Source organism: Trichomycterus rosablanca, chromosome 13, assembly GCF_030014385.1.
Source record: "Trichomycterus rosablanca isolate fTriRos1 chromosome 13, fTriRos1.hap1, whole genome shotgun sequence".
NCBI classification, from domain to species: Eukaryota; Metazoa; Chordata; class Actinopteri; order Siluriformes; family Trichomycteridae; genus Trichomycterus; species Trichomycterus rosablanca.
The window spans coordinates 16495370-16627357 of NC_086000.1; the positions used below are offsets into that span (position 1 = coordinate 16495370).

At 38.8% G+C, this 131988-nt stretch overlaps 3 protein-coding genes across 3 annotated transcripts; 2 read left to right on the top strand and 1 right to left on the bottom strand.

Moving 5' to 3' along the window:
- The first annotated feature begins 384 nt into the window (after positions 1-384).
- Positions 385-98049, top strand: ccdc88c (coiled-coil domain containing 88C). The gene is made up of 30 exons (XM_063006833.1): positions 385-460; positions 3360-3460; positions 6542-6650; positions 34685-34754; positions 46400-46458; positions 47015-47098; positions 47181-47321; positions 47814-47992; positions 48250-48331; positions 50054-50212; positions 50394-50540; positions 50628-50772; positions 52557-52717; positions 52805-52942; positions 55862-56830; positions 58790-58917; positions 60497-60638; positions 63197-63376; positions 63461-63622; positions 65703-65980; positions 68599-68742; positions 75974-76160; positions 76279-76424; positions 78026-78115; positions 78206-78474; positions 83210-83416; positions 85765-85839; positions 85969-86037; positions 91256-91503; positions 95214-98049. Exons 1-30 carry the CDS (start codon positions 401-403, stop codon positions 96027-96029), a joined length of 5745 nt encoding a protein of 1914 aa, XP_062862903.1. The 5' UTR covers positions 385-400; the 3' UTR covers positions 96030-98049.
- LOC134324910 (uncharacterized) lies at positions 72635-74281 on the bottom strand. The gene is made up of 2 exons (XM_063006832.1): positions 74214-74281; positions 72635-72904 (listed from the first exon to the last, which is right to left on the bottom strand). The coding sequence occupies exon 2, from the start codon at positions 72902-72904 to the stop codon at positions 72671-72673; it is 234 nt and encodes a 77-aa protein (XP_062862902.1). The 5' UTR covers positions 74214-74281; the 3' UTR covers positions 72635-72670.
- Positions 98050-110255: 12206 nt separating the features above from the next.
- Positions 110256-111293, top strand: LOC134324962 (ovarian cancer G-protein coupled receptor 1). The gene has a single exon (XM_063006925.1). It carries the CDS (start codon positions 110256-110258, stop codon positions 111291-111293), a length of 1038 nt encoding a protein of 345 aa, XP_062862995.1.
- Positions 111294-131988: the final 20695 nt, after the last annotated feature.

The window sequence follows — 131988 nt, forward strand, 5'->3', positions numbered from 1 at the left end:
AGGCTGTGTGAAACGCGTATAAGTTTGTGGAAGTTTATTCGCTTGTATTATGTTGGCACGGTTTGGTTTATTTAGGCACCCGGACTCAGTGATTTTGCTTCGAAAGGAAATGGAGCCGTGAATGTTTATGAACAAACATCAAACAGCGCCGCACTGGAGTACCTGGGAATTATTTTATTTATTATTCCAACGTTGCACTTTTTGGCTGAATCATTTTTTAGAAATATAAAGTTTCATTATGTTGCTTTTTCTGAAGTTAAGTTTAATTATGTTTGGTCCCAGCACGGTATTGTTCTTCGGGCAGCAGTATGGAGTCTCTAACGACTAGCAATGTGTGGCTGGATATTTATTGCACTTAGCTGAGTTTTCTGTTGCTTTGGGAAATCATAACTTTCTCGAAATGGATGTTACAATATCTGAGCTAATGTCCAACTTTATGGAGTCCCCGTTGGTGGTTTGGGTAAGTAAATCAGTTTCTTTAAATATCAAGTGGAACATAAAGGAACAGTGCACCTGCTGTGTGTGTTTGCTTGCCCAGGTTATGAAACTGTAAAATTAGGTTAGATCTTTATCCAAGTCATTGGACAGTATACTAACAACTTTCAAAATACATTTCATGCCTTTATTCAGTATTTATGTAAAGCACTTGTTAAACTCCAGATATTCAAATTAACATGAAAGTTCATTTAGTCTAAGTACTAAGATGGGATTTACAGAACCTCTAAAACCCACACATTGTCTAAAACTGCTTTCTTAAATAAAGAAAAATCTTATAGGAACTCTGTCCTAAACAAAGTAGGATAAATTGAAGATGATGCCCAAAGCTTGAGAAGGCTGCAAATACATCTTTAAAGAAATGTGTTTAGTAATCCACAATTGCACAAAGTGTGTACATTTAGGAAATTTACATCAGCAAAAGAACTACATTATAAATACACTTCTTGTTTAGGTCTTTTTTTATGTCAATTGTAAGAAAAATAGGCCATGAACTACTTAGAACGGAAGTGTACTACAGAAGAAACCAATGCACCTCAAGACACCAGGCTGCTTATAAGGGGATTTGGAACACTTAATAGACACAAGTTTGATAATAAAAACCCACTAAACATCTAAACCTATTCCAGATGCAAAGTATGGTGAAGGGAGCACCATTGTTTTAGAGTCACATGCCTTTTCAGGCTTAGAAAGTTTGCAGTTCTTTATAAGTAACATGGAAATGTTGGTAATTCTTCTGTGTATGCCTGACCTGAACAACCTTACAGTGATAAGCCATTATATACAGTGAACTTTGATGTTTACATTGTTCCTTATGGGCTTTTTTGCATTTGGTTTATTTTTAAGAGAAATTGAGCTTTTTAGCTTAAATTGTATGCTTTTTCTTTGTGTGGTGTAGCTCTAAAAAGCCTCATCAGCAGGGTAATACCATGCCCACTGTACAGTATGTTGTCTTGGGGAATCAGGGGTCAGGATTTATGAGAAAGTCAATTGTTTAAAACTTTCTCCCCAATACAAAAATGCTTAGATAAGGCCAAACAGAAGTGGTTTAAATAATGAAAACCAATGCCTCGAGTGGCCTGTTTACTCTCATTATTTTGACCTTATTATTGCTGTACTTAACAATTAACCTGAACGAACTTTTTAATTTTGAATCCTAGTGAATATAACCAGCATGTTTTGATGCTTAGGAGTCATGGTGGTCTGACTGCCGTCTGCCACATACCCTGGATGTACAGGTCCTTCTCAAATAATTAGCATATTGTGATAAAGTTCATTATTTTCCATAATGTAATGATAAAAATTAAACTTTCATATATTTTAGATTCATTGCACACCAACTGAAATATTTCAGGTCTTTTATTGTTTTAATACTGATGATTTTGGCATACAGCTCATGAAAACCCAAAATTCCTATCTCAAAAAATTAGCATATTTCATCCGACCAATAAAAGAAAAGTGTTTTTAATACAAAAAAAGTCAACCTTCAAATAATTATGTTCAGTTATGCACTCAATACTTGGTCGGGAATCCTTTTGCAGAAATGACTGCTTCAATGCGGCGTGGCATGGAGGCAATCAGCCTGTGGCACTGCTGAGGTGTTATGGAGGCCCAGGATGCTTCGATAGTGGCCTTAAGCTCATCCAGAGTGTTGGGTCTTGTGTCTCTCAACTTTCTCTTCACAATATCCCACAGATTCTCTATGGGGTTCAGGTCAGGAGAGTTGGCAGGCCAATTGAGCACAGTAATACCATGGTCAGTAAACCATTCACTGTGAGCAGGTGCCAGGTCGTGCTGAAAAATGAAATCTTCATCTCCATAAAGCTTTTCAGCAGATGGAAGCATGAAGTGCTCCAAAATCTCCTGATAGCTAGCTGCATTGACCCTGCCCTTGATAAAACACAGTGGACCAACACCAGCAGCTGACATGGCACCCCAGACCATCACTGACTGTGGGTACTTGACACTGGACTTCAGGCATTTTGGCATTTCCTTCTCCCCAGTCTTCCTCCAGACTCTGGCACCTTGATTTCCGAATGACATGCAAAATTTGCTTTCATCCGAAAACAGTACTTTGGACCACTGAGCAACAGTCCAGTGCTGCTGTTTCTGGTTCAAAAGTGGCTTGACCTGGGGAATGCGGCACCTGTAGCCCATTTCCTGCACACGCCTGTGCACGGTGGCTCTGGATGTTTCTACTCCAGACTCAGTCCACTGCTTCCGCAGGTCCCCCAAGGTCTGGAATCGGCCCTTCTCCACAATCTTCCTCAGGGTCCGGTCACCTCTTCTCGTTGTGCAGCGTTTTCTGCCACACTTTTTCCTTCCCACAGACTTCCCACTGAGGTGCCTTGATACAGCACTCTGGGAACAGCCTATTCGTTTAGAAATTTCTTTCTGTGTCTTACCCTCTTGCTTGAGGGTGTCAATGATGGCCTTCTGGACAGCAGTCAGGTCGGCAGTCTTACCCATGATTGCAGTTTTGAGTAATGAACCAGGCTGGGAGTTTTTCAAAGCCTCAGGAATCTTTTGCAGGTGTTTAGAGTTAATTCGTTGATTCAGATGATTAGGTTAATAGCTCGTTTAGAGAACCTTTTCATGATATGCTAATTTTTTGAGATAGGAATTTTGGGTTTTCATGAGCTGTATGCCAAAATCATCAGTATTAAAACAATAAAAGACCTGAAATATTTCAGTTGGTGTGCAATGAATCTAAAATATATGAAAGTTTAATTTTTATCATTACATTATGGAAAATAATGAACTTTATCACAATATGCTAATTTTTTGAGAAGGACCTGTACATGAGTGTAAATAATTGAGTAAGCATGCAATGCCATGTTAAACACTGGATTCTCTTTTTACAGGTGAAGACCTTTGGACCACTGGCTACTAATTCAGAAGACAAGCTGTCTATGTTTATGGAGCTGGTAGATGGGGTCTTCCTCCATAAGATCATGACTCACATGTGAGTGGCTTCTAAGAGCTGTGTAGCTGTGCTAGTTTGTGTGTAGTTCAATCTTGCAGCTGTTATGTAGCTTGAGTTTTAAAACCACATCCTCTGCTGTCTGATTTGAGGCACCATCATTTGTCATGCTTCATCAATCTTAATGTGTTTAAAACAGATGGTAAAATATAATTATGAGATCGACTGTGTCCAATGACCAACATAGCTTTTAATGAATCTGTTTTATTGAGTTAATGGGTAGTAGTAGAATGAGATGCTCTTTATCTGGCACTTTGTAGATCTTTTATTTGGCGCCATTTTTAACTGAAAGTGACTCATAGAAAGTTTCAGTTTGCTTTGTACTAACCTCAAAAAGCTTACATCTGAAAAAAGATGCAGGTGTCTTTTATAATCTTTTGTCCAACTGTGAGGGCATGGCATTTTTATGACAGACTAAATACCTGCATTTGAAGTGTGGCTGTTAGGTAGTTGTGTATTAATAAGTGATAAAATGTGATGTAATGTGATTTCCTGTTACTGCATTAGTTTTAGCTATGATGTTAAAATATAAAATTGGTATTCTGTCTTGGATTGTACTTCTGTTATTCTAGGAAAAATCCTAAAGGTGTTCTGTACTTTAAGCATAAGTAAATTTGCCACTTGAAAGGTAAAACATTTTAGTCCTCCACAATTATGTCAAAAATGCAGAGAATAAATATTGAAATTATGATTAAATTGGACACTTGTAAAGCTTTATTACTCTGACTAGGTGCTGTTACAGGAACCATAATATCAAGTAACTGGCCAATTTAAACAGTAAAGCAATGTTACTACTGATTACAAATTTTTATTATTGTTTGTCAGATTGCAAGTTATTGTTCATCTCTTAGCACACAAGTGGCATTTGTTTAATAATGAAGAGAAATTGAACTTTACTGGCTGATGCAAATAAAATACTACACAGATTTTCTATGCAGTTTGATATAATACCTATAGCTAGCTATAGATTCATAAATGTACCAGACCTATGACATCTTTGTTCATAATCATTCAGTAAAATTCTGTGTCAAATTTTGGTTAATAAGCATCCAGTAAAAGACAGTTATGCTTATTAGTTAATGAATTATTACATTATTTAGAAATTGTAGTCTTTGAAATTGAAAAACATCTGGTTTATATGGGTAACTGCTTATTAAATGAGTTGCCATCACTCCAAAAACTCAATTTTACCAGTAGATGTCAATGAACCGAGTCTCCCAGCTTTTTTGTTCAGCATTTGTGCCTTTCCCAGCTGTGCTTACCATAGCGTCCATCACTTACACCCCCCCATGTCTTTTAACCCACTTTCCCTTGAGTTATCCAGTCCACCTCTTTATTAATGAGTATGACCACTGTGCCTCCTCAGACAAAGAAAACATTTTCCTCCTAATGGGGGGTTTGGTTGGGATGGGGGCAATCCTCTTGTCAGATTAGTGCATGACGTGTGTTGTTGTATTATGCATGAGTTCCACTCAGACAGTCTGACTGTTATTGTGTGTCCTCTTATATCCTATTCAACATGTCATGTCACTTGTGCAGTGTATCAGTAACATGTGATATTTTGCTGTCTCTCTTACTATGACATGAAAAGAACCTCATATAGACAGGCTGAAAAGCTTAAACCCCCAAATACGATTTTTTAAAATTATCTTTCGTATCATATGTAGTTTGGAATGTTTGTTGTTGCAGGGCATTTTGAAGGCGTTACTGTTGACACCATTACTTTTTTTTTTTTTTTTTACCAACATCTCATTATCTACAAATTATTATTATTTAATTGAATTGGCATCATCCACCTTATCCTGGTCAGGGATGTGATCGGTCTAAGGCAGGAAATCCCTGGGCCGGGTGTCACTCCAGTGCAGGGCTTTGGCCACACATTCCACAGACATGTCTGTGTAGACACCCAGCCAAACAGTATCACTGCTGAGATTTGAACCCGGATCGATGGAGAGTGATGGTGGTCAAGCATACCAGCCAATAATTGTGTAGTTTATGAGGTTCAAAATCATGTCCTAGAGATTTTGAAAATTTGATAGCCAACTACTGCTGAGATCCTGTCAGCTGGTCAGGCGTCTGCACAGGCATGATTGGCTTTTTCTTGGGGTGGGGGGGAAGGCGTGGCCAAACAGCCTAGCCATAGGGAGGTGCACTTGTCAGAGCGGTGTGCCAGTTCCAAGCTCGGACAGAAGTAAGGTTGTGCCAGGAAGGGCATCCGGCAAAAAAAAAAAAAATCAGGAATGCAGGTCGGAATGAGCCGCTGTGGTGATTCATATATGCGGGAGTAGCCGAAAAAAATGCTAAAACAATTTTTATTTCTGTATACTTTAAATACAAGTTACTTTCCACCATGCAGTGAGTTTCACGGTATAATAAAACAACACCTATACTATGTCATGCTAACATTTCCCATCTGGCTAAAGTCCCCTGTCTACACCGCATCCATTCTTTAAATGTCTAACCAAACAAAATCTTGGGGAGTTTTTTTTTTTTTTTTTTTTCAATATTTTCAAACCCTGCTTTCAGTTGCAGTATCTATGGCACTCTAAAGGGGAATCACACAGCAGTTGTCCCGGCTGTTGGACAATACAAAACATTTAAAGAGGCCTGCAGTGGCAGAAAAACAGCTCTTGCTTTTTAGTTGGAATGATGAGACAGGCTGGCTGAATTTGCATGCCATTCTCACAAAGCAAATGTAAATGAGGTTAGGACAAGTAAGGTCTGTGTGGGAGCTCCATGTGTGTAAGCCAGTGCCTTTTTACTGGTCATGTTATGCATACGGTTCAGATTGATGCAGTGCTGTTTACTCAATATTATAACATTTAAATAAAAGTACTGGTTATGGTACTGGCATTCTGGATGGTGCTGATACTGGCATAATTGGAGCAGTTTTAAAGTAATAACAGCAGTGCTTAAAGTTAAATAAGAACTGAAGCCTTTTTAGAGTGATTTCTTTTTTAGTGTAATTCATAACTTTGCTTTTGTGTGATGTCTCATGTCTTTACTACACAGTTGTAGAATGTTTTCTAATTGTATTTTATCCATTTAATAATTTCTTTTTAGAGACCCAAATCCTACAAACCACAGAGTAAACAAGCAGGTGAACAATGACGTTAATCTTCGAATCCATAACCTCAGCACTGTTATCAGACAGATGAAAAACTACTACCAGGTAAGATCTCAATAATATGCTGATATAGCTCATCACTTCCTGCTTACACCATCAGTTGAATGCAGCGGTGTGCTGCTACTCCCATACTACAGCTGTCAGACTGCTGTTTACTGCTTAATGCAAGTGGTCTTTTTAAATGGTTAATCATCTTTCTATGATAAAATGCTCTTCATTCTTTAGAACTTGGGTTTCAGAGGTTTTGTATTTGGACTATTAACTGCTCTCCGTAGTTTTTGCATTTTGGCAGGGCTTTTTGATCTGTGGTTTGAGTCAGTGTTTTGACACTTGCTGTGAGGGGTGCACAGTTTTTATTGCTACAAAATACTGTTATACGTTATTGACTTGTTAGGAGGGTTTTTTCATTTAACAAGACCCTAAAACCACAATGACATGAAACTCTATGTTTAATATTTCACTAACTTTCTATAAGGTTGTCAATTAATAGTTAGCCATCAACTACTAAAATTACGATATGGAAAATTTGCATATCTATTACATAATTACATTTTACTGATTATTTCTCGATGGATTAAACATTGTGCTGTTAATGCAAATGTGTAATAATATGTTTATTGTGGACATGTTTTAATTGATTGTTCGTGGAAAGAATGTATTTGCTAGGCTTCCCTTCTTTGATTTGGAAATACTGGACTGCTTATGCCCAAACCCTGTTGGAGAAGAAACAATCAGAAATCAAAAAGTTGGGACAGCATGGAAAATGCAAATAATAAAAAGTAAAACGGGTTTCGTACATTTACTTTGACTTTTATTTTATTGCAGACAGTATGAACCCGAGATGTTTTGTCTGGTCAACTTCTTTAGTTTGTTTAAATTAAACTTGAAATAAACCAAATTGTATATTACACTTTTGCTAAAGCCATAATATGTATTATTGTTTATTTGAATAACATACTCAGCACAACCCTAAAAGAAAGTGACGCAAGTAAAGACTGGCTGATGGGGGTGATTGAATGTTTGTGAATATTTACTAGACTGGTAATGATGGTAGCAATTAGAGTTCAGTAAGTAGAGAGTAGGTGCTGAAGATCTATCTTTAGGGCACATGCCTCTGCCCCATCCCACAGCCCATGTTTAGCTTCACTAAACACATTTGTAAAAAGGAGCTATAATTTTGTGGGCGGTGTGGGTGGCTTCTATATGCCAGCAGTCTGTTGGTTTCATGTGGTGATTTAGGATATAACTATGTGCCAAACATAGGTTGACTAAATTTTTACAGCATTTATTAAGGCAAGAAAAGAATTCAACTGTCTAATAATAGGTATGAATTAACTGCTTACATAGAATGAATCAAATTAGCTCTGTACAATTATGTCATTATACAGCATACTTACTCTAAAACTTCAGAATTTACATGTTACATGTAGGCTTGTATTGTTGACAATATAGCCAAAATCCTCTTTCAAGGTAAACTCATTTTTTGGTCATAGTATTTGAACCATATTGTCCATGTGGCTATATTTATCACAGATGCTGGATGGTTTCTCATTTAATACTGTCTTAAGGGTTTAAAGGCCATGCACATTTCTATTTACTAGGATGTGCAACTGCGATATCTGTTAATGAAGACATCAACTTTAGAATCTTGGTCGACAGTCTCCCTGCCTCTCTAACTTATTGGTGGTGTTATTGTGATTTAGGGCAAAATGCAGGCCAAAGTTCTTGAATTTTGGTTAGATATTGGCCTATGATTGAAGCAAATGAAAAACTAGAGTAGCTGTGTCTGGTCTGGGTTTGTGTGTGCTAAATTAGAGGTTTATGAAGCTAGTGGTGAGTCTGAAGGTAGTAATTACATTTGTTTTCACACACCTCTTGTGTATGTTCATCCCAAGATTTCAGCACAGATATGTCATTTGTATTAAAGGTAGAATTAATGTATAGCATCTTTTTGAGGTCTCACATTTGATGTATGCAGTCTAAAGGCCATGTAAAGTATCTCTGAGATTTGGGTGAGAAGGAGCTTTGAAACGTCTGGGGGGTCAGTGCCCTGCTGATTAGGAACAGATGTGTTGTGTTATAGCTAATGTTAATCACTGGCTTACACTTGCAGCTTCTGGATGCTAAATGCTTTGGGGTATTTTTATAAATGAAGGCTAGGAGGTCTCATGACAATTTGAGACTATCCAGAGTTTGGTCAACAGAAGCACTTCACACTAACACTTTTGTCACTTTAGACTAGACACACACACACACACACACACACACACACACACACTAACAGAATATTAATACAACCATAATTTAAAATGATATATGACGTTAGTACAAAAAAGGTACAGTAGGTACAATGTAAATAAAAAAGAAAGCATTTGTTCATGAACTTTCTTTTACATGTATTTAATTGAAAGCACCGTTTACCCCATTTTTTTTAAGTAGAACACCCAGTTGTTTTCCTTACACCTGCAACACATTTCAAAAAGTGTGAGACACAGGCAGTGTAGTGTAGATAATTGGAAATTTGACTTGGAAATTTCCACTGGTAATTCTGCCTTAATTAGATATTTACAGGGCATTAATAAAAGCAAGGATGGATTAAGGTTCAGCACATTGTGAAAAACTTGTAGAAATGTGGGACAGTCACCATCTACAGACATTGACATTATTAAAAGGTGCAGAGAATCCAGAATTTAATTTTAGTTTTATAGTGCTTTTCTTGCAATGGATATTTTTTCCAAAGCAACTTTACAGCCTCCTGGACCAAAGATCCCTAACAAGCCAGCCATGGTCAACAATGGCAATGATGAATTCCCTAGATATCAAGCAAGAAACTTTGAGAGGAACCAGACTTCTCAGGGACCCATCCTCCCTGGGTGGCCTACAGGATATTTAACATATGTTTATTTGTTTATTTAATTAAATTATTATTCATTTAAATAGGTGGAAATAAAACTAATTATAACAAAGGTTATAAGAAATAATATCCTTATGAAAGTAATTAGTTACTTTCTTGAGTCTGTAGCAGAATAAAGCCTAAAAGTCATTTCATGACATTGATGCGGTCACTGCAGATTTCCATCCAGTTCAGTAGTTCATCAGGAACAGCATTGTTGCTGTGGCAGCCTCAATCTTATGGGCTTAAGCCTCAGGGTAAAAAACAGGTGTAGTCAAGATATGAGTAAAACCATTAATAACGAGTCATCAGTATAGCATGAGACTCCAGCAGAGCTGACAACCAATGTGGCACTGCATTAAAAACTGAGAAGCTCCTGTAATTAATGTAACCACATGAGCTTAGTAATTTTATTTAATTTTTTTTTTAACAAAAAGCTTTGTCATTACACACATTGTCGCTGCATCTACACATGCCAGTTTAGACTCTACTGTGCACAGCGGAAGCCATAGATCAGCACCATCCAGAAATGCAGGATGTCCCTTGTGTTGTCTCTCATTTTGCAAACATATCAGTTACCCACTAGTTTTTGTGATGGGTCCAGGAGGCTGAGGAGATAAGAACATGTGTCCACCCACGGCTTATTAACGGAGGGCAAGACAATATGAGCAAGCAGAATGGCATCATGCCATCCTCATTTGCTTTGTACACTGAAAAGCATGATTACTGCTTGAAGCGATGTTTTAATCAATGCTGTGTTCTGAGCTTTAGCACGTGTGCATGTGTCGGTCACACAGGAAATCTATCTGATGACACATGATTAAGTTTAACCTGAGTTATATTTCTTATAACTGTTCTTATTCGAACTAGCTTTATTTGAAGTGTCAAATGAAGTGTTTGGAAACTTAATGAATGTCAAAGCAGACATAAATCGAAACACGAGGTTGGAATTTATATAGTATTTAATGCTATTAAAATGTTATGCTTTGGAAAAACAGTTTTGAGTTTCTGCCAACATTAAACAACTCTACTGATTCACTGCAAGCACGTTACACACACATCAAGAGCATGGTAGTAAAACGCTTCAGGACTTTTGTACTGACTGCATCTGAGCACAAACCAAACTGTCAGTTGATCAGATAAATAGGTGTGATCAGATTCACTCTTAACTTAATACCAGTAGTTGACTGGTATGTGATTGGAACTTTCAGCATAATCTATGCATCTAACATTGTCCTAGACTTGTAGATTGGTTTTGCTTCAGGTCTGAATGACTCTAATCTAGTTCCAATATGCTATAAAAGAAATCCCATCTCATTTTATTCAATTGAGGTGCTGATGAATAATTTTAAACATTTAAAAACAGTACTTAATGAAATTGCCACACATCTGCAAATTTACCGATTTAGCAAATTGATACGTTTTTCCCCTTTCTGTGCAAGTTTGCACAGTTGACTTACAGTAGTTTGTGCTCAGTCTCATTGTGTTTTACTGCACAGTGGCTAAGTGGGTAGCACTGTCGCCTCACAGCAAGAAGGTCCCGGGTTCGATCCCCAGGTGGGGCGGTCCGGGTCCTTTCTGTGTGGAGTTTGCATGTTCTCCCCGTGTCCGCGTGGGTTTCCTCCGGGTGCTCCGGTTTCCTCCCACAGTCCAAAGACATGCAAGTGAGGTGAATTGGAGACACTAAATTGTCCATGACTGTGTTCGATATAACCTTGTGAACTGATGAACCTTGTGTAACCAGTAACTATTTCTGTCATGAATGTAACCAAAGAGTGTAAAATATGATGTTAAAATCCTAATAAACAAACAAGCATTGTGTTTTGTAAGGTTTTTAGTTTTTTTTTTTTTTTTCCATGTCTTATGCTAAAAGCTAGATTTAGTTAGTCTACTGTGTACAAACTAAGCTTATGTAAAATTCTGTTGTTGGTATATAAACTGCTATTGACCATCTACTTGCAATTGTTTAAAAAAAGGTCTGGTCTTTGCTGTATGGTTTATTAGGTCAGTACCGTATTGGCACTCCAGATTAATCCTGACTTCCCAACCAAATGCTGGAATTAATTCCACCAGTTTAGCCTGGATTTGGGGTCATAATCTATATGTAGACATTCATTGCTCTTGCTTTTGATTTATAAGCTGTTGTGACATGCTGTAATTAGATTTTTCCTCAATTGACATTACTACAGATCAATTTGAGTTGCATTGCTAATGTGCAATACTCATTAAATGTAGACACAGTCGGTCTCTCTCTGTTTTTCCAATTTTATTTAGGCAAGGCTTTTTAGTAAATGGACTGTACAGACGAAATGAGTACTATTTTTATTGTACATAAACAGTTCATCTATTGTAGTTCACAGTATTTAGTTTATACACTAAGACTCTTGAACTGTACTACATTTATTCACTTATTATTTTTAATGTGCACACAACTTCATCATAAACAAACTCAAAACAAATCAAATTTACTAACAAAAGCCCCACTTTTAATCATGAGCAGCTCCATACTTACCATTTACATTAAAAATTTAGCATAGATTAGAAAGAACAGACCTACAAAATAGGAAATAAATTATACAAATTTGTTCATAACACTGTTGTATTGTAAACACATGCACTCCTAAATCATACATGATCCTCAAGTTATATAAATTCTAAAACTGCTCTAAGGTGTAGATATTTGTGCTTCAATAAATGCAAGAAATGCAATTTTACATTTTAATTGATCCCACTTGTACCAGAGCTAATTATGAAATGTTCATGATCAGGGTCATGGCAGGTCCAGTTCCACTGGTATACCTTGGCACAAGGCAGGAATACCCTGTACAAGGCATCAAGCCATCACAAGGTTTCTGCCGTTCCATTCCCTCAGACATAGCCAATCATGTCTGTGTAGACACCCGACTGGTTAATAGCATTCCTACTTCGAACCAGGATCTCAGCACTGGTGAACTAGCATGCCACTTAAGTGCCCCAGTTTTAACCTCTCTGTTGAGGAGTGGAGCAGAAGGCTGAACCATAGTAAAAAAAAAAAGTAGTGGCTTGTTTTGTATCCAGTGTTGGTAGGAGTGCTATTTCAGCTTTTAACTCAGTAAAGCATGTGGGGTTGTACATAGACTATGGACGTCATGCATTGTAAAGATACAAATTGTGTGGTGAAACATCAGTATGTCTTGTGGTCTGGAGAATCTATTGTTGAAAATATAATGGTAAATATTGTGTGTTTATTTAATCAGAGGTGGAATATTCTAAACTAAAAGGAGCCCTGTAATAGTGGTGTGTTTAATTGCTAAATAAATTGTAACTTTAAAACAAGCTTCTCAACACATGTATCATGTTGTGGACCATTTTATGCTACTTCTATTTGTTTTAGAGATAATCCTTTAGTCTGTGATCTCCCCCTAAACCCTCCAATCAAATTAGCTTAGCTCCCAAATGACTCCACATTTAACTAGTAGAAAGTGTGCCCTTGAGAGATGGAGTTGCAGGCAGTAAGGACAAAAGGCCTCTGGGGGAGGGGTGCCATATTGGATCCTCCCTACCTTTTGTCTAAAGAAGAATCTGTTTGACTGAGCTGTTGTAAAATGACTCTCCTCAAAGCCGCTGTAAAAGAGATGTGAGCTTCCTGGACCCTTGATCCAGTGCGTATCAAGCACCCAGCCATGGCTCATCTACCTCCACTACAAACAGTTAAGGTTAAAGGTTTATGACTAATGTTGAGGCACCTGAATTGATGATTAAAACGCACAGTTTAACATTTATTTTTTAAAGTTAATTCTGAGGTTTTTTTTTTTTAAAGAAATATACTAGTTCAAAATATAGAGAACCATAATATGATGTACAGTTATGTTATGTAAATAATTATGTGACTGATATTAATTGATTATAGATGGTGACATACATAGAGCTAGTATCGGTACACCCATTTAAAAGGACACAGTGCTCTTTTGCCAAGGATGAAAAAATCCAAACTGCCACTTTCTGATAAGTGAAATTTGTCTAAATGGTCAGATGAAATCCAAAATCACTTTGAAATGGGTCTGCCATGTGTTAAAAGCTGCTGAATTCTGGTAATGACACTGTTCCACTAATACTGGGTTTTCTTTTCAACCTTGGCTAAAGACTACTAATCCATATACTTTATTAGGTACTCTCAAATTAGCCATATTTGAATGGGCTAATTTGTTAGTTACCATTTACATTTATGGCACTTGGCAGACGCTTTTATACAAATTGACTTACAATTGTGACTGTATACAGTGCAAGCAATAAAGGTGTAGGTGCTAGGGCTAACAGTTGCAACCTGGCAGATGCAGCGCTTGAACCAGCAACTTTCTGATTACTACCCCAGTACCCAGGCTGAGCTACCATTGCCCCATACCAGCTATAATAGTCATGATCTTTTGGGAATTAAGAGGCCATACCACAAAGTTTTATGTTACAGAACTTCCCACACCACCAAGGAAAAATGTACCATGGTGTATGTATTTTTATATCCAACATATTTTTAGAAACCTTCATAAAAACTAGAGTATATGTAAACCTTTGACCCAGACTGATTGGTCTTGGCTGAAGCTGTTTACCTTGACATTTGATAGCTTCTGTTTATTTGCTTAAATTGTGTATTCCAGTGTCAGATATACTGGGTTAGCAAATTGCTCGTGTATGTACCTGGTCAGGCTTCCACCCCAAGAAGGTCTTGGCATGTTTTTACTGTTTATTGCTTCTACAGTGTTTGCATGTGAATTGTTGATCTGAACATGCAGTTTGGAAAAAACACTCTAAAAACAGAATTGTGTGAAATCCACCCCCTTCTTTGCTGAGATGGGGCAGTGTTAAGTGATGTGGGTGGTCCTAAGATGTAATGACTGGAATGCATTAGGCAAATGATGAATATATATATTCTTTATTAGACAACAGCTTAAAGCAGTGTAGTTTGATGAATACTTATGATCAATAAAGCTTCAGAGAGATTTGGTGAACTGTTACCTGGTTATTGTTTTTGTTTGTTTATTCAGTCCTATGTTTTAATGCCTTTATCAATAACTATATTCATATCATTAATTTACTGTACCTTTTATTCATAACAGCCAGTTAGAGCTTTTAACACTATGAACCTTTTGTAACTCTTGATGTTTAACATGGTTCTGTTTTTAAAATTGTTTTGTGAATGCTGCACATCTTTGAGATTCTGGGAAAACTGGGTTCAATTCTCACTCCCTGGTCACTGGTTGAGGTCTACAGTAGTTCTCCTCTGGGTACTTGGAATGAGTTTGTCATGCCCTGTGATAAACTGGCAGGATTATTGGAATGGTCTTTACCAAATAAAAAAAATAAAATAATCTTTTTTTTTCAGATGGAACATGGAAACTCTCAGTATTTTAGTATTTATTTGTGTATTCTGAGTAATATGATGTAATGCCAAGAAAAGTACGTGACATAAAATTAACAGAAACATGATTTAATGAGTCCTTGGGGCAAACACTACAATGCACACATACTGTATATATTCATATGCCATTGTTGTCAGCACGACAGCATTCATCTAAATGAGTCCTCAGTATATAGAACTAAAGGCAGATTTATGTATTTATGTATTTGTTTATTAGGATTTTACAAGTTTATTGTGAAGTTGTTTATTGGTTTAGCCATTTTGCTCGTAGTACCTGTTTAATGCACCCATATTTACTGCATTATCTTACTGCTAAACTGAGTTTAACTATTTATTATCTTACAGATGAATCAGATCCGCTGATAGTTGAATTTACCACAGAAAGTCGTTGATGTGCTCAAAGCCAATGTGTTATTCGGTGATAATGTGTTGAGTAGACTTTGATCATTTTTATTTGTGCTGCATAGTGCTTGACTAACACTCACCACTCCCTGTTCACTGAGAAGAGAAGCTAAGTTAGATTATACTTTCCGTAAATAGCAGGATATTATATGTGCTTAAACCCTGTAGTTTTCTCTTAAGCTAAACTTTATGCAGAAATGTCAGTCTGTACTACAACTTTTAAAAGAAGACAAAGATTGTTTTCTGCTTGGTTTCTTTTTTAGTTTGCTTGCTTGCTCCCTTTGTTCATTTATTTGTTTATAGGCTAGTACCATGTCTGTTCCCAGAGGTGTACGGTTTCTCCTGGATCATTACATCTGAAGTGCTCTTGACACTGCAGCCAGAGCCACAGGCAATATATTATGCTTCTTCTTGTTTTTCTTATCCATTTTTCTTTCCTTTTTCCCATTTTATGTACTTCTAACTACAGGGTGGGCCATTTATATGTATACACCTAAATAAAATGGGAATGGTTGGTGATATTAACTTCCTGTTTGTGGCACATTAGTATATGGGAGGGGGAAAACTTTTCAAGATGGGTGGTGACCATGGTGGCCATTTTGAAGTCGGCCATTTTGGATCCAACTTTAGTTTTTTCAATGGGAAGAGGGTCATGTGACACATCAAACTTATTGTGAATTTCACAAGAAAAACAATGGTGTGCTTGGTTTTAACGTAACTTTATTCTTTCATGAGTTATTTACAAGCTTCTGACCACTTATAAAATGTGTTCAAAGTGCTGCCCATTGTGTTGGATTGTCAATGCAACCCTCTTCTCCCACTCTTCACACACTGATAGCAACACCGCAGAAGAAATGCTAGCACAGGCTTCCAGTATCCGTAGTTTCAGGTGCTGCACATCTCGTATCTTCACAGCATAGACAATTGCCTTCAGATGACCCCAAAGATAAAAGTCTAAGGGGGTCAGATCGGGAGACCTTGGGGGCCATTCAACTGGCCCACGACGACCAATCCACTTTCCAGGAAACTGTTCATCTAGGAATGCTCGGACCTGACACCCATAATGTGGTGGTGCACCATCTTGCTGGAAAAACTCAGGGAACGTGCCAGCTTCAGTGCATAAAGAGGGAAACACATCATCATGTAGCATTTTCAAATATCCAGTGGCCTTGAGGTTTCCATTGATGAAGAATGGCCCCACTATCTTTGTACCCCATATACCACACCATACCATCAATTTTTGTGTTCCAACAGTCTTGGAGGGATCTATCCAATGTGGGTTAGTGTCAGACCAATAGCGGTGGTTTTGTTTGTTAACTTCACCATTCACATAAAAGTTTGCCTCATCACTGAACAAAATGTTCTGTGAAAACTGAGGGTCCTGTTCCAATTTTTGTTTTGCCCATTCTGCAAATTCAGTGCGCCGATCTGGGTCATCCTCGTTGAGATGCTGCAGCAGCTGGAGTTTGTAAGGGTGCCATTTGTGAGTAGCTAATATCCGCCGAAGGGATGTTCAACTGATGCCACTCTCCAGTGACATGCGGCGAGTGCTACGCTGTGGGCTCTTGCTGAATGAAGCTAGGACAGCCACTGATGTTTCTTCATTAGTGACAGTTTTCATGCGTCCACATTTTGGCAAATCCAACACTGAACCAGTTTCACGAAACTTGGCAAGCAGTTTGCTAACTGTAGCATGGGAGATGGGTGGTCTCATAGGGTGTCTTGCATTGAAATCTGCTGCAATGACCCGGGTACTGCGTTCACCAGACATCAACACAATTTCTATCCGCTCCTCACGTGTTAACCTCTGCGACATGTCAATGGCTGTAAACAAAGAGAAGCTTGTAAATAACTCATGAAAGAATAAAGTTACGTTAAAACCAAGCACACCATTGTTTTTCTTGTGAAATTCTCAATAAGTTTGATGTGTCACATGACCCTCTTCCCATTGAAAAAACTAAAGTTGGATCCAAAATGGCCGACTTCAAAATGGCCACCATGGTCACCACCCATCTTGAAAAGTTTTCCCCCTCCCATATACTAATGTGCCACAAACAGGAAGTTAATATCACCAACCATTCCCATTTTATTTAGGTGTATCCATATAAATGGCCCACCCTGTAGTCTAACCAGCATAAAATGTGTAAAGTGGTAATGTCATCAAAGTAGGCAAATAATAGTTTTAGACAAAGTGCTGGCTGGACTAACAATTCTAAAATCCTGCATAAACAATAGACAGTTTTATAATCAATTAATAATAAAACAAAAGTCCTTTGAAAGGGGTGGGACTGTGATGCAGTTTGTAGTACTGTTGCCTCACAGCCAGAAGGGCCTGGGTTTGATTCCCTGGCTGGTCGACCAGGGTCAGGATACAACCTGTTCAATTTACACACCAGCTGTTTTAAGTATTTTAGGAAATTTGAGTTTTATGTTTAAAAATGTAGGGTTAAAACAAATGGCAGGTTTACCTTTTGAGAGATTTAGTGGTATCATCTTTTAAGCTAAAATTATAAATACTGACAAACACCACACAACAACAACCAGTTAAAATCTATTATCAAACAGAATATGTACTCAAAATAAGCACTTTTACCAGCTTAATACATTTATTCCTTCAATCATTCATTATCTGTTTTACCACTGCTTTATTCTATTAAAGGTTGCAGTGGGTCTGATTCACTGTGCGAAAGGCAGGAAATACCCCAGACAGGTTGCCAGACCATCACAGGGCAAACGCACACATTCACACACACTCGTACCAAGAGAGACTTGAGTATCTCCACTTAATCTGACAATCTGCAATTTTGGGTTGCCTTCATTGAAATAGATGCATGTTGGCTTTTAAATTTGGTCAAAATTTCTTTTTACCCAGCCACAAACTGCTCCAAACTCTCCATTCATTTTTTAAATAAATAGCACTTATCTTAGGCATAATTTCAAGTACCCGGTATTAGGGCTGGGCGATATATCGAGATTTTATAAAATATCGATATATTTTCATACGCGATATAAGATAAGACAATATCGCGTATATCGATATAGATGTTGCGTTCCAGTTAGATCAGACAGTTCGTCTTTCTCTTCTCCCAGTTTGTCTCTGCACATGTTCACCTGCCCCGCCCCTCTCCCTCACTGAACACAACTCGCCCCTCCCCACCGCCTCACCAGTAAGTCCTGCAGGCAGCGATAGCATGGAGACGGATAAAGACACGACAGAAGCTATCGAAGAGGAGCTGCTTACTAAAAAGAAAAATAATGACTCTTTTTGGAATTATTTGGAGATGGTTCGAATTCAAAGTGTCAGATGAGCAGCAGAATAATGTATTCTGTAGAGAACGCCGAAAACAAGTTCAGACAAAAGGTTCCAGCTCCGTGTACCTTCATTCGTTTTTCACTTCAAATCCCAAAGTTAAAAAACAAGAAAACGAGTCGTTATTCGTTTCAAAAACCAACACAAGCGCATGCACGCGCTGACATGCACGTATTTACTTCACATTAAGTGTTGAGAAAGTAATAATAACGTAACGGTGCGTCTCCTGTTGTTCTGACTCTTGTGTTTGTATATGTGATGTGCAGATATTTGCTCTATCTGTAAAAACAAACATTATGGGGAGTGATTTCTGTACTGGATGTTGTACGTGGTCGTGTTAGTTTATACTGGATGATCGCCCGACGTCCGACACGTCATTTATTTATTCATCTTCTATTATAGTATTTCTTGTTGTCGGCCAATAAACAACCAAACATTATTAAATTGCATGAACTAACTCTGCAGTAAACAAGGAGCAAACAGCAATTAAACAACAAATAAAGCTGTTAAATAATAATAAAGTGCATGAAGAAGAACGCTGATTAAAATGCATTAAATGTTGTAATAGTTACACAGTAACATGAACGATTAGTTCTGCCTGTATTACAGAACTGAGTTCTATACAGTAAAAAAATATTAATGTAAATGTTTTGGCGACATATACATAAAATAATGTATAAAGTCCAAACATGTGGGGGTGGGGGGTTAACGAGGGGTTTACTTTAACGGGGTTTTACTTTTAATGTCACACAAGTTAAGCCGGAAACCGTCATTCCGACATCTTCCCTACACACTCGCTCCCTGCGCCCTATAGTACACTTAACATTCTTAAAGGACCAGACAATATATTTGTAATTCACATTACACAACAGGAGATGCCTTAGAAAACAACTTTTTTTTTCTTAGAATAGCTCTTTTTTTTTTTTTAAGGAAAAATAGTTCTTGTGTAAAGCTTCCCCAGCATGAATATTAATAAAAGTGCCTGTAAAAAAATTGGAACATGTAGCTTTGTCTCAGAAGTGTCTTTTTGTTAATACCTTATGGGATAAAAAAAATATCGAGATATATATCGTATATCGCCGTTCAGCAAAAAAATATCGAGATATTATTTTTAATCCATATCGCCCAGCCCTACCCGGTATACAAAACTACACATAACTGTCATTGCTGCTTACCCTACAAAGCTATAAACACCAGTAAAAGATTTAACCCATGTTTTACATCTACAAGTGTTTACACACCTGAAGTGGAATAAATAATAAATAAAGTTGGTCATTGTTGTATTGGTAGAAGTGGGTCAGCACGGATACTGCATTGCTTCAGTGGTGAACTGTGTTTGTGTGTGGTCACTTTTTTTGTCTGGCTGTTTTTGGTTGCAGTTTCCTGTGTGTTTTATTTGCCATATGGACCATTTGTATCCTTTGGTGTGGTTTTTGTCAGTCATTTGATGGACATCTGTTTCTACAGAGCAGGACGTAAACAGCAGAGCCATCAAGTTTGGACTACTGACCAAAGATCAACCACCCCTTTAAACATGAATGATTAAAGTACTGCGGTAAACCAAAAATCCCTGAAAGGCTTCAAAGGGCCTGGGTGACTCAGCACCTTTTTCAGTCTGACACTGCTGTTCTGAACTCTGCTGATACTGTTAGCCTAGCAAACATGTTTACGTGGCCGTGTGCAGTCATTGGGTCTGATGAGCTTGTCTGAGAGCCTTCATTATTTGAGTGGGTTTCACCAGAGTGCTTTTGCCTAATAGAGACCAGGGGGTAGGGGGAAAGAAGGTGCCATAGCTGGCTGGTTGAGGGGTTGCCTTGGGCTCAGGAATGTCTCTCTTTTACGCTCTTGCCCTCCTGCTTTCTTTTTTTTTGTTTTGTTTTCCTCTGAGGCACTGGGCAGTGAAAGTTAGAGTATGTCCACCCATAGAAAAAAAGCTCCCTCTTTCCCAAACAAAAAGGTTGGGGGGGGGGGGGGTATTCCTGGCTGGAGTTGTGGATGTGTGTGTGAATACCCTGCGTTCTTACGTCATGCTACCATAGAAGCTACAAATCTTCACTGGACTGATGCCAAATGTTTTAAGACGGCCTTTCCTTGTGGAGTTTTATTTTTGTAGAACGTCTCCTTTGTGTCTCCAGACAGAACCATGTGAGGAGTTCATGCCCTGAGACATTGTTGACTTCTGAAAACCATAACATACACCACCTTTAGAGGAACCTTTTAGTATGGTACATGTAATTTTATATTACAGTAACAGTATATTCTGTTATATATATATTTTTTTTTTGTTTTTACTGTAATACCATGTGAACTGGTGAGTTACATATTAATGCAGCCACTGTGGGCGGTGATGTAGAACCATAAGCAGAAAAGGTTTAGTGTTAGGAAGTTGGTGGCTGATGGTCTACAACAAAGACTAACTGCACTAACATCAGTGTACGTACACACAGTCAGTATGTAAAAGTTTTTTTGTTCTGAAAACATAGGTGTAGTTATTATATGAGATGCTGGGACATGATGCAAAATATTGTTAGGGATGCTAATAATTAACTCGTTAAGTCTTTGATTAATGCTGTCTATTAAAAGGCTCATTTAAATTTATTTCCAACAATGAGTGTTCAGTCTGCTGATCTGACTCAGACCTTCAGTGCACATGTGTCAGCTCTGAGCACAAACTCATTTAGAGAAAGCACTGCCATTCTAACCAAAACAAAAAGCAAGATCTTTTTTATGCATTTATATTGTTTAAATCATTAACTATTAAACATTAAAATAACAAATGTGGATATTTTGCTTCATGTTCAAGTATAAAGGTAGAAAGCTGCTTATTATTTTCTTATAACAATAATAATAATGTCAAAGAGCTATTAATCTATTGCCTGCATCTTTATTAATTGTAGCATGTTTGGTTAGCCCTTTTAATGAACTGTTTGCTACCATTTAAAGTCTGCAGTCGGTGGCTCGGTAGGTAGCACTGTCACCTCACAGCAAGAAGGTCTTGTGTAACCGGTAATTACCTGTTCTGTCATGAATGGAACCAAAGTGTAAAACGTGATGTTAAAAATCCTAATAAATAAATAATACAGTCTACAGTTTGAATACTAAGTAGGTTCTGCTTACGGTGTTTATGTCCATCTTACTGTTTGTTGTACATTACTGTTACATTCACTATGGTATGCTGTTTAATTAAATACCGATTATAAAATGGATAGTTCCGGCCTCTCGTGGCTTATTGCTTTAGTAAATACTTGCTGATTTGAATCAATGTTTTATATTGTAATATGATGCTCTAAGCTGAAGTTATTGGTAATCAGTGAATAATGAGGATTAAATATTGGTTTACAGAAACTGGCAAAATTTGCATACTATTCCCAATCAGTCAAATTTTTTTATAAAAGGTAACAAATAAAAAAGTTGTTGTACATGCCATGGATTTGACATGGCTGAGGTTATCACCTGCCCTCTCTGTTTACATACCTTGTTTCAACATGAAGTTTGCATTATTCTACTTACTTAACACTGGTGGAGTTGTTTACCTGGAATGATCCCTATGTGCCCCATTTCAAAGCCGTTGCAACTGCCGCGTTCAACTGCAGCTGAGTCTTCTCTAAATCAAACAGCTGCTTTTGAACTTTACAGCTATTTTAAACTGCTTAGGTTTAGCATGGGATATTTTAATTAGCTGTATCATTTTAAACATTTGTAGTATTTATAGTCACATTTACTTGGCTTAAGCTATTAAGTGTGAATACTGGTGGCCTTGATATGTAATGTGAAGTATTTTCCAGTCTGGTGTTTGTGTTTGAGGGCATGGTTAGTCTAATGAGCTGTAATGACCTGCATGATGTGGCTTCAGTAGGGCAGATATGTAGAGCTTTGAGAATGGGGTCACAAATGTTGCCTAAATTGACATTTGCACAGGCAGTGTTTTATTAGTAGCTGGTGCGAGTTTATGCATTTATCAATACTCAAGCTACCAGCCTCGCACTATAAGAGGTTAAAGTGTTCCACTGCCCAATAAATCAATCTCAGGCTTTGCTGCAATATAGGTCATGATTGGGGCGTTGGAGTCCTAATTAGAGTGTGTGCCATAGACCGCCTTTTTATGTGGATACAAGCACATTTGCTTTTACTTAACACTCATTAGTTTGCCTTCTTCCAGGTAATGACTTTCTTCCTTTTTCCCCCTCATGTGTCTTGAGTTTTGAAGTCTTGAAGTAGTTTAGATAAGTTACTGGTGACACAGGCGCACACTGGTAATTGGTATACAGTATACACTTTATTGTGCAGTATGCCATGTCTATAAACGTCTTTGACTCTTGGACCAAAGTTGAAAAATGTCTACAAATACAGGAGTTATTCTTACACATGCTGAAAAGGTTTATAGACACCCAACAGCTAAGCTAAACATGATATCCAAAACCATCGATTTGCTGTTAAAGCTATCTTGATTTTGGAGCATGTCTGCTAGGATTCGCTTCCATTTAGAACATGACACTTAATGTCTTTGGTGTAGTTTATTTCGAAGGTATTTGATTTATACATGGGAACATTGTGAAAGGCAAACTGTGGAACACTTAAGTCGAATGTGTCCAACCAAAAATATACAACAAGGTCAATGAAATAATTACTGGTTCTTATGGTGTAAATAATAGACCACGATATATCAGTTCAGATTTATTTTCACCTTAACTTTAGCCTATAATCGTCAATTGAAAAACAAACTGAATTCAAGGCGATGCCTTTACCCAGGATGTCCATGGCTGTTTCAGCAAGACAATGCCAGGCCACATTCTGCGCACCGTACAACAGTGTGGCTTTTTAGACACAAAGTGTACGTGTTCGACTGGCCTGACTGCTGTTGAGCAGATTATGTCAACTGTAACTTGGCTGCAGACATCACGTTCAAAATTTGTTTACATTTACAAAATACACTTAAGCTGGTCAGGGTGGCTCGGTGGGTAGCACTGTCACCTCACAACAAGAAGGTCCTGGGTTTGATTCCTAGGTGGAGTGGTCTGGGTCCTTTCTGCATGGTGTTTGCATGTTCTCCCCTTGTCTTTGTGGGTTTCTTCCAGATGCTCCGGTTTCTCCCACAGTCCAAAAAACATGCAGTCAGGTTAATTGGAGATAAACTTGATTAGAGAGTAGAGTGTCCCCATAAGTATGAACGTGTTTGTGTGTGTGTGAATGTGTGGGTTTGTGTTTGCCCTGTGATGGACTGTTGACCTGTCTGGGGTGTTTCCTGCTTTTCGCTCAGTGAATCAGACCCACAGTGACCCTGAACAGGCTAAAGTGGTGGTAAAACAGACAATGAAGTATTGAACTTTTTTTTGTCAGTTAAGTAAATGTTCATGATAATTAATAAACAACAGTTTCAATTTTTATTGCATTTTACAAACTGTCCAAACCTGTTCAGAAATTATGGGTATGTTTTGATTCTAGAAATACATACAGTGGGGCCAAAAAGTATTTAGTCAGCCACTGATTGTACAAGTTCTCCTACTTAGAAAGATGAGAGAGGTCTGTAATTTTCATCATAGGTACACTTCAACTATGAGAGACAAAATGAGAAAAAAAATCCAGGAAATCACATTGTAGGATTTTTAAAAAATTTATTTGTAAGTTATGGTGGAAAATAAGTATTTGGTCAATAACAAAAGTTCAACTCAATACTTGGTAACATAACCTTTGTTGGCAATGACAGAGGTCAAACGTTTCCTGTAAGTCTTCACCAGGTTTGCACACACTGTAGCTGGTATTTTGGCCCATTCCTCCATGCAGATCTCCTCTAGAGCAGTGATGTTTTGGGGCTGTCGCTGGGCAACACGGACTTTCAACTCCCTCCACAAATTTTCTATGGGGTTGAGGTCTGGAGACTGGCTAGGCCACTCCAGGACCTTGAAATGCTTTTTACGGAGCCACTCCTTCGTTGCCCGAGCGGTGTGTTTGGGATCATTGTCATGCTGGAAGACCCAGCCACGTTCCATCTTCAATGCTCTCACTGATGGAAGGAGGTTTTGGCTTAAAATCTCACGATACATGGCCCCGTTCATTCTTCCCTTAACACGGATCAGTCGTCCTGTCCCCTTTGCAGAAAAACAGCCCCAAAGCATGATGTTTCCACCCCCATGCTTCACAGTAGATGTGGTGTTCTTGGGATGCAACTCAGCATTCTTCTTCCTCCAAACACGACGAGTTGAGTTTTTACCAAAAAGTTCCATTTTGCTTTCATCTGACCACATGATATTCTCCCAATCCTCTTCTGGATCATCCATATGCTCTCTGGCAAACTTCAGACGGGCCTGGACATGTACTGGCTTAAGCAGGGGGACACGCCTGGCACTGCATGATTTGAGTCCCTCTCGGCGTAGTGTGTTACTGATGGTAGCCTTTGTTACTTTGGTCCCAGCTCTCTGCAGGTCATTCATCAGGTCCCTCCGTGTAGTTCTGGGATTTTTGCTCACCGTTCTCATGATCATTTTGACCCCACGGGATGAGATCTTGTGTGGGGCCCCAGATCGAGGGAGATTATCAATGGTCTTGTATGTCTTCCATTTTCTTACAATTGCTCCCACAGTTGATTTATTCACACCAACCTGCTTGCCTATTGTAGATTCACTCTTCCCAGCCTGGTGCAGGTCTACAATTTTCTTCCTGGTGTCCTTCGACAGCTCTGGTCTTGGCCATGGTTGAGTTTGGAGTCTGACTGTTTGAGGCTGTGGACAGGTGTCTTTTATACAGATAACGAGGTCAAACAGGTGCCATTAATATAGGTAACGAGTGGAGGACAGAAGAGCTTCTTAAAGAAGAAGTTACAGGTCTGTGAGAGCCAGAAATCTTGCTTGTTTGTTATTGACCAAATACTTATTTTCCACCATAATTTACGAATAAATTCTTTAAAAATCCTACAATGTGATTTCCTGGATTTTTTTTCTCATTTTGTCTCTGATAGTTGAAGTGTACCTATGATGAAAATTACAGACCTCTCTCATCTTTCTAAGTAGGAGAACTTGCACAATCAGTGGCTGACTAAATAAATTTTGGCCCCACTGTACAATACATTTGCATGTATTTAAATAACTAAAAATATTTTAAAGATGATTTGGAGTATAGAAGGATTTGTGCACAGAAAGTGTTGCATTGCAGGAATGTTCTACTCGTCTCAAGCTGGTTTGGGACATTTTTTGTTCTTCAGTGGTTGTATTTAGTAAATTACAGAAACTTTTATGTTAGTTGTCATTCTATTCATTTTTAAATCACCAGCAGGTCAGGCATTAAGAAATGGGTAGAAAATGGGCCGCTGTCTTGGTAGCGGGCTAGTGGCCTGCTTGTGCTAGTGTAAGGAGTGAGATTGGAGTTGCCCCCACCCTACACTTTTGAAACGTCTTCATTAACCAATCACTTCAGAGTAGGGCTGAAAATATGGACTCCCACATACCACACTCCTTTCTTGCCATCTGGATGTAGATGTTTGGGAGAATAAACAGACAGCTCCACTTACTCCTCACCTAATTTGGAAAATGAATCTTTGCTCGTTAATAATTAGTGTGTGTGATGGAGTGCTGGCTGACTCAGAATTACATTATAAGGGCTCTGTCTCTCTGTCAGTATGTTCTCAGATAACTGTACCATCTGTCTCTTTGCTAATATTTAATTTACAATCTGTCACAGCTGAGATGTTGTTATACTATATGTAAAGTGTATGAAGTATCTTTCAAAGCAGTCTGGACATAAAAGACGCATGTTGTTATCTGATTCTCTTTTCGTTTTCTGTTCTTATCTGCTTGCTGGCTGATACTTGACACTAGCTTAAATAAAATCCTCATGGTCTGCCATAAGTGCCAGTAATGAGCCTGCGTAGGGTTTGGGAGCCATAATAATAATCCTCTCAAGCAGAGAGTGGTGTTGTGTTTGTTCATACTGAATGCTTGCACAAAATGTAATGGCTGTCAAGACTGACTAATCAGGAGTCCTGGGAGGATAAATGTACATCATGTTAATGTAGTTCACAGAGACTGACAGATGTAGGTCAATACCAGGAGCTTAATGTTATTGTAAGGTACAGTCTGCTTGTGATGTCACTCTTTTAGCTTCCACCTTTTTTGGTTACCTCTTCACCTGTTGGGACATGCCCAGATTACAAGTACTTGCATCATAAAGAGTGTTTTATAGTAGAGTTGTACTATTTAGTATTGAAGGCCATTGTATTTACGTTGTACCCCCAGCTATCAGTAATCTAAGAAAAGATCAATAGTCCACCTGTTTTATAATCAATCATTATTGGATCTGCATAAATTAGCGGCTACAGAATTTGCTACATCTTTGCTTATGGGCTTAAACATGGCGCAGCGGTAAAGTACGCTAGCTCACTAGTTGGGGTTTCGAATACATCGTATCGAATCTCAGCTCTGCCTTTCCGACTAGGCTGGGCGGCAGCATGAACAACGATTGGCTGTTGTTCAGGGTTAGAGGGTAAGAAAGTCGGATCGTAGGTCCTCATAACTGGTGCAACTGCGGCCCCTGCTGGCAGACTGATGGCGCCTGCACAGGGCTGAGGAATAATGCTGATGTGGGTGTGGCCCTCCGTACACAGTACCCGTCAAGTATATAAACTCGACTCGTGCAGGTGAAAAATGCCGTCTGTACTGACTGTGCGTACCGGAGGGGGCGTATGTCAGTTGAGAGGCGTCCTCAGTCAGCGGTGAAGGGTCGAATCAGTATAGAGGACGCAATCAGGGTAACTGGACACGACTAGACTGAGGGTAGGGCTGAAACGATTCCTCGAGTAATTCGATTACTAAAATCATTGATTCGAATTTTTTGCGTCGAGGCATTGTTTAATCCATACAACTATATACAGCTCACGGTGTTTCGCACGGACGACTTTCACTTTTGCACAACGTGTTTACGCTGTGGGCAGGTGACGTGAAGAAGTCGAGGGCTGCGTCCGAAATCTCATACTCAAACAGTACTTAACAGGACCTAATCCGGGTACTTTTTGTGTACAGTTTAATGAATACTACGTATTTGGACATGCTCGCCGCTTCTGCATACTGTTCAGTGTGAGAGTGCGATTTAGGATGCAGCTGAGATTTGATAGCACGGACTGCAAAATATAGAAAGAGAGAAAGTAGCGAACAGGAGACTGGACAGAGAAAACCACAGAAAGTTTGAGATCATTTTAAGCTGGAAAAAACGAAAAACTTTTCTTTATCGCAACCACCATACGCTTTTTTGAAGACTTAGATTTATTTTTGATGTATTTGTTTTTGCATTTCAAGTGTTGTCTTTAAACTGTCCTGTATGCAAGGAATAAAAATGTACAGTTTGTTTTAAGAGACACGTCTTACTTAATCTTATATGTATTTATTTTTGCTCTTTATTAAAGCAAAAGTAATTCTTATCCGATTACTCGATTAATCGCTGGAATAATCGATAGAATACTTGATTACAAAAATAATCGATAGTTGCAGCCCTAATTGAGGGATTAAAAAAAAAAAAACCATGGTAAGAATTCAGCTGTTCCTCCCTCGCAGTAAATAAACTTCAGCTGAATGTATTTCTTGGATTTGGATTTGGAACTAAATACCTTAAAGGGAGTTCCTCTAACTGTAATCCAAAATTCATGGATCCACAATTTTAGTGCAGCTGTTTTCTGGTAAAGTAAATAAGTTCTTACATAATGGACTAGTAGGTTCATCATTGTATGATCAAAATCTTGCAGTACTGTTTTCTTTATGTGCTTTTTGAATCTGAAATGCACATTCGCATTGCACCTGTCCCCACCAGCCTCTGTATGCATGTGTGCTTTAATGTTACTAAAGTATAATCTTTACAGAAGCATTCTCACATGCGCACACTAATGTTTGCAGTTAGTGTTGTGTATTTCAAATTAATAGTAAATAAGGTAATGTAAACTGTTTTGGTCAATTCATATGGCAAATATTAATATTGTTTTATAAATAGTAGAAATGTGTTAACTTTACAGAGGTGAAAAACTGTATAAATCTCACACAGTAGAAGCTAGGCTGTGTATGTGTAGAATTACCAGGAGAAAAGCTTTGTGTGTATGAGTAATGGAGGTGTGTACGAGTAGTAGAGAATGCTTTTGTCATGATGCCCATTTGTTACAGCATTCCTACCCCAAGCCATGTGGCTCGACTGGGCCTCAGCTGAGGGGTTACTGCTTTGATCAACGAGAGTGGTGCTACCATCAGCCCCCCAGGGACTTATTCATCTGGGAGCCAAAATAAGCTGTCAGCTGGGGGTGTGTAGGAAAGTCAGAAGTTTGTGATGTCATAGGAAATAGGGATGCACACTGCATATAGATATTGCAGCATTACTAATTTAATATAGGTTTTAATCTTGAATTTGGAACTTGTTTTATCACATGGACTAACATTTACCAAGTGCCCTTTCTACACTGTTCATATGATCTTTGACAGCTTGTTAGCCATTTAGGTCTGGATGTTGTGGGCAAATATGTAACATTTCCAGTTGACAATACTACCAATTCCTTTACAGTTGACAAGTGTAACTCTTACCTCTCATTTTTTCAAACAAAAGTTGAGAATATCCACAATTTTCTGACAGTTTCCCCTGTCATCTCTGTTTCTCCGCCTATCTCACCACAATTTATTACCCAGCCTCTGTCTCAGTTCTCACCTGTGTCTCATTTGGACCTATCTGAGATCTTAACAGGGATGCGAAGCTCCACTTGTGTTTTGGATCCTGCTCCATCAAAACTTGTTAAGGGTTGTTTTCCAGTTATCTCATCACTTATCACAGAGATAATCAATTCCTCTCTTAGTTCTGGCTCAGTCCCTCAATCACTCAAATTGGCTGCTGTTACTCCCATACTTAAAAAACCTGGACTTGACTCTAACATTATGAGTAACTTTCGGCCCATTTCCAATCTTCCATTTCTGTCGAAAATACTGGAACGTGTTGTTGCCTCACAGCTCAAAGATCACCTAAATTCCAATAATCTATTTGAATCATTTCAGTCTGGTTTCCGCCCCCAGCACAGCACTGAGTCAGCCCTCCTCAAAGTCACAAATGACCTTCTTCTTTCCTCAGACTCTGGACAAATTAATATTCTCGTCCTCCTTGATCTTACTGCAGCTTTTGACACCATTAATCACTCCATTCTTCTGTCCCGCCTTGAATCCTCTGTCAACATCACTGGTACTGCCCTTTTGTGGTTAAGGTCATATCTCGTAAACAGACAACAGTTTGTTAATATCAACAATTGTAGTTCTGCCATTGCTCCACTGTCCCAAGGCGTTCCCCAAGGCTCAGTGTTAGGTCCCCTTTTGTTTATTCTTTATATGCTCCCCCTTGGTGACATCATACGTCGGCATGGTTTACATTTCCACTGCTATGCTGATGATATTCAGCTTTACATCTCCTCCAAATCCATTAATACTGAACTTCACTCCACTCTGACAAATTGCATCACTGAAATGAAATTGTGGATGAAAGCTAATTTCCTCAAATTAAACTGTGAAAAATCAGATATGATCATCGTAGGTCCTACAACCCTGGCAAAAACCACAAAAAATTTTCAAATTACCATTGATAATGACACTTTGTCTCCGTCTTCTAACATCCGAAATCTTGGTGTAATTTTTGATAGCAACCTCTCTTTTGACCGCCATGTAAATCACATCACCAAAACTGCTTTCTTTCATCTAAAAAACATAGCACGTCTACGTCCATCACTCTCCTTTTCTGCCGCCGAAACCTTGATTCATGCTTTTATTACATCCAGAATTGATTATTGCAATAGCATCCTTTATGGTACATCTAACAAAATCCTAAAAAAACTTCAGTATATCCAGAATTCAGCTGCTCGCCTCCTTACTCATACTCGCTCCCGTGATCATATTACACCTGTTCTACAAAAACTTCATTGGCTTCCCGTTGCTCAACGCATTCAATTCAAAATTCTTCTATTCACTCACAAAGCTCTCCATAATCAGGCCCCATCCTACCTCACCGACCTGCTCCATCAGCACATTCCCTCCCGTAGCCTTCGCTCTTCTGAGGCTAACCTACTGTCCATACCCTCTAGGACCAAGCACCGGACCTGGGGTGACAGGGCCTTTTCCATAGCTGCTCCATCTTTATGGAATGCTCTCCCCAAACACCTACGAGATTGTCCTGACCTGTCCAAATTCAAGTCACTTCTCAAAACTCATCTATTCAATATGGCATTTAACTTGTAACAACACGAAATAAATGCTTTTATTTTTGCTATTCTTTTTAATAGTTTTTATACTTAGATCACGACAGAAATGTGAAGTCCTAGATCCTAAAACTTGTAAAGTTTTCAGTTTCCTGATTGCATGTAAATCTGTCCTGTTTCTGTCTAATTTTAAGAAATTGTTCTATATTTGTTGTTCTCTCTCATAATTTAGCTAATTTTTAATGAACTGTCTTATGCTGCTCTCTTTGTTTTTATCTTAATTATTCTTGATGTTGATGTACTATTTTGATTTTGTACTATGATTTGATTTGTATGGTGTATGTACGTATTTGTTTTGATTATTTGTCTTATGTAAAGCGTCTTTGAGTATCTTGAAAAGCGCTATATAAATAAAATGTATTATTATTATTATTATTATTATTATTTCTCATGCTTTTGTATATGTTTAGCAGTTAGTCGTGAAAAGCAGTGTGTTATTGTTGTGATTCGTGAAAAAGGAATATGGTTTGTGACTAAACAGTGCAATCTGGGTGAATATGGTTTGGGGAAAAAAAGGACTGAAGCAACAATTTTAGCCATTTCTATAAATGAAGTATTGTGATGCAGACCATTACTGCACATAAAAGTACACGTACCATAATAGAGGGTTGTGGCTCTATTTGATCCCTTACAGACACTGCTCTGGGAAAATAATTGCAAGAAAAATATGAACTATTTTAAATATATTTTTATATCTTATAAAGATCTAAGAAAGATTCTGCTTTCATCCATTCTATAGAGCAGGATTGTTACATCTTTTTTTTACTGAAATAAGTTTGGGTTAAATCCAGCATGTATTTATATACACTATATATCATCTGTTATAAATGCAGAAGGTAATGTGCTAGTTAGATGTATGTTTATTATTTTAATTAAAAATGTAAACATTATGGGTGCATAATTACACTGGCCTAAATTGCTGCAGATTTTGTCTTTAAATCAGCAAATCGCCAATGAGCAGATGTTCTAAACTGCTTAGTTTGTGTAGAGATTTTATGAGGTAAATAACAGACTCTCATGCTGCATTTTTTTTTTTTAAAGTATTTTTATTATTTTCACATTGTTAAACTTGAACTTGCATACAAACAGTAACCACTACACATTATTTACATATACAATATCCAAAGCCTCCCACACTGTATTCAATGTTCGATTTACACCCATTTATACAGCCGTAGATAATAAATAAAAGAAAGTAAATACATATATACAAACCCCCAACTTAAATTTTTATAATACAAACTTCTCCAGTGTCCCAGTATAATAATTGGTGATGAAAGGATCAATCAAAAATCCTAGCCACTCTTTATTATTTTTTCAAAGAATATTCTTGAAATTTGATCACCAGTATAGTCCAAAAAAACAGTCCAGATACTATACCATTGTTTGAGGTTATCTTTAGCCCAGTATATTAAATATTCCATTGGCAAAAAATCAAAAATGACTTTATGCCAATCAGAGAGTGTCTCGTGCTGCATTTTAAAAGCTGCAGCTACACGTGAACCTAATTATCAGCTGTTTGTAAATATTTTTAGGTGTAATTATATTGTTAGCACAATATTATATTATTATATATTATTATATATTATATTAATTTCAATAGAAAATGAATGTAATTTGTGAAAGCATTGAAAAAGCCAGTTGGGACTGTTAAAGAATTCATTTTAAATTGGCCAATTAAAAACAGCCAATTTGGGTGTAAAGAACTAAGAAATGCTGGCAGTAAGTCAGTCAACAAGACTGACCAACAGCTTTTACCCACAAGCAGTCAGACTTGTGAACAAACATGGACCGTCACATACACAACTTACCTCATGAACATTGTACATCCTCTACAATGCACTATTGCACATTTAAATGACTGCTGCTACTTCCACATAATGTTGCACAATTTGCACCTTAAAATAACTGCTGCTGTATTGTATGTATTTATGCTGTATAATACTGCAATAATTTCTGCACCTTATGTGACTGCTGCTATATGCCTTCTTTTTTTACTGCCTTAGTTTATTTCTATTTTTTTTATTCCTCTGTATATAAAACGTCTTTTTTATAGTTTAAATTTATGTATCCTTTAAAAAGTTTTTTATACTGAGTGTTTTTATTCTGTTAGTTTAATATTGTTTTTTTTATGTATAATACTTATTGATGTTTGGAGGACGAACAAAGTAAGAATTTCATTGTACAGTGTAACTGCCGGTTCTTCTGTGCACATGACAATAAAACTCTTGAACCTCTTGAATCTTGAATCTTATGAGCCCAACAAAAGTGCAGCTCTTACAGCATTACACAAGCTGCTCGTATGAGGTTCTATTTGTGTGTTGCTTTTGTGAATTGACAGTGATGTATTGGGGCTGTACAGTATTGTGTGCTGTGCACATGTTTTGTTATTTTTCTGCCATTTTGTAAACTCACCGTCAGGTTTCAGTGCACATTTAGTGTCCAGTTACTGTTTCATTGAGCTTCTGTGCTCATATGACATACATTTTTACACTAGTGAATGACCTGGTATAACATAATGCATAACACAGCTGTGGGAAGTAGTAGCTTAGTAATTAAGATACTGGACTAGTGAACAGCAGGTTCAGGCCCCATCACTGTCAGATTGTCAGCGTTGTGCCCCTAAGTGAAGCCCAAAAGCATTTGCTAAATGCTATAAATGTTAATAACATTTAAATGCTTAAAACCAAAATACCTTAAGGGGCACACAAGCACCTTAATCTCAGTGTAAATGAAAAGCTACATATGAGACCACATGCACAGAGTAGAAAATAATGATTTATGCAGACAACTGCGCGCACACACACTGTCATTGGTGCACTAGCGTTAAAGGCTGATTTCTGTGGAAAAGCACCGTCACAAAAACCTTCCCAGACACTTTTCAGTTTTCTATATGATCATTCAGGTTTTTAGTACGTAGGAGTGGTAAAATGCCAGTGGCATTATCAGTAGTAGTTAAATGATTGTAGTGATCATACAACAGTTCACATATTTGTGTATATGTTGGAATGAGGGTCGGTTATACGAGCCTGTCAGGTCTTGCTTATTGTGTACACTGAGTGTAGGGTTGAGTTGCTATGGAGGCCATTGTTCATGAGGTTCACCTGATACATGTGTGTACTTCAGGAATACTGTGTTAACATCAAGCCCGTCATAATTCTGATAAGTTGTTTAGATGATTTGCATGGAGTTCACATACATGCATGTGTGCATCATTTACCTGAGGAAGATATGGCAGAAGAATGTGCTGTAGGATAATTCACCTCACATTCAGAATTTAAAGGACCTGCTGGTAATGACCTGGTACCAGATACCACAGGACACCTTTAGAGGTCTTGTGGAGTCTATGTCTCTGGCAGTCCGAGCTGTTTTGGCTTGTTATTCCACATTTGTGTTTTCTATGAAAACAGTCTTATCTGTGCTTCTTTCATCACCACCGGTTTGCTTTATTAAGATTTTTCGATTATAAAAGATTCCCATCCCATTGCCAACATTCCCTACATACAGTGCTAATGCCTGTCATTTCCAGCATAGTTTCCTGTTTGACTGTGAAGCAGAATTTTTCCGTTCCCACCTTACTGTTTAACCCAGGTTATGACCTCAGTGTATGTTTTTAAGCACTGTTTAGCCCTCTCCCCTGCTGGCTGGAGCTTTTTGCCAGTGAAGGCTATGTCCTGTTGTCCTCAAATAACCTTTGTTTATGGACAGCTCCTTTGTTCAGTGGATGGTGATAAAATTGTGCTAAATCTTTTTAGTTGACATTGTAAGTATTTTTTAAGCACTGTTGATGTGTTTGTGTATTTTAATGTTTCTCCTTTCTGTTTTTCACTAGGAGAGTCTCCAGCAGCTCATTTTGATGACGTTACCCAACGTGCTGACCATTGCCAAGGATCCTTTGTCTGGTAATAAATTAGCCACTAGGCTTTCACAGTTGTACTATTTGGTAGACATTACTGTACGTTTCCAGTTTTACAAGGTAATTATCTGTAATTAATTAATGATGCATGAGCTGCTGCTAAAGGGCGGATGGATAGCTTCACTTCTGATGCTTTGAGGTTCTAGATAGCCAGCTTAACCTACTTGTTGGGCTGACCATTTTTTTAGCCTGAAATTTCTGATCTGGGGTCAACAATCATGTGAGTCAGCCACTCGGATCACATTTTCACTGTTCTTATGTTTGTTATGAACATTATCCGAAGATTCGGACCTGCATACACTGCCCTACTGCCACATGACTAAATTGAATAATTACATGAATAAGTCACATGTAGTACAAACCCCTCTTGCACACCAGAGCTGACATTTCAAACTCACGGGTTCGAATCTCAGCTCTGCTACCAGCAGACCAGGTGCCTATGATTGCTCAAGGGTGTAACTGCTGCGTTTACGACCTCTGCTTGCTGTTTGATAGTACCTGCAGAGAGATGGGGAATAATGGAGATCAGTGCTTGATTTGTACGCAGTACCCTATGCCATATGAACTCACCTTGGCAAGTGAAAAGAAGCAGTTGGCTACTGCACACGTGTCGGAGGTAGGGGTGGGTTTATAAAATCGATTTTTTGGTCTGAATCGATCTTTATTTGAATGATCCGATATCGATTCATATAAACGCGAGATCGATCTTTTAAATGAGCCCCTTTCCACGGTGTACACGGAAATCTGTTACCTTTATCGTTTTTTCATGCAACGAGATCTGACCTGCACATCAGTTCAGCATGGCAGAAGCTCCAGTAATGCCTGGTTCTACACGATTTTTGCCCTGATTTTCGCTCGGCGACGGGTCGGCACTAGATTCGCCGGCTCGGGAGCAACTCAGCGTTCGCTCGGCGATCAAAACTCAGCTCTCAATCAATGTGTGAAACACAAGGGAGAGGTTGTAAACAGGTGGGACGGGGGCGTAATATAGTTTCTATTAGAATACATCAGCACACACACGAGTTTTACAGTATTTCTGACCTTATCGTTCTCTACAAAACAAAATATTTATTAACCTACAACTCACTATAGAACAATCCCTGCTGCTCGTGTTGCCAAATCCACTCAGATTCATTTATTTTTTCTCCTTGATATTATGCTGCTCATCAGCGCACAAACTTTGATCGCTCGCTACTTGTTGGAGTGTATTTTTTGGCAATGGTATCATTAAACCCCTCGTCACTTCTCACGTTTGTTTTCATGACAAAACGTAGTTTGGGAGACCAGACAGACTCATCTGTGATTCCCCCTGGTGATAGATGGTGTAGTGTAAAACCCCCTATTGCCGATCAGTCGTGCAGTGTGAACTGTACAGCGACCCGGCAAATCAGAAAGTCGTGTAGTGTGAACTTGGCATAAGCTGTTCAACAGCCAGGTGTATGTTTACATCACATTTACACTGTTGTAGCGTGTCAGACATATAAAATAATAATAAAAAAATTAATGTTACTGTTTTTTTATTAATTATTTATGTGAAAACAAATATTTTTTAATAATGAGTGTTCTTTGTACAATTATCACATTCGTTCTCTGAACATCTGTACAAATGTAAACAAAACCTGTTAACGTAACTCAAATATGCCCAAATGTGTTGAATCGAAATCGAATCGAATCGGAAATCGAATCGAATCGGGACCTTGTGAATCGGAATCGAATCGATCCAGGAAATTAGTGGCGATACCCAGGCCTAGTCGGAGGGTGTGTGTGTTAGCCACGGCTCTCCTCTGTCAGGAGTGGAGGACTGCAGCATGAAAGATAGCGAAATGCGATTGGGTAAGTGGATATGATTAAATGGGGTGGGAGTCAGGTTTCACCAAATGAGCGCATAGAAATCAAATTCAATTGCACTGAATGCTGTGATGCCATTAGTAGCAAGTGTACCTCCAAAAATGATCATAATTTTTGGCACCATTTTTGGATTAGCCTCATTTCACCTATTTGCTTCTAGCACTCCTAACCCATCTCTCACCTTCATCCCTGAGGGAAGGAAGCACATGTATGCCTGTAATGTCTACAGGAAGTGGAAAATACAGGAGGAAGGAGGTTACTGGGCTTGGTGCACACTGACTGCTGATTGCTGGTCTTGCTGTTGACACGGTTTAGATAGTGAAGTGAAGTGAAGTGAAGATAGTTTCTCAGCTGGCGACAGTTTTAATGATAAAATAAGTACTAAATAATTACAAACTGCCATTATTAAATGAACTAAATTAATTCAAGCTGTTTGTGCATGTTTTATGAATTCCAATATATATTGATCTCACATACGGAGGAATGTTTGCAGCAGCTTGTCAGTCGCCTCTCCCACGCCTGCAAGGAGTTTGGGCTGACCATTAGCCTCAAGAAGACCAACATCATGGCTCAGGGCACAGACCATCCTCCCAGCATTGCCATAGATGGATGCAACCTGGAAATTGTGGAGAGCTTCACCTACCTCGGTTCGACTATATCCTGTTCACTCTCCGCTGATGCAGAGGTAAATCGCAGGATTGCCAAGGCTGCAGCAGTTATGGCCAGACTAAATCACAGAGTGTGGCAAAACTCCAACCTTACTGTAAAAACCAAGCTGCATGTCTACCAGGCGTGCGTGTTAAGTACACTCCTCTATGGTAGTGAGACTTGGACAACCTACGCTAGGCATGAGAGGAAGCTAAACAGCTTTCACCTGAGGTGCCTGCGACGCATCCTGCGTGTACAGTGGCAGGACAAAGTACCCGATACAGAAGTTCTGGAACGCGCCAACACGAGCAGCATGTTTGCCATCCTCTGTGAGAAGCGTCTCCGTTAGCTTGGCCACGTTAGAAGAATGGATCCAGGTCGAATCCCCAAAGATCTTCTGTATGGTGAGCTGGCTGAGGGTTCACGGCTGACTGGACGCCCCAGACTGCGATTTAAAGATGTCTGCAAGAGGGACATGAAATTATGCGGCATCAACCCTAGTTTGTGGGAATCCAGCGCTGAAGACCGTACAGCCTGGCGACTTGCTGTTAGACGGGGTACTCAGAAAGCAGAGGAGGACAGGTTCAAGCATCTTGCTGACAAGAAAGCCAGAAGGAAGGCGCAGCAATCTCAACCACAGCGTGCGACTCAATTTTTCTGCGGCAACTGTAACCGGGACTGCCACTCAAGGGTTGGCTTGTACAGCCACTCGAGAAGGTGCAAATAAATTTACCCGCAACGGATGCTACACCATCGTCTCCCGAAGACGGAAGGATGCCAGAGATATGTATATGTATGTATGTATATATGTATGTGTGTATATATATATATACAGTGTATCACAAAAGTGAGTACACCCCTCACATTTCTGCAAATATTTCATTATATCTTTTCATGGGACAACACCATAGACATGACACTTGGCTATAACTTAGAGTAGTCAGTGTACAGCTTGTATAGCAGTGTAGATTTACTGTCTTCTGAAAATAACTCAACACACAGCCATTAATGTCTAAATAGCTGGCAACATAAGTGAGTACACCCCACAGTAAACATGTCCAAATTGTGCCCAAATGTGTCGTTGTCCCTCCCTGGTGTCATGTGTCAAGGTCCCAGGTGTAAATGGGGAGCAGGGCTGTTAAATTTGGTGTTTTGGGTACAATTCTCTCATACTGGCCACTGGATATTCAACATGGCACCTCATGGCAAAAAACTCTCTGAGGATGTGAGAAATAGAATTGTTGCTCTCCACAAAGATGGCCTGGGCTATAAGAAGATTGCTAACACCCTGAAACTGAGCTACAGCATGGTGGCCAAGGTCATACAGCGGTTTTCCAGGACAGGTTCCACTCGGAACAGGCTTCGCCAGGGTCGACCAAAGAAGTTGAGTCCACGTGTTCAGCGTCATATCCAGAGGTTGGCTTTAAAAAATAGACACATGAGTGCTGCTAGCATTGCTGCAGAGGTTGAAGACGTGGGAGGTCAGCCTGTCAGTGCTCAGACCATACGCCGCACACTGCATCAACTCGGTCTGCATGGTCGTCATCCCAGAAGGAAGCTGACGCACAAGAAAGCCAGCAAACAGTTTGCTGAAGACAAGCAGTCCAAGAACATGGATTACTGGAATGCCCTGTGGTCTGACGAGACCAAGATAAACTTGTTTGGCTCAGATGGTGTCCAGCATGTGTGGCGGCGCCCTGGTGAGAAGTACCAAGACAACTGTATCTTGCCTACAGTCAAGCATGGTGGTGGTAGCATCATGGTCTTGGGCTGCATGAGTGTTGCTGGCACTGGGGAGCTGCAGTTCATTGAGGGAAACATGAATTCCAACATGTACTGTGACATTCTGAAACAGAGCATGATCCCCTCCCTTCGAAAACTGGGCCTCATGGCAGTTTTCCAACAGGATAACGACCCCAAACACAACCTCCAAGATGACAACTGCCTTGCTGAGGAAGCTGAAGGTAAAGGTGATGGACTAAACCCAATTGAGCACCTGTGGCGCATCCTCAAGTGGAAGGTGGAGGAGTTCAAGGTGTCTAACATCCACCAGCTCCGTGATGTCATCATGGAGGAGTGGAAGAGGATTCCAGTAGCAACCTGTGCAGCTCTGGTGAATTCCATGCCCAGGAGGGTTAAGGCAGTGCTGGATAATAATGGTGGTCACACAAAATATTGACACTTTGGGCACAATTTGGACATGTTCACTGTGGGGTGTACTCACTTATGTTGCCAGCCATTTAGACATTAATGGCTGTGTGTTGAGTTATTTTCAGAAGACAGTAAATCTACACTGCTATACAAGTTGTACACTGACTACTCTAAGTTATATCCAAGTTTCATGTCTATAGTGTTGTCCCATGAAAAGATATAATGAAATATTTGCAGAAATGTGAGGGGTGTACTCACTTTTGTGATACACTGTATATACAGTGTATCACAAAAGTGAGTACAAAGTGTCAATATTTTGTGTGACCACCATTATTATCCAGCACTGCCTTAACCCTCCTGGGCATGGAATTCACCAGAGCTGCACAGATTGCTACTGGAATCCTCTTCCACTCCTCCATGATGACATCACGGAGCTGGTGGATGTTAGACACCTTGAACTCCTCCACCTTCCACTTGAGGATGCGCCACAGGTGCTCAATTGGGTTTAGTCCATCACCTTTACCTTCAGCTTCCTCAGCAAGGCAGTTGTCATCTTGGAGGTTGTGTTTGGGGTCGTTATCCTGTTGGAAAACTGCCATGAGGCCCAGTTTTCGAAGGGAGGGGATCATGCTCTGTTTCAGAATGTCACAGTACATGTTGGAATTCATGTTTCCCTGGATGATCTTGGCCACTGTGCTGCAGCTCAGTTTCAGGGTGTTGGCAATCTTCTTGTAGCCTTGGCCATCTTCATGTAGCGCAACAATTCGTCTTTTAAGATCCACAGAGAGTTCTTTGCCATGAGGTGCCATGTTGGAACTTTCAGTGACCAGTATGAGAGAGTGTGAGAGCTGTACTACTAAATTGAACACACCTGCTCCCTATGCACACCTGAGACCTAGTAACACTAACAAATCACATGACATTTTGGAGGGAAAATGACAAGCAGTGCTCAATTTGGACATTTAGGGGTATAGTCTCTTAGGGGTGTACTCACTTTTGTTGCCGGTGGTTTAGACATTAATGGCTGTATATTGAGTTATTTTGAGGGAAGAATAAATTTACACTGTTATATAAGCTGCACACAGACTACTTTTCATTGTGTCAAAGTGTCATTTTGTCAGTGTTGTCGCATGAAAAGATATACCTAAATATCTGCAGAAATGTGAGGGGTGTACTCACTTTTGTGATACACTGTATATATATATATATATATGTATATATGTATGTATGTATGTATGTATGTATGTATGTATGTGTGTATGATGTATGTATATGTGTATATATATATATATATATATATATATATATATATATATATATATATATACAGTGTATCACAAAAGTGAGTACACCCCTCACATTTCTGCAGATATTTAAGTATATCTTTTCATGGGACAACACTGACAAAATGACACTTTGACACAATGAAAAGTAGTCTGTGTGCAGCTTATATAACAGTGTAAATTTATTCTTCCCTCAAAATAACTCAATATACAGCCATTAATGTCTAAACCACCAGCAACAAAAGTGAGTACACCCCTAAGAGACTACACCCCTAAATGTCCAAATTGAGCACTGCTTGTCATTTTCCCTCCAAAATGTCATGTGATTTGTTAGTGTTACTAGGTCTCAAGTGTGCATAGGGAGCAGGTGTGTTCAATTTAGTAGTACAGCTCTCACACTCTCTCATACTGGTCACTGAAATTTCCAACATGGCACCTCATGGCAAAGAACTCTCTGAGGATCTTAAAAGACGAATTGTTGCGCTACATGAAGATGGCCAAGGCTACAAGAAGATTGCCAACACCCTGAAACTGAGCTGCAGCACAGTGGCCAAGATCATCCAGCGTTTTAAAAGAGCAGGGTCCACTCAGAACAGACCTCGCGTTGGTCGTCCAAAGAAGCTGAGTGCACGTGCTCAGCGTCACATGCAACTGCTGTCTTTGAAAGATAGGCGCAGGAGTGCTGTCAGCATTGCTGCAGAGATTGAAAAGGTGGGGGGTCAGCCTGTCAGTGCTCAGACCATACGCCGCACACTACATCAAATTGGTCTGCATGGCTGTCACCCCAGAAGGAAGCCTCTTCTGAAGTCTCTACACAAGAAAGCCCACAAACAGTTTGCTGAAGACATGTCAACAAAGGACATGGATTACTGGAACCATGTCCTATGGTCTGATGAGACCAAGATTAATTTGTTTGGTTCAGATGGTCTCAAGCATGTGTGGCGGCAATCAGGTGAGGAGTACAAAGATAAGTGTGTCATGCCTACAGTCAAGCATGGTGGTGGGAATGCCATGGTCTGGGGCTGCATGAGTGCAGCAGGTGTTGGGGAGTTACATTTCATTGAGGGACACATGAACTCCAATATGTACTGTGAAATACTGAAGCAGAGCATGATCCCCTCCCTCCGGAAACTGGTTCGCAGGGCAGTGTTCCAGCATGATAATGACCCCAAACACACCTCTAAGACGACCACTGCTTTATTGAAGAGGCTGAGGGTAAAGGTGATGGACTGGCCAAGCATGTCTCCAGACCTAAACCCAATAGAACATCTTTGGGGCATCCTCAAGCGGAAGGTGGAGGAGCGCAAAGTCTCGAATATCCGCCAGCTCCGTGATGTCGTCATGGAGGAGTGGAAAAGCATTCCAGTGGCAACCTGTGAAGCTCTGGTAAACTCCATGCCCAGGAGAGTTAAGGCAGTTCTGGGAAATAATGGTGGCCACACAAAATATTGACACTTCAGGAACTTTCACTAAGGGGTGTACTCACTTTTGTTGCCGGTGGTTTAGACATTAATGGCTGTATATCGAGTTATTTTGAGGGAAGAATAAATTTACACTGTTATATAAGCTGCACACAGACTACTTTTCATTGTGTCAAAGTGTCATTTTGTCAGTGTTGTCCCATGAAAAGATATACTTAAATATCTGCAGAAATGTGAGGGGTGTACTCACTTTTGTGATACACTGTATATATATAATGTACAGTATGTGTGTGCTTTAAACTTATCAGGCTGTGGTCGAATTTGTGTCTACAACACACTTGAAGTTGGGACAAAGGCATGTTTACCAGTCATGTTACATCACTTTTTAATTCCAACTGCTGCAGTTTAAGTGTAATTTAAAACAAAAGATTTTAGCTGCTTAACAGTCCATGATCATAGTTGGATTATTTTTCTCTTCATAATGTGCTGTACATTTTAAATAGGTTTCCAAATAGCAAAAATTGTTAATGTTCATCCCAATATATAGAAGCAATGGAAAAAAAAAAGTTAATTGGTCAGTTCATTAAAATAAACCAATATATTAAGTGATCTGGAGCTAAAGTGGAGGTGGAACCATGTTATTTTTTGTGGTTCTATTTATTTATAATTGATCTAATAATTGATGGTCACACTTGTCTGCATTAATGATAAATGGCTTTTGATGGTGTTGATGTTTTTTGTTGGTACCATAATGCCTCAGTTTACATTTAGTAATGGTTTGTGCATTCAAATAGAAATGACTAAAAATACAATTACTGCAAGAGTTTTTCATTTCTCAAAGAATCTGTATTTGAGAATATATTTTCAACTTACTAGTCATTGTTGTGTTAAACTAATTTATTTTTACTTTAATTGTTCTTTTTTACTTCTATGAGAAATGTGAATCTACCCTTTAAGTGCAGCTCTTGCACCTTTGTTGGGCAAGTTAACAAGCTTTTAGGGGCAAAATTGGTTCCGTTCTGTACACATAAGCATACAGATACCTGACATCAGCAAGTGCTGCTTTGACTGAGGGAAGCAAGATTGCTATTCCTCACACCCAGACAGCTGTTTGAACTCCCAGCAGCTGATGACTGTAGCATCTTTGGAGACCTTGTTCTTTAACATGATGATGATTTTGCAGTGCCACATGGAATCCTCTTATTTCTAATGATATTAATGATATACACTGGGGGATTCTGACCACTATAGTGTAAAAGCTTTTTACTTAATCGAGTGTTTATCATTACAAATCATAAAATAGCATAAAATAAAGTAAAATGTTGGATTTGTCATAAATTCTGTAGTGGTCCTATACGTTTGGCCCCAAATTCATTTAATGACCAATTCTACTGTTTTATGAATAGGTGCACCTGCACACACTACCTAGGTTTGGCTCAGCTTGTTACCTGATCACTGACCACAAGACAGGGCAAAAATCAAAGCCATGAGGGCTCTTTTGTTACAGGCTTGTGACGTGGACAGGCTTGTCCTTTTGTGTTTGTGTTTACAGTCTCTTCTCTCTTCAGAGTTTCCTGATAGGCTCTCCTCAGCAGTCAGATCAAATGCACACTTGTTTTGCATGTTGGTTCCTGCAGGTGATCAAAATAGCAGCCCTTCCTGCAGCTTCATTTGCTTCCTGTGTTGATTTATCTGAACTAGGAGGGCTCATGTGATATGTTTCTGATCAAACAATGATAAGCTAATTACTCAGACACTTTAAAGCTGCATTTTTGTCTAATTTGTGTGAATGTTTCTTTAAGGTCATATAATTGCTTAAGAGCACAATAATTTCAGTTGTAAACAAAGCACATTTTTCCTATAATGAATGTTCATGTAAACTGAATTAAAATTGGTAAGGTTTGTGTATTTTTTCCTTTAGGTCACTATTGTAGAATGAACACAAGGTGAAAGTAAATTTTCTTTGTTGCACAGAGCTCCTTTTGTCTCCAAGAGCAGGGAATGCTATAGGGAAGGGCCCGGTGACTCCATGACAACTCGCTCCCTTTCTCCCTAGAGTATCAGTCCTAGTCTCAAACAAAAAAGGCAGTCAGTTTAGACACAAACAAGCCATTCTTAGAAAAAAAATATTTATAACCTTTTTACTATTTCATGTATTGCCACAATTCCACAAGATGTGTATTTCTTTAATAATTCATGACTGTTATACAATCATGTATGTGAATATTATTGTCATTGCTTTTTAGCAGAAATGTCGTGCCAAACTGTGTATACAGCCTTTACAAGTAACACAAAAACACAGTTACACTGAAGACGTGTCGCCTCACAGCAAGAAGGTTCTGGGTTCTATCCCCAGGTGGGGCGGTCCATGTTCTTTCTGTGTGGAGTTTGCATGTTCTCCCCGTGTTCACATGGGTTTCCTCCGGATGTTCCTGTTTCCTCCCACAGTCCAAAGACATGCAAGTGAGGTAAATTGGAGACACTAAATTGTCCTTTTGACTGTGTTTGTAAACTGATGAACCTTGTGTAATGAGTAACTACCGTATTTGTCATGAATGTAACCAAAAGTGTAAAACATGACGTTAAAACCCTAAAAAACAAACAAAAACACTGAAGACGAGGCAAAATGGATCTTTAGCATGCTAGAAGGAATGCATAAAAAATCATAAGAATTGTTTTAAATGTTTTAAAACCACAGACCAAAAAAAGTCCAGTTTAAACTCGTTGCTAGTCACTAACTGATGCCAACCACACAGTTTTATAGTAAGCCAGTCTGACTTACTAACAGATTTGACTTACTAACAGATTAACAGAGATTTATTGGGGGGAAAAACTGTTTTGTTTTTAAAAGGACTTCTGTTATCTGCCGTTATCTGTTATTTTAATGTATTATGAAATTGTATTGTGGTGTTATTTTAAACTTTAAATTCGATTATTTGAACATATTGTTTAAAATATCCCACAGGCAGGGTAATTATTATTATTTTTATTTTTTATTTTTTTCCATTTTCAATAGTTAAAGATTTTAAAGCTTTTAAAATTAAAGTTATTTTCTCTACATAGGTTGTTTTGTAATTACTTAGCTTGCAAAAGAAATTGCACAGAGCAAACGAAAATTATTACAATATGTTTACTAAATTGCTAACAGTATAATAACTAGTAAAGAAGCCAAGCCTTAGTGTAAAATTATGCTGCCTACATAATTACCTTGTAGAGCACTAATAATAGGTCAGAGCCCATCTCTGCAGGGTAATGGTAAAGAAGGTGGCAAAACCCATTTTGGATTAGCAAATTAGAATATTCAGAAATCAGTACTGATTTGCAGAATTGCTGTTAATTTTTAATAGTCCATTTTTGAAAGTGATGGTGCTGGGAATGTTATATACTGGAGTTATCAGCCAGGTAAATTAACAAGAATAACAGCTAACTGTAATCCATGTTAGAGCCCAGGTAGTTGATTATACAAGAGTTCTTCAAAAAGTTTCAGCACTTTTATATTTTCGTTTGAGACAGTGGGGGCGGGAATAGTTGTAATTGGTCATGTCTGAGAGACTGAGAGTGAGCTTATAATCTGGATTTAGTGCCATCTAGTTCCACTTTTTTGGAATTTGTCCACACTAAACTGATTGTCCATGACTATGTTTGATATAACCTTGTGAACTGATGAACCTTGTGTAATGAGTAACTACCGTTCCTGTCATAATACAACCAAAGAGTGTAAAACATGACGTTAAAATCCTAATAAACAAACAAACAAACAAACAAACAAACAAGGAAGGAAGCTTTAAGGGGAAGAAGATTTTCATGTGATGATGATGATGATGTCAAAGCAGTGGTGCATTAGTGGCTATGCGCTCAACCAAAAACATTTTTTGCTGATGGCATAAAATAGTTGGTACGATGCTGGGAAAAATGCATTGGAAGGTGACTAGGAAAGTGATGTGATTTGTTTTTGAAATTCTTAATAAATAAAAGTGCAGAAGAACCCTCGTAATGAATCTATACTAAACTAAGCTGCTACTTGTAAATCAGAAGTAATTGTTGCAACAGAGGAAGGAGAGTTTGTACATGATATACACTTCAGCACTGAGGTCCTGTTCTGTGAGCTTGTGTGCTTTACTGTGTCACAGTTGACTGTTGTTGCACATGCTTGGCCATGTAGTTTGCGATATAAAACTGTAAATTAATAGTCCAGAAGAAGCTTCAAGACCTTGTTTGCACAGCCACTGATCTGTGAAATGTGTGTATAAGAGATGCTCATATTAAGTTTCGGTCTATAGGAAAGAGTATGGAGGAGATGAAGAGGCTGTTGCTGCTTCTCCTGGGCTGTGCCGTTCAGGTAAGCTGAGACTTTTGCCCTGTGTTTTCATACTTGTACAAGGAAGTAGGCAGTAAAATCATCCTGCCTGAACATGCCTTTTAATTTACTTCCAACATGCACTGATTATTGCGGTGTCTTTATTATATACTATATATTCAGTAAAAGTCTATATATAGTAGTCATTATATATCATACAAACACACTATATCCACGCATGCCTATTTTCTTTTATTGGGTATTGTTTTATATCCCAAACACAAATGACTCTTCCCCCACTCCTCCTATTTTGCTCCTGTTGTGACTCCACAGGTTTTTCTTGTTCTCTGGAGAGAGCGTTAACAGCATGCACTGTCTGTCCGTTCATACCAGAGTGCTTTTAAAAAGCCATTTCGTGCTTAAATGTTATGTACCCAACCCACAGATTATCCCATAAACATCATGTGGAATCTTTCATCACCCGTAAAGCAAGCACCCTCTTATCATGATCACTAAATCCCAATCAGAAAAGCTTGGTAATACCTGTCTGAGAATTACTGCAAACCAGGAATGACTTTGTCTTTCTTTTTCTCTGAAGTGTGACAGAAAAGAGGAGATTATTGAGAAGATTAAGCTGCTAGATATTGAAACCCAGGCAGCCATAGTCTCCCATATCCAGGAGGTGAGTGAAATGTTGCATCCTTAAAGTTTTAACACATAGGCTTTGGCTAAATGTGCAAGAGTGTAATAATCTCTCTATGCAGGTGACGCACAACCAGGAAAATGTTCTAGACTTGCAGTGGCTGGATGTCGGGGAGCTGTCTGCCGAAGACCTCGATTCGCTCTCTCGTACCTTGGCTTTCCACCTGCGTAAGCTCATTGATGAGCGGGACGAGTGCTCAGAGGTAAGCATGGTCGCTCCAGTTCTCCAACTTTACCCTGTATAAGACCCATCCACACATGTACTTTACACTTACAGCATCACCATTAAATTCCAGTGTAAAAGACAAATATCTAACAGGAATCAAGTCTAGAAATATGCAGTCTGTGAATTCCATAAATTGTTGAAATAACCCAGATCATTAGGGGCATCAGCAATCAAGCCATGGTCAAAGTTCCTTGGATCACACCCCCACACCATACTGATTTTGAAATTATGTACAGGTGTTCCTAATAAAGTGGACAGTAAGCACATGTTATGGTTATGTTATATAAGCACAAGATTGCAAAGATTTTGGTCTTTCACTTTCTATACTCCATATTATGCGAAGATTCAGGGAGTCGGGGGAAATAAAATTGGCTAGTTTAACATGAAACGGTGGCCTACATGTTAAACACTGCTTGCTATAGAAAATTGTGAGCACTTTTTGATCTCCTCTGGTCTTTGTTATTGTTAGCTGATCTTGGAACTGACCCAGGAAAGAGATTACCTGCAGTTCCAGCAGCTCAATCCTGTGGGTTTCTCCAGTCCTGAGCGGTCCTCCCAGCCTTCAGTACTCTCCAAAGAGGAGCGCCAGCACCTGGCAGTGGAGCTTGCAGACACCAAGGCCAAACTGCGCCGCTCTCGCCAAGAACTGTAAGACCAAGCCCTCTTTGCTTTCTGTTGATAACAGAAATATCTGCTCTGCACTGACCCAGTTTTTCCTGCTCTCACGTTTCTCCTGAGCCTAGGCCTTCATACTTTAGTACATATTTTAAAAGACTTAACATGCATGTTTATAATTTATTGAATGTTTACTAATAATGATCATGTTAATAAATGTCCATGAGTTCTTTAGGATATTAATGATTTATTTAAAATCTAATCATGTGCATACATTCTTCTGTACACAGAGAGGAGAAGACTGAACATCTGGTTGACACCAGAAATGAACTCGATAGGCTGGATGCAGAGATGCAGAAACTCAAACAAGAGGTAAGAAGTATTAACTTGTTTTCACATTTCCTAATATTGCAGTTTTATATTGTTTCCCTGCAACATAAAGAATTTTTGCCTGAGTGAGTTAAAGATGGATGGGGGAATAAATGAACGGGCAGATAGATGGACAGATGGATGGTTGGTTGGTTGAATAAATTGATGGTTGGTTGGTTGGTTGGTTGGATGGATGGATGGATGGATGGATGGATGGATGGATGGACGGATGGACGGATGAATGGATGGGTGGGTGGGTGGATGGATGGACGGACGGACGGACGGACGGATGGCTGGGTGGGCGGATGGATGGGCGGATGGATGGCTGGATGGCTGGATGGGCGGATGGATGGGCGGATGGATGGATGGTTGGTTGGATGGACGAATGAGCGGATGGATGGATGGATGGACGAATGGATGGACGAATGAGCGGATGGATGGACGGATGGATGAATGGGCGAATGGATGAATGGGCGAATGGATGGATGGAGAAAATTAGTAAATTGATTAACATAACATCCTTAATTTGTTAAAATCCATGACCCTTAATCATACCCAAGTGAAAATCTGAATAGTGTCCTTAATTATTTAATGTGTAGTATACGGGTGCATGTAGGTTTGTGCTAGATTTGTGTTAGTTGAAGAGCATTGGACTAGGCCAGACCTGGGCATTGTACGGCCCGCGGGCCACATCCGGCCCGCGAGACATCCCCAACCGGCCCGCATGAGGTTCGTGGCAATTAAAAATTAGATGTAAATAAATGTACATCAAACATGCAATATAACAGGATTGCTTTTGACGGGAGCGCTGTGTCTTTAAATATCCGTTTCGTTTTACGTGTGTGAGAGTGTATCAGTTCACCGTAATGCGAACACAACTGAGTGTGACTGACGGTGGAGTTTTTAACAAGACGTGAACTTCTGAAGTATTTATTTACTGAAGTCAGGTGTAAAGCTGTTTAACGATCACAATTTAGGGTTTAAATCGCTGTTATGGTACTAAACAGAACATGAACGATGCGGAGCGTCACACCTGAAGCTTTACTAACTAAACTGCAAAAGCAACAAGGACTTTTTATAAAGTTTAACACATCCAGAACTGAAGCAGTCAGGACCAGCTTTGTGATTTTAATAAGAATATCCAACAATAACAAAAGACTGAAAAATAAATGAGGTAATTAGACTCAAAATAGCGAACTGCATTTTAGAACATATTAGAACTGCACAATTTACTGCTTTTAATAAATAGTGGGCAGTTGTAGCCTAGTGCTTAAGGTACTGGACTAGTAACCAGAAGGTCTCTGGTTCAAGCCCCACCACCGCCAGATTGCTGCTGGCCCTTAACCCTCAATTGCTCAGACTGTATACTGTAACTTTATTGTAAGTCACTTTGGATCAAGGCGTCTGCTAAATGCTGAAAATGTAAATAAAGAGATAAAATTAATATTGAGCAGAATTAAGTTCACCTTATTGGTCCGGCCCTCCACAACAGTCCCAGTTGCTTATGTGGCCCCTTCGAAAATTTAATTGCCCACCCGTTATATTAAGCAATCATGTGTGTCTTTTTTTCTCCAGAAATGTTGTTGTTTATCAATATTTATAACTATATTTTTCTGTTTACCAATGGTTAATACTATTAAAAGCAAATAAGTGACTTATTTGACACCTAGTAGGTTATTAGTAATTAAGGTGTCATAATTTAAGTGCCTATGTGTTTATTTGCAGAACTCGCAGCTTCAGGCAGAGGCACGGTCAGTACGAGTGTATCGGGATGAGGTAGACGCTCTGAGAGAACGTGCTGGAAAAGTGGACAGACTTGAAGCAGAACTCACCCGCTTTAAAGAGAAGCTGCATGACGTCCAGTTCTACAAGGCCCGCGTGGAGGTATTTGTATAATGCCATTATTTTTGAGTATTTTTTACTTTTCTGATGTGCCTTAAACTCTAGCTTTTCTGTTGTGACTTGTGCTTTTGAATTTCTAGAGCCTATTGAGAAGCTAATCATAACGCTTTACGTCTTCTGTTTATTCTAGCTTTCTCATTATCTGTTTGATCTTTCTCTGTAGGAGCTGAGGGAGGACAATCTAACCCTGCTAGAGACCAAAACCATGTTGGAGGAGCAGCTGAGCACAGCAAGGGGGCGTTGTGACAAACTCCATGAGCTGGAGAAGGAGAACCTGCACCTCCGCTCCAAACTGCATGACATGGAGATTGTAAGTAGGATTTTAAAAGTGAGTGTGAGATTGGCACTGTGAATATGACGGTGTGTGCTGACATGTAGCTCTGACTGTGTTTCTCAGGACAGGGACAGTGATAAGAAGCGCTTGGAGGAGCTGCTGGAGGAAAACATGATGCTGGAGGTTTCACAGAAGCAGAGCATGAATGAGTCTGCTCACCTGGGCTGGGAGCTGGAGCAGCTGGCCAAAAACAATGAGGTCAACGATGGTCAGTATGAAATTCACATATAGAAGTCCTATTAGAGCCTCTTAATGGATCTGGCTAATGTCACTGGAGTAGTGTGTTTTGGGACTGGTGCTTCAGTGACTTTGTCCGTCTTAATTACTTCTAAATAATTTTAAGCCTTTTTAATAGTATAATATAACCATTTTATTAAAAATCTTATTGAAAATCAGGGCTTTAATTTTGTCATTTCACTTTAAAGATCTATGAAAGTGGTTTAACACTAATTGATCACTTGTTTAAATGAAAGCAGCGCCTTGACTTGTTAAATGCCAATAATACAGGTTTTTTTTTTTGGTTTTTTTTACATGTCTCAGGCCTGAAAATGTAGCAACCTAGTAAAATTTTATCTGCTTAAAAATCTATTGGATGGTGCATATTGGTGAGTTCTTTTGATTTTCAAATATAGGGCCATTCTTGTGTAATAAATAATTTGAATAATAAATAGGTTAAGCCTCTTGATTAACAGGTACAAAATCTGTTTGAGTCATTAAGAATGAATTAGCACTGGCTTAAACTTGAGTAAATAACTTTTGGAATTTTTGAATAAAAATGCCTTCGTCATTAAATTAATACAGATTTAGAGATTCGAGATTTAGTTTTTTTATTTTTATTTTAGAATTGCATGTTTAAATTACAAATAATTATGATCCTTCTTTTGTTTCAAGTAGTTTAATATACACTGATCAGCCATAACGTTAAAACCACCTCCTTGTTTCTACACTCACTGTCCATTTTATCAGCTCCACTTATCATATAGAAGCACTTTGTAGTTCTACAATTACTGACTGTAGTCCATCGGTTTCTCTACATACCTTTTTAGCCTCCTTTCGCCCTGTGTTCTTCAATGGTCAGGACCACCACAGAGCAGGTATTATTTATGATTCTCAGCACTGCAGTGACAATGACATGGTGGTGATGTGTTAGTGTGTGTTGTGCTGGTATGAGTGGATCAGACACAGCAGCGCTGCTGGAGTTTTTAAATACCGTGTCCACACACTGTCCATGCTATTAAACACTCCTACCTAGTTGGTCCACCTTGTAGATGTAAAGTCAGAGACGATCGCTCATCTGTTGCTGCTGTTTGGGTTGGTCATCTTCTATACCTTCTTCCGTGGTCACAGGACGCTGCCCACGTGCACTGTTGGCTGGAAATTTTTGGTTGGTGGACTATTCTCAGTCAGCAGGGACAGTGAGGTGTTTAAAAACTCTAGCGGCGCTGCTGTGTCTGATCCACTCATACCAGCACAACACACACTAACACACCACCACCATGTCAGTGTCACTGCTGTGCTGAGAATGATCCACCTCCTAAATAATACCTGCTCTGTGGTGGTCCTGACCATTGAAGAACAGAATGAAAGGGGGCTAACAAAGCATGCAGAGAAACAGATGGATTACAGTCAGTAATTGTAGAACTACAAATTGCTTCTGTATGGTAAGTGGAGCTGATAAAATGGACGGTGAGTGTAGCAACAAGGAGGTGGTTTTAATTTTATGGCTGATCGGTGTAATTAGGGTCAAGACTTTGGATTGAACATATAGTGTGCATTTCAAAATTGAATGTATGTGAAAATGTTACTGTATCATTCTGTTTCATACAAAGTCCTATAGTTGTCTTATGCAAACTGATTTAAGCACCAATTGCTTGGTGCTTATTGCTTTTTTGTTTCTGTATAGCTCTTTATTACCTGAAGTGCTGATGGTCTTTTGGCTTCAGCATCATGCCATGCTTCATAGTCACTGATTCCTTTTCTGTCCCTTTGTAGCACGCAAGTCATTCGTTTTTGAGCTAAACGAGTCAGCATCTAGTCAACTTCTGAAGCTGGAGAAGGAGAACCAGAGTTTGCAGAGCACCATTCAGGAGCTGCGGGAGAGTCAGCTTCACACCATAGAGCTTGAGAAGGAGAACCAGGGCCTCAGCAAGAAGGTGCACTAAATTATTGCAGTTCTGTAGTCAATATTTTTTGTATATATTGTAAATATATTTTTCATAGGACTTGTGGTCTGTTTTTAGCTTGAGCGTCTGCAGACCCAGCTGGACCAGGAGAAGCAGAGTGTGAAGAACATGGATAATGTGGGAAAAGAGCTGCTCAAAGACAAGCAGAAGCTGGAGAAAGCACTGGAACATCTGCAAACAGAAAAAAAAAAACAGGTAGAGTGTATAGGGGTTTGATGTAATTTAAAGGCAGCAGATACAAAGAAAGTTACAGTAATATTAACCAACAATACTTTGTTTTGGCTTGTACCTAAAACATGATATAAATAAGATGTTCAGTGAATCAGTAGAACATAGTAAGTATACATACTTATTTTTTATGTTAATGTCTTCTAGTATGTGTAACAAAAATACATAATGCAACACAAGCACATGCAGCATTCTAACCACTGCAGCAAGGGAGCAATTTAGCATCTGTATGTCCTTTATGTTGAGTGTGTCTTGTCAAAGAGTCTGGGCTAGTGTGGCATTTTAAACCTATTTTTAATACTCTGCAATTACCACATTTACTTTGCCTGGAACACTGTTTTAAAATGGAAACAGCTTTAGAATTGATTTGTGGGTGAGTTTATTCCCCTAGTGAATATGGATGTTTCTATATTTTTTTTAATTTAAAAACTAAACTAAACTTAATTAATTTTAGTAATCTAGCTGTTGCATTATGATGTTTAAGTCCAAAATAATACTGACCAGTAAAACTACGTGTGTACTCGCTGGCAGTGGCGATTTCTCTAAGACTTCAAGGGAAGCTCAGCTTCCCCTAAAATGTCAAAAATTAAATGGTCAAATATGTACAGTTGTGTTAACATTTCATTGACTACAAATGAGTTTAGAACACATTTATCTCGAAGACGAGTTCGTTTAGAATCAGCTACTTATCACAAATCGACTGACTCGATTTTGTTAACTCCCGTAGCGTCAATGCATTTGCCCGTAGAAGCTGAGCGTCTATTCACTTCAATGGGACTGCAGGGAAGGGTTTTTTTCATTGCCTCGAAACTCACTGGTCATTGGATAAATGCCACGATTTTGTCCCGCCCCCGGACGCTGAGCGTCTCTGGGGGTGAATGGAGCTGTGGGCGGGTCTGGATGCGGAGCTTCTGCAAGATGATTGGAGGATCAGTCGAAAGGCTGAATCCTGTTTGATTGACAGCTATTTTGAGATCTACACCTTCACTTAATCACTGGGAGCTTCAGTCCCATCGCGGACTTTGCGAAGGAAGTCGAAAGACAAACTGTAACCCATTTCTTGGTATTTGCTTGGTGAAATTACTTGACCATTTCCATTGTTCATTGTGTAAATAAAACACACTCATAGTATTTGTTTTAGTTTAACATAATTTTAACATTTCCTTGTTCGAGTTCAGGCCATTTTCTTGAAAAGGAACGGAGGGCAGAATTTATGTATAAATAAATTGACAAATTTTATGATGTAAGCCGACAATGAGCTTCCCCTCTTTGAAAGACCAGCAGCCACCACTGCTCGCTGGACACTGCTTTAAATCAGCTAATTTCCAACCAACTAACAAGAAATGCATAACACAGTTAAGAGTAACCTCGCCCTCCATGTACCAAAAATGGTTAAATTGTCACTGACGAGCCTGAATTTGCAAATAAATTACACTTGTACAGGTTCATACAAATTAAAAATCAATGATTGTTTACATTTGAAAATGAGGGCAGCACGGTGGCTAAGTGGGTAGCACTGTCACCTCACAGCAAGAAAGTCCTGGCTTCGATCCCCAGGTGGGGTGGTCCGGGTCCTTTCTGTGTGGAGTTTGCATGTTCTCCCCGTGTCTGTGTGGGTTTCCTCCGGGTGCTACGGTTTCCTCCCACAGTCCAAAGACATGCAAGTGAGGTAAATTGGAGATACAAAATTGTCCATGACTGTGTTTGATATAACCTTGTGAACTGATGTAAACCTTGTGTAATGAGTAACTACCGTTCCTGTCATGAATGTAACCAAAGTGTAAAACATGACGTTAAAATCCTAATAAACAAACAAACAAACATTTGAAAATGACTCCAATGGGCTGCTCAAGTGGTGCAGCGGTAAAAATATGCGCTGGAACCAGAGCTGAAATCTCGAATACATCGTATCGAATCTTAGCTCTGCCTTGCCGGCTGAGGCTGAGCGGCCACATGAACACCGATTGGCCTGTTGTTCAGATATGGGTGGGACTAAGCCGGATGGGGACTCTCTCCCCCATGACTGGTGCAATTACGACCTCTGCTGGCTGATTGATGGCACCTGCACAGAGGTGAGAAAAAGAGTGCTCTCAGGGTGTGTCCTCTCCGTACACAACGCTGAGCTGCACTGCACTCGTCAAAAGTGCAGGAGATAAAATGCATACGGCATGCTGCCCACGTGTCAGAGGGGGCGTGGGTTAGCTTCGTTCTCCTCAATCAGAGAAGGGATCGGCATTGGTGGAGAGGAAGCGTGACGCAATCGGGCAATTGGACACGCTAAAAGGTAGAAAAAGGGGAGAAAATGCATTAAAAAAATATATAAAAAAAGAAAATTACTACAATCGTTGCTCTGCATTCATTCACCATATTTGTACTTTTTTTGTGAAAAAAGTTGTGCCGCACTGAATGGTGGGATTGCCTTCATCGCTAGGTAAGCATTGGATGCTCCCTTGTTATTCAGTCAAAATACCGTTCAGATTTAAGGTAACTTACAAGACAGCGTTTTAAGGTATTTAAGAATTTTAACAACCTTTTTTTCGGGAGCGTGCATAGGATGACATATAATATGTCTATATAGAGAGCTCTCTAGGTTTCCGAACAGACCCTGTGTGTCTACAAAGCAAGCATGTCTTGGTCCTCAATGTCTCATATTGGTTGCTACTATGTGATGGTGTAATCTAGTTGTTAAATGGAAATTGATCAATATTAAAGTGATGAACCCAGCAGGGAAGCAATACAAAATTGTTTTACTTATCGACAAGCTTCATAAAAATTTATGTGTAGATTTTTTTCCCCAATATTCTTTACTGCATTTAAAAATTGATAACCACAGAAACTCTGACTGACTGATCAGATGTAAACACACTCAATAATTGTGTATATCAGGTCTCTGAGCTGGAGCAGGAGAAGAACCACCTAAACCAGACTGTGAGTTCTCTAAGGAAGCGTGCCCAAGAAGACGGTGAGGCTCGGGTGCGTGAGGTGGAAAATGAAAACCGCATCCTCCACCAGAGCATCTCAGAAAAAGGAAGTCAGCTGGCACGACTTGAAGCTGAGAAGCAACAAAGCATCAAGGAGCTTGAGGGCGAGCATGAGCAGTCTCAAGAGCTTCAGCGGAAGATAAGGCACCTGGAGGGTGACCACAAGAAGCTTGAACAGGAACTGACCTCGCTTAGGATGGTCAGTAAACAGAACGAAAGCCTGCAGAATGAGAAAAGCCTCCTCGAGCAGGAGAACAGGCGGCTGCAGAAGGAAACAGAAGAGATGCAGAGTGGCAGCGTTCGCCTGGCTATACTGGAGAGGGAACGCAAGCATATAGAAGATGAGAATATGGAGCTTCGGAGCACCGTGGCAGAGCTCCGTTCTCAGGCCAAGCGCATCGAGAGACTGGAGATCAACTGCAGCAGTCTGGACAAAGAGAACCAACGACTGCAGCTGTGCCTGGAAAGTAACAGCACCAAGGTACAACGCCTGGAGAATGAGCTTCAAGAAGCTGAGGCTCAGAGTGAGGAGCTAAGGCAGGAGGTGGAGGAGCTGAGAAAGGTGAAGAGACGTTCTGAGGAGGCTGAGAAGGAGCGGCGGAGGGTGGAGCAGGAGCTAAGCCAGGCTGAGAAAGAGAGGAAGCAACTGGAGAGGGAGGCACGCAGGTTGAGGCAGCAGCTAGAGGTGAAAGAAGCTGCACTGGAGGAGAACTTGTTAAAACTGAGTAGCATGGAGAAAGAGGGAATGGCTATGAACAAGGAGCTAACACGGCTCCAAGACACTGCTGGTAGAGTAAAGGAGTTGGAGAAAGAGAACAAGGAACTGCAGAAACAGGTCACTATTGATAAGAGGACCCTGGCCACGCTCCGAGAGGTAATGCACATCTACTTAAAATGTAGTTATTTACCAGGGTCAATTCTTACTTTCTGATTATCTATTTAAAATCTATCTATATTTATTTTAGAGATGATGTTACTGTTCAGTGCATATTTTACATCTAGTCTTTTTTATGACTTGTGTCAAACATTCACTGGTTTATAAGCACACATGTACCAAAGGTCTGTTTGCACTGTGTGGCAGTTCATTTAATTTAATCAATCACTTTATTCTGGTCAGAGTCATGGCAATTTCGGTTTCACCAGGAAACATTGGGTACAAGACAGGAATACCCTGGACAGGGTGCCAGTCCATCACATGGCTTCTGCCACAATCTGACATAGCCAATCATAGCATGGCTGAGATTCAAACCTGACACTCAAAATAAAATTAAATAAATATGATTTGGCCGTTAGTCAAAGGTTGACTGCTTATGGTAAATACACTGCCTGGCCAAAAAAAGGTCACACACTCTAATATTTTAGCTTTTAACTTTGATTACGGCACGCATTCGCTGTGGCATCGTTTCCACAAGCTTCTGCAATGTCACAACATTTATTTCTGTTCAGAGTTGCATTGATTTTTCCCCAAGATCTTGTATTGATGATGGGAGATTTAGACCACTGCGCAAAGTCTTCTCCAGCACATCCCAAAGATTCTCAATGGGGTTCAGGTCTGGAATCTGTGGTGGCCAATCCATGTGTGAAAATAATGTCTCGTGCTCCCTGAACCACTCTTTCACAATTTGAGCCCGATGAATCCTGGCATTGTCATCTTGGAATATGCCCGTGCCATCAGAGAGGAAAAAATCCATTGATGGAATAACCTGGTCGTTCAGTATATTCAGGTAGTCAGCTGACCTCATTCTTTGGGCACATAACGTTGCTGAACCTAGACCTGACCAACTGCAGCAACCCCAGATCATAGCACTGCCCCCACAGGCTTGTACGGTAGGCACTAGGCATGATGGGTGCATCACTTCAGCTGCCTCTCTTCTTACCCATCACTCTGGAACAGGGTAAATCTGGACTCATCAGACCACATGATCTTCTTCCATTGCTCCAGAGTCCAATCTTTATGCTCACTAGAAAATTGAAGCCGTTTTTGCCGGTTAGCCTCACTGACAAGTGGTTTTCTTAAGGCTACACAGCTGTTTAGTCCCAATCCCTTGTGTTCCCTTCGCATTGTGCGTGTGGAAATGCTCTTACTTTTACTATTAAACATATCCCTGAGTTCGACTGTAGTTTTTCTACCATTTGATTTCACCAAACGTTTAAGTGATCGCCGATCACGATCATTCAAGATTTTTTCCTCGAAGATGATGTTTCCCCACTGTCCTTCCACTTTTTAATAATGCGTTGGACAGTTCTTAACCCGATTTTAGTAGTTTCAGCAATCTCCTTAGATGTTTTCTCTGCTTGATGCATGCCAATAATTTGACCCTTCTGAAACAGATTAACATCTTTTCCACGACCACAGGATGTGTCTTTCGACATGGTTGTTTAACAAATGAGAAGCTACTCACTGCATCAGTTAGGGTTAAATAACTTGTTGCCAGCTGAAACATAATCACCCATGCAGTAATTATCCAATGGGAGGCTCTTACCTATTTGCTTAGTTAAATCCAGGTGGTGACCTTTTTTTTGGCCAGGCAGTGTATAATGTCAGTGTTTTTTTTTTTTGTTTTTTTTTTTTAAAAGAAAGAGTAAGAACACTTTTTGTAATAGGGCAGTTCTCAAAAACAGCATAGACACTAAAGACTGCACCATACTTTATTAATAAAAGAAAAACAAATATTCCAGCATCAAACAAAGCAAAATTACTTAAACAGAGGGCAACAATTGCGGTCCTCTGTTCAATTAACTGACTGTACCTTTAATACTAGAGGCTTCTTTTGACTATGGATTGTGTCTCTGCTTATTACAAACTACTAACCCAAGTTCTATGTGGCTGCAGGATCTGGTGAATGAAAAGCTGAGGGTTCAACAGCAGTGTAACGAATTAGAGAAGCTCAGTCACGAGTTGGAGAAGATTGGCCTGAATCGAGAGAAACTTCTGCAGGAAGAGCACAGCTCTGAGGACAAGTGAGTTAACAGTTCTAAGAGATCTGAATGACCAATGTCATTGCGAGTATTGTGAATTCTTCCCCCTCCAATTGGAGTTGGTGAGTCAATAGAAGGTAGCTTACTGTATATTGAAGTTTACAGGTACTTCTAACCCACATGCTAAGGAAAGAGAAAAATAGCACTAGTGTAAAACTTTCATATTTTGTTTCTCAATTCTTAGTTGTGCATGTTGACTCAGCCTCAGCCTGACTATGACCAAACCTCCAATAAGACTTCACCGCAGACATGAAGCAAATTGTGCATTAAAAAGCCATAAGCAACTCTTTATCCAACCATTTCCAACTCTACTGACTGATGATCCTGTTATTTCCTCGTTCAGACATCCAAGTTGCAGCTCACATCTCTGCACGTCTGGCAGATATCTCATTATGAATGTGAGCTTATCATCTGAAATGTAATCCCAGTAAGATTATCTAGTCCACTCTTTTAATGACACTTATATCAAACTTTTTTTAAATGTTCAAAACCTAGTTGTTTGATCCTTGATAGCCAGCTAATCTTGACTCATTCTGCTTGTCTGACCTGATCATGTTGGTTCTTCTTGAACATCATCAGAAATATAATGTTGGTTCATTTTATTTATTTATTTATTTGAAAAATGGCTCACCAGTATGAGCTGAGCTTTGTAAAATATTCGAAAGTGCAGTGGAAAACACGCTAGGACTTCAGAGCTGACATCTTATGAGTTCAAATCTCAGCTCTGCTACCGGCAGGTGGACAATGATTGGCTCATCGGATGAGAGGGAATGTCGGAGGAGATAGCTGGCTGGTTGATATGGAATAATGGAGTACATGACTTTTTCCGTGTGCGATACTGATATCCGTGTGAGCTCACCTCATGCATTTAAAAGACGAAGGTCGGCTGCAGCATGTGTCAGAGAGTGCGTGTGTTGGTGCGGCCCACCTTGGTCAGGAGTGGTCAGCAGCAGTAGAGGTAGTGTAATGCCATCGGGTAATTGGATATAACTAGATTGTGAGGAAAATTGGGAGGAACAAAAATTTTTTGAATGAAAGCATCAGAGTGTCCACCAAACATCTACACACTGGAAACCTTTCTGCTTGTCATTTAATTTTGTTTGCAGTTCACTCCAGAGATTTGTCTCAATGGGGGAGTTTTCCTTTAAGAATTTTCTCTTTTTCTTTCTTGTTATCTCTCTCTTACTCTCTCTTGCTAATGTCTTGCAAAATGTGTTGGACAGTGGAATCAGATGAAACTTTCTGGTTGGAAACAGTGAAATTTTTAAGACTTATTAGTACTCATAAAAATTATGGTCAGTCATGTTCTGTTGACATTCATAATCTTTAAGATTTGCTACTGCCGGCGCTCTGTGTTGGGTGTGCACATTCATGAGTGATACTGGATTACTCTTGCACGAATTCTTTACCTTTGAGTCATTTTTGCCCAGAGCAAACTGGATATTTTATCCCAACTAATGGGAAAACAAGTACTGATTATGAAATGCTCACTCTGTTTAACAACCAGGTTCTGTAGTGCTTTCAGATCTCCACATTAAAAGCTTGCTTTTTAACTTTCCAGTAAATATAAGATCCTGGAGACAAGGATTGAGTCAACTTTAAAGAAGGCTCTGGAGCTAAAGGAGGAGAAGGTCCAGGGTCTGGAGTCTCGCCTGGAGGAGAGCAGCAGCCTGAACCAGCAGCTACGCACTGAGCTCATTACTGTAAGAGCATGGACACATTTCATGGAACCCAGTTAATAATTAATTTAGAAATGTGCTAGTTGAAGGTAATTGACACACACGGGCTGTAATTAAACATGTTATGATGCCCTTATTATAAACAAAAATACTGATTTTTGAAATGCTATCAGTATGAAGCCACTGGTAAATAGACAGCATGTCAAAGTTATACCAAATTCAGGGCATGTGCATATGCATGTTACATTTTTATTAAAATATACAGTGTATCTCAAAAGTGAGTACACCCCTCACATTTCTGCAAATATTTCATTATATCTTTTCATGGGACAACACTATAGACATGAAACTTGGATATAACTTAGAGTAGTCAGTGTACAGCTTGTATAGCAGTGTAGATTTACTGTCTTCTGAAAATAACTCAACACACAGCCATTAATGTCTAAATAGCTGGCAACATAAGTGAGTACACCCCACAGTGAACATGTCCAAATTGTGCCCAAATGTGTCGTTGTCCCTCCCTGGAGTCATGTGTCAAGGTCCCAGGTGTAAATGGGGAGCAGGGCTGTTAAATTTGGTGTTTTGGGTACAATTCTCTCATACTGGCCACTGGATATTCAACATGGCACCTCATGGCAAAGAACTCTCTGAGGATGTGAGAAATAGAATTGTTGCTCTCCACAAAGATGGCCTGGACTATAAGAAGATTGCTAACACCCTGAAACTGAGCTACAGCATGGTGGCCAAGGTCATACAGCGGTTTTCCAGGACAGGTTCCACTCGGAACAGGCTTCGCCAGGGTCGACCAAAGAAGTTGAGTCCACGTGTTCGGCGTCATATCCAGAGGTTGGCTTTAAAAAATAGACACATGAGTGCTGCCAGCATTGCTGCAGAGGTTGAAGACGTGGGAGGTCAGCCTGTCAGTGCTCAGACCATACGCCGCACACTGCATCAACTCGGTCTGCATGGTCGTCATCCCAGAAGGAAGCTGACGCACAAGAAAGCCCGCAAACAGTTTGCTGAAGACAAGCAGTCCAAGAACATGAATTACTGGAATGCCCTGTGGTCTGATGAGACCAAGATAAACTTGTTTGGCTCAGATGGTGTCCAGCATGTGTGGCGGCGCCCTGGTGAGAAGTACCAAGACAACTGTATCTTGCCTACAGTCAAGCATGGTGGTGGTAGCATCATGGTCTTGGGCTGCATGAGTGTTGCTGGCACTGGGGAGCTGCAGTTCATTGAGGGAAACATGAATTCCAACATGTACTGTGACATTCTGAAACAGAGCATGATCCCCTCCCTTCAAAAACTGGGCCTCATGGCAGTTTTCCAACAGGATAACGACCCCAAACACAACCTCCAAGATGAAAACTGCCTTGCTGAGGAAGCTGAAGGTAAAGGTGATGGACTAAACCCAATTGAGCACCTGTGGCGCATCCTCAAGTGGAAGGTGGAGGAGTTCAAGGTGTCTAACATCCACCAGCTCCGTGATGTCATCATGGAGGAGTGGAAGAGGATTCCAGTAGCAACCTGTGCAGCTCTGGTGAATTCCATGCCCAGGAGGGTTAAGGCAGTGCTGGATAATAATGGTGGTCACACAAAATATTGACACTTTGGGCACAATTTGGACATGTTCACTGTGGGGTGTACTCACTTATGTTGCCAGCTATTTAGACAATAATGGCTGTGTGTTGAGTTATTTTCAGAAGACAGTAAATCTACACTGCTATACAAGCTGTACACTGACTACTCTAAGTTATATCCAAGTTTTATTTCTATAGTGTTGTCCCATGAAAAGATATAATGAAATATTTGCAGAAATGTGAGGGGTGTACTCACTTTTGTGATACACTGTATGTATATACACACATCTATATAAGGACATTTTTGCACAAATGCTATGTGTTTTATTAACTAACTGGCGGCATGGTGGCTAAGTGGGTAGCACTGTCGTCTCACAGCAAAAAGGTCCTTGGTTCGATCCCCAGGTGGGGCGGTCTGGGTCCTTTCTGTGTGGAGTTTGCATGTTCTCCCCGTGTCCGCGTGGGTTTCCTCCGGGTGCTCCGGTTTCGTCCCACAGTCCAAAGACATGCAAGTGAGGTGAATTGGAGACACTAAATTGTCCATGACTGTGTGCGATATAACCTTGTGAACTGATGAACCTTGTGTAATGAGTAACTACCGTTCCTGTCATGAATGTAACCAAAGTGTAAAACATGACGTTAAAATCCTAATAAACAAACAAACAATAAACTAACTTTCTGGATGAGCCTTAAGATACTGGCTGCATTGAATTTCTTTGGTTAAAATTCTTTTTGATGCTGAACTATTTCAGCTCATATCATTTTCATTCATATACTTGTTCTACATTACTGACACCTTCTTCTACATAAAGCAGTTTTTTCGAGTCTAAACATGGTGTTTAATGGGTGTTAAATGGGTTTCCATAAGGTTGTCAATCCTCTGTCTGGGAAATTCCATTTTAGTTATTTGATTACCATAAACACTTCAGTCATGCCTTTAAACTGAGGCTTACCTTATACTGATCTTCTTTATCCACTTGTGATATGTTCACTAATAAGGTGAAGAAAACACTGGAGGCTCTAAGGCAAAGGCATGAGGAAGAAGCTGCCCACTCTGAAATCTCCCAGAAGGCAGCAGAGATGTCAGGTTCCAGTCAGGAGAAATGGGAGACGGAGCAGAGAGAAGTAACAGCTGAGCTGCTCAAACTGAAAGATCGACTGATCGATGTAGAAAAGAACGTATGTCATCATCTCCTGCCTTCATCCTATCCATAAAACATAGTTTGTTCTCTTTCTCTGACAAAGTCTATGCCTGTTTCCCAGAATGCATCCCTGGAGACTGAGAAGCACCTTTTGAAAGAGCATCTGAAGCAGCTGGACTCCCAGAATACACAGCTGAATACTCAAACACTGGCTCTGCAAAAACAAGCTGCTATGCTGCAGGAACAAAACACTGCACTGCACAAAGAAACCGCCAAACTACAGGTACTGAAATCTACCATATAAACTACGGCAAAAATCTATAATCAAGCCAAAATGAAAACAATGGTGTAAAATAGTGCATTTAAAGAACAACATAAGAACAGCACTTCACAAGGGTGATAGACTGACATGAGAATTATCTACCTTTTCTGCCGAGAATATAACCATGGTGTAAGCACAGCATAAAACAACTAACTAACTAAATAAATGAATGTACCATATAAAACACATCATCATTTACTTGGTTTAAAGCAACTTCAGAAATGTCTGCAGGATTTTTGTGTCTCCTGTCTTATCAATGCTTTTTCATTATAGTCAGTGAACTGTGTTTAGTATTGCCCAGTACTCCTGTGTCAATGTTTTTGTTGTTTTCTAATCAGCCAAAACATTAGGACCCACCCCAAGAATGTGCAATATGTTGCCTATTTGCTAACAACTGTGCATGTCAGGGTCGAGGATATATTAATTGTTGGGCTGATCAGAACTGGACCTCAGAGAAATGGAAGAAGAATGACTGGTCTAACGATTCGTGTTTTCTTCAAGATTTCTTGAACAGCCAGGCATGCTTGTATTGTTTATTCACATTAGAAATTGCAGCAAGATGCACTGTAGGATGATCCACCTTGCAACCTAAGCAAGGTTGGAGGACCTGTTAGTAATGTCATGGTACCAAATACCACAGGACGTCTTCAAATGCCTTGTAAAGTCCAAGGCCTGGTGGATCAGAGCTGTTTGTGTGTAAGCCTGGTGATGCGTCTGTTTGGGCTCATCAGTGTAACTTAATATCACTAGAAGGGGTGGCTTGGTGGGTTTCACTGTCGCCTCACAGCAAGAAGGTCCTGAGTTTGATTCCCAGGTGAAGCGGTCTGGGTCCTTTTTGTGTGGAGTTTGCATGTTCTCCCCGTGTCTCTGTGGGTTTCTTCTGGGAGCACCGGTTTTCTCCCACAGACCAAAGACATGCAAGTGAGGTAAATTGAAGATAAAAAAATCAATTTACCAGTCATCAGTCCATGACTGTGTTTGACATTGAAGACTTAAACTGATAAATCTTGTGTAACCAGTAACTACTTGTTCTGTCATGAATGTTACCAAAGAGTGTAAAACCTGACGTTTAAATCCTAATAAATAAATAAATAAAAAATTATACCACAAAAAAAATAATTCTGTACCTTTTGACATGATGCATTGTGGGATGGAGGTATTTACATTTACATTTTCAGCATTTAGCAGACGCTTATATCCAAAGCGACTTACATTACAGTTACAGTATACAGTTTGAGCAATTGAGGGTTAAGGGCCTTGCTCAAGGGCCCAACAGCAGCAACCTGGCAGTTGTGAGGCTTGAACCAGCGACCTTCTGATTACTAGTCCAGTGCCTTAACCACTAGGCTACAACTTGCCCCAGGTATCAGGTCAAATACAGTAAACCACACAACAAACCGCAAAACAAACTTTACGAAATAGAGCCAAAAGTAGGACAAACCTATACTAGAATGGACAGTCGACTAAACCAAACCATCCTCACAAGATGCCGAATCGGATACTCTAAGCTAACGCACAAGCATCTCCTCACTAGGGAAGATCTCCAACCTGCCATCGATGTAAAGAGAGACTAACAATCAAACACATACTGATAGACTGCAAAACACTAAACTCAGAAAGACTGAGGTTTTTTAATGAAAACGAGACACGAAATGTGCTTAAATCTACAGCACCAGGGAAAATAATAAATTTTTTCACATATTTAAATCTAAAACATCTTTTATAATTTGTTTTAAATGACAAAGTGAAGAAGCAACTTGAGTATCGCCGTATAAATGACCCCAGTGTGTCGGTACGGCGCTAAAACCAATCAGTCAGGTCAAATTTTAATCCAACAGCCTTATTGGAATTTATTAATTCATATTTTCAACAGCCATGGCATTTATTAATTAAACAAACGGCTGTCTGTTTAAAATGTTCTTAAACCACGGTTGATCTTAAAGATGTCCTGAATAGGTTAAAATGTTTCATTTAATATTTGATGGGTTTTTTTTTTAAATCTGTTAACCCTCCAAAATAATGTCTGCACGGATGTGTTCAGGTGGAGAACTCTACACTGAACTCTCAGAACTCGTCTCTGACGGCTCAGTACACGGCGCTGCAGGCTCAGGTGCAGACTCTAGAGACTGAAGCTGAGGTTCTGCAGAGGATGCACGAGGAGGCACGGGGCAAACGTGACAGCATCACTCAGGACCACGAGCGACTGCTCAGCGTTCATGAGAGGCAGGCCGCTGAGTACGAGCAGCTCATCACACAGCATACTGCCGTGAAGAGCAACCACAGGGCTCTGGAGCAGGAACACCGCACTCTAGAGAGCAAGTACGTTTCTTCTCTTATGCTCACTGATTAAGTGAAAAGAAGCATAGGCCTACTGGCCATTTACTTACTTACACCATAGACATAGACCTGTCTTTGAACATTGAAAACATTAAAACATTGAAATACTGGCACTCAAACTACGTAACGTAACCCCTTGTGATCAGTTTTTTCCTTTTTTAAACCATAGGTAGTGCACCCTACTCAGTTGATCACAGATAGGGCTTATTATGTTACCTTTCAGTGAGCGACTGCATCTCATTAAAAAGTCCAATGCCTCCCGACTATAACTGCAAAAACAGCAGACATGACTAGAGCACTGTCATGGTTGCTTTTGCACTACTGTATTGGTATAAACTAAATAGGTGGCTGGGAAAACATCATAGTCGCTGCTCATGGGGGAAACTGTATTGATAAGCCATTTCACAGTTTAGTCAGCAACTAGAGAGCTGGGCCTTAAAATGGCAAGAAAAAACTCCCAGATATGCATACCTAATAAAGATGAAGAAACCAGTCTCAAACCTATACTGATTAAGTTCACCTTGAAGGATAAGTTCCGAATAGTCTTGTGATGCCGGTTGATATCCTCGTTGAATTTGTCGTCTGCATCCAAAAACCTCATCCTGAGTGCCACATAGTGTGTAGCTATAACATTTACTCTTTACTAATTAAGCAAACTGTTTCTTACAGTTTTTTGATTCAAGACACTGCCGTACTTAGCTGCCATTATTACTTAAAAACAATTAATATTTGTAATGACTTTTCCCCAACCCACTTTTTAGTGTAAAAAGTGTAAACATTATTAAGTGTACAGTATAGGAGATATAGTGTGTAGCATTTAAGTAAATAAGAAAACATGTGTATATGTTCTTTATGCGTTTTCTCTTATTTCAGTGTCCAATTGCCCGATTGCATCATGCTTCCTCTCCACCAATGCCGATCCCTTCTCTGATTGAGGAGAACGAAGCTAACCCACGCCCCCTCCGACACGTGGGCAGCATGCCGTATGCATTTTATCACCTGCACTTTGACGAGTGCAGTGCAGCTCAGCGTTGTGTATGGAGAGGACACACCCTGCCAGCAGAGGTCGTAATTCCACCAGTCATGGGAGAGAGACCCCATCCGGCTTAGTCCCACCCATATCTGAACAACAGGCCAATCGTTGTTCATGTGGACGCTCAGCCTTAGTCGGTAGGCAGAGCTGAGATTCGATACGATGTATTCGAGATCCCAGCTCTGGTTCCAGCGTGTATTTTTACCACTGCACCACCTGAGCAGCCCGTTTTTTATTGGTTAATACACTACATCGCCATCTCACCATCTGACATTCCATCCCCAGCTCCCTTGCCACTATAATGGCCATGAAATCAAGCCAATAGTGTCTCTTATACTTAACTGCAAAAGCTTTTAATTCTTCCTGGTTTTATGTGGTTGTGTCTGTGCTGGTTCTCCTCTACTTTTCAGTAAGCGCTGTCAGTGCTGTGCTATTGGTCTGTCAGCAGTTTTCCTGTCTCAGTATCACTCTACTCTAGGCGACATACAGCTCATTCCTCTAATGTTACTCTCTAACAGGCAAGAGGAGACAGACGTCCTTTCATGTGTTCATGTGTCCTTTCAAGTCTAATCCAACAGGTCAATAGGTGAAATTTTTTTATGTATCCAATATGGCTAAACATGTGGACATCATTGGTAATTATGAGTTCTGGTCTTTCAGCCCATTGCTAACAGGTGTAAAAAAAACAGCTGTATAAAACGTGCTTCCAGCTTTGTGGCAACAGTTTTGTTAAGGCCTTTTTCTGTTCAAGCATGTTTGTCTTTACAGACCTTACTTTGTTCGTAGGGACACTGATTTACAAGCTTGTTGTGGAGGAATGTCAATTACCTGCAAAGAGCCCCGACTTCAAGCTCTTTTATCTGAATAGGGACACATTTTCACAGACACACTCAAAAATCTTGTGGATAGCCTTCCCAAAAGACGGGATGGTGCACACAGGTGTCCACAGGCTTTTGCCCAAAACATAAAAAATTAAAGATTATTCGTATTAATGATAATTAACATAAATAATACATTTTAAAAAGTGGTTATAAATGTTGAATTTTTTTAACGGTTTGAGTTTAGACACTTCAACCATTTCACACATTAAGTGTACGTACACACACACACACACACTACTTTTCCATATTTGTCCATGGAAATTCCACCTATTGTTTATGAAATTGATGTGGAAAAACACATCAATGTTTGGTCAGACCTGACACTAATGTGTTTTTTTTCCTCTGTAATGAATAATTCAGTAGCAGGTCCCTAGAGGCCTTGAGCTTGAAGTTAATTCAGACGGCTGTCACAGGCCTAATCAGCTGTAATACCAGCCGTCCACACAGCCTGATGGGATAGGATTCCTCAGTCCACATACCACATGCTCTAGACACTTAATATTTTATGGCGATTTCAACCCCCAACAGTTGACTGGAGAAGGTCCTGGTTGCACTGTATTATTACACAAATTTACAGAGGAAAAGAGTACAGAAATACCTGCTTATCAAATAAGGTGTATGTACCTGATGCACACTGTTTGTTAAAGCTATAACTAGTTTCACTGGTAATGTGTTTGTGTGTATAGATATGTGCTGCTCCTGAAGCAGAAGGATGCTGTGGAGGCACTGGAGACATCTCTGCAGAAGGAGCGGGAGAGTTTAGGAGAGGAAATTCGCAAGAACACTCAGATCTTGGGAGAGAACCGCAGCTTGAGGGAGGAGGTGGACAGGTCAGCCTTTATTTCTAACTTCAGTAGTGTAAGACTGCTGTACTATACTAAACTAAATACATTAAGAAGCACTGACTGCCCTCTGTTGGCAGAAATTAATCATTACTGTATAGCCTTCAGCAATACTGTTAAAAATCCAATCAAATTACAAACAAATTAACTGTTTAACCAATAAATCAACTTACAAATAATTTTATTACTAATATCTGTGCACTGTAATAACTAATTTTGTTTGCTTTTGTTTTGTGCTTGGTCAATAAATGAACTAAGTAAAACTAAAATCAATTAAAAAACTAACATATATTTATATGCTTTATTTCTATGAAATAAAATAAGAAGCAGATGTGAATAAACTTTCCTCTTTTTAATTTAGCTTTAAATTATTCTGAAAATGCCACTACCAAACAAAACTTGTTCATTTACACCTTTAAATAAATAAATATTTATTTTAGGGCTGTCAAACGATAAAATTTTTTAATCGCGATTAATCTCAGAATTTCATATAGTTAATCGCGATTAATCGCATTAAATAAAATCTGTGTAAATGTTATAGAAAACAAGGTTTTTTAAGTGAAATGTGAAAAGTGGACGTTTCTACACGAAGTGAGTGTGTTTTTACCCTTTTGGGGCTTCCATAGTTCATGGACTAGCGTGCTTGACTCCGGTATTCAGTGCTGTAACAGATTAACCCTTTCATGCCTGAGTGGAACATTCCATTTTCGGACACTATGTAACATGGTCATAGAAAAAACCTTATTGTGTAAATACCGTACATAGCATAGACTATATATACACACCATTATAACCAGAAGAATCAGTTCTTTAAAATGATATAAAACTCAGTATGGTTATTTAAGTGTAACATAAACAAATCTATACAAAAATCCTTCAAAATCAACCTAAAAAACCTCTCAATTTTTATTTCATACATAAATACTTACATTTTTAACACATTTCTGTGCAATTTAGAGAAAAATATAGAGTATATGAAATGTTTGCAATTTTGTGAGCCATTTGTCAAGAAAATAATTTTGAATCTATCATCTTCTATTCAAAAGTTATGATCAATTTAGCAGAAGGTGTCATTTAGCAATTTAGAATGTTCGTGTAGCTCCTTTTTTACCTCACTTTTTACCAATGTCAGCATACACTATAAACCAATGAAAGTGTACTTTTATGAAAAAAAACCCTGCATATACACACACCATTATAACCAGGAGAATCAGTTCTTTAAAATTATATGAAACACAATGTTTTTCAAGTGTAATATAATAAATGTGTACAAAAAACCTTCAAAATCAACCTAAAAAAATCTCTCGTTTTTTATTTAATTCATAAATACTTACATTTTTAACACATTTCTGTGCAATATAGAGAACAATATAGAACATATGAAATGTTTGCAATTTTGTGAGCCATTTGTCAAGAAAATAATTTTGAATCTATCATCTTCTATTCAAAAGTTATGATCAATTTAGCAGAAGGTGTCATTTAGCAATTTAGAATGTTCGTGTAGCTCCTTTTTTACCTCACTTTTTACCAATGTCAGCATACACTATAAACCAATGAAAGTGTACTTTTTTCTTAATTATTACTAAATTGTCAACATCCATATTTTTGAAAGACAGCAGATAAAATGTATTTGACAAAATAAGCACTCTAACAACAGTGTATAGTTCAAAAACATTAAAGATTTTTATTAGAATTATATACACTTCTCATTCTATAAATAATTTCAAAACAACAATACAATATAGTTCAGCACTATTGAAGAACAATGAACAATGCATCACTCCATAAAACAAACTCTCAAATAATCCAATTCAACAATACAAGAAAAAGCAATTATTTGTTCAGGATAATCATTGAACAATTCAGTAAACAGTTTTGAGGCAACAGGATATCAAATCTCATCTAAGCCATTTTGCCAAAAATTCACTACAAAATATTTAACAGACAATGCACAATGGATAATTACCTCAAATTACCTCCTTCCAATGAACAATGCACACTGAACTTTGACCTGTGAAGAGAAAGAGAAACAAAGAACATATACACAAACACAGGGGTTGAGAAAGGATGAGAGGGACTGACAGTAGAAGACAGAAGCCCTGTGTAGGTCTAACTGCGAAACTCATCTCCTTCACTAGAATGCCAAGACTGAAAACAGTTTCGATTGCCAACTAAACAAAATCTTCTACCTTGGCACTCAGGAGCCATGCATGCAATCTTTGTTTTATTTTCTTTTTTGAATTTTTTGTAGCAAAGCCAGCAATTTGTTGATACTTGCTCTATCTGAGGAATGTGGGTGACGTAAAACGATGAGGAAGTGGTTGGAGCTACTGAAAGCTGAGATGGCAAAATTGAATCGACAGAAATGTCTGCAAGTTGGCGCGACAGATTTTCCCTAAAGTTTATCTGGCTGTAGCCTGCTGAACTAAACCCATAACGTGATGCTGGATTGGAATGATGCCAGTCCTGAAACAAAATGAAACTATTAACGACGGCTATGTCCACAAAATGGAAGAAAAGTGTTTTCCACCACTTTTGAGTTTTCTGAAGCAGATTGTATGTGTTTAACATTTGATCAGATCTGTCAACACCTCCCATGTGTTTATTGTAGTCCTTTACTACAGCTGGTTGACGGACTACTTTCCTGTCCCACGTGGCACCATTCTTTACCATCCTAGAAACCTCTGATGAATCATTAGCATTGTGGAAATTAGAGAGGCATGTAACTGCTCGCGTGTCCTTCCACTGAACAACTAAGACATTTCCGTCAATTCTACACCACCTCATATCACCACGGTTAGCTTGCCGCTCCCATTTCTTGACATCTTTGAAATCCACTGGGAATTTCTTACGATTAATCCTACATGTCCCACAAGCATTGATTCCCCACTCCTTAAGTCGGACCATAACAGTTGGTGATCTTGATTTTTAAATGGTTGCACAAGGTCTTCGATCACTTTTATAGCCAAATCAGTTATGCGCCCATCAAGACTGCCTGTGTAAACATCAAAGTGTAAGGTATATCCCGAATTTGAAGTTGCAATGACCCACAATTTGAAACCCCAGCGAGTAGGTTTGCCCTTCATATACTGCTTGAATCCTGATCGACCTTTTGATTTTACCATTCTCTCGTCTATGCTCAGATTTTCATTAGCCTGGAAAAGATGCTGACACTTGGTTTTGAGGTGGTCCATCAGGTAACGCAACTTCCTAAGACGATCAAGATTATTTTCTGTGGCAGGATCTACAACATGGAGGGCTGCCATCAATTCCTTGAAACGGTCACGGGACATGAATAACTTGGCCCATGAACCCTGAAGAGATTTGGTTTCCCAATATCTGTGAATGCTGTGCAGGGACGTGAAACCCATGTAAATAAGGAGCCCAAGAAACCGGTAGAATTCATCCGGGGTCACTTCTTCCCATGCCCCATGATGGTTCGCATAAGACGGCCTATTCAGTACAAGCTCCCACCCCTTAGAGTTTGTAAACTGGCAAATCTCGGCAACGATGGTGTACGTGAAAAACAACTTGAAGAAGTCTATTTCACGCAAGTTACTTGTGGCTGACCATACAGCCCTACGCACACTTCCCAGATCTATGCCTACTGGACGAGAAGGATTAAATGGTATGGGCTTTGGTGCTTCTGTGTCTACATCAGCATAGGAAGGAAAGGATACAGAGTCAGGAAAGCGTTTCCGCTTCCTACCTGACATGGGACAAGAAAGACTAACCAAACCCATAAAAGAAAGCAAACATTAGTAAAAATCATAATCTCAGTTTGTACTCTTTTGTTAATTTTAACTTTTTGTTGGCAGCCCCGATTGTGTGTGTGGATGCAAATGCTGACATTTATTGTCAGCATATATGTACACACACACACATTTACAAATACACACTATTGGAATACATGCATTTACCGATAGGAGGTTGTTGGTTGATCCCTCTGCTCATCTTGCTCCTCTTCATCCTCTTCTTCCCCTTCATCCAGGAGCTCCATGTCCATGAAGTCCTCCTCTTCAATGGTCATGCCTTCATGATCTTCATCGCTGTCATGTTCAGCAATAAGTCTAAGCTCGTCAGGGCCTAGCCGCTGTCTCCTCTTCAGAGACTCCATAAGGCGTGAATATTGAGCCTTGTCTCCATCCATCTCAGAATAATAAAATAAAGAGATTACAGTGAATAAAGGTGGTGACAGTGATGTTATTTTAAAAAATAATTACATATATGTAGAATTCAATCACAAATACTCTATATGTTTTTGCCAGAGAAGCTAATGTCCACAGGCTCATGTTTAGAAGTAAACTCAAGTACACTGAACCAATACATATGACAAAAGTTTCTCAAATCTGGCACATGGTTTACACATAAAACAATAATTATCTAAGAGGAGCAATAAATACAAGACAAAACTTGATTCTATGGTTATATTTAAAATGTTGTAAATAGTCACAGACTGAAATGTTATGCACCTGTATGCTTTCAAAAAAAGCTTTCAAAAAAAGTTTGATACCATATTTTAGTCCCTTTCAAATATCTCTTGCAATACATTAGAAAATTATGCAACTCTGACAGAAATATTTTATAGATAAAACTATATTTCACTGATACAAGTAAGAATTACCACAGAAAAAATATATTATGGTAAAAAAAGAAGTTATAAATTGCCCAGACTGACATTTTATCTACCTATATGCACCTATATGGTAGCATAGCATACTTTAGTCTCTTTCAAATAAATGCAGCAATTTTTTAGAAAATGATGCAAATTTGACAGAAATATTTTATAGATAAAATAATATTTCTCTGTTATAAGTACAAATTACCACAGATAAAATATACCATGGAAATAAAGGTTATAAATTGCCCAGACTGACATATTATCCACACCTTTATGCTTTCTGCCTCAGCCAGTCATGCTAAATGCATGCAATGCAAAATGTAATGATATTATGAGCAAAGCTAAGGTGATTTCTAAGCAGACTTTAGACAGTATTGAAGTAAAACAAGTAAGCTATAACTGATTTCAAGATTACATGCATAAAATCTAACACTGGAGTTTGAGAGCAGCCTTTAGCAGACTTTTCAAACCACATGGCTGCAGGATGTAACAAACAGCTCCGGTAGCTTAGCTTAGCTTAGGTTCACTACTAATCACTTATTTGTGTAAAATTGCTGCATACTTTACAAACTACTAAACAAACGAGACTAAAAAGGTATCTGATAAACTCTCCACACGTATTTATTTCCATCTAGATGGACATAAAAAACATTACAATCGATTCAGAAAGGAGAGCAGAGCACCTGACTGACTAAACTTAGAACGCAACTCTCAGAATCACCTCAGCCTTTACAAAGCGTAAACACTAATAATATTACAATTTTACCATTAAAGCCAAGTTTTCTGAGTAGAAATGAAAAGTAATAACACTAATAAACAGTTTTAAAATAAATCTTACCTTATTTCACTGACAGAATTTCTCTTTCTGTGTTGTTATCCAGTCGACCGTCTCAGCTGCGCTCCGTGTGAGGGCGGGGCGAATGAAAAAAATAAATTCTCCGCCTTCTCATTAAATATGCAAACCAGCCACGACACAAACCGCTTGACCAATGACATTGCCTTTTAGCCTGGGTTGTCAGCTACCTGGGGAAGTTTTCAGATTTACAATCAGTGATTGGACGGCGGAGATATAAGGCTTCAAGCCATCGAAATTATTGTTTCGAAATTTGAATGGGCCGGCTGTAAAGGGTTAAGTTAATAAAGTGTTTTGCTCCCGACAACTTGTGAATATACCGTGTATTTATTTCTTTATTATGCAAGTGCATCCCTACGACGCTCAGTTATATTATTTTAACAAACCGCAAATGAACAACGGTGGCAAGTCCGACGTTAAAACGTTGGTTCTACCAGTCAAGTCTCAACATGAACTAGAATTTGCGTTAACGGCACTATTTTTTTAAATCGCGTTAAATTGAGATTGCGTTAATGCGTTATTATCGCGTTAACTTCGACAGCCCTAATTTATTTACATCAACCGCTTTATGTTGGTCAGCAGGTAGCACTGAGCCCAAAAGGGCAGGGCACCAATCAATCACAGACTTTTTGAGCTTTCGCTGTTTATAAAAAGAGTAAAAGGATTTTATTGTTCATTAGTTAGGGTAGTTATTTGTGTTAAAGTGCAACTTTGTAACTTATTCAAAAAAGCTTCATTTGGGGAGGGGAAGTAATATGGCTTAATGTTTCATCGACTTATTTAACTACTCAACTACGGATGCGCTGGTGTGGTGAATAAAACCACAATTGAGATGCTTTCTTTACGTTAAGACAGATCTTGACACATTCTAAATTCAGTACAGAGAGTCAGGCAATTAACTTCATAGTAAATATTTTTTTTTATATTTTATCCTTAAAGAAAAAAAATCCCACATTTGTTGTTGCCAATACCCATGTTTCAGTTCATTTGCTGCTTACACATCTGTTTAAGTGCCAGTGGTGGAGTCTCACAGAGACCCTCTAGTATACATGGCACCTTGACCAGACAGCAGAGCTTGCAATTGTGCAGTGGCAATGAAACCCAATCTGCAAACCTAAACCAGCCAGGTTGATGGCACTGCCTAAGATTTGAATCCCAGAACTTGTAATCTCAGTGGTGGCGGCCTAGGACATAAGACCACTGCAGCACCTGAGCACCCATTAAAAATGTTGTGAGCCTCAATTATTTGTGCTGTGAGTTCTAAAAATAAAGTGGACTTAAATATAAAGAAAAGAAAAACCATGAACAGACTGAAATATAATATCTAGCATGCTAAGTATAAAGTTAAATCCAAATAAAATATATGCCATGATTTATTTAGCCTTGTGTGAAATTTACTTCTAAACAGAATATGATGAATGGATTAAATACAGCTTTTGTGCCCTTAAAGAAAAAGAAAGCAATGTGTAGATACAATTCTTAATAACAATATAAAAGCTTAACTGCTGTACTAGTTTCTCCCAAAAGCAAAACTACTGTCTCAAACTGCTTGTGGTTGAATTACTCCAGTTAAGTTCCACTAGTAAATATTCATTTGCTGTATCAGTTAGGACCATAGTAAGCAGTTTGGAAAAGCTGGGTATGATTTCAACACAGACTGATCTGATTGAACACAGTGGCCAAACACCTTTGCGACTGGTAGTCAGGTGTGAGCTGATTTCTATAAACTTGCCGTGTGTTTGCAGTCTGAGGCAGAAGCATGGTCTTATACGTCAGGAGTATGAAGGACTACAGCTGCAGACCAAAGAGCTAAAGACTTCATTGAACGAGTCACAGCTGGAGCTGAACCGCTGGCAGGTACAATATGACCAGCTCAAAGAGCAACATCAAGGCTTGGACATCTCTATGGCCAAACTAGACAACCACTGTGAGGTGAGTGCCTGCCACTCTGAATCTGACTTCAAATTAAGATATCAAATGTACTACTAATTATGGTTGTAGTGCATTGTCTTGCAGTGGCTGAGTGTAAAAGACCTGTGTATTTGTGCAGTTGCTGAACCGGCTAAAGGGAAATCTGGAGGAGGAGAACCATCATCTTCTAAGTCAGATCCAGATGCTGAGCCAGCAGAACCAGACGCTGCTGGAAAGATCAATGGAGAGCAAGGAGCTCTATCATGAGGAGCAGAAACAGTACATGTAAGCATGTAGTGTGGTTTATTATTAAAGCCACTATACACTAATTATGACCACACAAATGTACATTGTTTTCCCCCCTAAATTGCTTTTACATATAATATTTTCAAAAATCTTTTTAACAACACAGCAACAATGTAATAAAGCAGCGTAATAAGAGCTGGTATTAACCTAGACTGAAATGGCGTGGGGGGAACTCCCTAAATATTTATCCATAGGCCATTGCTGCAGTCCCATTTCAATCAATAATACATATTACGTCGACAGAAGTGTTTTCTTCCTGTGGCTCTTTATGGATGTTTCAGTACTTTTTGACTAAAGAGAAGAGGATTGGTGTCAGTGAACACCTCAGTTCCCGGGTTCTAAAAACCAAAGACCAAGTCCAAAATCTTGGCGTTCTAATAGACTCAGATCTCACATTCACCAGCCATATTAAAACCATCACCAAAACAGCCTTCTACCATCTTAGAAATATAGCCAAAATCAAGGGTCTAGTGTGCCAACAAGACCTAGAGAAGCTCATCCATGCTTTTATCTCCAGTAGGGTGGACTATTGTAATGGTCTCTTAACTGGACTTCCCAAAAAGACCATTAAACAGTTACAGCTCATTCAGAACGCTGCTGCTAGAGTTCTAACTAAGACGAAGAGAACTGAGCACATCACTCCAGTTCTAAAATCTCTACACTGGCTTCCGGTTAGTTACAGAATAGAATTTAAAGTGCTGCTACTGGTCTATAAATCACTGAATGGGTTCGGCCCAGAATACATCTCAGAAATGTTTAGAGAATATAAACCCAGTAGATCTCTTAGATCCATGGACTCAGGTCAGCTAGTTGAGCCCAGAGTCCAAACTAAACATGGTGAAGCAGCATTTAGCTGTTGGGCTGCATATAACTGGAACAGACTGCCAGGAGATATTAGATGTTCCGCAAATGTAGAAATGTTTAAATCCAGGTTAAAAACTTTTCTTCTTTCTTGTGCCTATGATTGAGCTCGAAATTTTTGCTATTACCCTATTTCTTTTAGTTTTTCATGCTCTTAATAATTCTTTTTATAAAGTAGTGTACATTCTAAATTGTAGTGTATATTTTACTATATTTTCTTTTAGTTTTAAAAAGAAGATAAGCATGTTTTAATTGCTTATCTCTCTTGTTTTAATTTCGTATTTCCCAAATTGTAGGGTATATTTTACAATATTTTCTTTTAATTTTTCACACTCTTAATTTTTCATCTCTCTTGTTTGAATTCCATGCTCTCTTAATTGTAACTAAATGTTTGCAAGAAGTCTTTCTGAGATTGTAGATCTCAGGAATGTTTTAATGCTTTTAATTAAATTTTTTTCCTTATGTAAAGCACTTTGAATTGCCACTGTGTATGAAAGGTGCTATACAAATAAACTTGCCTTGCCTTGCCTTTCAGTACATTTTTGGAATTTCTGTGGGCAGGCATACAATTTTTATTGGATGGATAAAGGTTAATGACGTATGTGTCATGACTTTGTCTAGATGCAGACCTCACAAAACAGCAGTGAGCATGCACATGTGGATGACGGGGAAAATTCTGTTTTTATTTTAAGAACTAAACATATTTCTGTGTTCTGCAGTGATAAGCTGAACTCATTACGGAGGCAGAAGGAGAAACTGGAAGAGAAGATCATGGATCAGTACAAGTTCTATGACCCGACTCCCAAAAAGTGAGCTTATCCTTAATGCTGTATATATTTTTGCATGTGCTTACAAGAGACATTATCATAATCATCTTTGTCCATGTCTCCCTCATGTAGGAAAAGCCAGTGGGTTGGAGCCAAAGCCATAGCCAAGTTAATGAAGCCCAAGAAGGAAGGATCACGTGAGAGACAGGAGAACTCTCATGAATGGGTCAGAAGTGCTCCGGACATGCCCTTGCCGGAGATCCCCAACCTTTTGGATAACAGCCCAACTCTTCCTCCACCTTCACTGCCTTCTCGTCACACTCGTCTCAGCCTGGACTCACCGGGCAGTAACTCGTTAGAGGAGAACCACATTCACTCCTCTCCAAATTTAAATAACAGAGGTAAGAACATTCAGCTCTGCTTCTCAAGTGCAGCAGATTTCAATAATGATGTATCATCTTTTCTAATCAGAGCCTGCAAGGTGGTTCAATGCTTTTTAATTTAAAGTCTCCTTTGGATGTCCACATTCTGCTCATGTTTACACTTTGACTGGTTGTTTTTCAGCTTTTTTTTTGAAAGAATGGCAAAACTAACTGTAACTGCTTATTGTCTATCACAGTCGGATATTGAAAACTGATTGATTACATATCTGGCAATGCAACCTTAATTTGAACTGTCATGTGACTTCTGTATAACACTAGGTTATGGCCGCAGCACGTCACTTTTGGATATTTAAGGATTTTCTTTGTCAAAGGCAAAAGTTTCATTTGTGAGCTGCTTGCACAGATATAACATACGTTTAATTAGATTAATCAGGGTGGCTCGGTGGGTAGCACTGTTGCCTCTCAAGGTCCTGGGTTTGATTACCAGCTGGAGCAGTCCAGGTTTTGTGTGGAGTTTGCACGTTCTACCTGTGGTACAGTCCAAAAACATGTAAGTGAGGTGAATTGGAGATACAAAATGGCCCATGACTGTGTTTGACATGTGTTAAAGAATCATGTCTAGTCTGTAACTACCTGTCCTGTCATGAATGTAACCAAAGTGTAAAACATGACATTAAAATCCTAATAAAAATATTAGCCTTTTGAAATTTTGTAAGAATGACTGGACACAAGTTTTAACACAGTGGGGACATGCATGTATTCACAAATATTATCTAATAAGCAGGGTAAATATTAGCTCTTTTAATTTTTATTACTAGCTATATAACATGTCATTATGTGTATAGCTTTATTTACATGCACGCAAACTCTTCACACGTACGACTCCAGAATAAATTAGTGTTAATTTTAACATGATGATTTGTAACCATCATATTCCACAAGAGAATTCTTTATGTAGATCACATTGTAACCTCCTATACCTCCCTTGCTTGTCTTTTTCTCACTGTATTCTTTAGCATCAGTAATCATGGTGTCTTTAACTTTTTCCAAATCACTAGTATTATGTTGTATGTAATCCTTGCATGTAGTTTATCTTACTTTAATTTAACTTTAATGCTTTTTTTAAATATTTCTGATCAATTTCTTTTCTCTCACCAATCTTTCTCCCTCTCTCTGTTTCTATGTGTACGTTAACCCCTACCACACACATTCAGCACCTACAGCAGCTAAACGATTTCCTTTTTTTCGGAGCAAGAGTCAGGACAAAATGCGGGTGCAGGGAACATCACCCACGCAGGGAACATCACCCACCCAGCTTTCTCTGGCCAGACGCCTCCGCTTCTGGTCCTCCACCGATGTCATCATGCCTACGTCTCCCTCCGAGTCACTCTCACAGATCGGCCATTTTTAAATTCATTTTTCAGCACCATCACCCCATATTATGTTGTTTTAGTATATATATTGTATTTATATTTTTAAAATAAATACACTAATATACATGCATTAAGAAACACAAGCGAGAACATCTCTGATAACACAACTTTTCTAATACACTACCATAATTAACCTGAATTAGAAGTAATTCAGTCCAAATACTAAGGGAACACACACACACACACACACACACAGACAGGCTGATCTCCGCATGAGCACTCTTTCAGGGAATGATGATGCCGGCCCAGCAACTCTTGAGTAGAACTTTGCAGTAAGTAGCAATGTGTTGAAATGGAACCCTCAGTGCATTTGGCTTTGCTGTCGCTCCATAAGAAATGTGTTTTGCCACCTTTTGTGTGTTTGTGTGAATTAATAATAATACAGTGTGAGGGTGATGAAATAGCCCAGTTTACTGGAACTCACTGTAACCTCTGGCTCTTGTGTTAATACAACTAGTCAATGCAAATCTAATTAAGGAGGTAGGAGGTAAATTAATCTGAGAATCTCTTTTATAGAAATGTCAGGTTGAGCAATGGTGCCATTTTGCAAGTGTCCTGCCTAGTTGTGCTTTCATTGTGAGCTCTTGTGTACGCAGTATAAGCTTCCCTGCAACTTGTGCCCCATCTGTCTGTTATTGTCCTCACACTTACTCACCACATACCCTTTTTGTCCATCTTACAAATTATATGACAGTTTCTGGAGCAGGGTTTCTCATAACTGCTGCAATTTCGGCCTCGGCTGGCTGATCGATGGCGCCTGCACAATGAGACTGGAAACGGATCTCATTGTGGATATGAACCCGCCTCATGCAGGTGAAAATTTGCGGTTGGTACTGCACGTGTGTTGAATAGGGCGTGTGACAGTGGCAGTAATGAAGGACTGCAGCACATATATAATACAATTGCAAATGCATTGTAACTGCATGTAGCAATTCTTACTTAGCTTAATGTTAACTAGCCACCTTGGCATAATTACAGTACAGTACTAACATCATTTTACTGGTAAAAAAAGTTTGTTAAAAAAGTGTCTCTGCAGTAAAACATGCTGACACACCAGAGCTGACATCTCGAACTCGTCGCCCGGCAGGCTGGGTGCCTACACGGACAACGATTGGCTTGTTGTTCTGGGAAGGTGCCAGAGGGGATTCTTCATAACTGATGCAATTACGACCTCTGCTGGCTGATTGATGGCGCCTGCACAGAGACAGGGCATAATGGGATCAGGGTGTGGCTCTCTGTACACAAAGCTGATCCACATATGAACTAGCCTCGTGCAGGTGAAAAGATGCAGTCGGCTACTGCCCACATGTCGGAAGGGTTGTGTTAGTCACGGCTCTCCTCAGTCAGAGTGGAGGTCAACATCAGTTGAGAGGAAGCGTAATGCAATCGGATAATTGGATACAACTAGATTGGGAGGAAAATGAAGTGTATTTCTAGCTTGCCTTAAACAATTTGAGTTCCACTGGTGATGAATTTTGGAAGATGGGGCTTCATGTATGTAGGGTTTTGTCATGTAACAAACCATTCACAAGAACTTTTGAACTGCTGAAAATTCTACCTATATCTTGTTTCTGTATGTACTGGGTCTGCCTACCAGTCACTACTCGTACACATTACTGATTTACATCCCTTCTCTAAACCTTTCTCATAGCCAATTTACCTTTATTGCTTGATGGTTCCCTTGGGATGAAATTTGTATACGAGTGAATGCATACAGGATGCCTGAATCTTTAAATTGTATGTATTATCAATGTGAGTTATGCTTGTATGTGATAAATATATAAGTCCCTGACTCTGGACGTTTTGCCATTTCCAAATAGGAGTCGTTTTTTTTTTCCTGTACATTTAATCTTTACTGAGGGAAGTGTGTAACTGGGTGTGGCTGGAAATGTATATCAGCTTAAAAGATTCCCCCGCACAGTGTTTTTCTGCTCTAATCCTGGAGTCTTGTGAGCCTAATATTAAGCTTTCTCATGCATTGAATCAGGCTTGTTTAAAGCAGAGAAAATTCTAAACTCTGCAGCAGTGAGCATTATAGACGGTTTAAGAAACACAGCTTTGAAGTAAGGATTAAGTAACATTGGGCAGTTTTTTCTGTTCATTTTTAATTCTATTTATTCTTCCACGCTCTGGTGTAGAAATGTTAGTTTTACATGAATTATCGCTGTCATTTCAAGCAACAGTTACAAACTACTTGCTTTTACTAATCTCTATCTTTCTAAAAAAAAAAAAAAAAAAAGATGTTCTACCAGTAATTTAATTCTAACAGGGTTTTAGCAGACCTGTGTATTTAGACTGTACTAGAGTAAGGAATTGTGTACTAAGCAAGCATATATGTAAGTTGCTGTGGAGAAGGGTGTTTGTTGTTCTTCATTGCATTTAGTAAATGCTTTTATTCAAAGTGACTTACAATTGTGATTGGACGATTGAGGGTTAAGGGCCTTGCTCTGTAACCCATTAGTGGCAACTTGTCAGCAATGGTGCAGTCCACTGCCTTCCACTGAGCTTCCACTGTCTATTGTAGTGAATGTCAATACACATCAGTCTTACATATGAATCTAAAGTACTTGCTGATTTATTCTTGCATGAGTAAAAATACCCAGGGTTGGTAAAACTGCATATTAGGCTATAGGGAGCAGTTTTGGCCTTTTTTGTCTGCTTTTGCCTCATCCTCTGGTTTGGATGTCAGGGGAGAACTAATACATCACAGAGATAGATGGTGTAAATGTATCTGGCTGTTTTGCGCTGCTAGCAAAGGGATCCTACCAAAACTGCCTACTGGGACATCAAGCTGTGCAAGAAACACTGGTATTGACATCATTTCTGATCTGTGTGCAGGTTACTGATCTGTCTTATCTACATCGATTGAAACCTTAAATGACCAAGACTTGAAGAAAGCAGAAGAAAGCTTTTTTTCTGTAGTAGTAAAAACAAGATTGTTATAGTAAAAGCAGTCAGGTCTTCGATTAGTAAAAAATTGAATTTTTAATAGTAGCAAAAAACATTAGGATTATTTTATGATGTTAAACAACTAGGTTGTCGTATATAGCAGTGAACCTAATGTCCAAACGCTCCAAACCTAATAGAAGCTTCTGTGATTTGCTTATTGATTCTAACCTGTAAAATACTTCAATTATTACATTATCCTTCATGTTAAGTGTGCAGTGTGCTAACTGTCTTTAACACTAACCACTGAGCTTTAGCCCTAACATGCTTTCCTGTGCAGCTAATAACCATGAACAGTGCAGCAGCAGTGCTTGTGTCCGTCCTGTGTGCCTGTGTTTTCTTTTAAAGAGACTAACACTCCCATCTCTTCTCAGCTTTGTATGGTAGCACTGGTTCCAGAGGTAGAGAGGTGTACCGGTCAGCAGGGGGCAGCACTGAAGACATGGATGGATATGAAGAGCTGGTGCTTAGACAGAGAGCAACAGAGCCAGGTGCATCCTGTTCAACCCCGCTGAACAACAACAGCCACAATGCAGCACCTTTCACATCTTCTGGCTTGCGGTCAGGGCGGAGACCCAAAGGTAAATAACCAGCTGAAAGAGAACATCTGGCCCAAAGTTCATTCGCATGTGCATTTTGTCACATTTTGTAATATGCAAGCTAATTTATCCAAGGAAGGAATTTGCAAAACCTTAGAAGGTTAAGGTTAGTCAAAAGTGCTTCTAAAAGTGCTTCTCTACTTAAACTTGAATTCCAGCGTGGTACCGTGATAGGATGCCATCTGTGCAACAAGTCCAGTCATGAAATTTCTTCACTACTAAATATTCCACAGTCAACTGTCGGTGATATTATAACAAAGTGGAAGCGATTGGGAACGACAGCAACTCGGCGACGAAGTGGTAGCCATGTAAAATGTCAGAGCGGGGTCAGCGGATGCTGAGGCGCATAGTGCGCAGAGGTCACCAACTTTCTGCAGTCAATTGCTACAGACGTCCAAACTTCATGTGGCCTTCAGATTAGCTCAAGAACAGTGCGTAGAGAGCTTCGTGGAATGGGTTTCCATGGCCGAGCATCTGCACCCCAGCCTTACATCACCGAGCGCAATGCAAAGCGTCGGATGCAGTGGTGTAAAGCACGCCACTACTGGACTTTAGAGCAGTGGAGACGTGTTCTCTGTAGTGACGAGTCATGCTTCGAGTCATAAGTGAGTTTGGTGTGGAAGAACTTGACCTCAACCCGATAGAACACCTTTGGGATGAATTAGAGCGGACACTGCCAGCCAGGCCTTTTCGTCCAACACCAGTACCTGACCTCACAAATGCACTTCTGGAAAAACGGTCAAAAATTCCCATAAACACACTTCTAAACCTTGTGGAAAGCCTTCCCAGAAGAGTTGAAGCTGTTATAGCTGCAAAGGGTGGGCCGACATCATTTTAAACCCTATGGATTAAGAATGGGATGTCACTCAAGTTCATATGCGTGTGAAGGCAGACGAGCGAATACTTTTGGCAGTATAGTGTATCTGTTGGAATTATGCATAAAACCCTGGTTTCATCAGATCATAACACATTTTCCCACATGCTTTTGGCAGACTTGATTTTTTTTTGACTGATACTTTTTAACAATGAGATCCCTTGATAATTTGTAGGCTCTTTGAAGACCATGGTGGTGGCTGTAAGATGCCACTAAGTGAATGTCAGGAAAATTTTAAAGAGCTAAACTTTATGTGGGGTTAATCAGTCACTTTAATTGATGGCAGATGTCACTGACTACTATTTATCATAAGCTTAAATGTGATTGGTTAATTCCGCATCAAGAATTACAAGCGTTTGTTAGTTTTTTTTATTTATTTATTTTTGTTCGTCCCTTTTAATCAATTTCAATAGGCCACATTAAAGAAGGAAATAATTCTGAAATTATTTATAATTAATAATTGTTTGGTCTTTTTTTTTTTCAAAAACAATCTGGCATTTTTTTACAGGGCTGTGTAGATTTAAAAATGTGTGTGAAACATTAACATTTAGCAGTGGATAAAGTATGAATGTACTTCTTGCAAGCAGGGGAAGAAAAGAATATGTATTATAAAATAAACTCCTGTCCACCAGTGTTAACTTACACTATATAGCCAAGTGTCTGGATATGTGACACTTTTAAACATTACAATGAATAGACATCGCTGAGAAAGTTTTCCACAAACTTCTGATGAATGAGTTCAGGTAACTTCAGTATTGAATACAAATCAACATCAGAGCCATATCTCACAAGCACCATTTTAACTGAAAGGACACAAATTTCCACATAACCTCTTCAGAAGTGGTGTCCACATACTTTTGGCTATATAGTGTGTTGCAGAGGCATTGTCCTAAAAGAGTAATTTTGAGCAATTCGTTTATTAAACGTGATAGATTGGCACCCCATCTTGAGGTATTCCTACCCTTTGCCCAGTGTTTCACTGTGGACATGGACCCGGTCGGACCCTGACCAAGATAAAGTGGTTGATAAATGAAACCATTACCAGTCAATAAAGCTAAAATTCTTACTGGACATATTAGCTGCAATCATGCAGTTATCTTGGATATTCATTGAATTTTTGCAACCGTACTGATATTGCAGAGTCCTGCAATATGTTGTTGTTAACAGTTTAACAAAGCGTATCATATTTTTTAAAGTTCTGTTTGCTTTAAACTGTATGGATGTAATGCAGACATCAAAATGACTCATTGTCTGAAACGGTTGACATCAGAAGATTTCCTGAATGCGTCAAGAACTCTTTTTATTGATCATATTTCTCATAATGTGTAGGACAAACATGGTAACTGAGAAGTCTCTTGTCTTTTTTTTCTCTAATGGAAAATCTTATTTAGAAATAAATCCTGACCCACATACTCATCTGGAAACTCACACATTCTCACTTCTCTGTGCTCTGCAGGATTAATCTCCGAGGAGGATCTACGCGTGCACTCCCATGAAGCTGGCTTTGGGAGTGGTGGCCATGGAAACACAGGTACAAGATCAGATCAATAGCCCTCTGCCTGATGCTCAGTCAGTCTCTCCTCACTTATATTCATTTGCTCAGATGTGTGGAGTCTTTCTCCACGGCAGTGCACTAAATTCCTTTCTGTCCATCACACAGGCCACAGACCCAGCTCTACTGATTACAGCCGCAACACCTCCAGCAGCAGCTCTCCCGTCAATTCAAAAGGTGCTTTAAAACCCACCCATGTGCTACTGACGTTGTTCTCCAATGCATACTTTATACAGAATATTAATGATGTTTCATGATACTAGCATTTACAAACCCAATTTTTAAAAACTAGGGTAAATCTGAATAGACAAACCGCTATGATTTGCAGCTTTTTTATTACTTTTTAATTGAAAACAATTTAAAGATAAAGTTGTTTTAACTAATTGTATACATACTTATTCTAAATATATGGACGCAACACACAAAAAAAAAAGAATCAAAATATAAAGAAAAGAAGCTATAAATAAACTGAAACATATAGCATGCCATAAATGGTGCAAATACACCGATCAGCCATAACATTAAAACCACCTCCTTGTTTCTATACCATATAGAAGCACTTTGTAGTTCTACAATTACTGACTGTTGTCCATCTGTTTCTCTACATACCTTTTTAGCCTGCTTTCTCCCTGTTCTTCAATGGTCAGGACCACCACAGAGCAGGTATTATTTAGGTGGTGGGTCATTGCAGTTACAATGACATGGTGGTGGTGTGTTAGTGTGTGTTGTGCTGGTATGAGTGGATCAGACACAGCAGCGCTGCTGAAGTTTTTAAATACTGTGTCCACTCACTGTCCACTCTATTAGACACGCCTACCTAGTTGGTCCACCTTGCTGCTGTTTGAGTTGGTCATCTTCTAGACCTTCATCAGTGGTCACTGGACGCTGTCCACGGGGTGCTGTTGGCTGGATATTTTTGGTTGGTGGACTATTCTCAGTCCAGCAGTGACAGTGAGGTGTTTAAAAATCAGAACTGCTGTGTCTTATCCACTCATACCAGCACAACACACACTAACACACCACCACCATGTCAGTGTCACTGCAGTGCTGAGAATGATCCACCACCCAAATAATACCTGCTCTGTGGTGGTCCTGGGAGAGTCCTGACCATTGAAGAACAGCATGAAAGGGGGCTAACAAAGCATGCAGAGAAACAGATGGACTACAGTCAGTAATTATAGAACTACAAAGTGCTTCTATATGATAAGTGGAGCCGAAAAAATGGACAGTGAATGTAGAAACAAGGAGGTGGTTTTAATGTTATGGCTGATTGGTGTACATGCTGAACAGGACGTTAAATTCTAATAAATTTAAGTAATAAATATAAGTTAAAACATTGAATATCTCTGTATCTATGTCTGACTACAGTATTTTTATATTGGGGTTGTACATTTGGTACTCTATCCCCTAATGTATTTAATATGCTCTTTGACAGTTCAGTTTCTACTGACACCTTAAACCTCCCTGTGACCACCGACAGATCCAGACTTTTCTGAACATTTCTTACTGAGAGTGCTGGTTGATGCCTACACTGTTACTAAGGCAGAGGTGCAACAAATGAAAAGATGCTGAACAAATCATGTTAATTATAAAATAGACAGGATCATTTATTTTTGGAGAATCATCTGCAATGTCCCATGTTAAAACAAATACCTGTAATTAGCTGTCATGTTTATACAACCTGCATACATTTGTTTGTACGTGACACAACGAAGATCAATATGCAGCACACAAGTGAGCCTACAAGAGCCAGTCAAACAATTTCCCAACCTCGCCATTATTAGGGATGCCTGGGAGGAGGATTGAAGTGAGTTTTTGAAAGGATATGAATGGATATGTTTTCTAAGATCCACTCCTCCACAATCTGTTGTCATAGTTTGCCTTAATTAAAGCTGGTCTGTCATGTGCATTTAAGTCTAATCTTCCCCGTCGTTAACCCTATCTGTTATCGCTGTAAGCAGCCATCTGCCACGTTATTTCACACTACTTTCGAATATCTCTTTTTTTTTTTTTTTTTTTCCAATTTTCCTCCCAACCTAGTCGTATCCAGTTACCTGATTGCATTGCGCTTTCTCTCTACCGATGCTGATCTCCACTTCTGATGTAGGAGAGTGAGACTGACACACGCCCCCTCCGACACCCAATTACCCGATTACATTACGTTTCCTCTCTACCGATGCTGATCTCCACTTCTGATGTAGGAGAGTGAGACTGACACACGCCCCCTCCGACACCCAATTACCCGATTACATTACGTTTCCTCTCTACCGATGCTGATCTCCACTTCTGATGTAGGAGAGTGAGACTGACACACGCCCCCTCCGACACCCAATTACCCGATTACATTACGTTTCCTCTCTACCGATGCTGATCTCCACTTCTGATGTAGGAGAGTGAGACTGACACACGCCCCCTCCGACACCCAATTACCCGATTACATTACGTTTCCTCTCTACCGATGCTGATCTGCACTTCTGATGTAGGAGAGTGAGACTGACACACGCCCCCTCCGACACCCAATTACCCGATTACATTACGTTTCCTCTCTACCGATGCTGATCTCCACTTCTGATGTAGGAGAGTGAGACTGACACACGCCCCCTCCGACACCCAATTACCCGATTACATTACGTTTCCTCTCTACCGATGCTGATCTCCACTTCTGATGTAGGAGAGTGAGACTGACACACGCCCCCTCCGACACCCAATTACCCGATTACATTACGTTTCCTCTCTACCGATGCTGATCTCCACTTCTGATGTAGGAGAGTGAGACTGACACACGCCCCCTCCGACACCCAATTACCCGATTACATTACGTTTCCTCTCTACCGATGCTGATCTCCACTTCTGATGTAGGAGAGTGAGACTGACACACGCCCCCTCCGACACCCAATTACCCGATTACATTGCGTTTCCTCTCTACCGATGCTGATCTCCACTTCTGATGTAGGAGAGTGAGACTGACACACGCCCCCTCCGACACCCAATTACCCGATTACATTACGTTTCCTCTCTACCGATGCTGATCTCCACTTCTGATGTAGGAGAGTGAGACTGACACATGCCCCCTCCGACACCCAATTACCCGATTACATTACGTTTCCTCTCTACCGATGCTGATCTCCACTTCTGATTGAGGAGAGAGAGACTGACACACGCCCCCTCCGACACGTGTGCAGTAGCCCACTGCATCTTTTCACCTGCACAGGGCGAGTTCATATATGGAATAGCTTTGTGTATGGAGATTCACACCCTGATCAACCCCACCAAGCCCAACCAGATGGCAAAGTTGACTTTCGAACTGACAAATGCCACCTGAGCAGCCTCAAATATCTATCTTGGATGCGTTTTCAGATTGGTACCACCCCAAATTTTTGTCCCAAATGATGTTCTTTTGTCCTTAGGATGTGCAACAGTACAGAGATGGCATTGTCACATTTCTGATTTCTCAACAGAAATAAATGGGGTATAGGGGCAAAGTGTACTGAGTGAGAGATGTGCTAGTGTCAGCTTTGTATACCCACAAAGTTCATCTGTATTGTAGGTTGTGCTTATTAAAGCATTCAGCTAATGTAAATACAAGATAGGTGTGTTTATAGAATTGTACAGCTAGGAGACATCCGAGAACAATTTATGTCCCCGAAAATATATAAATCAATAAAGCACAGCAAAAATAGATTTGTAAAAAGTACGTATTTTTTAGATATACAGTAGTGTTCAAAAAAATAGCAGTGATTTTTAAAAAGTGAATAAAGCACAAAATCATTATAATAACTTTTATTTCCATAAATGCAAATGCACTGAAAATACTTTTAATTCTAAATCAAAACATTAACAACATTTAGTCAGTTTGTGTTAATCCTTTACAAAAAGTTAAGAAAAATGAATATTAGGCTGTTCAAAATAATAGCAGTGCCAGCAATTTTCTTTCAAAACTCAAAAAATTATCTATAAACTGAAAATGTTTGAGGTTTTACTTTACTTTAAATTACTGAACTAATATTTAGTGGCATAACAATTGTTTCCAAGATCTGTGTTGCATGGAGTCGACCAACTTCTGGCACCTCTGAACAGGTATTCCAGTCCAGGATGATTACACTACATTCCACAGTTCTTCTGCAATTTTGGGTTTTGCCTCAAAAAAAACACGTTTCAGATATCAGCCCACAAGTTCTCTATGGGATTGAAGTCAGGGGATTGTGCTGGTCACTCTATTACCTCAATCTTGTTTGTCTGTAACCAAGATGTTTTGGGTCATTGTCATGTTGAAACATCCATTTTAAGGGCATTTCTTCTTCGACATAGTGCAACATGATCTCCTCAAGTATTCTGATATATTTAAACTGATCCATGATCCCTCGTATGTGATAAATAGGCGTAACACCATGGTATGAAAAACATCCTCATATCATAGTTTTGTACCACCATGCTTTACTGTCTTCACAGTGTACTGTGGCTTGAATTCAGTGCTCGAGGGTCGTCTGACATACTGTCTACAGCCACTTGACACAAAAAGAACAATTTTGCTTTCACCAGTCCACAAAATGTTGAGCCATTTCTCTTTGGACCAGTCAATGTGTTCTTTGGGAAATTTGAACCAATTCAGGACACGTCTTTTTCTTAACAACGGGACTTTGCAGGAGTTCTTGCTGGTAAATTGGCTTCACTTAATCATCTTCTGTACTTACTGGTAACTTCAGATGTTCCTAATTCTTTCTGGTGGTGATCATTGGCTGAACCTTTGCCATTCTGGCTATTCTCTGATCCATTCAAACAGTAGTTCCACGCTTCCTTCTGCATCTTTCAGGTTTTGGTTTTCACTTTAAGGCATTTGAGATCATTTTAGCTGAGCAGCCAATAATTTGCTGCACTTCTCTGTATGTTTTTTCCTCTACAATCAACTTTTTAATCAAAGTACGCTGTTCATCAGAACAATGTCTGGAACAACCCATTTTACCCAGTATTTCAGAAGGAAATGCGCTATGACCAACCTGTGCAACATTTGCCACCCTCCTACCTTAAATAAGGGCCAAAATTGACACCCGTTCTTCTGCAGAATGAATGACTTCACCAATTGAACTCCTCACTGCTATTATTTTGAACAACCCCCTTTCAATCAATGCTTCGATTACTCAGAATGAGCAGCATGCATGTCCTAATTGTTGGGTTTGTTTTGTTTTCATTACTCTACTACACTTTCAAGTGAATTTTTTGCTATGTAGAAATAGCATTTCTACTAAAAACAGTGATTTATCAGGTCAATGGTGTTGGACTGCTATTTTTTTGAACACCACTGTATACTCAAAGTAAAACAATGTAATTAAATCTTGTTGGTGAGATTAGATCATTTTATGATGATGGTGATAAGTCTTTGATGTGGTGTTCTCTGTAGGTTCCCTGGAGCGCCTGCAGCATCGTTCTGCCAGCCTGTCTAGTGATGATGTGGTTGGAATGAGCTATGATGGCTCTTCTGTCAGTCAATTATCTCTGCTACCGCGTAGCTCCACTCTCCCCTGTGAAGCTACGCCTCCTTTACGCTCTACCCTGCGCTCCACCTGCCCACGCCCCAACTCGCCTGGCAGTGAGATGGTCACCCTGGAGGAGTTTCTACAGGAGAGTAATGCCCTGTCACCCCCAACTGTAAGAAAATAAAACAGCAAATGCTTACACACACATACAATCATATATACACACACAGTGGAGGAAAATTGTCTAAACACTTCAAAAAAAAGTCTATAAAATCTATTAAAGTTGAATGGAATTACAGTAGTAACGTGTAGTATGGTGTTTAAAGGTGACTTTTAGTTATCTCTCGATGTCTGTAAAATTAGTATTACAACTATCTTATTCAGATTTTTGTGTACAAGTCTGTGTACATATTTGTGTGTGTGTGTGATTTTGTGCACAAAAGAAATCTTAGTCTCATTAAAAAAGCATTTTAAATGCAATTTGCTTGCTTTCCCACTCATGACATTCTTGCTAAAAGACTCACAAACTTGCTTAAAATATTGAGAGGAATGTTCCAGCATTATTAAAATCTAATCCCTAATCTGTCAGACAAAAAATGTTGGTGCAGTTTTTTTGCACAGAGAACAGTTGTTGTTGTTCACTGCCTTAATACTTCTCATTATACCTGTATTTTAAATTGTTACAATTTCATTTTAAGAACCCTATTGTTGGCATCCATTTACTGCATATGATGTAGCCTGAGAGTAAGTTTGGAAAATGCCAAAGTGTTTACTTAAATGATGAATGCTCTGCATTTTTTTGCCAAGCTACAGCATCTGTCTAGCACTTAGACTCTTGGTACTATTAAATCAAAATCCTTACTGTGCCAGCATTGGTTGCAAGGACTGTTGCCAGGTTTCACTGCCTATTGAATGAAATGTCTGCAATTTATGGTTCTTTATTGAGGTTGATAATTTACGCAGCTGCAGTAGAGAAGTCTGAGGTGATACGACTTAAAGTAGTTTAGTCATAAATAATGCTTCATCTGCAGCCATCTGTAAATACATTTATGTAAATGTAAAGTTTTTTTTTTCCACATTGCTAATTAAGTGATATAACAAGACAGGACCAGTAATGTGTTAAGCATAATCTTGGGCTTGATTAAGTTAAATTTGACGTTATGGAAATAAAAGGCAAAGTCAATTAGGATCTTAATCAAATAAAAGATAGTGGCACTCAGTCTTTCTTGTTTTGAAACGTGTTGGGTTTTTGAATATTTATTTATTGTTTTTTATTTTTTATTTTGTTTCCAGTTTTTTAGTATTCTGAAACAAAATAGTGGATCTTCGCCATTGTGGGCTAGAGCATTAGATTACTCACTGACTGATTACTACAGTTTCTAGAATGTTTTCTCATCATTTTGTAGTGTTTTAAAATACTAAAAGTTAACCGAGGGTGGTAGAGAAGTTGCAATCAGGAACTGAAAATGGTTAGATTTAGAGAGAAGTGCGAAAATGCAATAATAGATTTAAAAAAGAAATTGTAGTGATCATGTGCAGTTGATGGGTGCATATCAGCAGAATAGGAAGTCTTGTTGCAGAATAAGTGTAAATAGTATAAACTACATTTTTACTGTGAGGTGTTTGGTGTGTATTTATTACAGTAGGTAAATGAAAATTTATTTCTAGAAATGCTGATAATTGCACAGAAAAGATAAAATGTGCATGTGAACAGACATCTCTGTCAATGCACAATCATCGTTTCAGCTGTGATGTGCTTGTGATGACTTGTGGTTGACATGAAGAGTTTCTAGTTTTAAGGCTGTGTTCACATTTATTTACCCTGGTGTTCAGTTGTATGCCAGTTATACTTCAATATCAAATAAATATACACTAGCAATCAAAATTATTCAATCCCTGTTGCAAATTAGGTTTATTGGCAATACTTTATATTAGTGTTCTTGTTTAATTGGTTTATTGCAAACATCTAAAATGTTGTAAATTCTGTTAATAAAATAAATAAAATTTGTAATAGAGCTTGAATCATTAAATGAAAGTACAGTTTTTACAGTTGTTACCGAAGAACAATAGTCACATCTTAAACAGTGGGGTTTTTTACAGGCAAGTGTCTTGCTGAAACCTGTGATTCCCAAACTTTTTCTGCAGTGCCCCTTGAGCCACCCACCCACCTACACACACACACACACACATACATGTGTTTTGTGTCCAAACTCCACTGTAATCCATACAAAACAAAGTGACACATCACTGGTACATTTACTTTTAATTAGAGATGCATGAGTACCGAAACTGGTATCGGGTATTTGCCCGATACCGCTCTCATTAACTTGTACTCGTACTCGCAAACGAGGCTCCGATACTAAACATCCGATACCGTGTGCCTAGTGCACGTTGCTGCGTTATGCCTGGTTCACACTTACACGACTTTTGCCCTGATTTTCGCTCGGTGACTGGTCGGCGCTAGATTTGCCGGCTCGGGAGCAACTCGGCGATAAAAACTCGACTCTCGATCGCTAAGTGTGAACTATCCAACAACTCGATCCGACCTGCTCGCCGACTGCTCGGCGACCGGATAGAGTTTTCTAGCATGTCAGATATCTGATCGGAGATGTGCAACTGGGAATGAGTGACATGTCGAACAGCCAATGAGAACGCAGGATACGGTGTGAGGGGAAACACAGGAGAGGAGTGTAAACAGGTGGGACAGGGGGATAATATAGTTTCTATCAGAATACACCGGCGCACACACACATTTTACAGTATTTCTGACCTGATCGTCCTCTACAAAACATAACAAAACACCAACATTGCAAAAATATTTATTAACCTCCAACTCACTACAGAACAATCCATGCTATTCGTGTTGCCAAATCCACTCGGATTCATTTATTTTTCCTCCTTGATTTCATCACATCAGCGCACAAACACTTTGATCACTCGCTACTTGTTGACATGCATTTTTGGACGTGGTGTCATTAAATTTCTCGTCACTTCTCACGTGTGTTTTTGTTTTTAAAAAATGGTATTCTAAATAGGTATTGGTATCGGTATCGGCAAATACAAAAATACATGTACTTGTACTCGTACTCGGTTGGGAAAAAATGGTATTGATGCATCCCTACTTTTAATACATTTAATTATTACAAGTTACATTCATTTTGTATCTTTAATTTTTGCTGTATAACAGCATTCATTGCTAGCAGTGCTCAAACATGCCTCATTCATTTGCCTTGCTGCCCCCCCCCCACACACACACACATTGAGAACCACTAGCTTAAACACTCAAGTTCTACAAATAAATACAAAACTTGTATTAATATGTATTTATTAATACAGCAGTACATTTTTGAGCAGTTATGGAACAGCAAGTCGACCCAAGACCATAGAAGCTACCTTTTTATAGCTTTTTAGAAGCTGTTTTTCCTTCCATTCACCATTTAATGATGCTGTGTCCTCATACTATTGCTCAAATTACATTGATGTTTTGTCATTAAGGTCCATTAAACTAACATTATTTGGTGCTGAAAGCAATTTGTTTACAATTCACAGCCTTACAGTTGGGCATCATTATGGTAGCCAAACCATTGTCATCTCAACCAGTCTCAAAAGTATGTTTGCCCTATTATTCTCTAGTTTCGTTTTGCCATTTTTATCTCTCTCTCACATTGTGTGACAGCTGTTATGAAATATTTAACAAGCTGTCTTTATCCTTGATGCTTTATTTATGTAGGTGCACTAAAGCCTATGAGGCACAATAAATCTAAACTTCTGGCCTTATTGTAATCAATCAAGTGCTACTACAGTGTTGTTTGCTTGAGGATGTGTGTGAGTTGTGTGTGATTATTATATTTTTTAAATCCTTGTATTGTTTTGTTCTCCTAGGTGCACACAGGTAGTCAGGAGGACCTGATGTCTGACTATTTCACCAGAGGGGGCCGGCTAGCACCACCTCCAAGAGATGGTGCCAAAACGCCCACTAGCTACGTCACCCCAACTGTCAAAACACCATCAGGACTGGATGGGCGAACTACCAAACCTGGACACAGCGTCAAACCTAGTATGCGGCTCACAGAGGCATACATGTCCCCCTCTCAGTCTCAGACACTTCCTAACCGAGGAACTACTGGACGATCGTTGCACCTTCAGCATTCAGCACCTCGCACAGGAGGCACAGGCAGCAGCAGCTTAAGTCGCACTTTCAGTCTGGCCTCGGCTGACCTCCTTAACTCAAATGGTCCTGATAGTTACCGGACAGAGACAAAAAGTCCACTTCAGGCTGAGGGTGTGGCAAGGAGGGAGCGGACATATTCGGCAAGGCTTACAGGAGGCTCCGGGAACCATTCAGTCGACCCCTGGCGTTTCTCGGTGGCTCCTTCCAAAGAAGACGTGGCCCAGCCTTTGTCCTCAAGCTCTTTGCAGCAGGACCGGGTCTATGCAAGCAGATCGGGAACAAGTCGCCCAACGACTCCGCATCACCACCGAGGCGAGGTGGCACTGGTGACGCCGGTGCGGGCCGTCTCTGCCGCAAGACTAGAGGAAGCAGAGGAGCGCAGGGAGCCCAGGCAGGCTGAGCCTTCACTTAAGAAGTCGGACAGTGCAGGTCTGAGCAGCTATGTAGAGGAGCGGCCAATGAGTACACCAGCCTCACCAGATCCCAATGACCAGCAGACTGTATGGTATGAATATGGGTGCGTCTAGACCATTCATGAATCCTTCAAAAGCAGCTTAGCCCAGTTATGTCCACTGGTGTTAACTTTTAAATGCTAATGCAGCAAAGCAAATGGAATTAAAAGTCTTAAAAAAGAGAAAACCCAAACCAACAAAGAACATGTTTGCTCCGTCAATGTCCAGCTGTTTTCAGCCCTTCTTTCGAGTACTCATGTACATATTGGCAAAGGAATGTGTTAAGGCTGTGCACGGCTTTAAAAAAATGTCTCTTTTCCCTTCATCGGATACCAGTGATTTCCTGCAGGCGTCTGCAGAAAGCATGGCTGGCTGGTCCAAGTTCTATTCTAAATGCAGAAATCAAACATTGGGCTTTGCATGAAGGACCGCTCCCTGGATAATCACACTGTAATTATAGTATCCATCTTTGGGAGGTGCGGCGGATGCCGTAAGTCTATCATTCATACAGCCTCAGTGGGATGGGTTACTGGAAACACGATTCTTCTCTCACACTGTATTGACGAACCCAGTGCTTGAATCCTTTATGCTGCTGTGGATGACCACCTATTTACTAAAGGACTTGGACTTGGCTGTGCATGGTGCTTTGAGGCACACAAGCTCCTGAAGCAGAAAATAAATGAGGCCCAAGAGAGCGATGAGATGAAGTTACAGGTGAAGATTAACACAGAGAGCAGAGCTTTCCACACTGAAGTGATGAATTCTGACTCAGCATGTCAAACTCCTGAGGTTTTCATTTATATTTGAGATGTAGTCCTCAAGGTCTAAAGAGCATTTCTGGATGTTGTGTCCAGTCCCCTTACATGTATTTATTTGTATATACACACACACGCAGAGGGATCCAAAATTGTATCTTTAATAATGTTATGGATTTTTTCCAAGTTAAACTGAAATCTGGTTGCAATGTGAAGTGATATCTGTATGGATTTAGTATTACAGCTAACGTTTATACAGGATTTTCCTTTGTTGAAGTGTACGTACATTTTTGCCCTCTCTGTATGTGTGCGTATATACTGATAGAGCACTATATAAGCAGAGTAACAGTCAACTGAAGTCGTAACACTGTTCACATTCCTCAGTTTTCTGCAGATGATAAATCAATTTAAGAGTGAGGTTACCAGTAGGTTTGCATATTAGTACTTTTCAAACATTCTACAGTGCTGACTTATTTATTAATGACACCGAGGTGGAGTGACATTCTGTGTGTTTGTTTCTCACGGAATCAGTTTGTTGTGTGGTTGATATGAGTGTGTAAGTCGTGACTGTATTGAATAAACAGCACAGTATAATTAATTAAGCTAAGTCCCTTTGCACTGGTTGTGTGTACGCACATAGATTAAAGGAAAGTTTCAGCGCTTTTCAGCCTCAGCATCTGTTACATATGAGCAATTACCACTAACAATTATAGTAAAATACTGTACAGAAAAATGACTGAAAAACTTGTGGACATGGATCATTACCCTGTTTGAATACTTTTTATACAGATTCTGCCCTTTACTAGGGCTAAATAAATGGACATTTATCAGCTAATTACCATTACCAAAGCAGCCGTGAGAAATTGACTCTGTAATGCTTGTGTTCAGGCAAAATAAGTCAAAATATGTGTGCCCAAGTTTGGCTGTGTTGTCGTTTGTTGCAAAATCTCAGAGAATTGGAGCACAATAAAAAGGCAAAATTATTGTGTAGATGCCCACTGTCCTAAAACATATTAGATGAAATCATGAATTGAAAGGCAGTACTATTTCCTTTATATTTACTGCATATAGTATTGTTTCTAAATTAAAAATGAACAACACTTATAAAATTATCCTGAACAAAATATAAATAAAATATCCTGAACAAAGTCTTAAAACCATTATTTTTTAAGTATTACACCTACCATGACGGTCCTACTTTTAGCTTGAAGCTTGCTTATCATAGAATGAAGTGCAGCTTTTTACAGCAGTCAAAAGATGTATGCAAAAGTTAGTTTAAAATGCTTTCATCAATTTAACAGTATTTAATTTAATTGAGCTTTAAATCTGTATAAATGAGCTTGACAATAAATGAAATGAAAAAAGAAAAACGTTGTGGATTTTCTTTATTAACTTTGGCATGTGTGTCTGATCATGCATGTATTCAACAAAAGTTTAGTAAAGGTGTAAGTGAACTATAAATGCTTTTTTGCTTTTATTATTATTGTGCTTTCAATAATAAATTAAATACATTTCCTCTTCATGTTAAAATGGGTTGCAAAATCTGACAGAACAAATTGCACATCCAATAGATTTAGGGGCACACTGTAGCCTACTGGTTAAGGTACTGGACTAGTAATCAGAAGGTTGCTAGTTCAAGCCCCACCACTGCCAGGTTACTGCTGTTGGGCCCTTGAACAGATTGCTCAGACTGTATACTGTATTGTAAGTCGCTTTGGATAAAGGCGTCTCCTAAATGCTGAAAATGTAAATGTAAGGGAATTTAAGTGTAAAACATTAAAAAATTTTAAGCTCCTGCTTTACTCTGATTTACAGCACATTACAAAAGCAATTCATTGCTGACTCATTAAAGGGATTTATTCTGTCAACCCTGAGCTGCCCAATTACTGAGCTACCCACTGCACTTTTATTTTCTTTACATTCATGGAGATTTCTCAGGGTCTCATTAGGTTTAATGTTATGAGGTGGGGTAATTGGTTATTACCAGATCTACTCAAGGTTTAATTTCTTTTCACAACATCGATATCTTTTTAATAAGCTGTATGTACAGAGTGATTTCATTTTAGAATTGTTACCTTTTGTTTACCTTTTTATAAAGAACAACAATTCCATAAAAACAAAGTACACTGGGCTTAAACATTTCCTATGTTGTTTGTCCTGTTTCTGAAATAAAACTATATTGGCCCTCTCTGTATTATCTGCACCTGAAACAAAATTGCTTAGGTATAAATTCTTGCCTTCCAAAACTGGTAGAAAGTGGATTGTTAGTCTAAATAAACTCTAAATAAAGTGAATGTGTTGCTCTGCTCTGGGTTGGCGCCCAGTTCTTTGTGTATCTTTGCCTTGTATCCAGTGTTTGTAGAGTGTACACATGCCTGACCAGAATTAAGTGCTTGGTGAAATGGAAACAATTTACATGTAGTGATTCAGCTAGTCCTTCATTAACTGATTGCAAGCTATCTTGGTCCTAAGGTTTTGTTTGTTGTTGTACAATGGATTTTCCTTTAAACACAGCACTGTGCTTTTCTCCCACCAAGTCTTTTGTCTAATCTTTTTACATTATGCCACAGTCTTTGTGGAAACTCGTGTTCTCTTAGTCATTCAAAAACCTGGGACATTTTTCAGTGTTTTTTTTTTCAGTAAACACTGAGTTTATATCATTAAATATTTTCCATTTTTACATGAATCTTTTGCTGTTATTTCTAAGCTCTTCTTACTTCCTTCAACATCTCACTTTGTGTGTAACATTGATGACTACTCTTATGGAGAAAAACAATAATGCTTTTTAGGTGAATAAAGTGCTGAAAAGCTAATTTGCAGAAATACAATACTCAAACCAAATGTCTGCTTCTGCTACATTTTAGACAAGTACAATATTTAATAGTTCCCCTTCCATTCTATTTATATTATTTACTAGTAGAACAGCTGTGCACTCGTATTTACTGGGTGATGTGTGTGCCTCTTCAACTGTGCACAGCTACAGAGGGATTTTTACACACTAATACACTTGATCTGGATTGTATTTGAGAAGGGATTGTATTTTAAATGATCTCTTTGAAATGATCTTGTGTAGATTAGAAAGCTGGTGTTTGTACTTTGTAAAAAGCTGTGATCCAAAAACTTTGTAATAAAGACTTTCTAAATAATCTCTGCATTTTTTTTTTCTTGACTTAGCAAAATACTGACAATAAGATGGTCTGTTTGTATTGATACATGTCTAAACATTTTTTTTTAAGATACAGGATAATTTTCTGTCTCTAACTTAGCTAATTATTTTTACTGGTTTTTAAAACTAAATATTTAATAATTAAGTGCAAATACAGTGAGGGGTGACCACTAATCAAGATTCCTCTTTTGTATTTAGTCTAGTAAACATTTTGTATACAGATGTTTATTATTTGTAATGTTAAACACCGAATTAATTAACATAACAATTTGTATGAAAATTTAAACCTTTAAGAATAAATTCCATACATTTTAAAAGTGCTTAGTATTTAATGTGGTCATGGTTATACAGACCCCATTTTCATAAAAGTAAAATACAGTAAAATTAAGAATCTGTATGTTCAATAAAAGTTCAAGAGAATTTACCCTATCACAAAGTACGAAGACATGACTTAATATTTTGGCTGACCTGTTATGTAAGTATAAACAGATTGGGGTAACATGGGTAAGGATGATTAAAGGAGGATCCACCAAAGGCTCCGTCTGCAAACGAAGATGGGTTGTAGCTCACCATGTTTATGGTATACCTAACTTTGAGGGATTTGTCAGTCAGTTCAAAAAGAACCTTTGTTAGCCGCTCAGGTGGTGCAGCGGTAAAGTACGCTAGCGCAACAGAGTTGGGGTTTGAATACATCGTATCGAATCTCAGCTCTGCCTTTTCTACTGGGCTGGGCGGCAGCATGAACAACGATTGGCTGTTGTTCAGGGTTAGAGGGTAAGAAAGTCGGATCGTAGGTCCTCATAACTGGTGCAACTGCGGCTCCTGCTGGCTGACTGATGGCGCCTGCACAGGGCTGAGGAATAATGCTGATGGGGGTGTGGCCCTCCGTACACAGTGCCCGTCAAGTGTATGAACGACTCGTGCAGGTGAAAAATGCAGTCTGTACTGACTGTACATGCCAGTATATCAGTTGAGAGGCGCCCTCAGTCAGCGGTGAAGGGTCGAATCAGTATAGAGGACGCAATCAGGGTAATTGGACACGACTAGATTAGGGGGGAAAAGTTGGGGGGGGGGAGAAGAACCTTTGTTGTTGCAAGACTGCAAATTTAGGTCTTTCTTCATCTACCATACATAACACGGTAAAAAGATTTAGGAAGTCTGGATGAATCTCATTTAGTGTAGGACAAAGCCAGAAACCACTGATGAATGTGTCCATCATGCTACTGTTATGAATTTGCCCTCATGGGCTCTGTACTTCACTTAACGCTGCTGCATCAATTAATATAACTTTGAACTTTACAGCGCAAAGAGAAAGCCATAGGTCAATTCAATGCAAAAACACTGTAGAGCTCTTTGGACTCGAGCTCATGTCAGGACTGAAAGACAGTGGAAACATGCTCAGATGAGTTCAAGTTACAGCTTGCTTTAGAGAGACATGCTGCAGGTATCATATTCTTAATCTGTCAATTCATATGTTTAAATTAAAAGGATAACACTTATTGAAATCTGACCTTTTGTACAAAAGAAATGATCAAGTCCATTTTACAAATGACTATGGTACCAAATACTAAGAAATTCTTAAATGTATGTATGTTTTACTCAAATTATGCTAATAATATGATTTGTAATAAATTAATTTTAGTTAGACAATGTATTCCAGACAACTACTCATTTACCAACTATGGTTATTTATTTATTTTTTAATTAACATATTAATAAAAAGTGCCAAAACTACAAATGTTGTTATGCTACATTTTTCCAATGTTACATATATCAAAGGATCAGTAAATGTGCAATATAATGTGGAAACACTCTTACCCTCTAAAGGATGTATTAATTCAAATAAAATTCAATTAAAAAACTCAGCAATACGTACTCAACTCATGATCATGAATATTTTTAATAAATGACTATTATTAGTAAAACATGATTAACTGACTAATATAAAAAGGCAGCTAACATTTACACTGATCTAAACTTTTCTTGGTTACAAATCTTTGCAAGTAAAAATATTTTTAAAAAATCATAACCAAACTGACCAGCATGCATCAGGTAGTGTGGCTGTCTGCCAGAATCAGGGTCTGATGGATATGTGTTTATACTTTGCCTCCAGTCACAGTCTGTAAAGAGTTGTCTGTAAGAATTCCTCCAACCTTTTTAAAAAGGTGCAGAAGATGGAATGGCCTTTCTAAATTGTCTCTTGTTGTGAAGGATTGAGTAAATGGATAAGTGAATAATGCCCTGCAATGAATTGGCATTATGTTCAGGGTGTATTACTGCTTTGCACCCAGTGTTCCTGGGTGATGCAGGTCCACCTTGATCTTTATTTGGGCAAAGCAAATTAAAAATAAAAATGAATTAATTAAAAAGCCACAGGAGGTTGCTCTGTATAAGATAAAGTTTGGTCTAGCTTTTTGTAATTTAGATGTGATTTGATTGGTACGTCTTTCTTTCCTTGACAGACTGAGATAAAGAAAGGAAATTAAAGGTTCTCTCATAATTATGCACCTGTCAGAGTTATAACTAATAGCATGCCACAGTTGACTTGCTGGCTGTTATTTACAGGAGTGCAGTATTATAGCTGCATAAAGCAAAGGCCATTTATTTATTTATTAAGATTTTAAAGTCATGTTTTACACACTTCAGTTACATTCATGACAGGACAGATAGTTACTGGCTACACCAGATTCTCACTTGCATGTTTTTGGACTGTGGAAGGAAACCCACACAGACACGGGTAGAACATGCAAACTTCACACAGAAAGGACCCGGAATGCTCCACCTGGGAATCGAACCCAGGACCTTCTTGCTGTGAGGCGACAGTGCTACCCACTGAGCAACCGTGCTGCCCCCAAATCTGTTTGTAATAAACCAAACAAAAATTTTAACAGCTAGGGTGCAATTATTATAACAAGTAATTTCTCCAAATTCTACACATGCCACTTCAATCACCACTGCAGTCACCGAAGTATTCAACCCACTAAAGAGAATCCCTCATTAGAGCTGCAACTGTATTCTTTTCCTTGTTTGCATGAACAAAAAATGGCTACAAAAATATATAAAATGTGCTGAATGTACCTAGAGATACAGTTAGAAGCATAGTTTGTTAAAGGAAGGAATACTGGATACAACACTTGGACATTGGAGAAAGAGGCATCTATCCCCAGCTCCTACCAAATTTCTGAAGAGGCAGGTGGTCAAAAACCCTTGAGGGACTGCAAAAGACCTGCATCAAGATTTGGTGGCAGCACGCACTGAGGTTTCAGTTTGCACAATAAAGTGCATACTAAATGCTTAAGGTCTCCATGCTTGAACACTAAGACAAACACCTCTTCTGACTTTTTGTTACTGAAGTTTTGTAATTCTGTTCTCTGAAGGCCTATGGATCATAAGAATGTCTGGAGGAGGAAGAATGAAGTATATGCTAAAAAGAACACCCTGCCTACAGTGAAGCATGACGGTGGCTTGGTGATTCTCTGGGGCTGCTTTGATGCTCTCATACAGGAAACCTGCATCATGTGGATGGCAACATGGATTCAATCAAGTATCAGGAAATTGAGAGAAAACATCATACCTTCTATGAGTCGAAGCTTGGGCATTATTGGACCTTCCAGTAGGACAATAATCCCAGTCATACCTTAAAGTCCACCAAGGTTTGGTTTTAGGAGAAGTCCTGAAAGATTCTGGAGTGGCTGTTACAACTGCCTGGCTTTAAAAAAATCTCAAAAAATCTTCAGTGAGATATGAAGAAGGAGGTTGCAGCACGCAAACCCAAGAATATTATTGAATTGAATGCCACTGCCTATGAGGAATGGCCTACGATTTCTCAGGAACGCTGCCAGAAGCTCTTTTGGCTATACATCATATTTGCTGCAGGCCAAAAGAGCAGAAGGATGCACTACTAAGTAAGATGCTGAAAATGCTTGTCATTAAAAAGTTGAATGATTTGAGACTGCAGTAGTCATTAAAAGTGGCATTTTGTGTTAAATTTGGAAAAAAAACACTTCTTATATTTGTTAAATTATTTAAATTGTTCTTGTTTGACTGGATTGTTGCAAACAGATTAAGAGTAAATTTTTGTAGTTTTGTGCATTTTGTAGTGGTGGTTGAATAGTTTTTATTCAGACTGTTAACCTGTTGTTTCATTACGGTTGCAGCACTTCAATTAAAAATGCATGAGGTAGAATTTTGGCTCCACTATAGTAGCAGATCATGTTTTCACTTGCAACCACAGTGTCATAAACTGCAAGCCAGTGTCATAAAATGTAGTAAGCAAGTCTGTCAAGCTTTTTCATACTTGATCATTAAAATGAAAAAGTCAATATAGGATGCATTTATATAATAAACAGAATTTAGCAGACTATCTTATCAAAAGTGATGCACAGACATGCTTTATTTTTTTCCAGTAGATCTTTCCTCACTTTAGTTTAGATGGGCATTAGTTCAAGCTAGAGGGCAGTATGTGTACAGTTATGTTATACTATGTCTTAACACACAGGCGTAGTCTGTATATAGTTTATTAACAGAAAACTTCCAGTAAGCTGCAATTCTGCTGCCATAAGTGCCTTGATGATGAGGGTTGTCAATACAAAATGTTACAGTACAACCCTGGAAAGCAATAAAGCATCTTAGAATGCACAATGCTGTCTGGTCTGATTTGGAGTGTATGCTGCAGCATGCTGATGGTGAAATAAGAATGATTACCATGTGCTATTATGTAATATTTCCACCTTATTTGCAAGAATGAGAATACCTGAGTACACTTGTAATAAAGCTGCGTGTGGGAGGAACTGCAAGCTTCCTGAATGTAACTATTTGGTCAGAATTTGTGACACCACTGCACTGCTTTCTCACGTCTCTCTCTCTCTCTCTCTCTCTCTCCCCTATTCAGTTATTTAATAAGCTGTAGTGGCATAACCATATTCAGTTATAGTCTTGCCAAAGTAGCATAAAAAAGGAACATTCAGAGCATTGAAGAGTACAGCAACTTAATTTCACTTGATAGAAAAATAATAATGATAAGAATCGCATAAAAAACAGTATGAATATGTGTTTACAAACTGGGCAATTTTGATATCTCGTGTATGTGTGCGAAACTGTGTTTGTCACATTATAGCAGGAAGATACTGTATATAACATTCTGCTAAAGCGCTGCTTTCTCTGTGTGTGTGTGTGTGTGTGTGTGGGTGTGTGCGCGCGCGCGCGGGTGCGTGTGTGTGTGTGAGTGCGCGCGCTCGCCGCAGCAGTTGAAACTGAGCTCGCTTCAATTGCGCATTTCTGTCGCTTCATCGTTGCAAGCAGCATCCGGCGAGAAGTGAATCCACTCTACAGCAAGTAATATCTTTATTTGATTTATTCCTATAGAATTACCAAGTGTTTGTAGGGTTTATTTGTATTGAGTTAGTTTGAACCAGTGTTGTGTGTTATTGTGTGTGGTTTAATAAAGAATTAAAGATAAATTATATTCACAGGTTAAATCAGAATCAATCAATCAAAAATGAGATACTGTGGTGGTGAGTCTAGAAAACTGCTTCAGTAACACCCAACTATGTGTTTTTAAGCCAGCTGGGTATTTTCAGTTCAGAACACCTGTAAACCACCTATTTATATATGCAGTGTAAATGATTTATCATGTAAATACTTTTGCCAGTAATTTTCTGATTCTTATACCTCATGTACTACATTTGACTATTGACTTCATTATAAAATGGTTTATAAGAGTGGTCGCTCAGACCAGAGGAGTTGTAATAAACTGTAGTACTGCTCTGATATTACCTACTCAATTATTTACAACAATTTCAGCATACAGTATTGTTTTTATAGGTGTATAACCTTTTCTCTAATCTGATTTCTTAAACATTTTTGTAGTGTTTTAGCTTAAGTATATGGCATACAATTCATGGTAATTCATTGCATATGCTTTCATTTTCTTATAAACACATTTATGTAAAAAGTTGTATACTGCCATGTCTTTTAAATACCTTTTATAGATTCACAGCAGTATCACAATATTCTACTTACCATAGAATTTTTCTAAACTCAGGATTTTTCTAATCATTAAGCAAAGAGTGCGGCACACGTTATGTACCATGTGCTTCTCCACAGCTGGTGAAGCTTAGTAGTGTCCACAGTTTGTGTGTGAGCAAATACATACTTATATAAAACTTATATATATATAAAACAAAAACAGTTTAAGGTCATAATTCCCAATAGGCAGCCAATTCATCATGACAAATTGCATTTATTCCATTTTACCTCATGTCTCACAATAGCCTGAATAAGCAACAGTTTTAGGACCTACATTTGTACCAACACCCAAAAACTGAATGCATTTTTTACTTTATGTAAAATCAAACCCTGTACACATTCATCTTGTCAGCCATACATGTTCACAGACAGTGTTAACCTACATTTATTAAAGCTGCTATTTTTTCATTTTTTAATAAGAAATAGAATGAAGACATTTAACTACCACAAAGCAATGCAGACACAAATTTGGAAAAGGGAACTTGTGTTGAAATACATTTGAGGCACTTAAAACTGATTTCTAACACTAAATTCACCAAATTACATTTAATTGCTTTTATTTAACTGAGAATCAGTGGGGCGACACGATGGCTCTGTCACCTCAAAGCAAGAAGGTCCTGTGTTCTGCCTGGAGTTTGCATGTTCTCCCCATGTCTGCGTGGGTTTCCTCCGGGAGCTCCGGTTTCCTCCCACAGTCCAAAGACATGCAAGTGAGGTGAATTGGAGATACAAAATTGTCCATGACTGTGTTTGACTTTAAACTTGTGAACTAACTTGTGTAACAACTACTGTTTCTGTCATGAATGTAACCGAAGTGTGTAAAACATCACGTTAAAATCCTAATAAATAAATAAATAACTGAGAATCAAACCTCTTTATTAGTGTTGCAGTTAGTACCTAACAGCATCAAGTATTGTCTGTACAACATGTAGTTTGGAATGTTTTACCTTGTGGGTTCTTTATATTCAAGTCTTTAGATGTGAGTAAATGTAAATGAGTGAGTGAATGTGTTCTGCTCTGCAGTGACAGTTTAGTTTCTGGATTTGCCACAACCCTAAATGGGATAAAGGGTAGATCAAAAAACAGTAGAGTTAGGGATGCCATAAAATTTGATCATGATTAAAACATGATCAATCGTGCTGCCCTTATTGAAAATTAATGGTTTCCCCAAAGGGCTAAACCAAAGAAACCATTATTGCACTATTCAATCACATACTGCCAGTGCTGCCATCCAATTTCTCTTGTGCCAGTAGTCCAAGTACATAGTTATGGATAGAGACTGGTGAACCACAAGAGAACAAGAGACTCGGCTACCACTTAATTACTGAAGTCCTGAACAGCAGGGTTGTTCTAAGAATTTTCAATTCTATTTAAATTGAGTTCTACCATGTGGCATGGCTAAAACTTTATTGCTGATGCAGGGTAGGCAGTGAAAATAGTGTTTTTTGACATACCTCTGTACTACTTACTGTAAGTAAAAAAAGCATGGATGCACCTGCTTGATATTTACATTGCATTTACAGTAACAGTTTTCATTTCCCCCATTTTTGCCAAATTTGGATATTCTTAATTACTCTGTGCAGTCTGCCAGTCTTTGCTGGTTGCACAACATCCTCACTGGCTGAGGAGGACTACAGAGCTATTCATGCTAGCTATTCATGAGCTAGCACACACCTTCTCTAACACATCTTTTACACCAACCAGCTGTGTAATCTCACAGAGAACCTTACCACATACCAAGGACCATGCTACTCTTTTTGTATTTCTAGGTCAGTCTTAGTGATGCCTTTCCCAAAAAGTCCCTGTTGCATCTACAGAGATAATTCCCCATCTGGCATGCCTTTTTTTCTGAGACATCCAATCGTGTCTGTTGACTTGGGTCTTGGCAGTGATGTTCTATTATTAGTCTGCTGCACCAATCGAGTGTATTTAGCAATTGATTTACTGTTTACATTTACATTTTCAGCATTTAGCAGACGCTTTTATCCAAAGCGACTTACACATTGAGCGGAACACAATGAGCAATTGAGGGTTAAGGGTCTTGCTCAGGGACCCAACAGTGGCAACTTGGTGGTGGCGGGGCTTGAACCGGCAACCTTCTGTTTACTAGTCCAGTACCTTAACCACTGAGCTATCACTGGCCCCTAAACCTAAAATATTGCTTATTTATCTCAAATGACTAACTAATTTTGCTAAGAAATTATGAGGTTTTGCATGTATTTACTAAACCATGACTTGCCAGGTATTTTAATAAGAACTTTTTAGTGGGGCTTTTATAGGCACATATGGGGTACCACCTTCATATTATTATCCATAGTTTTGGACTGGGATGTCCAAAAAGCTTAAGGCTAGGTGTCCACATATTTTTGGCTGTACAGTGTATTGGTGCTCAGTGAAGTGGCTCAGCTATGGATAATATTGATGGATAATAATGCTGGTTTAATCCGTTTACCTTTACACCAGTGTATGCAAGAGTTTGGGCACTCCTGTCCTAATTATATATTTTGTTAACTTTGTGACAAAAGAATCTGCAAAAGAATCATGTTTGCCAATGTAAATGCACCATATATTTATATTTGGCAAAAAAATATAAAATAAAATTGTAGTTGTGACGTATACAAATTTGGACACAGTACAAAGTGTTATGCATTTCTTAACTATTCAAGAAAGTAAAAATATCTAATCTGGTCAGGGATGGCCAAACACTTCTATACAACTTGCATTTGACCAATTCAAGTTACAGTAGTATGAATTTGTTATGAAGAAAACTGTTAAAACTTTAATTTCAGCCACAATAAGTCAGTCTGATTCAGGCAAGTGAAAAGCAACATGGCCTTCATCTGAAATGCTACTTCAATCACAAGGATATTTTGGCATAGTGAGAGCTGAGTGAATAGACTATGAAGTCCTTCGACGTTATGTGCTTTTGCCAATGGCTTGATGAGATGCTGCTGCTAAGGACACCTTACCATTATACAATCACCTAGTTGATGAATCTGTAAGAAAAAGTAAACTGACTGTCACATATTAGTGGTCAAATAATTTTTAGTTTTATCATATAATTTAACCCTTTTGTCTACTTGTATTTTATCCATATTAATGAACCCCTGCTTGAACACTTTTGCATACCTTTATTTAGTCATAGCTGATTACTGGGAGGAGAATAAATATTATTAGAATGAAGTAAAGACAATCACATTTACACAAATCTATTTACACACACACACACACAAAACATCGGCAGGGAACAAGGATTTAAGATGATCAATGTAGAGATCTAAATAGTATTTGGTATAGTATGTTAAATATGGTAAGCAATAATTTGTAGATTCTCTTTGACCAGCATTAGTACAAAGACACCTGATGTTTTACCTCATTCACTTCATTGTTTTATAAGATTTATGTTTATTCCAAAATTAATGCCTGGAATTATTTTCAAATGCCTTAAGTGTAAGAGAAAACATATGGTTCTCCAAAGTGTGTAAATCCTTCAGTGTTGATGCCCACACTGAAGGGCCATTTTATGTATCAACAGGACTTAAAAGCATGTTGGGCACCCACTGACACACCATTCCAAATCAGTGTTGAAGTCTGGGAATCTTCTAAAATGTTGGAGTCAAAACAATGCTTAGAAACAGCAGATACACAATTGAAATGTACTTTGGACTAAAGATTTTGTGACTGTAATAATGTTACTAAATGTTACCATAGAAACAGAATTACTGGCTAGGTAGCACTGAAGCTTGAGAGCAGGCTAAATATTGTAATATTAAACTGGTATATTGAACCTATTAGTCTACACTACCATTTAACACAGTAAGCTAAATTATTTTAAATGACCGTTACCAAACAGAACAGAAAACGTGATTAATAACTGTTCCGACCCAGTTCAGATTCCTTTGTGCTGAGAACAGTCCTCCACCCAAATTATACCTTATCTGTTTTTGCACTTTTTATTGATGAATTAAGTAGAAGTTGATAAATTGCTCATATCAGCTACTTGAGCTACAGCCAGTGATTATACCTACAAAATACATTCATATATCAGGTGGAACCAACCAGTTAGTCTAGGTGCTAGGTAGCACTACCAAATCCATCCATTTTGTGTGAAGTAAAATACAAGATGTTGGAAAATGGCCCTATCCAAATTTAAGCAAGCTTAACATCAGATGCAGAAATCACTGAAATTTTAAGTCTGTCTCTTACAACTGTACATATACTTTTAATTCTAACTTTAAATATAATTTGCTTTGCTTTCTTCCTCTAGAACCCATGGTATCTGCGGGACTGAACCTGAATGACTAAAGCAGCACACCTTTCTCTGTAGACATGGTCCACTAGCAAGTGTCCATCATGCCAAACATGTCTGACGAACAAATTGACTGCACTATTAACCATGATATTCACCAGTACCTCTTCTCCTGGACTTACATTTTGGTCCTGCTGGTGGGCCTTCCAACCAACGCCTACTCACTCTACCATGCCTGGCTGCAGCTGAGAGCTCGCAACGAGCTGGGTGTCTACCTGCTAAACCTGACTGTGTCGGATCTGCTCTACCTTGCCTCTCTGCCTCTTTGGCTGCAGTACATATTCCAAGGTGATGACTGGAGGTATAGTGAGTGGGCCTGCCAGGTGTGTGGCTTTCTTCTCTACGAGAACATCTATGTCAGCATTGGCTTTTTGTGTTGCATCTCTATAGATCGCTACCTGGCTGTGGTCTACCCCCTTCGCTTTTCCTCTCTTCGCACTATGAAAGCGGCAGCGCTGGTCAGTGCCGTGGTGTGGCTCAAGGAGCTTGGTTTGGGAGTCATCTTTTTTCACCACAAGGAGCTGAGCAGGGACAAGTCAAACCAGTCAGTATGCTTCGAGCACTACCCCATGCAATCATGGGAACACCCTATCAACTACTACCGCTTCTATGTGGGCTTTCTGTTTCCATTTGGAATCCTTTCCGTGTCCTACTTTCGGGTTTTGCGGGCTGTGGGAAAGAGTGCAGGGACACAGACCTCACAGAAAATCCGCATTAAGTACTTGGTGACAAGCACTATTATTATATTTTTGGTATGTTTCTCACCATACCACATCTTCCTGCTTGTGCGAACACTTATAGAAAGAGAATGCTCCTTTATTGAAAAGATCTTCAATTACTACCATTTCTCACTTTTGCTTACTAGCTTTAATTGTATTGCCGACCCAGCGCTTTACTGCTTTGTCAGTGAAAGCACGCAGCGCAGCATTCAACAGGCTGTGGAGGCCTGCGCCCATATTTTTTGCTGCTGCTCCAAATGTGAGGGAAGCTATAACACAGATTCTACCGAAGCTGCAGCACCCAACAATGTTCCAGGCACGTCTGTAGTTATGCTGCTGCAGCAGACCAAAGTGGAAATGTGAATATCTGTGGATTTAAAAAAAAATTTCAGCTGCAGTGCAGGCCATTTATTGTACAAAGGGTACTACAGAATTACAAAGAACAGTCATTTTTACTTTTGGTTGCATATGTCTTGCCAGGCTTATATGCTTGTGTTTGTTCTTTTGTATTCATGCATTTTGGTGTTTTAGTTATGTGGTGTAATTCTCAGGGACCAATATTTATGGCTGACATTTGAGGTTTGAGGGAAGTATCAACACAACTTGCAAACGGCATCCGTTTTGGGCTCTGGAAGAAAAAATATTTTTTAAATATATTAAGACTACAGCCATTGCTGAGGTATTCTGCATGATTGCAGTAAAGCAATGCAGTGATAAATAGGCAAAAATATGAGAAATGTGAGATTTTTTAATTGAATAGCTGTTAAATAACAATAGTTATAATTATTTAACCAATGTTTTGGGTGGAAATACTTAAATGCAATTAGACACAAGACATAAATGCAGTGGATTCACACTTTGTGTTTTGGATTTGATTTTGAATGGATATAATTGCTTTTCTTTTCCCATCAATTTGCACTTAATCACCAATAATGAAGTGAAAACAATTTTCTTTAATTTTTAAAAACTAAATTACGTTTTCATTTACATCTGTTGTTTACAAAAATATTTAAACCTGTAGTTCAGTACTTTATAGAGGCTACTTTCGCAGCATTTAGCATTTAGGCAGTGTTTATATATACAGTGTATCACAAAAGTGAGTACAGCCCTCACATTTCTGCAGATATTTAAGTATATCTTTTCATGGGACAACACTGACAAAATGAAAATTTGACACAATGAAAAGTAGTCTGTGTGCAGCTTATATAACAGTATAAATTTATTCTTCCCTCAAAATAACTCAAAATACAGCCATTAATGTCTAAACCACCGGCAACAAAAGTGAGTACACCCCTAAGAGACTACACCCCTAAATGTCCAAATTGAGCACTGCTTGTCATTTTCCCTCCAAAATGTCATGTGATTTGTTAGTGTTACTAGGTCTCAGGTATGCATAGGGAGCAGGTGTGTTCAATTTAGTAGTACAGCTCTCACACTCTCTCATACTGGTCACTGAAAGTTCCAACATGGCACCTCATGGCAAATAACTCTCTGAGGATCTTAAAAGACGAATTGTTGCGCTACATGAAGATGGCCAAGGCTACAAAAAGATTGCCAACACCCTGAAACTGAGCTGCAGCACAGTGGCCAAGATCATCCAGCGTTTTAAAAGAGCAGGGTCCACTCAGAACAGACCTCGCGTTGGCCGTCCAAAGAAGCTGAGTGCACGTGCTCAGCGTCACATCCAACTGCTGTCTTTGAAAGATAGGCGCAGGAGTGCTGTCAGCATTGCTGCAGAGATTGAAAAGGTGGGGGGTCAGCCTGTCAGTGCTCAGACCATACGCCGCACACTACATCAAATTGGTCTGCATGGCTGTCACCCCAGAAGGAAGACCTCTTCTGAAGTCTTTACACAAGAAAGCCCGCAAACAGTTGCTGAAGACATGTCAACAAAGGACATGGATTACTGGAACCATGTCCTATGGTCTGATGAGACCAAGATTAATTTGTTTGGTTCAGATGGTCTCAAGCATGTGTGGTGGCAATCAGGTGAGAAGTACAAAGATAAGTGTGTCATGCCTACAGTCAAGCATGGTGGTGGGAATGCCATGGTCTGGGGCTGCATGAGTGCAGCAGGTGTTGGGGAGTTACATTTCATTGAGGGACACATGAACTCCAATATGTACTGTGAAATACTGAAGCAGAGCATGATCCCCTCCCTCCGGAAACTGGTTCGCAGGGCAGTGTTCCAGCATGATAATGACCCCAAACACACCTCTAAGACGACCACTGCTTTATTGAAGAGGCTGAGGGTAAAGGTGATGGACTGGCCAAGCATGTCTCCAGACCTAAACCCAATAAAACATCTTTGGGGCATCCTCAAGCGGAAGGTGGAGGAGCGCAAAGTCTCGAATATCCGCCAGCTCCGTGATGTCGTCATGGAGGAGTGGAAAAGCATTCCAGTGGCAACCTGTGAAGCTCTGGTAAACTCCATGCCCAGGAGAGTTAAGGCAGTTCTGGGAAATAATGGTGGCCACACAAAATATTGACACTTCAGGAACTTTCACTAAGGGGTGTACTCACTTTTGTTGCCGGTGGTTTAGACATTAATGGCTGTATATTTAGTTATTTTGAGGGAAGAATAAATTTACACTGTTATATAAGCTGCACACAGACTACTTTTCATTGAGTCAAAGTGTCATTTTGTCAGTGTTGTCCCATGAAAAGATATACTTAAATATCTGCAGAAATGTGAGGGGTGTACTCACTTTTGTGATACACTGTATATGTATATATATATATATATATATATATATATATATATATATATTTATTTATATCAGAGGTGATTCCTCTAAGACTGCAAGGGAAGCTTCCCCTAAAATGTCAAAAATTAAATGGTCAAATATATATATATATATATATACAGTGTATCACAAAAGTGAGTACACCCCTCACATTTCTGCAGATATTTAAGTATATCTTTTCATGGGACAACACTGACAAAATGACACTTTGACACAATGAAAAGTAGTCTGTGTGCAGCTAATATAACAGTGTAAATTTATTCTTCCCTTAAAATAACTCAATATACAGCCATTAATGTCTAAACCACCGGCAACAAAAGTGAGTACACCCCTTAGTGAAAGTTCCTGAAGTGTCAATATTTTGTGTGGCCACCATTATTTCCCAGAACTGCCTTAACTCTCCTGGGCATGGAGTTTACCAGAGCTTCACAGGTTGCCACTGGAATGCTTTTCCACTCCTCTATGACGACACCACGGAGCTTGCAGATATTCGAGACTTTGCGCTCCTCCACCTTCCGCTTGAGGATGCCCCAAAGATGTTCTATTGGGTTTAGGTCTGGAGACATGCTTGGCCAGTCCATCACCTTTACCCTCAGCCTCTTCAATAAAGCAGTGGTCGTGTTAGAGGTGTGTTTGGGGTCATTATCATGCTGGAACACTGCCCTGCGACCCAGTTTCCGGAGGGAGGGGATCATGCTCTGCTTCAGTATTTCACAGTACATATTGGAGTTCATGTGTCCCTCAATGAAATGTAACTCCCCAACACCTGCTGCACTCATGCAGCCCCAGACCATCGCATTCCCACCACCATGCTTGACTGTAGGCATGACACACTTATCTTTGTACTCCTCACCTGATTGCTGCCACACATGCTTGAGACCATCTGAACCAAACAAATTAATCTTGGTCTCATCAGACCATAGGACATGGTTCCAGTAATCCATGTCCTTTGTTGACATGTCTTCAGCAAACTGTTTGCGGGCTTTCTTGTGTAGAGACTTCAGAAGAGGCTTCCTTCTGGGGTGACAGCCATGCAGACCAATTTGATGTAGTGTGCGGAGTATGGTCTGAGCACTGACAGGCTGACCACCCACCTTTTCAATCTCTGCAGCAATGCTGACAGCACTCCTGTGCCTATCTTTCAAAGACAGCAGTTGGATGTGACGCTGAGCACGTGCACTCAGCTTCTTTGGACGACCAACGCGAGGTCTGTTCTGAGTGGACCCTGCTCTTTTAAAACGCTGGATGATCTTGGCCACTGTGCTGCAGCTCAGTTTCAGGGTGTTGACAATCTTCTTGTAGCCTTGGCCATCTTCATGTAGCGCAACAATTCGTCTTTTAAGATCCTCAGAGAGTTCTTTGCCATGAGGTGCCATGTTGGAACTTTCAGTGACCAGTATGAGAGAGTGTGAGAGCTGTACTACTAAATTGAACACACCTGCTCCCTATGCACACCTGAGACCTAGTAACACTAACGTGTCACATGACATTTTGGAGGGAAAATGACAAGCAGTGCTCAATTTGGACATTTAGGGGTGTAGTCTCTTAGGGGTGTACTCACTTTTGTTGCCGGTGGTTTAGACATTAATGGTTGTATATTGAGTTATTTTGAGGGAAGAATAAATTTATACTGTTATATAAGCTGCACACAGACTACTTTTCATTGTGTCAAAGTGTCATTTTGTCAGTGTTGTCCCATGAAAAGATATACTTAAATATCTGCAGAAATGTGAGGGGTGTACTCACTTTTGTGATACACTGTATATACATATATATATAAACACTGCCTAAATGCTAAATGCTGCGAAAGTAGCCTCTATAAATATATATATATATGTTCACAAGCTGTTTACAGCTGGATTTGGGCAGTTTATCCCAGTATTCATGCCAGATCCCCCAAGCTACTTTAGATTGGATGGTGAGTATCTGTTAACTGCCATTGTCTGGTCCTCCAAAGGTGTTTGATGAGGATTAAGTCTGGGCTTTGGCTGGGTCACTGAAAGACATTTAGAGACTGAAGACACTGTAATATTGTTTTGGCTCTATGCTTTGGGTCAATGTCATGTTAAAAGCTGAAACTTCATCTCAGTTTAAGTGGGCATGCAGTCTGGAGGTTTACATGAGGGATGCTCCTGTATTTGGTTTGCTTTGAATGGAACTGGACTTGATTTAATTTAAATTGAGGGATGAAATCACCCCATGTTTCACTGTAGGGACTGTATTAGCCAAGTAATGTGCCTGCTTTTTCCAGACAAAGTGCTTGCAGTTCTAAAAAAAAAAAATAGTTCAATTTTTATCCCATTAGATAAAAAAACGTTTTTCCTGATGTTGCCAGAGTACTCCAAGTGGACTGTCATATGCCTTAACTCAATAGTGGCCTCTGTCTTGCCACTCTGCCATAAAAAACTGATTTATGAAGTACTGCAGACAGATCACATGTCTTTTGAAATTCTTTTAAAGTGATCATTGGTTTCCTTCTGACCTTCCTGATCAAGGCCTTTCACTCCAATTTGTCTGGACGGCCAAACTTATTCCATTTTGAATTTAACTCTAACATTGTCCTGGCAACACTTAAAGCCTTGGATATTGTTTTATATTCTTGCCCTGATACGTGCCTTGCCCCAATTCAATAGGCAAGATCCAGAGACAGTCGGACTTCATGGCTTGTTTTGTGTCCTGACAACATTTAAATTTTCAGCATTTAGCAGACACTTTTATCCAAAATGACTTACAGTATACAGTCTAAGCAATTGAGGGTTAGGACCTTGCTCAAGGGCCCAACAGTGGCAACCTGGCAGTAGTGGGGTTTAAACCAGCAACCTTCTGCTTACTAGTCCAGTACCTTAACCGCTAGGCTACAACTGTCCAACGCAGTGTAAACTGTGAACAGTTATAGACCTAGACTTGAGTCTCTCCAAACCATGCCCAATTAATACAAAGTGTTAAAGATGGTTATTCAAATTGGTAAAGATGGCTATTAAGTTCATCTGAACTAAATTAAACAAACAAGATGCACCTGACCACAATTGAGCGTGCCACAGCAAAGAGTCTGGATACTTTTGTAAAAGAAACAAAAAAAGATTTCGGTTTTTTATACATTTTTTTAATAAAAATGTTTTCCTTTGGTCATTGTGGGTGATTAAATAAAGACATGGGTAAAATGACAGCTATATTTATTCAAGATCTCATCCACAACACAACAAAGTCAAGAGGTTTGAATACTTTTAGAATCCACTTTTTTACGGTATAAGATTAAAACTGCCTGATTTACATGGATGGAACTCTTTACCTTAATGAAATTTATTAGAGGAATTTATTAAAGAGTCAAGCAACTTACAATTGTGACCAAACACAACAAAATCAACTGAGGGCTAAGGGCCTTCCTCAGGGACGCATAAGTGGCAGCCTGGTATTGGTGTGGCCTGAACCACTTACTTTTTCCAATTAAGTCTAGTACCTTAACGACCTACCACTGCCCAGAACCTTTGGTTAGTTGGCTAGTAGTTTTGGTCAGATGTTGCTTTTGCTTAAATGGCACATTAGTAACTATACATTGGTACTTAAATTATTCCTAATAAATTGTAACCCCAACAGGCCCTTGCACAATCTACACCTGGTCTCACGTGTTTAATCAGCTAGTCTTTGTTCTCCAGATTAATATAAAGTGGGCACTCTCTGGGAAAGAAGAAGCACCACTTCTTTTGTAAACTGTTGGTTAAAGTGCCTCTAAACAGTTTCATAATTGACATCTATGACATCTAGCAGATACTTTTATCCAAATGTGACATATAATTATGAGTGAATACAATTCAAGCAGTTGATGGCTAAGGGTCTTGCTCAGTAGTGCAATGGTGACAATTTGGTTGTTGTGGAGTTACCAGTGGTAACATGACCACTGCTGGTGGGCAAAATGATTGTACTTTTTAGTACCACATGTAGCTCGATAAAGAGCCTAAATGTTGAATGCTATGGTTTATTTCCAGCAGCATATGTACTGTAGTTGCACTTGGAAATATTCAACCCTCCAAAGAATATGAGGATTTACAGTATAACTCTGCTGTGAATGATACAGCAAATGAATGAAGAAATTAAATGATGTGAATACTGCCATGTTATAATTATTCAACCCCTACATAATATTGCTGATCTTAAAACCTACTGCCAGTCTGTTTGACCTAGATTTGGATTACCTTATAATAAGCACCACTGGGAACTAAAAAAGTGTTCAAGGTGTGTTGCAACCATGGTGAAAACTAAGGAGCTGTCACAAAAGCAAAGAGAGGAGATCATTTAATTGCACGAAAAGGATAATGAATATAAGATGATTTTAAAGACCTTGAACGTTCTCTTTGACACCATGAGGAGAATTCTCTGGGTGCAAAGGAAAACCTGCAGTACTACAGTCAGGGATGGAGTTTCTGGCAGTATCACGGCAAATGGATGTTCCATCAAGTACTGAGATGGGGGTGGAATTATAGTGCACATGTAACAGAGAGCTAGATATTTTTCATCTCAAAATTGTTAACTTATAAAAATTGCTTGTATGTATCAATAAATGTTTTTCTCTGTTTACTGAAACTTCTTGTTGTATATTTATACATCACCATAATACATTTTAAGTTGGGGAAGGGGGTGATTGTTTCTCATTGCAACTGTATGAAGAAATAAGATTGAAGAGAAAATGCATTGCTGAGGAAAACATACTTGAAGACAGAAAATGTAATACTGCCAAAATAAATAAGGGTAGCTGAGGTCCTTATTACACAATGCAGGTAGTGATCATCATTGTGGGCAGTAATGTGAGATTGACTCACTTCATCTTAGAAGTTTTCTCAGATGCTATATAATAGGGATGTCCCGATCCGATCTCACAGATCGGGATCGGGGCCGATCAAGGCATTTTGAACTGATCGGAAATCGGCTTTACTAATGCCGATCATAACCCGATCTTTTGTTTTACGTCAGCATGTCCGCTGTCCAACAGCGGTGTAATGTCTGCAATGCGAGCGTTTCACGAGGCGGTAGTAGCAGAGCTGCGTTCATTACTGTAGAATTTTACTGTTTATATGGTGTGTGAGTCGAGGATCACACCGGTTTACAAAACAATAACTTTTAATCCCGAGCACGCTATCCCATGCACTATGGAAGCCCCAAAGGGTCAAAACACACTCACTTTGCGTAGACCCGTCCATCAAACCATTGTCACAATACAAGCACTTTAAGAACTGGCTTTCCTTCATAACAAAAGAGTAACTTTCCATTTTATTTTGGTATTCAGGTTTTACTGTAATGCTGTTAAGTAACTTATTTGTTTTTTTATATTCAAGTTAAGCTGCTACACCACTTGTGAGTGGAGATTTTTGTTCATTTTTAGTGTATCACTGCATTAAACAGAATTATGTTCTTTGAATATAAAGTTCAAAGTGAAACTGTAATTATCTCACTTCATTTTTACTACAATGCTGCACTAGGTTTGTTTACTTTTATTTTGTAAAAGAACATTAAACAATAGCTTGGATGCAGGCAATTTTTTTCCTTTAGCACTGCAGAGCTATTCAGTTGTTAAACATGTACATTGGATTAATTTGAATAACTGTAATGTACTTGAAGTGTGCACTGTGTAAACAGTGTTATCTAGTTCTTATCTAGACAATATCTAGAAAATACAAGTATCGGTTTGAGAATCGGTATCGGATCGGGATCAAAATTAAAGATCAGGATCGGGATCGGGAACAAAAAAACGTGAACGGGACATCCCTACTATATAATAAACAATGTGTTTACAGTTTGGTACATTTTACCTTTTGTTTGAGCTGTTTATGTCACAGTCTGTATATACATGTACTCTATTCATACTGGTTTTTATACATTTATGTAGGTGTTCATTTCTAGATTTCAGGTTTACCACTTTTATTTTGCATTTTTTATTATTTAACATGTTAATTATAATGCAGTATACTTTCTAATGTGTTAGCAAAACTCCAGGTAATCATTTTATTTTAAAATTAGAGTATTCACTACTTAACTACTGTATGTGTGTTTGGTTGATATCAGGGATATGCAGTTTCATAAGTATGTGTATTAAAGTTATTTAATTAGTCACATTTTAAACTGTTGGGACAATTTCTGGAAAGGAAGGAAAAAGTTTGACTGACATTTTAAGTTATCATATAGAATCAAGAAAAAGTTTGAGAACCTTTTTAAAGTACCTGGATATTTGCATTAATAAAATATGTGTCCGGCTCTTCATTAAATTCTAAATAGTAGACAAACACTTTGTGCCTGAATTTATTACAATTACAGTGTTTGTTAGATACATTATTTAATCATTCACTGTTTGTGTGTTTCTTGTAGCTGCTGATTGTATTACTGCCATCAAATTTCTATGAACTAGACTCTTACCTGGGCATTCTACTATAATTATTCTTTATACAACAGCCTTAAACCTTGATAGCCATTCAAAATGCTTTATATTGGTTTTTATTTCAATGTTTGGGTGCACAGATTCTTTTCCATTCAAACATGCAGTGTGCTGTTCAGCCAAAACTTTGTCTAGTCCATCCACAGGTTTGTCCCCAATGCATTTGGGACATCAAGGTGGACAGTGATTTTCTTATTGATGTCTTTTTCTTAAAACCATTTTTGATCTAAGTCCTAACAAATTGAGATTATTGCTGGTCTTTCGCTATTACCACTGGGTTTCTTTTCAGCTCTTAGCAGTGCAAATTATGTTCTTGCTGTAACCACTGCAGGGTGTAACTGTAAGGAAATTAGCTACAATACTGAGTTTTTCACAATTTGTCTTATTCAGGATCATTGAGCACTCATGCCTTCAGAAGAATTTGGGCCTTTTACCGTTTTACTGATTCAGGCATCTTTGCTATTGTTTTTTTTTTATTTTTTTTTATATCCAGTGTACATGTACATGACAGGGTGTGTTTTCTGGGTTCAGTATAATATACAGAAAAATCAGAGTTGTTACATTTACCTTCATGTTAAAATGTAAGGTCTTATTCAACAGCTTGCTCTCCAGTAATCATCAACATTCTCTGAATAATGTATTGCTTAAAGCCTTTGGCACACAGGTTGAGAGAACAGTTCTGCTACTCATGCATCTGATACTTGTCACCAAACAAATGATAAATGATAATGAATTCTTATTTTGAAAAAAGCAAGATGACTTACACAAAAATATGAACTTTGGTAGGTTTGCATATTTGATAAATATACTACAAATCAAAATCAGTAACAATGTGTTACAAAGGATGTTTTGTAAAGTTCTTAAATGGTATAAAAGGTTTCCATTGTGTTTAAAAGCAGTTTTTTTTTTTATCTGAACATTTCTTTGTGTTGATCAACTTTGGAGAGTGTCCAAAGAGTTTCCAGTAAAGAGTTTTTCAGTGAAGTAGGTTATGTTTGTTAGAATTATTACTGCTCAAGATTGTAAAATGGCATGTAATTACAATAACTGAAGATGTGTTGTTGTAAGTCATTGCTAAGACTGTGTAATAATTTCATTTCCTTATTCTGCCATATTCGCTGTAAAAGCTAATAAGAGAGACATACAACTGTGGGAGGAATGTGAGAGATATAATATTAAGTAACTTGTTAGAATCTGACTAACAGGAAGCTGATGTAATTGCAGCTTCTTATCTATCTCTGTTTTTCCATTTCGTGTAGGGAAGTTTCACATTTTATATAGTAAGGTTTCAGCTCAACTGTGGTCAAACAGACGGATGTGCATTCTTTTTTTTTTCTGCTCAGTAATCAGGTCATAGTTTAGTGTGAACTGGTTGTGATGAAGCCACTCATTATGCTGTTAATGAATAAAAATTAATAAAATTATATTAGAAGCGTGCAGGAGCATTGTTTGGGGAGTATATGAGGTTAGGATGATTCTAAGGGCCCTTCTAATGGCCCTTGTCATGCTGGAGGACAAAATGCAAGTGTACATGTATCAATGATACAGTTGAAATAGCTTATAATTTGTGTAAGACGACCTTAAGATTGAATAAATGGCCTCACTGAATAGGGGGATTGGAGACCGGAGGGGGTGGGTCTCTCTCTGTCAGAATGCGATTACGATCTCTGCCGGCTGATTAAGAGGCGCCTACACAAGAGATGAGGGAGGGTGACCTTAGGGTGTGTCTCTCCGCATGCAACGCTGGGTGGCGCCAAACTCATCAATGTGTGGGTGGCAAAGATGCATCCGGCTGCTGCCAATGTTTCGGAGGGGATGTTGGTTAGCTTCGATCTCCTCTGTCAGGGCAGGGTTCGGCATAGACAGAGAGGAAGCACGATGCAAATTGAACAATTGGATGCGCTAAAGGGGGAGAAAAAGGGGAAAAAAACGTTTAATTTTTTTTTTTTAAAAGTACAATTATTATGTAATATAATGTGTTCAGTTCTTAAGACCTGTAAGGAGTAATTAAAGAAGAAATTTTACAGCCTGTTTTTTGCACCTGTGGAGGACAAAGTAGAAAAGGTTTTGTAATTCTATTCAATTGTCAGAAGTAAAAACTCAGTTAAACAGAAGAAATAAATTCATGGTTGAGTTCCACACTACGTTCCAGTGGCTATGGTAATTATATCATTCCCTTCAGCATGTTCTGAAGTGGGAAGAATCCAACCACACGCAAAAATGGCCTGTGTTGATGCTTGCTTATCCTCTAAAGACTCTAAGCCTTTCCCTTTAGAACCCACTGCAACAGAGAGCCAAAACCGCTTTCTCCCCACAGTTTCTATTCAAAAGAGACTTAACCTTACAGAGTGCACCATATTAAACCACTGATCATAGTAAAAATGTAATGGGATAACAAAAAGAACATCTTTATTTTAATAGTGTAATTGAAATGAACAAGCATATGTGATTTGGCAAAAGAGTTTTCTTCTTGGTTTCTCTGTTCTTGTTTTAAGTTTTCCTTTTTCTTTTCGCCACATTGTAAAATGAAGGGACTAAAAATAAAGGGAATAGGAAACAGTAAGTTGTTGTTAAAGGAGTAGGATACACCCAATAGGATACACCATTTAATGTAAGGATCAACTATGTCCAGTTTCAACTGTTTTTGCTTTGATTGTTAAGTGGAAACATCTGGAAGCATCAGCAGCCTAGTCACAAAGTGGTAGACCACAAAAGACAACAAAAATGAGATGCTAAATGTTCTTGCTACCATGTTACAGACTGCCTCTGGAAACACTGGAATTTTATGAATTGGGTTTCTGTGGCTGAACAGCTGCAGCAGTCTACGATTACCATGTTTATTGTACAAAATAGTGTACAGCACACTGCCATTGGACTCCAAAGAAGTGGAAAAACATTCTCTGAAGTAATGAATCAACCTGCTATATTTCCCTTTGGCAGACTGAACTGGGTTTTACATATACCAGGAAAATTATATTTGCTCTAATGTCTGTCTACTTTGGGGTAAACTGGCAAAGCAAAATGGCCTGAGGCAAATTCTGATGGTTTGGGTTCCTTAGTTCCTGTAAAGACAAATAAAACCTTTTCTGTTTTATCAGGATACCAAGGTTCGAGGTGCCGAAAAGGAACATGGGACCTGGTGACTTGGGTTACATCCTTGCCTCAAGTAACGTTAGGGAATATGAGCTTCTTGTGCCTGTGTTAGTTTACTCTGGTTTCCTCCAACCTCCCAAAAACATGTAAAAGATAAATTGGCTGCTCTTTTTCACTTAATAAATAAAAAAGGTCCATAAATATAGTTTGTTGGGTGTGGTACAGAAGAACTTGCACTGAGCCCTAATATAAATCCATCAAAATTCTTTTGCAATGAATTGTAATGCATTAGTATTAGCCAAGTATTATTGCTTAACCTCACTGTTTATATCAAACAGAATTAAAGAAAATTTGTAAAGTTGTGTTTCAGAATCTAGTGGAAAGTTTTTTTTTCCAGATAAATGGGGGCTGTTATAGCAGCAAAGTGTGACCAACTTTTTATGAATGCTTATGTTTTGCTTAGGTGTTTTCATATACTTGGTAATATATATGAAGAGTATACTCTATATGTAGAGTATACCAAAGTATGAAGTTGGATAAAATGAGATATTGAAGTCACCTGGTCAGCAAAGTAACAGTGATGGAAACACGTACCAGAGGTCAATCTGAGTCTCTTTCTGCTGAAGTTGAAGTGACTCAACACTGGAGAAATACTTCCCCTTTTTTCTCTGTTCTCTGAGTAGTCTGTGTACAAAATGCTTATATTTTATAGCTAATAAGTGTGTTTTCTTATGTTTTTGGCCCGTTCTTATTAAAGAGACAAAAATCAACTTATGTTTGCCTTAATTAGATATTCATAATTTATACAACAGGTAGTTCCGACCTTACAATCTGATTGGTTGAGAAGCGTTCTAACCGTGCTGATATTTGTGATAACAGCACGTTCTTTTCACACCACAATGGTATTACTCCGCTGACGCGTTGCCATTAACGACAAGCTTCATGCACACAAACGCGCACGCAGGCGTCACAGACTTTTTTTCCCGGTCGCGTTTTAAATCTGTTATCTGATATACAATCATCTAGCGCACTGTGTAGGGAACATAACCAATTGTCTAATTCACTATCTAGTGCACTATGTAGGGAACATATATCCATGATCTGATACACAATCTAGTGCACTATGTAGGGAATATTAATGTGTTTGTAACGCGAACAGTTAGTTAAGCCCTAGTAGTTCTGTTTTCATCCATAGCCTTTGGTGTGTGCGAGAGGTTTTTTTATTTCTTTTTTTCCCTTCGGAGGTTCTTGCTTTCTTCTTGTTGTTGTTCTTACCTCCCTGAAATGAGTTTTTGCAACTTGGGATGTCTGCTTTGTAGTGTTAAACTTTATATTCGTTGTGGAACTACTTTTTGGCGGAAGGTATTGTCAATATTAAAGCATATTTAATATGAAATTCAGGGCTTCTTTGATTTATTTTCTTTCTTTATTTTGTAAAAACTGTTGTATAAAAGCAATAGAACACTTGAGGTCGTGTGTTATCGCGAATAACATCACGGCTGTGATTTGGTCGCAGGCACGAACCGAAGGTGAGTGCGGTAGATCATCACAGCCGTGATGTTATTCGCGATAACACACGACCTCGAGTGTTCTATTGCTTAAGTATAATTGAAGGATATTATTTCCACAAACAAATGCAAAACAAAAAAGTAAAATAAAAATGACATGCTGCCACATATACAGTGACAAATAAATTTAGGTCATTAGCGCTTTTAGCATGTGTCTGTGGCCTTAATTGGGGATTAGACGTAGCATCATTATTACTGTTTGACCCGCACAACCTTACAGCAGGTAGAGTGAATGCAATGGAGCAACATGTGTCCTGGGGACCTGGTTTTAATCCTTTCCTCTGGTCACTGTCCCTGAGGATTTTTGTTGCTCCAAATTATGACCGTTGTAGTTGAATATGTGAGTGTGCAATGCCCTGGATGACCTTATTCAGGGTAAATTCCTGCCTTTCATCCAGTGTTTACAGGTGGTTTTAGATTTACTATACCAGATTGACCCTAACCAGGATGAAAAGGTTTGTATAACTTCTGTGTTGTGGCATTGGGCAAAGTTGCTCATATCCTAGTCAGTAACACTACCAAAACTGAGATACAGTTTTATGGTCAGAGATTTGTCAATTTGATACTGCAGAATCATCAGAATGATTGATTTATCTTCAGTAAGCACGTCATTCTGATCTGTGGTGCAGTAAGTATGATGCTACCCAGAGACTCTGTATGCAAGTTCAAGTTTATTTGTATAAACACATAGGTCATTCGAAGTGCTTCACCTTAAAATAATGATAAAAAATGAAATAAATAAAACAACGATAGAAAGCAGTTGTAGAAGATTAAATGAAAAACTATTACTATATAACTTGAACATAGGCAAACACTTAGCTAATTGTAAATGACATTTCAACCGCCTTCAACACCTTCAGATGTGCTATAATGAAACCTTCTGAAACCCTTGGTGTTTGCTGTGTGGGCAAAAGGGTTTTTTATTATTATTATTATTATTATTTTGCTTTACATTCATACATGCTTTAAATTCAAAACTCTTTTTACTGTTCTATACTGCCATCAAGCGGTAGAACCTAAATTGTACAACTTATTCATGAACGAGTTAAAGTGTTTGACAGATGTTGAGTAATATACCTTGTCAAGCAACAGTGAAACTACAATGAAGCTACATATATAATGCTACATTATAAATATATTTTTTTACTGTTGGAGCCCACTGTTGGGGCCTTGAGCAAGACCCTTAACTCTCAATTGCTTATATTATACTAGTCACAACTGTAAGTTGATTTTGGATAAAAGTGTATGTTAAATACTGCAAATGTAGAAGGTAGAGATGTAATAGTATGGTGGTACAATAACTCAGTCTAACAGAAATTGGCCCTAAACATGCAGTATTAGGGCACCAGTCAGAGTTTTATATCAGGATGGCATGGTGGGTAGCTCTGTCCCCTCACAGCAAGAAAGTTCTGTGTTTAATTCCCAGGTGGAGCTTTGTACAGTATAACCCAAATATTTAATGTACGCATTTTGTAAAACAGCACTCAAACTTTAAAGATTTGTGTTTCCTACATCTCTTATTTATTTAATCTGCATTAATATTTTATCACATGCAGGTATTTTTTATTATAGTTTATTGATTAAATAGATTACCGTACTGTTCTGTGACCACAGGTTCAAAGAGCAACCCAAAACTGAGTTGTTAAGCACTATGATTCAAAAGATCATACAGAATTATAATCCAAGTGCACCATAAACTTTCTACACAAATTGGATATACCATCACTTCTTGGGAGATTTATTTGCTACACAGCAGAACACCAAAATGCAAGATAGGACTTGACAGTACTACATTTGTGCAGTGAGGATATGATTATTCATCACCTGTAAGAGCAGCTGTAAGAGAAAGTTAGTAGTTTTGTTATGCATATTGCTACTATGCATTGTTTTTTGGCTATTTGTTTTAGTACCTCTGTGTGTATGTGTGTGCAAGCACATTATTAGAACTGTGTTGCTTAATTCTTGAAAATTAATTAGCAACGTTTATAAAATATATTAACATTCTTAGTAGTGTTCATATATATTTTTCATTAAAAATTATTAAGGGTAAATTGTCACAAGTCAATAAAAAAGTTACTCACAGATATGACTGGGAGCCAGTATTAAACTTGGTGCTGAGCAGCACCCACTCACCTAGCTTAGCCACACTCTCTATTTAAGTAAGTATTCTTGTAGTCTTTTACTATTTATTTGACTGTTTACTGTTCATTGAGTTATTAAATAATAAAACAATATGAAAAAATTAAATAATAAATTCATACACATAATAAATTGTTTAAAGTCTAAGCTCCAATGCAGCAAGGGTTATACGTTAGAAATGACGTCACTTGGCTTTTCCCGCGCTTCTATGCTTCAACCAATCACATTTTCCGACCAATTTTATTTAAACCAGGTACAACGCCGCCACCCCCCTTCTCCCAGCTCAGAACTGGCTCTCAGGTGAAGGTGTGTCTTCGTGTAAGAAGAGCAGAGTTACAACATGAATAAATAAGTTTCCCCTCAAAATCAGTTATAAGGTTGCTTAAGACTTCAGCAAGAGAAAACACGTTTCTAATTTTTAATCTTTTCGAAATGAGGCCTGAACAACGCACCATGTTAATCGATAGATTTAATGGTACATGTTGTTGCAAGATAATGGTCACGTTAGTCTGCATTACAAGCCTCTAGCTCGACCAGCTCACCTATAGGTACAGGTACACTGATTTAATTTACTCCAATTTTTTTTTTTTTTTATTATATGTTAATGTTCTGTGTTTGTTTTTTGCTGCTGCACATTCCTCCCTTCTTAACAAGTCTATTCGTGAGACATGAGAATGTTATCTCCCTTAACTACTAGCTTGGTCACAGTCTTCCAAACAATTCCATTTTACTATTGAGCTTTATATTGGTCTAAATATGTTTTCACATTCTGGTTAATTGTGTAATTCGTGTTACAAAATATTTAAAAACTGTTTGAAGCACGAGCACCTGACCTTTAATTTTATTAATTAAATTAAATTTGAGAAGGTCTGGTAAACTGGTAGTGGTAAGCTGACAATGTTTGAGAGGTTTGTTCTATATGGCTGACAAATTGTTTGCTTTTCTTCTAGGCCATGACCACGAAGGAGTTGGACATTTGGAAAGACTGCATATAAATGAAGAGAAAACCCAACTAGCAGGGAACATGGTGGTGACTGTGATGGTGAGTGCACAAGTGTAACAAAAAAATGTGTAATAAAGTAAAATAGATGGAGTGTTTGAATGTGTGAGCCACCAGTATTTAATGGTATAAATAATTAAGCAATAAAGTAAAATTAAGGCTGACCATTCCGATTCCATAGTATGAAATTCAATTGGTAGTAGAGCATGTACACTAATAAAATCCGAACAGATTTTGCTGCTATGTAATTCATAGGTATGATAAGTGGTGTTTTGCAGCCACCCCAAAAAACATTGTCCTCTCTGCTCTGTGTGCAGTCAGCTGGTTTTAAGATACACATATTTCATGTTATTGTATGCACTCTGTAAAAGTCCTCATAAAAAAATGAATATTTTGCTGAGTTGGTTGACTCGCACCTTCCCATTGTAGCTCTGTTCATGCACTGTATTAAACAGCTTTAAGATTTAGATTCGTACTTTTCTTAAATAGCACTTTATTTTATTATCATGGATGTTTTCCTTTTTATTATCGACAGTTATAGTTTATGCATTGGTTGAATATTTGTTGAGCATATTTAAAATAGTAGCATATTTTTGCACATTTGTGTTTGGACTGCATAAACATGTTTTACATGTTTACAGCCTAATTTCAATTTTTGGTAGGGTCAGAATTTGCAGCAAACTAGGCTTGTTTTTGTGTGTGTTATGACTTGTCTCTCTCAAATTGAAACAGTTATAACTTGTGACCTATTCATGACCTGGTTCATGCAACTAATTTAATTGTAAAAAGAAGTTAGTTGAAACAGTTATAACTTGTAGTGACCTGTTCATGACCTGGTTCATGCAACTAATTTAATTGTAAAAAGAAGTTAGTTGAAACAGTTATAACTTGTAGTGACCTATTCATGACCTGGTTCATGCAACTAATTTAATTGTAAAAAGAAGTTTTACCTCAGCATCACCTATTTTAATGTTAGGTGAAGGTAGATAATTTGGTCAGTACTGCAGGATCCTGTTCTTGCCATGTCTTGCAATCTTACTTCCTACCCTAACCAAACACATAGTGGCACTAGAGTAACACTCTGCACACCATCAAACACTTATAAACAGTATAATTTTTATTTGTTCTCCATACAATTGTCTTATGATTTAAATATCAAAGATTTTTTTTCTGACTAGATTATTGCTTCACAATAAAAAGCATTGTTTGTATACATCCATTAATAGCAAGACAATACATTCCTGTTAAACACCAGTGTCATAATTATTAGGAAATTATATCTTTTAGTTTAGAGAATAATCCAGCATACCGCTTCTCCCACAGTGCAGCAGGTCATTCACTCTGACATTACATCTTAAATGTGTATTGTATAAAGAAATTAAGTGCATGTGTAAGGTTCATGTGTTTGTGTGCAGTCACTAAAGAGGTATACAGAGGGATTTTGGTGCATATGAGATTTCTGCTCGTCAGAATGCCATGTTAACAAAGATGCAACTTCTTAAGTGATCCTTGTTTCCCAAAAGGAATAAAACAATTAGGTCACTTGGGACGAACCACCTTTATAAAATATAGCATTAATTAAAAATAGTTGTTTCTTTTAGTTAAAATGTAGAATTGTTGTCAACAGACATAGCACAAGACTGACAGGTTCCAATGCAGAGTAAAATCAAGAAGCTATTGTACATTGGTTTATTTAAACAAGTTATTTTTCAGGTAGTTTATTTTAAGCATTTTGCCATTGGCTTATATGGGCGGAAGTAGGCCAACCTACTGTTTAATAGAAATAGAAACATCCTGTATCTTAAGGCTATACATTATGAAATCATGTATTGTGGGCAAATTTTTTTGTTCAGAAATAGGTGAACAGTCATATCCAAATGTGCAAGTGTTATTCAGCCTCACAGTTTATGGTTTGATCAGCAGCTCTGTACTGATTTACAATAATTTTGCTAAACACGTGCATTCCCTTAAGGTCTGAATGCTAAATGATTTAGAAACACCACAAATCTAACACATGGGTAAGGAGGTTACTGCGGATGGGTGTGGAGCTGGGGTGAGACCTAGAACATTGTAAATATAGAAGTATATTTTAGAGAACTTGATCTTGAGAACAGATGAATGCAGGACTGCAATAACTAATTGCTTAAATTGATAAATATAATAATATTTGGCAAATAATTGTTAAGTATTTGGTTTGTGGCCTATTTCTGTGGGTATATTTTTTTTTAAATGTACTTTTTTAAGATCATTTACTGTTCACATGTTTGAAGCAGCAATCAATTCAAGTAATCTGAATCATCATGATTTTTTGTTAACAATTTAAAGTCATTGGGAATGTCAAACGCCAGCATAAGTTTGGTAGCTTGATATCTATAACTTGATTGTTTTTGGTTTTTATTTAAAATTTCCCCCATCCCAGTTCATAAACACTCATAACCAGCTATATTAAAGTCATAAAATGTTGGACCATGTACAAAAAAAGCATGAATCGGATTTTTCTATGATATGGAAGTTGTGTTTTACAGGCACAGTCTCAGCTCTGCATTTTATTTAAATATGAGCTGTTTGCTTTTGGTGATAAAAAATACTTTTTTTTTATCTGACTGCATTAAATCAGTTATTTGTTGGTCAACATTTAATTGGTATTAAACATCCCTACCGCATGTTTGTAAAACAGCAGGCTATATCCAAGATTTATGAAAAAACTAAAGCAAATTAAGTCGTTTTGTATTTGCTCTTTCTTGAGCTACATGATTTGTAGACAGACTTGTCCTGGCATTCAGTGATCTCTGAAACTTACTGTTGGGTCCATAGATCATAGCCCATCTGATTAACTATTACATAACAGTGGCAAAAGAACATACATCACTACACCACAACCATAATACACAGCACATAGCCATGTGGGGAAAAAAGTTACCTTTCCTTGTAGCATTAATGTAAGGAAATAAATGGTTGAATAGTTGCATGCGTTACATTCTTCTACAACATGTACAAATAAGAGTCTTTCTCTACGGTTTACTATTAATAATGTACACATCAAAATACTGCAAATGTCTGCCTTTCCACATGGACAATAGTGATTAGCATGAGACAACAACACCTGACATCTTCAAAACTGACATACACAAACACTTTGGCCCTTTACTTGGTTGGGAACTTCTAAGCTTTATGGTGCAGGATGAAGTGTAGCTGCCATTTATTTGACGGTTGACATTCAGCCCTGCTGTGTCAAATCATGCATTACAGGCAAACAAATACAGAGAATCAGAAGGGGGAAGTGGAGTGAAGTTAGGTGCTTTTACTCCACCCCCCTCAACTGAAGGGAAGCACTGGTTTAAACAGGAGGTCTCTTTATATTCATATAAACAGATTGCAACATCAAGAGTTTTTGGTTTGTAGTTTATGTGAAATTTGCAAGTCAACTGCAGTTATTGGACTTGTCTTTCACACAGAGTAAGAAGCTTGTGAGTAGTCTGTGCACTTTGAGCTCAGATGGAAGTCAGGCAAGAAAATATTTTGTGTATTCACAGTGGATAAAATCACGTCTTGTTAACAGAATAAAAGCAAACAAAATGATAGAACCATATTCCAGTTACTGTCATGGGTCCTTTGGGACTGGACGAAGCCCTTGGCTGTTAAAATTGGTGTGATGGAGCAGTAGTGCAGAAGTAGATTGCAAATCCAACAATGGTTCTCTCTTCTTTGCCAGATGATGGTTGTGCATTTAGCACTCTGCACTGATGCTGCAGCAGGCTGTCATCCAAGGCTTACTGTAACGAACTGTTGCTGTCACAGAAGTCTCAGGCTTCAGAAGTCTTTATTAGAAACACAGCTTCTACTTATACTGTGTCTGAAAATCAGGGAAGAACTGGTCTTTCCCCACTGTAATCACAAAATAACTTTTATCTAAAGTGCAGCATTTACGTCTTTGTCATATCCTTTGTCCAGGGAAGACTAAACGTGTGTGTGTACGGTGCATTTATATTGTTCCAGTGAGCACCATTCTTTATTCTCATACAAATGTTTGAGAGGCACCGTTTAGTGACTATTTATAGTGCCAAATAAGACAAGTGCTGCTGTGTTTAGA

What these genes read in the sequence shown, in the direction of transcription:
- LOC134324962 (XM_063006925.1), top strand. Translation starts at nt 110,256, where the DNA reads ATGCCAAACATGTCTGACGAACAAATTGACTGCACTATTAACCATGAT.
- ccdc88c (XM_063006833.1), top strand. Translation starts at nt 401, where the DNA reads ATGGATGTTACAATATCTGAGCTAATGTCCAACTTTATGGAGTCCCCG. An exon ending in AAACAGAAAAAAAAAAACAG is followed by an intron (nt 52,943 to 55,861) that starts GTAGAGTGTATA and finishes TGTGTATATCAG; the next exon opens with GTCTCTGAGCTGGAGCAGGA. An exon ending in AAGAAACCGCCAAACTACAG is followed by an intron (nt 63,623 to 65,702) that starts GTACTGAAATCT and finishes GGATGTGTTCAG; the next exon opens with GTGGAGAACTCTACACTGAA.
- LOC134324910 (XM_063006832.1), bottom strand. Translation starts at nt 72,904, where the DNA reads ATGGATGGAGACAAGGCTCAATATTCACGCCTTATGGAGTCTCTGAAG.